This window comes from Aquarana catesbeiana, linkage group LG04 (assembly GCF_042186555.1).
Source record: "Aquarana catesbeiana isolate 2022-GZ linkage group LG04, ASM4218655v1, whole genome shotgun sequence".
Lineage (NCBI taxonomy): Eukaryota > Metazoa > Chordata > Amphibia > Anura > Ranidae > Aquarana > Aquarana catesbeiana.
Genome location: NC_133327.1, coordinates 51,000,052 through 51,144,230, shown reverse-complemented (window position 1 = coordinate 51,144,230; position 144,179 = coordinate 51,000,052). Strand labels below are relative to the sequence as shown.

The 144,179-nt window shown below is 43.6% G+C and overlaps 1 protein-coding gene across 1 annotated transcript; it reads left to right on the top strand.

Moving 5' to 3' along the window:
* Positions 1 to 28,464: 28,464 nt before the first annotated feature.
* SLC35F6 (solute carrier family 35 member F6) lies at positions 28,465 to 88,195 on the top strand. The gene is made up of 6 exons (XM_073625176.1): positions 28,465 to 28,686; positions 62,511 to 62,583; positions 69,941 to 70,112; positions 72,007 to 72,219; positions 75,587 to 75,697; positions 80,149 to 88,195. Exons 1-6 carry the CDS (start codon positions 28,610 to 28,612, stop codon positions 80,604 to 80,606), a joined length of 1,104 nt encoding a protein of 367 aa, XP_073481277.1. The 5' UTR covers positions 28,465 to 28,609; the 3' UTR covers positions 80,607 to 88,195.
* Positions 88,196 to 144,179: the final 55,984 nt, after the last annotated feature.

Genomic DNA, 144,179 nt, shown 5'->3' with positions numbered 1-144,179 from the left:
TAATGAGGGAAGCTATAACACACAGAGATTTCATCTGACACAGCTTAAAGTCACCTTAAGAGCGTTGGACTTTTGACACTATTTGCATGAACTCTTTAAAGTTTTACTTTTGCTATAAGCGTTCCCCACTTTATGATTTTATGCACTGCGACAGGGTAGCCCAGCTGCCTGAAACAACGTACCTGATTGGACAATGCGGGAGCCAACCAGTAGGTCTGGCAGGAGAGCGGCGATCGTTTGTAGAGAGGTAGAATGGCGGTCGGTCTATGTAAATGTAGCAAGGTCCCAGGCCTCCTTTGGTTTAATGAGGACCTCCAGGGCCAGAGATAGCTGACATTCTTCTGTATGTAGTGGTTTGGGAGGCATGGTGAGTTATTAAAGTTATTGGACGCCAGACACTTCTTGAATGCAAAAGAAAGTTTATTTCCTTTAACAATCTTTTTGGGGGGAGAATGGGTTAGGGTCAGGACTCCCTTAGGTAGTTACAAGATCAATTGGCAGACTCAGAGACTTCAATAGGAGGACAGCCATGCAGGGAAAGGCATGCAGCAAGACGTCACATCTACATGTGCAGGAATGCTGTCTCCTATGGCAACAGTCTTTAACAGTTCCTAACACAAACGTAACAGTTCCTATCTCTTTCACTACAATCACTCCTTGTAGTTCTTCAGTCCACCGAGGTCCCGGTCTCTCACTAGACCCTCTGATTCACTGCTACTGAATCCCTTGAGCTCCTCGAATCTTAATGGTTGTATCTTCCTCAAGCGTCACCCCCCGGTTCTCTGCTGGGTCCCTAGCTTGGCACTCAAGATACCTCTCAAGTTTCACCCACGCTGGCCTTCTCGGTTCCTAGCTTGACACACAAGGCTGCTCTGCAAGCATCACCTTTTCACTGGCTGTGTCCTTGGTTTGATTCCCACTGAAGTTTCCCCTTTTCCCCTTTTTCCACTGTCCCCAATCTATCTCCCGATAAGACAGAGCCTTTGGAGTCACCCTGCACATGCTCAGTTTGGTGTGGATTGCCAGAGAGTTTTTTTTATTTTTTTTTCTTGGGAGGGTGCATTTGATCAGCACATGGCCAATCAGCACTGTTCAGACAGGGGAACAGGGGTCCTGCAGCTTCATAGGACATAGAATGAAAACTCCTCTACAAGCTTTAACCAGACACTGGTAGAACACTATATACTGCTGATGAGAAAAGGTATTTAGCAGTTTATTTTTTCTAAAACAATTGCATTTCCATGTTCTGAGTACTGTGGGAGACCAGATATAGTGAATGCAGGGTCCTGGGTTTAGTAACACTTTAAGCCCCCCGCAGTGGTGGAACTTTCAGGGTCGCAGCAGTCGCACTTGCGACTGGACCCTTACGTTCTGCCCTTGTGGGGGGGCCCCAAGACCCGGCATCTCCCCTGCACCTCTGGCTGTCAGTATGGGATGCAGTGGGGGGAGTGGGAGGCGACGATTGGCAGCTCTATGGTGCTCGCGCAATCTTCCTGGGGCTATTAGGTCTCCTCCCGACTGTATACAGTGGAGAGGGGAGGGGCCTCTGACCTGGGCTGGTATCAGTTTCACTCTCCAGTGTACAAGTGAGTCTCTCTGCTTGTAACCTGTTGTTGATACATGCCCGGGTCAGAGGCCCCTTCTCTCTCCACTGTATACACTGGGGAGGAGAACTACTAGCCCCAAGGAGATTGTGTGGTCCACAAGCACCATAGAGCTGCCGATTGCCCACTCCCACCTCCCCCCAGGTGGGGGGTACAAAGTTGTGCTGGGGGTTGGAGGTGCACAGACAGTGGAGACCAGCCAGGTACAGGGGAACCTCTGGAGGGTGAGGGGGCAGCTGTCTGGGGACCCTCATGTAAGGAGTGGGCTCTCTGGGGACCCTGAAGTAAGGAGGAAGGGCCCTCTGGGGACCTTGGTGTAAGGGGGGCTCTCTGGGGACCCTGATGCAAAGGGGAGGCTCTTTGGGAACCCTGATGTAAGTAGGGAGGCTCTCTGGGGACCCTGATGTAAGGGGAGGCTCTCTGGGGACCCTGATGTAAGGAAGGGGCACTCCGAGGAGCCTGATGCAATGAGGGGGGCTCTGGGGACCCTAATGTAAGTGGGGGATCTCTAGGGACCCTGATGTAAGTGGGGGATCTCTGGGGACCCTGATGTAAGGGGGATCCACATTCAGATCATGTAATGATATATATATATATATATATATATATATATATATATTATATTATATTATATACATGTGTATGCCCACCCAAGTGTATGACTTTCTTTTTTCTTCACTGCTATGGGCTCTAGCCCGACATCTTTTGTAGACCTAGCAACTCCCCTGGTGGGGGCCCTTCATGGTTTCTTGCACCGGGGCCCTGAAGATTCTAGTTACGCCTCTGGTCCCCCCTAACAGCAAATAGAAACAAGATATTTGCTATTAATATTATTAGCAAGAAAACCCACTTATGTGACCCTCTCTGATTTAGGTTCACTTCAGTAATATGTCCTGAGAGGCAATGGACCTTAGCAATGAAGTCATGTACAGTCAGACTACATTTACAAAGTGAAGCTAAATTAAAGAGTGGCACCATAGAGGCTATAAGGGTAATAGCAGGTATACAGTAAAACCTCAGATTGCGAGTAACGCAGTTTACGAGCGTTTCGCAATACGAGCTGTTTTTTTTTTAATCCTGACTCGATTCTCTACTCTCCGAGGGTCTCTGAGTGGTCTCCAAGCGTCTCTGAGTGTTTCCGAGTGTCCTATGGGGAAACTTGCTTTGATGTACGAGTGCTTTGGATTACCAGCATGCTTCTGGAACGAATTATGCTCGTAATACAATGTACTTCTGTATTATGGCCTCTCCGAGTGTCCGAGCATCTCTGAGTGGTCTCCGATCGTCTCTGAGTGTTCTCCCAGCATCTCTAAGTGTTTGTGAGCATCTCCGGTGCTCCCCTCCCCACCTCTGGCCACACGTGGTACTGCATACACTAGCAGTGACACTGTAACAAATTATCTGAGTTTTCATTGATTCCTATGGGGAAACTCGCTTTGATATATGAATGCTTTGGATTACAAGCATGCTTCTGGAACAAATTATGCTCGTAATCCAAGGTACTACTATATTATGGTTTCTGCCCTTAGACCTTTACATTTAAAATAATACAGGTTTATCGGAAGCCTATGGAGAAAAACAAAAAACACACACACACATGGAGGAAGGGTCTAATAGAATTAATTCATATAAAATTAAAATGATCTTTTGAAGTGAATGTAAAAGCATTGAGCACCACGCAACAATTAAGAGCCCTCTAATGGAAGTACTGTTGCATCGTCTGACATCTTTAGAAAACAAAAGTTTTTAAATTAGGAGGGTGGGGCACTGAGAGCAAGAGGGTAAGTCAGCTGTCAGCTTAGTGCAGGGAAATAATAACCATCAGCGCATTTCTAGTTCACTCTGACAATGACCAACATGCAGAAAAATACAGAGATGAGACTGACCCCGATCTCTGACCAAAAACAGGCATTGCTGCAAATGTCATCTCATAACGCAATCACAAAAAAATACAGATTTGCAGTAACGTTTGTCTCCATCTAGTGGCAAAATTGTAGAAAACATGTCACAATATTCACTACTCTAAAATTACACTAAACTCTGGTTAAAAAAAAGAAATCTATTGAAGTATATATTTTTAACTCAAAAAAAGTCCCTTCTGTTGCTGATAATTGCTCAAACATAACCTCTTGTCACCTGAATTGTTCATTAATCACACGATTAGGACTTAAAGAAGAAAAAATATCTCTGCGCTACCAATATAATAATACACAATGGAACATTATCTGCAGCAGACACCGAATTGGTCAAACCGTACCAACAAAAAATATATAAAAATCAATATGTGGTGTTGCGCTCTAATGAAAAGTGACACACTACCATAAATAAAGTGCTAAATTAAATAAAGTGCTATATAAAGTGACATCGCATGTGCAGAATTGCATAAAAAAACGCACACAATTGCTACATAAGTGCATATACTTCAGGTTGCATAAAAAAAAAAAAAAGGTGCTAATGTTGACACAATATAAAGGTAAAGTCCAACAGTGCACATATATATATCCAGAAAAAATTGGAAAATGCAGTGCAATAAAGTGCTGTACTCCAAGTGATAATCAGTGCAAATACAGACTTTCAGTGGATAAGTGATGTGAATCCTCTTCAGTGTATAAACATCTTAGGTATGCAGAGGCTCCTTACCTTACTGCTGTAAGGTGACAGCATGTTTGTAAAAAATTGTGATGATGGGTGAATCCTCCTAATGGCTCGCATCAAATGTTACTCTGGTATAGTAATGGCCAAGGGAAACGTCAATGGATTAGATATCCTGATGTGCCTTGGTAGCTTAATATATTATCTTCATATATAGTGATAGATTATCTCTATATGCCTCAATGATAGTGGATGGCCTCCCAGATCTGTGAACATAGAGTAAAGAGGAAAGGAGGACCCATATCGTGAAGTATGTCAACACAGATATTTATTGAGGTTACAAGTTTAAAAGTACTCACCTAATGAACAGATAAAAAAAACGAGATAAAAACAAGCAGTGAGCTCGTGACCTGACGTCACTTCTGGTGCCTGTGTAATCCAATCCAATTTGGAGCTATTATTATTTCTTAATATTTATTACAGCCACTTATATAGAGCTGTCAATTTACACAGCACTTTACATATAGACTGTACATTCACATTTTAGGCACATTTAAAATATTCCCGGAATGCCCAACATATAGAAAAAAACTGGGAGGTAATACTTTGTATTTTGACCAAAATATATAAGCTTAACGAAGATCCTTAAAGTGAATTTCTGCACATTGAAATGCATGCTTTGTTTATGTGACAGCCCCCTAATTGCAAAACTCTGAAGGTAAGCAGTAAAATAAATAAAAAGTTGAACAAGAGTGCTCATGCGCGAGGGATCCAAGATGGCCGCTTGAGCCCGGTCTTCCGAACCTCCCCAGACCTAAGGTACTCCTAACTCAGCACCGCACACCCCAGGAGGGCAAACAAAAAGAGACCCTGCCGTCCGAACCTCCAGAGACCACCCTCGGATGGGCAACTCGGCTGCACGCTGCGATCTGGGCCTGCAATTTGAGGCATCCACCCGCTCTTGGTGTATCAAGATGGCTGCTGCGGCTGCTGCAAGCAAACAGCCTCATGCTTCCAGCATGGAGGGAGCCACAGAGTTCAGGCAAGTCCTTACCCCAGCTACTTTGACTTACACCCCCACTCCAGGCCTGCACCCCCAGGAACATGGCTTTTCCACAGCAGATCTATATGAAAAACTTTCCATCCTCCTGGAAAGAGGATTAGCCACAATGGCAGCCAAAATAACAGGGGACATAAAATCAGACCTGCGAAACATATGCTTGAATGGAGGCGATAGAAAACAAATTGAAACCCACTACTGCAGTGTCTAATCCAAATACTGACCTGATCCAAACCTTACAGGACCAACTAGATACCGCTTTATCATGCATAGACGACCTCGAGAACAGATCCAGACGGTATAATTTCAGGATCAGGGGTTTACCAGAAACCGTGACGGATGTATCTGCAGCAACCCAAGACCTGATTAAAACTCTACTACCTAACATCAACCGACAGCATCTAGAACTGGACAGGGCACACAGAGACCTGGGACCCCCAAGAAAGATGGCCTGCCTAGAGACATAATTGTCAAACTGCACCACTATGCTGTAAAAGAAGCTGTTATGAAACAGGGCCGCACTTTAGCTCAGGTGACATGTCAGGGCCACGCAATTCAAATTTTTGCTGACCTTGCACCCTCAACCATCCAACGAAGAAGCACCCTGAAGCCCCTGCTGTCTGCCATGGCCCAAAAGGACATCAAATACAAGTGGGCATTCCCGTTTGCAGTAAAATTCTCATACAAAAGTCAAAACCATACCTTTTCCAATTTTGCTTCGGGAGAAAAGCTTCTACTAAGCCTGAAAATTATTTCACAGGACGCGGAAATAGACACGTCTTCTGCATCTGCTGGATCCACTAAAAGACCTCCACCCATCAGCCCTTCGACCCCCCTTTGGTCAAAGATGAAGGCGAGAAGATCAGGGGACAATGGCCCTACCTGAAAGTTTCAACAAATTATCCTGGAACTTCCCAGCTGCCTAACTGATTGTTAGACCTCCTGACAACTTACTCAGGTCTCCCGACAGTAATGGGGTCCTGACCCACTTCCTCACTCTCGTGGACTGCACCCAAGTGAACTATACGGTTCAGTTTTCTCCACCCAGGTTATCTGCTTATTGTCATGGCTCAGATCATTTTGTCTATCCAGGTGGTGCAAGAGGAAAACTTTGTCAACGAACATAACATACATCCCCTCCGAGCTGTGGGAACTGAGGGGAAGTACAGTACATACTTATCCACTAGCTGTTTAAACTGATGTCATTCATCTAAATTGATCTGTATTTAACTGTATTGTCATTATAACTTGTGTGCCCATTCAGGGCAGAAGAGTCATTTTTGCTATAATCCCACCCTCTCTCCAAATTAGTCTAATGCCGTGTACACGGGTTGACTTTTTGACCGGACTGGTCCGACGGACCATATCCGGCGGACAATCTAACCGTGTGTGGGCTGCATCGGACTTCCGAAGGACCGTTTCAGTCGGAAATCCGACGAACTTTACATTTGAAACCTGCTTCAAATCTTTATGTCGTAACTCTGCCGGACTCCTAATGGAAAGCCCGTTCCTAATGGAAAGCCCGACCATCTGTATGCTGGTCCAACGGACCAGATGCAACGCAAGGGCAGGGTATTACATCTTGCGCTCACTGCAATAGGAAAAACAAATTTTCCTATTGCGGCGAGTGCAAGGGGGGGGGGGCGATGATGTCCCTTAGGTCTGGTATGGATTTTAAGGGGAACCCCCTATGCTGCGGTGTGGGGGTCCCCCCAAAATCCATGCCAGACTTCTATTCGAGCACGCAGCCCGGCTGGTCAGGGAAGGGGGTGGGGACGAGTGAGCGCCCCCCCTCCTGAACCGTACCAGGCCGCATGCCCTCAACATAGGGGGTGGGTGCTTTGGGGGAGGGGGGGCCCTGCGGCCCCCCCACCCCAAAGCACCTTGTCCTCATGTTGATGAGGGCAAGGGCCTCTTCCCGACAACCCTGGCCATTGTTTGTCGGGGTCTGCGGGCGAGGGGCTTATCGGAATCCAGGAGCCCCTTTTAATAAGGGGGCCCCCAGATCCCGGCCCCCCACCCTATGTGAATGAGTATGGGGTACATCGTACCCCTACCCATTCACCTAGGGAAAAAGTGTCAATAAAAAAACACACTACACAGGTTTTTAAAGTAACTTATTAGACAGCTCCGGGGGTCTTCTTCCGACTTCGGGGGTCTTCTTCCGACTTCCAGCCTCCACTCCCGGTGTCCGGTTCTTCTCCCGCTCTCCGGCCTCTTCTCCCAGTGTTCGACCTCTTCTCCCGGTGTCCAGTTCTTCTGCCGGCTCCTCCGCTATCTTCTGCCGCTCTTTTGCTAGTGGTGGCCCGGACTTCTGCGTCGTCTTCTTCCCTCTACGATTCTTCCGATGTTGACAGGACGCTCTCTCCCGCTGTAATGCTGTGTGAGCGCTCCGCAATGACTTATATAGGCGGTGACTCCGCCCCTTTATGACGTCACAATCCCAGGGCATGTTGGGACTGTGACGTCATAAGGGGGCGTGGTCAACATCACCCGATGACCACTCCCCCTTATGACGTCACAGTCCCAACATGCCCCGTGTGTTGTAGCACCCTGTTGTAGTGTTGTAGCACCCTGGTGTTTAGGCAGGGTTGCTAATAAATTTAGTTGGCTGATTGTTAGAAGATCATCTTGGCTGATTGTTAGAAGATCCACTGATTCCTCTCTAACTGCTGTACCTTTTCTCTTCTTTCACTAGGTGGCGCTTGCTGGTGGCATTAGATTGACAAAGGTGTAGCAAGGACAGACTATGGATGGATGGGGGTCTCAGCCAATTGGGAGGGGTTTCGTTGGTCTCTTGGCCTGCTGGGAGAGCCTATTTATTTGGGTGGAGTCAGGTGATCAGGGTTCTGTGCCACCTGGAAGGCTGTTTGGGTGGACGTGTGTTATGTCACCTTGGGCTGCTAGGCTGCCTGAGGCCTATCCAGAAGCAAGAGAAGCAGCGTAGGGTTGGGACTGCAGGATTGTCCAACCGAGTTGTGAAGGTTCAGCCAGATGGGGAACCAGTTGTGGTCAGAGGTAGAGGGGAAGCTGTCGCCACTAAGGGACCATCCACCATGTTACCGGAGACTACAGTGAGTAAGCTGGAGCTAGTACCAGAGCAGTCTTCTCACCAGCCGGGGACAGTGAAGAAGGGGCAAAGCTTCAGCAGGTGCCATGCCAGGGACCCAGCAGGACAGCAGGGGTAAAGCTTGAGGAGCATCGAGTACCAAGCTAGGGACCCAGCAGGATAGCGAGGGTGACGCTTGAGGAGTATACAGTGTGCTAGATGTGGAAGAGCTCAGGAGATTAAGTGGCGATTGGATCTGGAAGTCTAGTGAGAGACTGGGAGCTCAGTGAGTAAAAGTCTACAGTGAGAGACTGCAGTGTAAGAGAAGAACTATTCTGTGTTGCCAATAGTTAAACTACCATTAGTGACTGTTACAAGATTTGTTGCCATAGGAGACAGCGGTCCTACCCATACAGAAGTGGCATCCAGCTGGTGGCCTTCCACTGTATAGCTGTCTACCTATAGAAGTCTCCGAGTCTGCCAATTATCATTGCATCTACTTAAGGGTGTCCTGGCCCTAACCCTCTTTTCCACAATCTTGTTAAGAGACAATAAATCTCTTTTGCATTCAAAATGTGCGTGGCGCCCATCACTCCATCTTGCATCAAACCCACCATGTCTTGTAACCCACGCTACAAAGACGGATGTTAGCTATTCCTGTCTCTGGAGGTCACTATTAGGCCTTTGGTGGTCCGGGACCTTGCTACAGAGTGGCCAGGCATTCCACTACAGTATATTAGAAGGATATAACCTTTATTTGTTGTTTTCTGATGTAAGTTGACTAGTGGAACAATTCCCTTCTTCAGCCACAAGGGAGAGATGTTTAGCACATGAATATTTGGAATCACAGTTCAGAAGGCTGGGAATGTTGGGAGATGGTGTCTGGGCCCGCGCTTATGAACTTCAGGCCCCAATAGACCTTGGTAGCAGGTGGAGTTTGTAAAGGGGATATACAGTATATGAAAAAGCCTGGGAAAAGAAGAGGGGCAGTTGGCACCGGGTGATCATTTGAGTAGCTGTTCCTGTGAAGTTGCTGAGGGGAAGATTGGGAGACCCTGGAACCTTCCACTGGGGCTAAGACCCACTGAGAGATCTAGGACCTTGGTTTGCACTGGTCCAGCTCTGCCTTCCTACAGGTGACCATGGGAGACTCAGCACATCTAGCACACTTCATTGGCCCACCTCTGCTGTTCATCAAGCATCATAGGGGGACCAGTTCTCCCTCATATTGCATTAATCCAGCTTTAGAGTTTGATCTACAGAGATAAATACCCTTCACACATCATGACTGTCATGCTCTACTGCCCCTTAGGAAGATCAGCATGCACTCCACATCTCAAAGAGGTCCCTCCACAGTCACAACCCACTAATCCGAACCAGGAAGCTGGTGAGCGGGTCTCAGACCCTCCTTTGCTCTGTTATCAGGAAGAGACATACTGAAGGCAGAGTCTACTTTTATCTACAGTACTCATTCTCCAACTCATGTTAACATTCCCAGTTTCCTTATCAGACAGTGTTTGGTTGGTCTGTTATCTTCTGCACCAGCTCTTTTCCACTTGGTCTAGTCTGCCACTCTGCTTACTGTACTGCAGTTTATAATCATCCATCTTACTGAATGCAGATTTAACAGACATCCTCTAGGGTGCCAACATTACCAATGCCAGCCAGCAGAAGATTCTTCCTGAGAACTGAGACTTAGTTAATCTCCTCTCTCCCCTAGTTTCTGGAGTTGCTGATCGTACACAAAAAGTTAGTGCTAACAGTGTTCCTTAGGTGGCCTAGCTCTTCCATCACCAATGCACTCCGGTAGCACAGCCTCTTTTTTTGTTATTTCCAACTTTCTGTTGCTCACTGTCAAACTGCAGATGGGGAGGCTATTGTATATATCAACTTAGATAAGGTCTTCATACTTGCATATCTATTGTAGAATCGGTTGTGCTTGGAATGTGTACTTTACACTGTTGATGAGCTGGAAATTGCCATTCTTGATCCGTCTTTGCTAAGTGATAATATACTAAGTGGTTTTGCTAAACCAATTTGAATTTAATTTCAAGGTATAACCTGGAGTATCAGAGGTGCTGAGGCCTTTAGCAAAATTGAGGGAGGAACAGAAGACCCAATCTTACAGTAGCTCCTGCAGGGGTAGCACTACAAATGCAAGAATGAATATGAGTTATTTATTTGTGAACATAACAATAACTTCTTAAAACTGGACTCAAAGCAAGAGAACAGAATGTAATCTCATCAGTCTGTTATTACTCTTTTATTGTCCAACCACAGACTGGAGATGGGGAAGTGACCAACCTGTGTTCCTTAACTATAGCAGAGAAAAGTCAAGCCATCAGAATAGTTTTGGAAATCTCAAAACCGGATAAAAAAATGATAAATCTTTAGGCAGGTCTAATGCCGCGTACACACGAGCGGACTTTCTATCCTACTTGGTCCGGCATACTTTCCGACGGACTTTGTCCGCCAGGTGCGCCGGACTTTAAAACGGACGGACTTGCCCACACACGCCGGGACTTTCCGGCGGGCTAAGTCCGCCCGTCTTTCCGACGGACTTTCGCCGGAGTTCCGGCGGACTTTCAGAATGAACGGACTTGCCCACACACGGACAAGTCCGTTCATTTTGAACGTGACTCAGGTGCGACGGGACTAGAAAAGGATGTCAATCTTGCCGCTTTTATCGGCGAGATTGACACCTTACTAGCCCCGTCGCGGGGCATACCAGGCCCTTAGGTCTGGTATGGATTATAAAGGGGAACCCCGCTACGCCGAAAAAACGGCGTGGGGTCCCCCTAAAATCCATACCAGACCCCGATCCGAGCACGCAGCCTGGCCGGTCAGGAAAGGGGGTGGGGACGAGCGAGCGCCCCCCCCCCCCTCCTGAACCGTACCAGGCCGCATGCCCTCAACATGGGGGTGGGTGCTTTGGGGGAGGGCGCCCCCCTCCCCCAAAGCACCCACCCCCATGTTGAGGGCATGCGGCCTGGTACGGTTCAGGGGGGGGGGGGCGCTCGCTCGTCCCCACCCCCTTTCCTGACCGGCCAGGCTGCGTGCTCGGATCGGGGTCTGGTATGGATTTTAGGGGGGACCCCACGCCGTTTTTTTCGGCGTAGGGGCTTCCCTTTATAATCCATACCAGACCTAAGGGCCTGGTATGCCCCGCGCTCGCCGCAATAGGAAAATTTGTTTTTCCTATTGCAGCGAGCGTGAGATGCAATACCCTGCCCTCGTGTTGTATCTGGTCCGTCGGACCAGCCTACACACGAGCGGGCTTTCCGTCGGACCAGCACACACACGAGCGGACTTTCCGCCCGAAACTGAGTCCGGCGGAAAGATTTAGAACTTTCTTCAAATCTAGGTCCGGCGGGCTTTTGGGAAAAAGTCCGCCGGAAAAGTCCGCCGGTGCCTACACACGGGCGGATTGTCCGGCACACTCTGGTCCGCCGGACCAAGTATGCCGGAAAGTCCGACCGTGTGTACGCGGCATAAGAGCTCCTAGAAAAGGACTAACAACTGGCAAACCTGAAAAACGCCAGAGATTAGTGCTAAGAGAGCCAGTGTGTCTTACCATGTAGTGCCTTGGTAGACACTACAGTCCCTTTCAGCTCTTTGACTGGAGACAGCTTTAAAATGAGTTCTTGCTGAAAACATAAATAATGATATTTGAAGCGCTTCACAATGTGCAAAAAAATGAATATATATGAATAAAAATAAATAAATAAATATAAATACTCAAATAAATCCAGCGGTGAGTAAAATTTCCTAAAAAATACAGCAATCAAAATAGTGTAAAATTATAAAAAAATATTAAAAAATTAGTGCCACCAAATGTGTAAAAAAATCCACATAAAAAATCAACATAAAGATAAATATATAGGGATGTATTCAGAAGGATCAATTATACAAGTGTAGAATCCGATTGGTATAAAGCTTTGATCCGGTCCCACTAGCAAAGCTGTTTAAAAACACTTGCTTAATTAAGGTGCTCATTGACATTTATAGTAACAATGTTTCTTTGGCTTCTGTTCACAACCAATGTGAGAATCATAAACAGATCTCATTTAACAGGCAGATAAGAGAAAAAAACAAACATTGTGCAATAGTTAGGATACCAAGGTACACAGGCAAACTTCAATCCACTCACGTGTGCCTTATAATGATAAGGCATATGCAGGTTTTGCTATAGCAGTCAGCCGCCTTAGACAGGAGCAGATTCACTGCAGTACACTGTGTGATACTGCTGATCTGCACAGAGCGTCCTTGGCTCCTCCCACGCGTTGCATCACAGTCACTCCTCCCAAAAGCCCCACCCCCAGCACATATCCTCTTACCCTCCCCTTCCCCAAATGAAAGAGATGTCAGTTGCCATGAAGGGTGTACGATTGCACACCAGTGCACCCCATCTAGGCAAGTTAGTGGAGCCAAGTGCCAGAGAGAGGTTGTTCTGGAAGGGGGGATCTGAGGGAGAATTTGTGCTGGGAGGAGGGATGGAAGGTATATTTGTGTACTGGGTTTTAACCACATTCACGTTTGTGTTATAGCCAAAAGACGGCTACAGCACAGGCTTACTTTGCCAGGAGGGCGTACATGGACGTCCTCCGGTGATTGCGCTGCCCTTGTGCTTGGGGGGTGGAGAATTTAATATTGAAAAATCATAACTGTACTGTACTCAGGGTTAAAAAAATGTGTGGAAGATACTCATTAGAATGAGCACCTCTGGGGGATCAGGGATGGAAAATGATCTGGATGTCCTTGTATATCAAAAATGCAGTAGCACATGTAGCCATGGTGTTAGCACTACTGACAAACAATTCGCCAAATCACCCCACTGCCAAACTTCATGCCTCTATTCCAGAGACAATGAACAGTCTTTTGCAAGCTTTGTTTTTGCTGTTTTATTGGGGGGTACAACTTGAATAGGTCTGGTCTGGTATGGGTTTTAAGGGGAACCCCGCACCAAAATAAAAAAAAATGGTGTGGGGTCCCCCCAAAAATCCATATCAGACCCTTATCCAAGCACGCAACCTGGCAGGCTGCAGGAAAAGAGGGGGAGACGAGAAAGTGCCCCCCCCCCCTGAACCATACTAGGCCACATGCCCTCAACATGGGGAGGGTGCTTTGGGGTAGCGGCCCCCCCAAAGCACCTTATCCCCATGTTGATGGGAACAAGGGCCTCATCCCCACAACCCTTGCCTGGTGGTTGTGGGGGTCTGTGGGCAGGGGACTTATCGGAATCTGGAAGCCCCCTTTAACAAGGGGACCCCCAGATCCCAGCCCCCCCCATGTGAAATGGTAACGGGGTACAAATGTACCCCTACCATTTCACAAAATGTGTGAAAATGGTAAAAAAACACAAGACATGGCTTGGGACAAGTCCTTTATTAACAAATAAAAGTGTCCCACGAAGTCCATTCATCTTCTTCTTCTCTCGCTCCGACGGACCGAAAAAAAAAATAAGCCGCACGCCGCCACCAATCTGCCTCCATGGGAGGCATCCACCATAATGACCAGCCTCTCAGGTGTCAGTTCTTTTATATCTGAGGGTGGGGCCACACGATGATGTCACAAGGAGACCCCTCCCCTCTCTGACGCACGGGGACATCCTTATGGCCTTCCCATAGCGTCAGAGGGGGCGGGGTCACTCGGTTACGTAACTGGGTCGCCCCGCCCCCTCTAACGCTACGGGAAAGCCATAGGGATGTCCCCGTGCCTCAGAGGGGGGCGGGGTCGCCCGGAAATGTCATCATGTGGCCCCACCCTCAGTTATAAAAGAGCTGTCACCTGAGAGGCCGGTCATTACGGCGGGTGCCTCCCATGGAGGCAGATCGGTGGCGGCGTGTGGCTTTTTTTTTTTCTTTTTCGGTCCGTCGGAGTGAGAGAAGAAGATGAATGGACTTCGTGGGACACTTTTATTTTTTAATAAAGGACTTGTCCCAAGCACCTCCAGCCATCCACTGTGGTAACACTCACCGACCTTCCAGCCCTGAGTCCTTGATGAGGAACTTGCCCGGGCCATGCATTCCGACAGCTTCTCCTGCCCCACTGGTCCAGGAGTTTCTTGCCACTGACCATGTGGTGACAGAGACATTGCCAATGACCGTGTAGAGGCAATGTTCCCTCACAGTTCTCCCGGGGCCTCCTCCTGCGATCGCTACACCCCCTCCAGACAGGGGTGTGCTCCTGCGGATGTCTAGCGCTCAATTCCTCAAGTCACCCACTCGACGACTCCTCCCCAGCAGCATGTGACCTCAGCCTATATAGGAGGCCCGCCCCTGCCAATGCCAGTTAGGGATTGGTCAGGGCTCCCACATGGGCTGCCTGCCATTCCAGTTCTAGGCCCAGCCTGCTCTTCCAGAACATTCTCCCTGGAAGCAGGGGAGGCACCTCAGAACTGAAGTACAGGTGGTCACAACCACTGCTACTCTAACCATTCCCAGCCCCAAGATCAAAACAGACAGGCCTAGCTTGCAGCAGAGCAAAGGAAATGAAACCTTCTGATTGCTCGTAGTTTGGAGGAGCCTCTCCCGAATGTCAGATAGCATGAAGGTTTGACAGGGACAGTGCACCCTAGTGTCCATGATATATCTCCTTCCATCAGGCACCCTGGGTGTCGGGCAGAAGCTGACCCTGTAAAATTTGTAAGCTTAATTGGGGAAAACTACGCAAACCCTGCTCGGTACTTGCAGTCCTGGTGGCTGGCTCCATGTGGGCTGCACAACACAGCAGTCCTTCCTTACACATAGAACCGGGGATCTAGCAACCTCCTCCGAACATCCCCCTCTCCTCTGACTGAGACTGAATAGCTCCTGTAGGCTGACCTGCCTTTACAACCAGGACCCGGTCTCTGTGAATGGCACGTCCCAAACTCCATTCTTGTTTAATGTTCTCTAACCGGGCCCAAACTTCACTCTCTGGCACCCGGAGCGGCTTGGGAACATGCAGAAAATCCCAAACCATGTCATCCTCCCACTTTCCCTGTGAGCTATCAATGATGTTCATGGTCTGGGTTGGGACATAAGGATAGTCATAGCCCCACTCCAAGGCAACCCTTCTTTGTACTTCCCGCTGGAACCTTGAGAGCCGGGGTAGCTCCTTAACTTTCCCTCTTCCAGGCCGGACGCAGGCATCTGGGGCCTTAGTGGCCCACGGTCTGTAAGTGGATGCCCTGGTCTGGGTAGTGGAAGGCTGACTATGGAAAGTTCTCCTGGAACATATTGGGATCCATGCTGGGACATGTGGTTCCTCCAATGTATCAGGTGAGGTATCAGCAGGTAGGGAATCCCCGGTCTCCCATTCTTCCTCACTGGAGCCCTCTTCAGGGGATGACCAGGAGAACAACTTTTCCACTGACCCGAACCGTTCCAACACTCTGGGTGAACCCCAATCAATGACCCGGCACTCGCTTACCACATCCAGCTCACCTGTAGTTTCTCCTTCCTGCAGCATGGGCTCCTTCCGGATGGGAACAGCAAAGGTCTTACTAAAGGCCAGCTTCTCAAGGATATCAACCGGAGGCCGCACACTAACTCCTGCAACCCCCGGGCCCCTGGCCAAGCCACAGGTCTTCTCAGCAAACTCTGCTTCATTTATGTCCCTGAACCATTTATGGCACCTGTTGGACGCTCCTCACCATCACTGGCAAGCAATCCTTGGCCCTCTCCGGCCCTCTGAGTGTCCTGCGGCTGCAGCGTGCAAAGTCCTGTGAGCAGATGGATATTGTAATAACTTGCCTCTCGCTGCACTGGCCCTAAGTGGGTTAGTGGAACCCTACAGTGACCACACCGGGCCCAGGCGCTGACTCTGATTGTCGGTAAAAGGCACCTGGAACACAGCATGCACAGCCACTCCACTCCTCCGATCACTCCTAAAGCGAGTCCCCCACAAAGTTCTAAGCGGATGCTGGTATCAATCAGCACCCAGTACTGCACATCAGATAATCGCTGCATAGCGGGCACTCTCCGTCCACCCTCCGTCATCTTCCTCTGCCTCGTGTCTGGCGCGTAGCACGCTGAGTTCTTTTTAGTCCTCCGCTGGGGCGTGACTCCGCTCCACACGCTCGTTGGTTCAGCATGCGAGGAACTGTAAGCAGGCATTTGCAGTGTGCGCCAGAGTGACACCTGGTGGCAGGCGCTGTTGAATTGCAGGCACTGTCCAAGTTTAGTTTTAAAACTGCGTCACAGAAGCTGGAACTGAAAGCAGGCAAACTATACAGCGACCACCATTAACAAAGTAAAGTCTATTCTCCATGATATCCTATTGTGTGGGACTGACCGTGCAGCATCCCGTCAAAGACACCCCCTCGTTGCATACCGTTACTAGGGGCAACAGCAGACATCCACAAATCCCTTTACTGCGTTAAGCAGGATTAATAAAGTCACAACATTTTTATCTTCTCCGCAATGCAGTGAGCAATGCCCGCGCCATGCAGAGCGCTGGACATATTTGTAATCCAGATCGCTCGCCGTGTTTGCCACGGTTGATAGCACAAGGTTACAGTCACTGGTTGCAGAGCTTTTTCTTGGTGGTGAGTGTCCATTGAAACAGCTTGGTACAGGGGCGTGATGGCAGTGCTGATCCTGGATGGTTGCTATGGACAACGACACTTGGCAACAATTCTGCATTTGGTTGTTATGGGCAACAGCATGTGGCAAAAGTCAATTTTAGAGCAAACATAGTCTTTTTCCCTAGTTGTACCCCAAAACTTGGCAAAACAGGCAAAGTCTTCCTTGGCTTTTACGTTTGCTAAGGGCGACGGCCAGCGGGTTAACTGTGAAGGGAGATCTCGGTGGGACCTCCAAGTGTAGCCATGATGTTAGCACTACTGACAAGCAATCCGCCGAATCACCCCACTGCCAGACTTCATGCATCCTTTCCAGAGACAATGAACAGTCTTTTGCAAGCTTTGTTTTTGTTGTTGATTTATTGGGGGATACAACTTGGATAGGGATTGGGATATGGGATGCCCATAGAATTAATCATTGCCATCATACAGTGGGGCAAAAAAGTATTTAGTCAGCCACCAATTGTGCAAGTTCTCCCACTTAAAAAGATGAGAGAGGCCTGTAATTGTCATCATAGGTATACCTCAATTATGAGAGACAAAATGTGGAAACAAATCCCGACAATCACATTGTCTGATTTTTGAAATAATTTATTTGGAAATTATGGTGGAAAATAAGTATTTGGTGACCTACAAACAAGCAAGATTTCTGTCTCTCACAGACCTGTATCTTCTTCTTTAAGAGGCACCTCTGTCCTCCACTCATTACCTGTATTAATGGCACCTGTTTGAACTTGTTATCAGTATAAAAGACACCTGTCCACAACCTCAAACAGTCACACTCCAAACTCCACTATGGTGAAGACCAAAGGGCTGTCGAAGGACAACAAAAACAAAATTGTAGATTGCACCAGGCTGGGAAGACTGAATCTGCAATAGGCAAGCAGCTTGCTGTGAAGAAATCAACTGTGGGAGCAATAATTAGAAAATAGAAGACATACAAGACCACCGATAATCTCCCTTGATCTGGGGCTCCACGCAAGATCTCACCCGGTGGGGTCAAAATGATCACAAGAACGGTGAGAAAAAATCCCAGAACCACACAGGGGGACCTAGTGAAAGACCTGCAGAGAGCTGGGACCAACGTAACAAAGGCTACCATCAGTAACACACTACGCCGCCAGGGACTCAGATCCTGCAGTGCCAAACGTGTCCCCCTGCTTAAGCCAGTACATGTCCGGGCCCTCTGAGGTGTGCTAGAGAGCATTTGGATGATCCAGAAGAGGATTGGGAGAATGTCATATGGTCAGATGAAACCAAAGTAGAACTGTTTGGTAGAAACACAACTCGTCCTGTTTGGAGGAGAGAGAATGCTGAGTTGCAACCAAAGAACACCATACCTACTGTGAAGCATGGGGGTGGCAACATCATGCTTTGGGGCTGTTTCTCTGCAAAGGGAATGGGACGACTGATCTGTGTACATGAAAGAATGAATGGGGCCATGTATCGTGAGATTTTGAGTGCAAACCTCCTCCCATCAGCAAGGGCATTGAAGATGAAATATGGTTGGGTCTTTCAGCATGACAATGATCCCAAACACACCACTCGGGCAATGAAGGAGTGGCTTCGTAAGAAGCATTTCAAGGTCTTGGAGTGGCCTAGCCAGTCTCCAGATCTCAACCCCATAGAAAAACTTTGGAGGGAGTTGAAAGTCTGTGTTGCCCAGCAACAGCCCCAAAACATCACTGCTCTAGAGATCTACATGGAGGAATGGGCCAACATACCAGCAACAGTTAGTGACAACCTGGTGAAGACTTACAGAAAACGTTTGACCTCTGTCATTGCCAACAAAGGATATATAACAAAGTATTGAGATGTACTTTTGATATTGACAAAATACTTATTTTCCACCATAATTTGCAAATAAATTCTTTCAAAAATCAGACAATGTAATTGTCTGGATTTGTTTCCACATTTTGTCTTTCATAGTTAAGGTATACCTATGATGACAATTACAGGCCTCTCTCATCTTTTTTAGTGTTAGAACATGCACAATTGGTGGCTGACGAAATACTTTTTTGCTCCACTGTATTTACAGATTCCATATACTTTTATCATAGTGAGAGCCTGAAGATTGAACGTGCATACTTGACTAAGTAGAAATCTTCTCCTGCTGCTCCCTGCAGACTGTTACTCCCTCTGCATCTCCATGCAGACAACTGTTCCTAAGGGTATTCCATCCGTCACCGTGTGAGGGACAGAAACATCACTTTTGACTGTGTAAAAGTAATGGTCTTAGATCTCTTCACCTCCTGCCCAAACTTGCTTCCTCTTGCTCAACTGGTTTCCTCCTGTACAACTTCTAATTACATTTGAGATATAACACATCCTCTTCTAATGGGTATGAAGAACTCACTCTGAATAAGCCCCTCTACTGGCTCTACTGGCACCTCCAGCCATCCACTGTGCCCGGACCATGCGTTTCGACAGCTTCTCCTGCCCCTCTGCTCCAGGAGTTCTCTGCCACCGACCGTGTGGTGACAGAGACATTGCCAATGACTGTGTAGAGGCAATGTTCCCTCACAGTTCTCCCTGGGCCTCCTCCTGCGATCGCTACATCCCCTCCAGACAGGGGTGTGCTCCTGCGGCTGTCTAGCACTCCATTCCTCACGTCACCCAGTCGACTACTCCTCCCCAGCAGCATGTGACCGCAGCCTATATAGAAGGCCGCCTGCTGCCAATGCCAATTAGGGATTGGCCAGGGCTCCCACATGGGCTACCTGCCACTCCAGCTCTAGGCCCAGCCTCCTCTTCCTGAATATTCTCCCTGGAAGCAGGGGAGGCGCCTCATAACTGAAGTACAGGTGGTCACACCCACTGCTTCTTTAACCATTCCCAGTCCCAGATTAAAAGAGACAGGCCTAGCTTGCAGCAAAGGCCTGCCTAAATTTGCCTGTGCTGAACAACCTAGTAAAACAACCCTTACTAGCACCTACCTTTTGGTAGAGGGTGCTACACATGCAATGCAAAGCTGCAACTAGCAAAGAAAGCAGATAACTGTCGTGCATGAAAAAGGGTATATACATGTAGGAATCTGCTGCCCTCTACTGTCTGTATTAGTAAATGCCTGGACTGCTGATATATTATGTGAAAAAGAGGGGATAGGTATGGCGCTGCTCTTATTAAGAGGTGACCTACAACCTCTAAATACTTGAGGGGTGTGTGTCACAGGTGCATTTAGTACAAAAAGTGACAATAAAAGTACAGAAAATAAATACTTGTATATTCACAAACTGCGCTCAGAAATGTGTATATTTCTGAAACCGGTTTCACAGCAACAATATACATCAGTCATATATATTGTTTTTTTTTTGCACAGAAATGTCACTTTGAATTGCAGGTTTTGCACAGGATTGTGTTTATTTTATTTTATTTTCGTTTGAACATAACAATATATATTATATATAAGCGGTTAGGAAGTTTACACAGTAGGATTTTTTTGTGAATATACAAATATTTATTTTCTGCACTTTTATTGTCACTTTTTGCACTAAATGCCCCTGTGACACACACCCCTCAAGTATTTAGAGGATGTAGGTCACCTCCAAATAAGAGCAGCGCCATACCTATCCCCTCTTTTTCACATTTCTCCTAGATTTACCTTAGGGTGAATTTATTGATAGAGGCTGCAGCTCCTCATTTTTCATTTTCACCATAAGCGCGGGGGTCTAACAATTTTTTTCACTGCTGATATATTATGTATGCACTTCCTGTCTTTGGATTGGGTTGAAAACCCTAGGAAGAGGAAATGGACAGAGAGAAAGTTTGAGACACATATCCTGCTAAATCCAGACCAGAAGGGATTGATTGGCAATGCTTCTATGTTTAATAGCTTACTATTGTTCTTCTGGATGTTTATATTTGAGGACTAGTGACAGAGTATATCTGCCCCATTGGTGCCCGATAGCTAGGTCTGTGCTACTGTATGTGTGGTGGTCACCTTCCAGTATATTGGTAGGTGAACCTGTTTATTGCAATAGAGTTTATATGCAGCCCCTGTTGTTCTAATTAACCCTGTCCTTTCTGGTCTGGGATTCTATAGCTAGTTTTAGCTAAGGGCTCAATAGCATAGGCCAGAGTCAGGTTAGGCATCCGACAGTCACTTCTAGTAGTTAGAGATCTGGTTGCATGACAGGGCAGAAACAACTAGAGACTAAGACGTAGAGTAGATAGGCTGACTCTGTCTTCCAGTGCCACCTCAGAGTTTTGGCTGGTGAGAATCTGCATTCCATTCTGGTTTGGTAAGGGTTGGAGGATCTCACCATCACCACTGATCTTGTCTTCTAGGCTCGAACACAAGACGGGTGCCACAATGTGATCATCCTCAGGGGCCCCTGAAGCTGAAATTTACTGCAACATTCATCTGGAGGTACCCTTATTAATAACTATATATACCCCAGTATATGTGCACAATTCCACTAAGACTCTTGTTGGGCTCTTTGCTGATAATAATATAATAATATCTGTTTGTATATTGGATGTATGTACTATTAGTAATATTTTCCTATATAATGATTGCATTATTTCTATACTGGTGTATATCTATACAGTATATGTTTGGTTAATGTTATATGCTGCCTGCAGTAGTTCTACTCCCAATTACTTTGTTTAGATGATTGGGTAATATCCCAGGAAGGGAATTCCCTCCGTGGTGATATGACCAGAAGTGGGAGCGGTTGCCTGTCAAAACCAGGTACCCCCCCAATTGCTTACGTGGGGGGAAGGGGGTGAAAAAAAAGTGGAACTTCTCCTTTTGAATGAAGGTCTGTTTTAATGCTATACATATACTTTGAAGTATTTTTTTTACGTGACTTGACAACATGCCTTATGCACTATATTTCCATATATATATACTGTATATACACACTATGTTATCAAAAGTACATGAATGGTTGATAGAAGTCAGCAGAGTTTCTGCTCATTTACTAAGCTCTGGAGCAACTACAACTTGTAGAGTGCAACTTCACTTTGCAAAGTGCACAGTCTATTTGCCTTTAGTAAATCAACCCCATTGTGTTCATCTCTGTTGAATAACACGTGTATTTATGTATATATATATATATATATATATATTATATATATATATATATGTATACTGTATTACCAAAAGTATTGGGACACCTGCACATGAACTTCAATGGCATCCCAGTCTTAGTCTGTAGGGTTCAATATTGAGTTGGCCCACCCTTTGCAGCTATAACAGCTTCAACTCTTCTGGGAAGGCTGTCCACAAGGTTTAGGAGTGTGTTTATGGGAATGTTTGACCATTCTTCCAGAAGCACATTTGTGAGGTCAGGCACTGATGTGGAAGAGAGAGCCTGGCTAGCAGAATCCACTACAATTCATCCCAAAGGTGTTCTATTGGGTTGAGGTCAGGAATCTGTGCATGCCAGTCAAGTTCCTTCACTCCAAACTTGCTCAACCATGTCTTTATGGACCTTGCTTTGTGCACTGTTGCACAGTCATGTTGGAACAGGAAGGGGTCATCTCCAAACTGTTCCCACAAAGTTGGGAGCATGAAATTGTCCAAAATGTCTTGGTATGCTGGCTCCTTAAGAGTTGCCTTCACTGGAACTAAGGGGCCAAGCTCAACCCCTAAAAAACAACCCCACATCATAATCCCCCCTCCACCAAATGATTTGGACCAGTGCACAAAGCAGGGTCCTTAAAGACATGGATCAGTGAGTTTGGGGTGGAGGAACTTGACTGGCTAGCTATAACAGCTTCAACTCTTCTGGGAAGGCTGTCCACAAGGTTTAGGAGTGTGTCTATGGGAATGTTTGACTATTCTTCCAGAAGCACATTTGTGAGGTCAGGCACTGATGTTGACGAGAAGGCCTGGCTTACAGTCTCTGCTCTAATTCATCCAAAAGGTGTTCTATAGGGTTGAGTCTGTGCAGGTCAGTCAAGTTCCTCCACCCCAAACTCATTCATCCATGTCTTGGTCCATTAGTTCCAGTGAAGGGAATTACTAAGGCTTCAGCATACTAAGACATTTTGGACAATTTCATGCTCCCAACTTTGTGGAAACCATTTGGGGATGGCCCCTTCCTGTTCCAAGATGACTGCGCACCAATGTACAAAGCAAGGTCCATAAAGACATGGATGATCAAGTTCGGGGTTGAATAACTTAACTGGCCTGCACAGAGTCCTAACCTCAACTCAATAGAACACATTTGGGATGAATTAGAGCGGAGACAGGCCTTATCGTTCACATCAGTGCCTGACCTCACAAATGCGCTTGAATGCGGAAGAATGGACAAACATTCCCATAGAGACACTCCTAAACCTTGTGGACAGCCTTGCCAGAAGAGTTGAACCTGTTATAGCTGCAAAGGGTGGGCCAACTCAATATTGAACCCTGACTTGGGTTACATTAAAGTTCATGTGCCTGTAAAGGTTGGCGCCCCAATACTTTTGGTAATATAGTATATATATATATATATATATATATATATATATATATATATATTTTTTTTTAATTTAGGGGCTCACCTGCTTAGATAAAATATCTGCGTTATACAGGGCGCTTTTATTTAAACAGACCTGACCACTTCTAGAGAGACCAGGATTGTTCACCTTTACAAACAAATTGCCTATGCAGGTAAGGAATGATGATTAAAACAAACTGTGCAGCTCTGACTAAAGTTGAATGCTACCTTTGCTATAGGTGTAGTCCATTTACATATCTTATGAAGCCTGACTGGAATACTCCCAGGATGTTGCTTAGTACTCCCAGGATGTTGCTGAATGAGGCCTACTTGTCACTGCTCACCTCCACCATTTTAGGACTGAGCTCTTTCTCTGATTCAAACCCATACCTTCCAACATTTTGAGATGGGAATGAGGGACACCTACTTGCAAACATATGTAGGCATACGACCCGCTCCCTGCCACACCCCCTTAAAGGAGAATTAACCCCAAAAAAGGTTAATTAAATCCACAAGGACTTTTTTTGCCACATTCCTTTATATTGGCTTTTAACATTTACAAATGCAGGAATTTAGAATTTAGATGAAAGGTTTAGCACTGGGAAACACTTTTTGAAACACTTTTTGAAAGATAAAAAGAGCATTTTATATACAACTATATGGATAGGACCATAATGAGGGACAAATGAGGGGGAAAGAAGGACAGCGGGACATTGCTCCAAATCAGGGACAGTCCCTCGAAATCAGGGACAGTTGAAGTTATGCAAACCCCCTCACATACTTTTTTCTCCCCCCTGATGCCGTAGCTCTGAGCTCAGCATTTGAGAGCTCATTCCTGTGATGGCGGAGGTGAGCAGTGATGACTAGGCCTCACTTAGCAACGTCCTGGGAGTATTCCAGTCAGGCTTCATAAAGTATGTAAATGGGCTACACCTTTAGCAAGGGCTTTATTCAACTTTAGTCAGAGCTGCACAGTTTTTTTTTTAATCTACAGATGCCACTTATCGTTATAGGCAGTTTTGTGGTAAAGGTGAACTATCCCTTTGATGCGGTACTTCAGCTAGAAACAAAAATGTACAAGTCAGCAGTTACAAATACTGTAGCTACTGACTTTAAATAATAGGACACATACCTGTCCAAGGATCCAGCATGGTCCTCACACGAGCCGGCTTTTTGGCCCGTTTCGGGTCCAGGTGTCGGCATGTTTACTTTGGGATGCCGGCTGAGGCTGCTTGCGGCTTCACAGTTGGCCTCCCACTGCGCATGTGCAAGCCATGCTGCACATTGTGAATGGACTTGTAGCTTTTTAGGGCCTGTGACGGGCAGGGAAGGAGGGGGGAGGGGTACTTTCACTCAGATCGCTGCAGTTTTCCGAGCGGAAGTGGGAGTGTGTACCTGTCTAAAAAAAAATAAATAAATAAAAAAAAAAAATAAGGTGAGCGGGTGGAGGCAGAGAGACAGACATGCAGAACTTCCTGTTTTGGGTGAAGTTCTGCTTTCAATCGCAAAACTGTTGAATTTCCACAGTTAATTACTCAGCAAAAAAATCAGCATACTATTAAAAGAAAATGTAATTTTACTGTTCCTTGGTTTTCCCTACAGCTCTGTCATCTTGTCTTATTTGCCGTTTTAAAGGTCACTCTAAAAGTGTTATTTTAAATTATAGATGGAACATGGCAGGCTGATTCTGCCTCTGGCTTCTTGTATGTCCTAGATACACCAAAAGGGAGACCTATGCAATTCCTGACTCTCTTCCTGTCCTCCTGGGAGATTTGGATTCCGCTGCCCACCTTTGTGTGTCTCCCAGCAAATCCTGTTATATCCTTCAAAATATAAAAGAAAAACCAGAAGGGGTGGCAAGAGCCCCTTATATTCCGTGCAGAACTTTCCCCAAGAGACTGTCAGGTGAGGTAGAAAGAAATCCTGGATAGCCGCACTCTGGGATAAGGACATCTTTATTTCAATAAAATCCAACAATACAGTCAATTGCAGAGACGTACAGGGTGGTAGACCTCTAACGCGTTTCACATCATTTGGATGCTTATTCGTAGCTAGAGAGGGATAGAAGTAGTGTGGTATAGATAGAAAAGTCAAAAAGTAAAAGGGGGGGGGGTGGGATATGCATGCCGGTAAAACAACCAATCACCGTGCTGCATAGCAAACCCACCCTCTCAGTGTGATTAAAACAATACTGATCCCATTAAAAAACTACACCTGCTAAAAGAGGAGAGAAAACATCCATTGTTAACCTAACCAAAATGCATAAAGAAAAATATAAGTAGACAAAACTGTCATGCCAATAAAAATCAGCACAAACTTATAAAAATAACTGAAAAAAAGAGAAAAGAAAAGGCAGGTATTGGATGCTAAAAACCCTCCATAGCAGGTGAAGCCGCAACAATGGAACAAACTTGAGTAATTGGGAGTGCTAAAAAAGTGTCAAAGCACTCTCACAACCGTAAAACAGCAAATGTGCATAAGCAGTTTAAATGAAATATACACACATTTTCATGAGATCAAAGTACAAGCATATTAGACATGAGATCAGCGTGTATATACATTAAACATGAAATTTAGAGATATATGCACATTACTCCTCCAACTCCTCCAATCATTCTTAACCACTTGTATTTTATAGACGAGAGAGTTGACAAAAATATATGCAGTGAAAAATATATACATAGATCTGAAAAAGGGGTCGGTCCAACTACCCAAAAGAGTGGTTACAAATGTATCAAAAGTATCAAACATGTAGCATCGCATCCAAAGCACTGGTGTCAGATAAGTCTTTACTTTCTGAAAAGAAAAAACAGTAAAAAACAGACAAACAGAAGCATGAAAATGGATAAGACACCAGATGAACCACAAAAAAGTATAGATAAATATCCATTGTTGTTGATATTAAACTCCCATGACAATATCATGTTAGCTGTGCGGTCAATAATGAAAAGGTATGTGATCAACCACATAGGAAACATAGAAAAACCCAACAAAGGAGCCAAAACAAAGAACCGAATGAACTATTAAATGAATGCAATTTCCACATAGATCAACATGCTGGCAGACTATGCTACAACAGCAAATGTATAGAGACCATAAGTCTCACTCCATGTGCTGAAATAGGTTGAGTTGAATAATAACACGAAAGAGAGTAACCTCAAACGCTCACAGATATAGTAGGGTAGCTATAGAATCTGCATCAAACAAAGCCCAGACCTGCATCCAAAAGAAAAATTAAGAATTATTAAGGCAGCCTTGCTACATAGTACCATGCGATTAGAAATTCCCAAAGTCTCACTTCTCGTGCTGCAAAACACCATGGCTCACTATAAGAATACCATACATCTAGAGTGGAATTGGCAAAAATAATAAAGCCAAAAGGCAAAAAGAGCAAAATGTTCTATAACAAACCTAACAGCATTGAGCCATGTATTCGGAGACTCGAGAGAGTCTCACTTGAAGTGCTGCAGCATATCACAGTTGACTGTCAAAAAAGTATGTCAATGGGACTATAGCTTAGTATATCTGACTAGATAAAACTAGTTTTTTATATTATATATTATTAAGGCGGCCTTGCTACATAATACCATGCAATTAGAGATTCCCGAAGTCTCACTTCTCGTGCTGCAGGACGCCACGGCTTGCTATTAAAACACTACAAATTGGGACTGACAAAAATAAAACCAAAATGCAGAAAGGACAAAAAAGTCCATAGCAAGCCTTGCTGTATTATGCCATCCATTCGGAGACTCAAAAAGAGTCTCACTTAAAAAGTCTCACTCAAACTGCTGAAAAAATATATATAGTGCTACTTGCTATGGCATAAGACTGAAGCCTAAAAAACTTAGGCCTAGGGAATCGTGTTTCCCATCTACCAAGAATGCAAAATGTATGAGTATTTTGAAACCTTGCTACGTAGTGCCGTGCGATTAGAAATTCCCAAAGTCTCACTTCTCATGCTGCAGAACACCATGGCCCGCTATAGGAATACCATAAATCTAGAGTGGGATTGACAAAAAAAATAATAAAGCCGAGAGGCGGGAAAAACAAAATGGTCTATAACAAACCTAACTGCATTATGCCATGTATTCGGAGACTCGAAAGGGTCTCACTTGAAGTGCTGCAGCATATCACAGTTACGAGCCCTTGCACACTGGGGCGGGGGCGGCGTCGGCGGTAAAACGCCGCTATTAATAGCGGCGTTTTACCGTCGGTATGCGGCCGCTAGCGGGGCGGTTTTACCCCCCGCTAGCGGCCGAGAAAGGGTTAAAAACCACCGCAAAGCGCCTCTGCAGAGGCGCATTGCCGGCGGTATAGCCGCGCCGTCCCTTTGATTTCAATGGGCAGGAGCGGTAAAGGAGCGGTATACACACCGCTCCTTCACCGCTCCGAATATGCTGCTGGCAGGACTTTTATTACCGTCCTGCCAGCGCATCGCTCCAGTGTGCAAGCCCTCGGGGCTTTCACACAGGAATACATGCAGCGGCACTTTCGGGGCGGTTTGCAGGCGCTATTATTAGCGCAATAGCGCCTGCAAACCGCCCCAGTGTGCAAGGGCTCTAACTATCAAAAAAATGATGTCAATGGGACTATAGTTTAGTATATCTGACTAGATAGACCAGTCTTTTTATATTATATATTGTTATGGCGGTCTTGCTGCATAATACCATGCAATTAGAAATTCCCGAAGTCTGCAGGACACCACGGCCCGCTATAGAGAAACCACAAATCTAGAGTGAGACTGACAAAAAATAATAAATAAAGCCGAAAGGCGGAAAAGACAAAATAGTCTATACCGAGCCTTGCTGTATTATGCCGTGCATTCGGAGACTCAAAAGGGTCTCTCTTGAGGAGTCTCACTCAAACTGCTGAAAAAATGCTACTACTTGTTATGGCATAAAGCTGAAACCTAAAAAACTTAGGCCTTAGAGACTGTCAGGTGGTTTAACTCTCCAGGATCTACCAAACACTGAAATATCAAATCTGGGTGGATTGATCCTTTAAATGAGGAATGCAATGCAACAGATGTAACATTTCTTTTTCCTCTTTTTTTAGCTGTTTTTGCAGAAGCAGAGACTGGCAGCCCTAATCACTTGCCAGTGGCTGCACATGACGTCACACACACAGGCTGTGTCTCACGCTCCCTCTATGGGTGACAGCTGACTCGCCGGTCACATGACTGCACAGTCTGCTCATACAGGAAACCACCGTCTTTTCTTCTACTGTATTTAATCTGTTCACAAACAAGGTGCATCCTTCTTCCAGCAGCCTCGACCGAAGGGAACCCCTGAGCACCCAGCAGCAACCATGGCCTGGACGACGTACCAGCTTATCCTGGCCGCAATGATGCTCGTGACGGGCTCCATTAACACGCTGTCTGCCAAGTACGTACAATTAGTTATTGTTTACAATGAGCGCGCTGCCTAAGACTACTCTATAGCAGGGTGGATTTGATTTAAATCAAGTCGATTTGAAATCACGATTTAAATCACTAGTAAAAAAGCTTGACTTAAACCAACTTGATTTAAATCATAATTTTTAAAGAGCAACTGTCATCTCTGTCTGCGGCAGTCAGGGCCGGTGCTAGACTATTTTGCGCCCTAGGCAAGACACCCCCCCCCCCCCTTCTACTTCTACATTTTTAAAAACAGTAGACAATATTAAAACATCTAAACATCTAAACCTGGGATATGCTATTAGCATTAGATATGGATGTGCAATGCAATTAGCGGACCTCCAGCTGTTGCAGAACTACAAGTCCCATGAGGTATAGCAAGACTCTGACAGTCACAAGCATGACACCCAGAGGCAGAGGCATGATGGGACTTGTAGTTTTGCAACAGCTGGAGGTCCGCTAATTGCATATCCCTGATCTAAACATTTAACTGCTACAATTCTTTTATGAAGCGCTTACCCCCGAAGGAGCGGCTGATTAATTATTGTATCCGTAATTCATGTTTACCACCTGACCCATCGCAGCCCATACAATCAGAAACAGTCCATATTGCTTTTTCTCTTGCTTTTACTAAAGTAACATGAACTGGGATAGGAGAAGGGTTTCTTTTGAGATGCTCTTTTGTTGCTTTATCACCTTTTCTCTGCCTTTCATGCAAAGACCTAGCATCACTGCGGATAATAAGAAATCACTCTATGTGATTTCTTCATCAGGGAAGATGGAAGTAGATTTGATAGAGAATATGATGAAGAGTCACTCTGAATAACTTCTTCATCTGCAGAACTTTTTAAGGACAGTCTGTATCTCTATATGTGTGCTTGCAGCTTTACCGCTACCTTTTTACCACTACTTCCCATTTGCATGGTACTTCCAAGTTGAGCTAAAGAAAAGTCACTCTGAATAACTCCTCCCGCTTGACTGATTGGAATCCCGGGGCATTGCTGAACCCAAAGTCACTGACTTGTGTACCAACATCCCTCAGCCTCTGGCAGTACCCTTCCCTTGGGCTTTCACTCACGTGATCAATAGTGCACGTGCCACTCATAAACGATTGATCGCCCAGTTTTCTTCCGCTTTGTTGCTACTTCTCCTGCAATGATTCTTTGTTCCCTTTCCTCCTTTATGGCCCGCTCCCTTCCCCGCAGGGGCGGCCAACGACACCAGCGACTACATGCTGTACGGTGTCATCTACTCCTCCACGGATGCCGGTTCCCCACCCTCCTCACGGGGGGGGGGGGCTCCGTAGGCTCCCCGGAGGGGGAAACCTCTCACCTCCGGGAACCAGGCTGGCTTCTCCAAGCTCGAACTGGAAGACTCTTCTCTGACCATGTGACCAGGCTTTTTATATGAGAGTCCTGGGACATTGCCCAACAAATTAATGATTGGCCGGGACTCGCATACAAACTACCTGCCACTCAAATCCCAAATGAACAAACAAGCCTTCTGTAATGGTACAAGCCTGCTTAAAAGTACCTGAAACTATAATCTAACAAAAAGGTCACATACTTAAAAGTAAGTGCCCGCTACATTTAATTTGCAAAAATATGTGCCATAAAATGCCAAAGAGACAGTCCAATCCAGCAAAAAAAGAAAACAACAAAAAAAAAAAAAACCCAGCCCAATCCAGCATAGAAACATCCATGTATAGCAAAGAGACATTCCCATATAGCAAAGAGATAGCTAAATCCAGCAAAGAGACAGCCCAATCCAGCAAAGAGATGACCCCTATTTAGAAAATGGACAGCCAAATCCAGCAAAGAGACACCCCCATCCAGCAAAGAGATATCTAAATCCAGCAAAAAGACAGCCAAATCCAGCAAAGCGACAGCCCAATTCAGCAAAGAGACATCCCTTTATAGCAAAGTGTGACAGGTGGGGGGCAGTGTGACAGGTGAGAAAAAGGGAATGCCAAGCTCCTGGTGCCCCCTCCTCCCGGCGGACTCTAGAGGTTGTGTCTGCACCTTAGGGGGCAGTGCAACCTAGGTGGCTGCCTAGTTCGCCTAGTGGTAGCGCCGGCCCTAGCGGCAGTGACACAACAAGGTGAGGGACATGGCGGCAGCAGGTTAGTGGATGCCCGCTAACAGGTGCTGCCATGATGGATCTGAAATGACAGGTGATCTTTAAATGTAAGCACTTATGCTTGCTGGTAGTTAGAATCTTGAATATTTGCAAACAAAATGAAGGTTTCCTATTTAGAATAATAAGCTGTCAGGTTAGTAAAACAGTGATATCAGAACCGACAGTTTGTAGTGTACATAGATTTGCAAAACAATGGGATAAAGGAATATTCCCGAACTTTGTTTTATCTCATGGATACTGTGAAATTGTGTGAATGCATAAATGCAGTGCAATTTAATATCAGCTTGCAGAGCTTGGATTCATTGAATGAGTTTACCAAAAATCTAAATATTGCAGAATATACAGCGTCATGCTAATTATCTAAGCTCCATTTCATGCTGAATAAACTAAATTATTAATGAATCTTAAATAAAAAAAACTCTTTATTACTCAAAAAGCATTTTATTAAAATACATTTGAGAAAAAATCAAAGAGATCCGATTTGTTAATTTTATTTATTTATTTATTTTTTGTAATAATTGATTTGTATTCACCCTGCTCTATAGCAATCTTCTCCTACTGGTTGGTCTCCAGCAGTAGACACACAAGTACTTGTAGTTCCTTTATTGCTGGAGGGCTACTGGCTTGCTGGTACTTGTAGTACTTTTGCTGCTAGAGGGCTACCAGCTTTGGAAACCGGCTACATTAGCACAATAGGAACAACCTTCTCCAACTGGTTGGCCTCCAGCAGCATAGATACAAGTACTAGTAGTTCCTTTATTGCTGGAGGGCTACTGGCTTGCTGTCACTTGTAGTTCCTTTACCGCTAGAAGGCTACCAGCTGGGGAAACAAGCTACAGTACCATAGCTAGGACAATCTTCTTCCAATTGGTTGGCCTCCAGAAGCAGAGACACAAGTACTTGTAGTTCCTTTACTTAGGGCCACCTTTAATATTGATTGGACCCTGGGCAAGAATTTTCTTGGGGCCCCATGCAGTTTTGTTCTCCACCTGCTCTGAGACATACAATAAATAACAGACTAGCAGACTAGACTCAAAATCAGTTTACTGAATCAGATCAGACATTGATTGTGATTGGTTGCCAGAGGTTACAGAGTATCATTACCACTCACTGATTAGTTTCTAGAGGTTACAGCACATGATTTTTGCTTGTTGGTTGGTTGCTAGAGATTACTGTACATCAATACTGCTCACTGATTGGTTACTGCTCATCATTACTGCTTACTGATTGGTTGCTAGAGGATACAGCACATCATCTCCTCACTGGCTGCACACCATGGACTGGACCTTGCTCACCTGTGCACCCCAAACTGTAATTCCTTCTCTGCCTACCTCTGCAAACCACACACTACCCTCCCCCCACTAATTTGCTTACCGTTGCAGAAAAGGCTGATGTTAGGCTTAATGACCACAGTTGTAGGCAGGACTTTCAAGCATGCCCCTTTATCTCCCCAGTGGGTAGCATTCAGTATAGGTGATGGTGGATATGACCTCAGGGGGGCATGATATACATATGAATACCACCTCTGTTTACATAGAATGCTGCTGGTCTGCCACTATTTACATATGAATGCCGCTGCTATTTACATATCGATGCCGGTATTTACATGTAAACACAGAGTCTGCAGGTGAGTCATCTGTACATAACAACAAGACAGAGCTGGGCAGCATTATAACAGCACTTCACACTGAGATATTAGGACACAGCATGAGACTAAAACCTCAAGGGACAAGGGAATTTAAACTGAGAAAGTTGGCAAGCATGAGGCAGCTGCTTTGGGCACCACAACAATGACAGGGCCCAGGGCAGCTGCCCCTTTTGCCCTATCTTAAAGACAGCCCTGCCTTTACTGCTAGAGGCCTACCAGCTTGAGAAATCAGCTACAGAACCATAGCAGGGACAACCTTCTTCCAATTGGTTGGCCTTGAACATCGGAGAAACAAGTACTTGTAGTTCCTTTACTTCTAGAGGGCTACTGGCTTGCTGCTACTTGTAGTTCCTTTACCACTAGAAGGTTACCAGCATGGGAAACCAGCTACAGTATCATAGCAGGGATAACCTTCTCCAATTAGTTGGCCTCCAGCAGCAGAGACATGACTACTTGTAATTATCACTAGAGGGCTACCATCTTGGAAAACCTGTTACAGTGCCATAGCAGGAATAACCTTCTCCAATGAGTTGGCCTCCAGCAGCAGATACATTAGTACTTGTAGTTCCTTTACTTCTAGTGATCTACTGGCTTCCTGGTACTTGTAGCTTCTCTATTGATAGAGAGCTACCAACCTTGGAAACCGGCTACGGTACCATAGTAGGGACAGCCTTCTTCCAAGTCCCAGCTTGGTACTGCTGATATGCTGATACCTCTGGTTCCATTTCAGGTTTTTTATTCAAGTCTTTATGAAAGAAGGAGTTCTATATTACAATCAATAATTATAACATAGAGAACTACAAGTGTACATATAAATATTCAATGCAAACAGCACACTAGAGGTTGGGCAGCAAGCAATGAGAACAGAAAGCGATAGACGAAGAACACTGACGTGAGGGGTGAAAAGTGAGAAGGGGAAATGTATCAGTAAAGGATTACAAGGGGTGATAAGAAGTAGGCGAGAGGTATAGAGTATTAGGCCTTGGGGAGAAGTTACAAATGGGAATTAAGGGAAGGCAATGGGGTTTATTTACTAAAGCTAGACAGTGCGCAATTAGTCACAATTCTGCATAGAAACCAATCAGCTTCCAGGTTTTATTGACAAAGCTTAATTGAACAAGCTGAGGTTAGAAACTGATTGGTTTCTATGTAGAAATATGACTACTTTTGCACTCTCTAGCTTTAGTAAATATATTCCAATGTGCAGTAAAGAATCTGGGTTTACTTTTTAATGCCTGATCAGGACTTACTGCATTAAAGTCTTTTTTGATAATGCTTATGTATCCATGGGGGACCAAATTTTTGTAAAATTTGTAAAAGAGTCCGTGAGAACTTCAGAAAAATAGTGTGTTTCCTTCCCATCTTGGAAAACCATCTGTGATGCCATAGTGGGAAACTTTTAGGGTGTGACATCTCCAGATCTCAAAATGTATTTATCCCAAATTTCAGCACCATCTACTTAATTTTTTGCTCTTGATTCCAAATAACACGCTGCCAGATAGGAAGAAGCAGTTAATGTGGATCACTCTGTAGCAACCTTCTCCATCTATTTGCCCTCCAGAGGTGGAGGAACTAGAGCTACAAGTTCAGTCTAGCAGGGCTTTCTGGTACTTGAAGTTCCTTCATGGCTAGAAGGCAACCAGCTTGAAAAACCACTGGCAGGAGCTCTCAGGGATTGATCTCTTTCGGTCTCAAGGTCTATGTCCAAAAGTCAGCACCAAATATCCCAGCCATGTTTGGAGTTTACCGTTCATACATGATCTTCTCAATGGCCTCTGATAATACAGTGTCAGGTATGTGGAAGCATTTATTCTTCACGTCTCCCACTGTTCGTTCTCCAGCAGTGGAGGAACTATAAGTCCAAGCTTGGTCTAGCGGGTTTGCTGGTACTTCTAGTTCCTTTACTGATAGGTACCAGTTTGTAAAAGTGGCTTGATTGCCATAGTGGGGAGCTCCTAAGGGTATCTCAAGATTTAAGGTTTATGCTCAAAATCAGTACCCAATACTCCAAACTATGCTGAGAGTTTTACCCTATTATACATGATCCTCATGACTGTTGACGTTAACACACTGTCAGGTATGAGGAAGAAGTTATTGGTGACTTTGTATACCCCTTCTGCAACTGTTCCCAGCAGTTGAGTAATTCTTCCTTCATGCAATTCATTAGAACGAAGTGTATGGAACTGTCAGGTGTGCTCGAAAATACATGTGCTGGATTCTCAGACAAGAGAAAGCTTGATGTATGCATCAAGTCACTTTAATATAGCTTGCACAGGGATGAAAATTCTATCTTGACCTCCCCAGAATGCTTGGATGGCAGTTGGCTAGAGCCTAAACAGGGCCAAGGACCTTCTTCCTGATTCCATGTGACAGCTCTGAGTGCCCCCAACAACCCAGTACCATTGCAGGAGAGTAAGGGGAGGGAGTCATATGCTCTACCATTCCAATACCTGGAATTTTGTTCACTCTAGGTTGATGAACAGAGCTACATGGAAGGTAAAGAAAGGTGTGTTATGTGGTGGGACAGCACGTAAAATTTTTAATTATCTGGAGCCTGGCAGTGAGTGGTGGCCAATAGTCCACGTGAATCTTTTAACATTGGGCCTCCTGGGTTCCACTCCTAGGATGGCCCTCCACTGGCTCTACCCCTCTAGAAACCCTTAAAGGGAACCCAGCCTGGTTTGACAAGGATGCTGTGGCTTATCCAACTCTTCACCAATGGCCGGGGACAGCACATCCCTAAAGTATACAGGAAAATTCCAGGGGACGTTCCTGCTAGTCAGAAATTACACAATATCCGAATGGGTAAATGTATTTTATATTGCTTTACTAAACAGTTCAAATAAACAAGGTTCTGTATATTCAGGCACTCCTTAGGTGGTGGCACAATAGCTTGGCGAAGTAACCCGAAACAAGTCCATAGTGAGAGAGGATCCACTGAGAGACATCTGTGTCCTCCTGGCCTACTGAGGCATCCACACATGAGGCATGTCATTTCTCTTACCATCCAAACAGAGAGGCTTCCCTCAGGAAGGGAAGCATCCATATATCACTGTAGATTACATCTTTCCTGGCTGCAGGCTATTTCTTCCTATAGACTGGACTGACCAGGGTCCATCCTGCTATTTTTTTTGCATCCCTCCTGCAACGTGAACGTTCTTGTGCCAAGGGTGGCCACAGTAGCTCCTCTAGCTTCTTCATCAGCTGCCTGTAGAATACATGTGTAGTTTAGCCCCTTACAATTCTAGTAGATGGATGGGAGACAATTGGGACCGAACCTCCCATACACGGGTTAAATGGGTTAATGTCATGATGCCATCTGCCATCTGTCATGGGTTCTAGGTAAGTATAAAGCTTATGAGGGGTTAGGGCGTGTTACACTTGCTTAATGGGGGTGGTGCAAAAGGGTAAAGAAACTTTGTGTAAATATATCCTTGCATTTTACCTATTTAAAAAAAATCACTTTCTGTTTCTGGTCCATTTAACTATCTAGTAGATATGTGAATGTGACCAAATGGTGGACAGCAAACTAATCCTTCCTACTGTTGTTTAACTGGAATTGATCACGGATACCTTTTGAAATAGTAACAGCTACCATTACAAATACTTACAAAAGGACAACATATTTCTGAATACCACGGGGCCACTCTATAACTGTTTATAGACATTTTTGGGGGGTCAGGTGTGATAAAACTAACCCCAAGCATCTAAGCCAAACCTTACATCCCTAAGGAGGTAGACAGGGCATAAATGCCAACTCTACCATGATCCTTTTTTTTCTAAGCCCCCAGGCCACAAAAGCAAAACACCAAAAGGGTACCAAAAAAAGTGTTTTGAATACACACAAAAAAGTGCACTAGGGTGTGTCATATGGTCCCCTCCTGAAGAGGAAGGGCCCATTTCTGGGGTGCAAGACTCCTCACTGGGGCAAGGCACACTTAAAGTGATACTAAAGTCTCATTTTTTTAGCCCTAATCTCCTGGCCCCTCCCCCGCTGATGAGCCAAGCTGCAGCTCCGTGTGTCCATTTAGACACGGAGGCCCGGCTAGGCCCCACCCTCTCTCTCCTTATTAGCTCACTGACTTTGATTGACAGCAGCAGGAGCCAATGGTGCTCCTCTGCTTTCTCAGCCAATGAGGAGGAGAATCCTGGGCAGTCTCTCCTGCAACATCGCTGGATAGTGATGGGCTCAGGTAAGTATTAGGGGGGCTGAGGGGAGCTGCTGCACACAGAAGGTTTTTTTATCTTAATGCATAGAATGCATTAAAATAAAAAAATCTACCTTTATAATCACTGTAGCCTCCCTGGCGGTTTTCCCGAGTGTGGCTCGGGGTTAAAATTCAGTACCATTAGCGGTAACCCCGAGCCACACTCGGGATCGCATTGCAGGATCCTGGGGCGGCGTTACTTACCTTGTCCCCGGGATCCTGCGATGTCACCCGCAGTGTCCGAGGACTCCGTCCTCCTCCGAAGCCTCTCCGTGCCAGGCTCCGTTCCCTGCGAGCGGCGCGACGCACGGGGGCGGAGCCTGGCGGCAAATTAAAAAAAATGTCAAAATCATAACACATACAGTACTGTAATCTTACAGATTACAGTACTGTATGAAATGATTTCACATCCCTTTTGTCCCCAGTGCTCTGGCCCATGCCCTGCATGCAGTTTTACATGATATACACTGTTCTTTCTGCCTGGAAACTGGAGATTGTCCATAGCAACCAAAAAGTGTCCCTTTAAGTCAAAAGTGGCTTTAGACCAGCTAGAAAACAGCGATAGTAAATTAGAACACTTGCAGAATTGAGCGATAGTGAATTGTGGGGAAATTTATTTTATTACTATTTTTTTTTATTTTTTTTAATTATTTATTTTTATTTATTATATTATAATTTATGTTTTTGTGTTTCAAACTTTATCATACCCGGGATATCTACTAGACTCTGGTTTGGACAGATTTAAGTGTGTTATTGTTAAGATTTACAGACCTACAATATAAAACGCCAAATTTCCATGCAAAATAATTGTACCGCTTTCAGCACCTAAAATCCGAAATAATCATACCGCCAGGGAGGTTAATCCTACTACACACGATCAAAAAATCGAAAGAAAAATACCACTTTAGAAGCGATCGTACGATAATCTGATCATTAGTATACAGCTTTCAACAGCTGATCATGAAAGTCTTGTCCGAAATGATACAAAAAATTTTTGACGTACAATACCAGATTTTACAATTTTTGTTTAATCAGTACAGTTTTCCTCCAAAAATACAATACATTACATCATTTAGGCATTTTTATTCTTTTATACAAGAATTTTTGTAACTGTAGTAGCCAAAAGACCCAGTGGACCACGCTCCTTATGGTTGGCCAAAGCTGACCAACGAGTACTAGGTAAGGGGCTCCCCCAAGGAGGCTGGAACCTAAGGGCCACATATCCTTCCCCCTAGACTTAAGTGTAGGCCCAAACACCCACAGACTACAATCCAAGTGAAAAAGACACATACAAGTGCAGGTGACACACACATGAAGAGAAAATAAATAAGAGAAAACAAAAAAGAGTGTCAGTGTGGGTGCAGTGGCTAGGCCTTGCAGTCTGGTAACAAAAATGTCCCCAATCTCTAGCCTATGAGGCGTGGTCCAAAAAAAAAGCTTAGTGCAGTTTTACACGGTGGGTTTCCAAAGCCATAGTGCTATTCTAGCACCCCCTGGGCCAGGGGGTGCTTGATACCATGGGTCCTCTGCCTTCCCAGGTGCTCAGCCAGAAGAGGTAGCATAGTTCTAATCAGTAGACACTGGGCCTTCAGAATCCTCCACACTAGAGAAATACTCCTGACCCCTACCTTACCCAGTAGGTAAGCTTAAGCTTAACTTGGTTTCTTTCCCATGGGGAAGATTCCTTAGGACCCCCATCATACCAGCAGGGATACTATATAGGCAGGCATCCCAGCTGAAAAGTCAGAATGACAGTGGATCACTGTTACTGGACACTGTTAAGAGCATGGAACTACACTTGATCTTAGCCAAAAGGCCAGATTTGCTGGCACAGTACTGCATCTCTGTCTTGTGTCCCCAAGATCCCTGAGATTACAGCATCACCATTATTTGAGCTTACTGAGCAGCAAATGAAAAAAGCTGAGGCGGCTACGAGCAGGTGGTTCCCGCAGTATTAGTAATGGGAACATTCCAAAAGTGGGTGTGATCTGGGTGGGGACCTCCCAGAAAGTGGACATGATGTGGGCATGGTTGCCCAGAAGGTGGGTGTATCAAGTGTGGTGACAGTGTCCCAGGGACTGGAATAAAGATGTTAATAAGTATATGGTGGGGGGAGGGTGCTTCTAACATCTCCAACATGGGCTTAGAGGGGGACAACAATAACAATCAAGCAAGGTTTTCTAACTTGCCCGATTGCTATTTCTCCTGGTGAACCTTGGCTGGGAGTATCTGTGGATACTCACATGAACATTAGATTGGGAAATTGTCATTTAAAGGGATCTTCAAAGGAAATCTGTACTAATAAATTAGGGAAGCTGGCATTAGTGAGCTATTCTACTATAAATAAGCAAATCAGGCATTCTGACTTCACAATGACTTTCCTGATCTGCATGCTCTGCATATCTAAAAGCACTGAAGCCAGCGACATTCAGGCAGATAGCATGTTCAAGTCAGCAATGGCAGTTTCCACATTTCTTAGTACAGAAATCCTTTAGGCCCAATGGGAAATCTTGATTGGATGTTTCCAACTGACCTCAGGATCTTAGAATGTCTGTACTATGTCCATGGAATGATTCCAGGACCTTAGCTAAGACGTTGGCCATTACAAGCTGTGCGTGAGTAGGGGATCCCCTTTGACTTATTTCTGTGATTTCCTCTGTAATTTAGCTGTTCTCCGCATTTTTAGAACTGTATGTGACAGCAGATTCTGAGCGGATGGTCATGTGATGAGTCAGACCACATTGCCATTACAGCTACCTTGTAGGAAGTGTCAGCCTTACTCAGCAGCAGATCCTGCAAGTTGTACAATGTGACCCCCTGCACACTGCCAGCCAGTCATAGCTCATCTGTTATACATTGAGGGCTCATTCACACTACTTGTCCTTGTGCAGCAATGCATGCATTGACATGCATTGTGGTGAGTCAAATAGCCCAGTCAAAATGAATGACCTGAAAACACACAGCAACTTATGTGAAAATGGGGCAAACTGTATTTTATCGCAGAACACCATGCATTGTGCTGCACTGCATTTCATACATATTGGAGGTGTGTTGGGACATCATTCACAATGAATGACACCTCTGAGCACCAACTCAGTGCTGATTGTGTTGATGTGTGCTTTGCAAAGCAGAGGTGTGAATAGGTAGTCAGGCCCCATTCACACCTCTGAGCTGTTGTAATGTGAATTACTGCAAGATATGATAACGCACATTACCCCTGTTGGTGCGATGCAATACCATTTATGTAATCAAATACACCATATCAGGACATCTTATCACATTAATAATGTAATGTAATAAACATAATGGTGTTGATTTCCTAAAACTGGAGAGTGTAAAATCTGGTGCAGCTGTGCATGGTAGCCAATCGGCTTCTAACTTCAGATTGTTCCGTTACGTTTTGTCAATGAAACTTGGAAGCTGATTGGTTTCTATGCAGAGCTGCACCAGATTTTGCACTCTTCAGTTTTAATAAATCAACCCCAATGTGTTTAGGTGTCTTGATATTTTATATTACAATTTTTTTTTTCGATAGACCAACTGGACATACTTCAGACATACGATACTTCAGACACCTACACTCATTATTACTCGACCCTGTGGAAACGTGCCAACCAATTCAGGGTGTTTAATATCTTTTTAAATTTTATTTTTTCATCTGTATATTGTATGACATTAAATATAAATAAATACCGTATATAGTTTTAATCTAACTCTGATGAAGGCTGACTAGCTTTCACTTTTTAAATTAAGCAATAAAGTAATAATTTATTGATATATTACTTTGTGTTTTGAAAGTATATTATTTCCTTGTCGGTTTATTTAAAGTCCCAAAAGTGTCTTAATAGAAATATATATACATATATATATATATATATATATATATATATATATATATATATATATATATATATATACCGTATATACTGTGCGTGTGTGTGTGTGTATATATATATATATATATATATATATATATATATATATATATATATATATATATATGTTCTTCAAAAAGTTTCTGCACTTTTTTAAACTAAGTTTTATATATATACTAAAGTGTGGAAACTTTTGAAGTCCCCTAGTATAGTTTGTGTGTATATATATATATATATATATATATATATATATATATATATATATATAAACTATATTACCAAAAGTATTGGTACACCTGCATTTACACACACATGAAATTTAATGGCATCCCAGTCTTAGCCCGTAGGGTTCAGTTTTGCGTTGGCCCACCCTATGCAGCTATAACAGCTTCAACTCTTCTGGGAAGGCTGTCCACAAGGTTTAGGAGTGTGTCAATGGGAATGTTTGACCATTCTTCCAGAAGTGCATTTGTGAGGTCAGGCGCTGATGTTAGACGGGAAGGCCTGGCTCGCAGTCTCTGTTCGAATTCATCCCAAAGGTGTTCTATCGGGTTGAGGTCAGGACAGGCCAGTAAGGTTCCTCCATCCTAAACTCGCTCATCCATGTCTTTATGGACCTTGCTTTGTACATTGGTGTGCAGTCATGTTGGAACAGGAAGGGACCAAAAAGTTGGGAGCATAAAATTGTCCAAAATGTCCTGGTATGCTAACGCCTTAAAAGTTCTCTTCACTGGCACTAAGGGGCCAAGCCCAACCCCTGAAAAACAACCCCACACCATAATCCCCTCTCCACCAAATGATTTGGACCAGTGCACAAAGCAAGGTCCATAAAGGCATGGATCAGCGAGTTTGTGGTGGAGGAACGTCACTGGCCTACACAGATTCTGACCTCAACCTGATAGAACACCTTTGGGATGGATTAGAACGCAGAATGCGAGCCAGGCCTTCTCGTCCACATCAGTGCCTGACCTCACAAATGTGCTTCTGGAAGAATGGTCAAACATTCCTATAGACACACTCCTAAAACTTGTGGACAGCCTTCCCAGAAGAGTTGAAGCTGTTATAGCTGCAAAGGGTGGGCCAACTCAATATTGAACCGTACGGACTAAGACTGGGATGCCATTAAAGTTTATGTGTGTGTAAAGACAGGTGTCGCAAAACTTTTAGTAATACAGTGTACGTGTTATTCAACAGAAATGAACACAATGGGGTTGATTTACTAAAGGCAAATAAACTGTGCACTTTGCAAAGTGAAGTTGCACTCTACAAGTTGTACTTGCTCCAGAGCTTAGTAAATGAGCAGAAACTCTGCTGATTTCTATCATCCAATCACGTGCAAGCAAACATTTTGTTTTTTTAATCTTCCTTGCATGTGATTGTTTTTTTTTTCCAAAGTGAAGCTTTACCTTATCTACTAAGCTCTGGAGCAATTGCACTTGAAGAATGCAACTGCACTTTGCAAAGTGCACACTCTATTTTCCTTTAGAAAAATCAACCTCAATGTGAAAAATTCCATGCCTCTGTGTCTTTTACACATGCCTTGGATGGGAATATTTGAAAGTAGATGTAAACCCAACTGTCAGCCAGATAAAGCTAGCTAACTGTCAGGAAGAAACATGGAACTACACACCGGCAGACCACCCAATCAGAAGCATGACAGAACGGCTTCAGCTTGTCTCCTCCCAAGCCACACCCCACTAACGCGTTTCACCCGATCTATGATTAAGCCCGTGAGAGGGGTGTGGCTTGAGAGGAGACAAGCTGAAGGCAATCCGTCATGCTCTTGCTTGGGTGGTCTACCAGTGTGTGCTTCTGTGTTTCTTCCTAACAGTTAGCTTTATTGGGGCAGACGGGCCCTTTGGAAGCTGGCACACTGCTGTGAATGGAGTCTCCGGATTAATATACAGTGATGCTTGGAGTGTCTCGCTTTTTGTGTATATTGCTCATAGATATAGACCCAATCACAAACATCTTATAGAAGCTTTAATATGTTATTGCCATTTCAAAGGTCATTTTAGACTTTTTTGAAGCAGCGGCTTTCATTATAACACCTAGATCTATACTCAGACAAAAAGTTAACTTGTACAGAGCAATGACAGGCTGAGAGCAGCCGCTGCTATTTGCATGTGTCTAGAGGTTACCTTCTGTTAGGGGCAGATGTTCTTCTCTGTACAGATATTAGACATGTGCGATCTTTTCGTAGCGAATAGATTTCCGTACAAATTTGTTAGTATTCGTACATTCAGATCAATTCGAACATTGGAATAGCTGAAAGAACCAAATTACGAAAATTACAAAACGACGAATAAGCAAAATAACGAACACGCAAAAATACGAACTTACGAACGGACAAACTTACGAAAAATACGAAACTCTGAAACAGTAAAAGAAAGAAAATTACATCTATAATGAATGATTTACATTTCGTATTTTCAATCCTCTGTCTGTTCATAATTACGTATGTTCGTATTTTCATCTGTATGTTCGTAATTTGCGTTTCTTTGTTTGTTCGTAATTTCATTTCTTCGTGTTCTCGAATCCTTCTTTTGAATGGACAGTGTAAGTGTATCTTAACCACTTACGGACCGCCCGCCGCAGTTTTACGTCGGCTCTTTTAAAGAGGATATCGTTGTTATGGCAGCAAATAGCTGCCATAACCCCGATATTCCCTTCTTCAGCGGGCGGTGCGCTTCAAGATAAAAGTGGTTTCTGCGGCAGATTCGCCGTGAGATCTCTTTTATCGGTGGCGGGAGAGGGCCCCCCCTCCCGCCGCGATCCGGTGTCCTCCGCCGCTTACTGGAGCCATCGGCAGCGGCGGAGGCGATCGCGTCCTGTCACTTTGTCACTTGCTGGGTGTGGAGATGAGTGAGGGGAAGATGGCCCCCACCTGTCTCCATACAATTGCTGGGCGGAAGTGACGTCAAAACGTCACTTCCGCCAATAGCTCTTAAAGGGCCTTTTTTTTTTTTTTTTTATTGCATTTTAGTGTAAATATGAGATCTGAGGTCTTTTTGACCCCAGATCTCATATTTAAGAGGTCCTGTCATGCTTTTTTCTATTACAAGGGATGTTTACATTCCTTGTAATAGGAATAAAAGTGACAATTTTTTTTTTTTTTTTTTAAACAGTGTAAAAATAAAAGTTAAAATAAATAAGAAAAAAAGAAAAAGTTTAAACACGCCCTGTCCCGACGAGCTTGCGTGCAGAAGCGAACGCATACGTGAATAGCGCCCGCATATGAAAACGGTGTTCAAACCACACATGTGAGGTATCGCCACAATTGGTAGAGCGAGAGCAATAATTCTAGCCCTAGACCTCCTCTGTAACTTAAAACATGCAACCTGTAGAATTTTTTAAACGTCGCCTATGGAGATTTTTAAGGGTAAAAGTTTGTCGCCATTCCACGAGCGGGCGCAATTATGAAGCGTGACTTGTTGGGTATCAATTTACTCAGTGTAACATTATCTTTCACAATATAAAAAAAATCGGGCTAACTTTACTGTTGTTTTATTTTTTAATTCAAGAAATGTTATTTTTTCCAAAACAAGTGAGCTTATAAGATCGCTGCGCAAATACGGTGTGACAGAAAGTATAGCAACGGCCACCATAAAAAAAAAAATTGTATAATGTTTGGGGGTTCTAAGTAATTTTCTAGCAAAAAAAACTGTTTTTAACTTGTAAAGAACAGATCTCGAAAAGAGGCTCGGTCCTTAAGTGGTTAATATGTATATTTGTAATTTTGTATGTTCGTAATTTCGTGCTCTCGAATCGTTCTTTCGAATGGACAGTGTATTAGTGAGTGATGTATGTTACTTAATATCTTTAGCCAATCAGCTTATCCCTTTTGTGTCTGAGGCATATTGCATTCCTGAGTCTTTTTAGATTCAGTTGAGGAGGAGACTGAGTCCGGTCTCGGAACTGAGGGAGTGGACTGGAGTAAGTACAGGACTTATTAGAAAAGCAAGCATAGGGTTATAATTCTTTATTTCCTACAAAAGTAGGAAATAAATTCAACGAAAAAGGCAATCTCATAAAAGTAACAATTACTAAATTACAAGTAGTTTTTTTTACAAGTAAAAAGGCGCAGTGCAATTATACCTCAATAAACTGTTCCTAATAGTCCAAATGCAGGGGTAGATACATATATGTAATATATATGTGGAGGAGTCTGTCAGGACTGCCACCAAAAAGACCAGAAGCATGAACTTCATGCTTGAGAAAGGAGTGCAGCTATTCTTTCCACCAATAGCGAGCAAACTCGGAAACGCGTTGCATAGTTGTGATGTCACAGCCCAGCGCCACGCTGTGCTTGCCTTCCAAGCCTCGTTTTGGCTCCTAACACACGGCCGTGTTACTTCCACCTTACGGATGCCGTACAAGCCTTGTAGATATCGCAACATGGCCAGCGACTGGCTCTGGTGTCCTCACAGTCCTACTCCTGGAACCCACACCCGGCTTGACGGTCTCATCTCTGACTCCATCCTATCTCGGTGTGCCATCTGGACTACTGAAGGAGAGCTTGCTGTGCTCAGCCATCCCAACCTATCCTTGCCTGGATCTGATGTGGTGCCAGCATTTCATGGACTCGCTGTGACCTGTAGTCCTCCACCCTCTCTTTCGCCCAGAGATGTATCTGAACTCTACATTACAGTCCTCCATGTGAGTGGATATTGTTTTTTTCAATAAATTATTGTCGATATATACTCAGAGGCGCCCCTCTCCCTGTCTTTTTCTCCTAAATTACGAGTAGTGTAACGCATAAACGAAAATTACTATCCAACAAAATTACGAATTTCGAATCAAAGAAAATTAGACTAACGGAATTACGAATCATTTCGTATCAACAAAAATCAAACTGTTACAAAAATACGAACGAGTCTGAATATAAAAAACTCGCGTCTTACGTAATTATGAATCGCTAGACTAATGGAATTACGAATCATTTCGTATCAATGAAAATATATCTGTTACGAAAATACGAATGAGTCTGAATATGAAAACTCTCGTCTTACGTAATTACGAATCGTTACTAATCAACGGAAACGTAAAGAAACGAAACAAAACAATTTTTGTTGTTGTGGACATGTCTAACAGTTATGGAGGGGTTATGCTTCTCCCCATGTGCAGTAACATCGTACATGTATGGTATTTATTCTTATTAGTAAAATTGATAAAAGAAGAAAAATAAGCTGTGGCGTGGAAAGATGAGACGAATATTTCTCCTGCTGTGTGTAACAGAACGCTTTGTGTTTCTTCTGACGGCTGCCAGGAGTCGGTTTGAGTAATCGTCAGGGCTCATAGAGTTTCTCTGCTCAGTCGTAACACAAAGTTGCATAAGGAAGCTTCATTCACATTTACAGCCTGGAAACCGCTTACAGTATAGGAAACATCCCCCTTTCCATCTTTAAAGTGAAACTAAATTGCAACATCAGAGTCCTTGTGCACAGGGAAGAGTATATTACAGAATTCAGTGTGTACATGTCGTGAAGTTATGTAAACCCTAAGAAGGAACTTATCTGCCTTGCTCATGAGTAGTTTACTGAATATACTGTTCTGTTTTCAATGCCTCTTCCATAGACCTGGTGTGTCTGGACAGTATGGTCACTTGCTGAATTGGCACTATCCACAGAGGTTGATTTACTAAAGGCAAATAGAATGTGCACTTTGCAAAGTGCAAGTGCACTCTGCAAGTGCAGTTGGTCAAGAGCTCAGTAAATCAGGTAAAGCTTCTCTTTGCAAAGAATACCCAATCACATGCAAGTAAAATGTAAAAAAACAGCATTTTTGCTTGCACATGATTGGATGATGGAAGTCAGCAGAGCTCTCCCTCATTTACTAAACTTTGGAGCAAACGCTCCTGCAGAGTGCAACAGCACTTTGCAAAGTGCACAGTCTATTTGTCTTTAGTAAATCAACCCCTAAAGGTTGTTTTTTTTTTCTTTTTAAAAAAAACAAACATCATACTTACCTCCACTGTGCAGCTCATTTTGCACAGAGTGGCCCGATCCTCATCTTCTGCGTTCCCCCCTGGCTCTTGCGGCTCCTCCCCACATCTGATAACCCCCTCGAAGAAGCGCTCTCCTCGAGGGTTACATTGCGGGCACACTCCTGAGTCCGGCATTCAGCCTCCATAGAGGCCGAATGCAGAACTTGGCCCCGCCCTCCCCGGCGCTCGCGTCATTGGGTTTGATTGACAGCAGCGGGAGCCAATGGCTGCGCTGCTATCAATCTATCCAATCAACAGCCGAGAACCCCGGACAGAGAGGCAGCACGTCCCCGTGGATCAAGTTCGAGGGGTCAGATAAGTAAACCAGGGGGGGCTGGGGGGCTGGTCACTGACAGGTGTTTTTTCACCTTAATGCATAGAATGCATTAAGGTGAAAAATAACGAAATTTTACAACCCCTTTAACTCTTCCATAAGACTCCAACAAGTTGTACTTCAGATATATATACAGTACAAAGGATTTTTTTCCAGTTTTTTGAAGAGTAAAAGAAGCCAATGGGGAGCATTTACTAAAACTGAGGAGGGAGAAATCTGGTGCAGCTGTGCATGGTAGCCAATCAGCTTCTATTTTCAGCTTGTTCCATTAACCTCCCTGGCGGTATGATTACTTCAGATTTTTGATGCTGAAAGCGGTACCATTATTTTGCATGGAAATTTGACGTTTTATATTGTAGGCCTGTAATTCTTAGGAATAACTCACTTAAATCTGTCCAAACAAGAGTCTAGTAGACATCCCGGGTATGATAAAGTTTGAAACACAATATCATAAAATTATAATATAATAAATAACTATAAATAATTATAACAAATAATAATGTAATAATAATACAAACTATTCAATAATGTAATCAAATCAAAAACACTGACATTTGCGAATTGTCGCTGTCATTACTTTCAGTGTTTGACGGATTTCCCCACAAATCACTATCACTCAATTCTGCACATGATTCTAATTTATTATCGCTGTTTTCTAGCTGGTCTAAAACCGCTTTTGATGTATAGGGAAACTTTTTGGTTGCTATGGACAATCTCCAGTTTCCAGGCAGAAAGAACAGTATTTGTAATATAAAACTGCATGCAGGGCACTGGACAAATCACTAGGGACAGAAGGGAGGTGAAATAAATGGATACAGTAATGTAATCTGTAAGTGTACTCTATATGTAGTGTGTGTTTTACTTTTTGAATTTGGCGCCATTCTCCGTCCCTGTGCGCCGCAACGCTCGCAGGGAACGGAGCTCGGCACTGTGAATCGAGCGAGACACGGCGGCTTGCACATACAGCGGGGAGACATCGCAGGATCCAGGGGACAAGGTAAGTAACCTCCTCCTGGATCCTGTGATGCGTTCCCGAGTCTGGCTCGGGAGTTACCACTTTTGGTACTGAAAATCCACCCCGAGTCAGACTCTGGAATACCGCCAGGGGGGTTAAAGTGGTTCTAAAGGTAGAAGTTTTTTTACCTTAATGCATTCTATGCATTAAGACATAGCTCCCAGCTGTCCCTGATTTGGAGGGACTGTCCCTAATTTGGAGCAATGTCCCTCTGTCCCTCTTTCCCCCTCATTTGTCCCTCATTTTGGTCTGATCAGTGCCAGGACAAGGTCATCCAGTACCCAGAGCGAAGTTTGCAAACTGCGCCCCCCCCACCACCACTACCCCAATCCCCCCCCCCCCTCCCCCGTGGAGGAGAGATTGGGGCCAATGTATGTAATGTGGAGTTTAAAATTGATGCACAAATATGGGTCTAACAGTGGCAAAGACAAAAATGTCCCTGCGTCAGTGGTATCACTAAAAAAGAAATAATGGCTTTCCATTCGTGGTGCAATGAAAGGAAAAAAACGCTGCAGTGTCACTATCAGTTTAAGGGGGACTGATTGACAACTATTTCAGTGGGTTTGGGAAGCTGGGCTCTAAAAGACTGTAGTGGGGCTCTGAGGTTGGGTTCACACTGGTTTGATGCCAGACATCGCATGTATATTGCACTGCATTGCTGTGCACCTCACATGCGATGTCTGTGCGATGTAAATTCAGCCATACAGTTTGTATGACTGAAATCGCATTGTATTCGCACCAAAATAGTGCAGGACGCTTTTTCTTGGTCCGCACTGGAATTGGATCACATGGGTGCTCACAACTATGCAATCCGATTCCTGCACAGTGCGCTGCGATCTGCGAACCAATCTAGGGGTGTCAGTAACTTAACATTGACACCCCCAGTGGTTGGCAGATGTCAGTGTGAATCAGTCTGAGATGCGGGAACCGGCACTGAATTTTTAGGGTTTCCCGCATCACACCAGTGTGAACCGGGACTGAGGGAGGAAGGGGCCTGAAAGGTCTTGACACCATGTGTGTCTATCATTGCTGGTGTCTGACAGGTGGTGAGGGGGTCAGTTTGCATGAACAGGATTGCGAATTAGATGTGCTGCAGATTTGCAGCAAATTTGCACCGCTACTAGTGTGAACTGGCCCCTGGGTGATAACATTTGAATTATAAATAGAAAAAAAAAAGTGGAATCAGGGGTAAGGAAAGAGTGAAAACATGAAGGCGGTGGGGTAGTAAGGGCCTGTTCAGCATGTCTGCATTTTATGGCCTCTGGGCTGCATTGCACTGGAAATAGGGCACAGTTAAACAATTGTATTCTATATATGCCATTGCAGTGACTGGCTTTTCCAGTGTGAAAATAAGCCAGTTACTGCAGTACAGTGAATGAGCCCCTGCAGTGTTAATAAAGAGCAGAGTAAATAACTGCAGAGAATGTGCAAGGTGAATGATGGTCACAGTATAGTTCCAGAATAAAAAAAGCTAAAAAGTAAGCTGTAAGGCCCCTTTCACACTGGGGCGGGGGTGGCGTCGGTGGTAAAACAGCTCTATTTTTAGCGCCGCTTTACTGTCGTTTTAGCGGCGGTATTCGGCCGAGAAAGGGTTAAAACCACCGCAAAGCGCTGCTGCAGCAATGTAAGGAGAGTCTAATTGCAGGATTGTACTGGGAGAAATGAGCAGACAGAGGGAGGGGGGATGAAGGAGGTGAAATGATTGGAGGAGCAAAGTGAAAGTAACTTATCTTAAACAAACGCCAGGAAGGAGAGCAAGACTATGCAGTTAACCCATAGTTGAAGCGGCTAGAACAGAGCAGGAGGAGAATAACAGCCACTTCCGTCCTGACAGGAGAATCATCTGATGCTCCCAGTGCCCCCTTTTCACACAAATTAACACTGCGCTCAGGGCAAGTGCCCTCTCTGCCCACCCCTTGTACCAGCACTGGGTCTGATCCATATGATTGTATATAAAATGCACTTTTTATCTTTCAAAAAGTGTTTCCCAGCGCTAAACCTTTCATTTGTACATTTTAAAATAAATATAAAGGAATAGTAGTGGTAAAAAAAAGTCCTTGTGGATTTAATTAACCTTTTTTTTTGGTTAATTCTCCTTTAAGTGGGTGTGACAGGGGGTGTGTCCTATGCCTACATAGGTTTGTTAGTAGGTGTCCCTCATTCCCATCTCAAAATGTTAGGAGGTATGATTAAGATAAAAAGCCTTCTGTGTGCTGCAGTGCCCCCCAGCCCCCCTAATACTTAGATGAGCCCTATTTGGATCCAGTAATGTGCACACAGGGCTCTCCGGGGTCTCACCCTTCCCATTGTCTGAGACAGCAGTGGGGCCATTGGCAGCCGCTACTGTCAATCACGGTCAGTGAGCCAATAAGGGCAGAGGGGGGCGGAGCCGTGGCTCTGTGTGTGAATGGACACACGAAGCAGCGGCAGGGGAGCGAGCCTGCTTGGGGTACCATTAGGGATGAATGGCACCCAAATTCATGACGCTCACTTTGCCGTGATTTTAGCGCGATTTGGAAAAGCAGGCAGAATTGTGCCAATTCTGCCACAATTATGTCAATTCTGCCACAATTCCAAATTGTAGACATGTGCGCCGTCAATAAATTTGTTTCGTTTCGTATTAAAATTCATTCGTAATTTGTGTCCGAAATTCAATTTGGATTCGTACGAAATACGAATTTTCGAAGGTTCGTAAAATTTCCGTAACAATAACGAAAGTCTCCCACCATCCCTGTGCTGTGCTGACTTCCTGGGTTTTTTAACTTTTAGTTTCGTTAACTTTTCGTAACAATAACTAAAGTTCGTTATGATAAATTTATCCAAAGTTCGTAAACGAAAATTTCGCTTTTCGCACAAAATTCGTATTTCGGATTCTTACGAATGTACGAATTTTCGGAAATTCGTACGAATTTTCCATTCGTACGAAACTAATCGCACACGTCTACCAAATTGCTCAGATGTGAATGGGGACTAACCCTGGGATCACATCTATGCGTTTTTTACGTGCCTTTTGCGGTGCATTTTGCAATTTTGAACATGCAATTTTGGTGCGAGTCCATTGAAGTCTATTACACTCAAAACGCAATCTGCTGCAGCAAAGAAAAAAAAGTCTCTGACCCATTCCAAAAACACATCGGCTGAAAAACGCATAGATGGGAATGCGTGCCATAGGAAACCATGTTAATGGACTGTAGTGCGTTTCTGCAAACCGCAAAATGCACTAAAAAAAAATGCATAGGTGTGAACTTAGACTTAATGTGAATAAGAAATCTTTAGAGAATAGTGGTGTTTGTATTCTGTAGATCTAGAGGACGGTGGAGAGATAACGTATCAGTTGTCACCCTCTTTGTCACCATGTTATTCACTATCGCCCTGTGTATTAGCAATCAGTGCGGAGGGAGGTCACATGACAGCGTGTTTATCTGTACAGCCTGATTGGCTGGTTTATTTACCCGTATATTACTGGCAGAGAGATCCTGTGATCACACCTTGTCCTGGCATGTTCTAACCAGGTGACTCCTCTGTCAACTATCTCCTGCATTCTTCCAGTAATAAATGTCACTCCACTGCGACTGCAGAGAACAACAACAAGTTCAAAGCCAGGATTAAAGAGGCCCTGTCACCACTCCATTCATTTTTTAAGTTACAGAAATTGTGTGTTGGGCTGTACGAACGAAAAAAAAAAAAAAGAAAGCATTTTTCGTAGGGTTTAATATTGAGTTTGGCCCACCCTTTACAGCTATAACAGCTTCAACTCTTCTAGGAAGGCTGTCCACAAGGTTTAGGAGTTTGTCTATGGGAATGTTTGACCATTCTTCCAGAAGCACATTTGTAAGGTCAGGTACTGATGTGGGACGAGAAGGCTTGGCTCACAGTCTCCACTCTAATTTATCCCAAAGGTGTTCTATCGGGTTGAGGTGCAGGCCAGTGAAGTTCCTCCATCCCAAACTCGCTGATCCATGCCTTTATGAATCTTGCTTTGTGCACTGGTCCAAAACATTTGGTGGAGGGGGGATTATGGTGTGGGGTTGAGGTCAGGACTCTGTGCAGGCCAGTCAAGTTCCTCCACCCCAAACTCGCTCATCCATGTCTTTATGGACCTTATGGGTGTGCTTCCCTACACACCAAAAGGCCACTTAACTAAAACTTAACCTTTATTGTAAATCATAAAAAGTATGTAAATGACCATATCAGGTATACCTATAGGATGAGGTCAATGCCATTATATATAAAAGCAACGTTCTATCTCTATGTTTAATATGGCTACTAAATTGAAAACATAAACATAATGTACCGTCGTCCTATCAACTTGAAAATTGAGGCAGACATTTGGAGGCAGCTATGGACTCTTGTGGTACGGCAAAGACTCACATACACAAGTATTGAAAAAGTGTGAATTTATTATGACATAAACATCATTTTTACAAAGTCCTATGAGGAGAAAATATACAATACATAGTATTATATCTCTGAAGAGGAACTAGACAATTGGACGTGTATCCATCCACCAATGGACCATGGATCTCGTCCCATATCAGTTCAACCTCAACATGTTTCGTGGTGTGACCACTTCTTCAGGAGTATGCTTCAGAAGATAATATCTCTACAAAAAATAGACAGTATATAATCAAACTTCAAGGACAAAGAACAAACATATAAATAATACAGATAGCATGGAATCGAACATGAGAACGGGGGGCAACTCAAATCTGCCATAGAGATGGACCGGTTCAAAATCCAACGATCAAAAACAGTACTATAGAGTATAGTGTGCTTCCCAAACATAAATGCTCCCATGTAGAGTGAAAACAGAGAGCTTACGAAAATTGCACCAGACGAAGGCATCAGGGCGTCTATAAGCCCTTAAGGGCAGCCTCCCGGGCGAGTGTGGGAGCCAAGCCAGGATATACAAATAGACAGTGAACTGTCAACGATAAATGGAAAAATAGGATGGTATATAAATAAAGTAGCAAAAGAGATTGCTGATAGGATATCTTCTCTTGAAAATATATGTATAAACAATTTGAGGGTTATAAATTCCTCCTATATTCAATATAAAGGCTCCAGACTGTATTAGAGGATATGTAATGTAAAGGTCTACTCACCAACACCACCTGGTATCAAGAGATGGGGGGATATCTGTCTCTCCTCCCATCTATTGGCCACATATAAAATTTAGATGAACAGAAAAAGAGAAGATGTGCTAGTAAATGCTGTCTTACTGAGGATATGGGCTATCTATCTTCTGCCCTATGAAATTGTCTATCTCTCAGATATGTGATACGGGTACATTCATCTATGTTAGGGTTGTCCCGATACCGATACCAGTATCGGTATCGGCACCGATACCATGCATTTGCCCGAGTACAAGTACTCGAGCAAATGCCCCCAATGCTTCACCAGATACCTGGACAGTCAGCGGTGAATGGTGAGTGGGGGAGTTACAAGCTCCCCCCCCCCCCCACTTTCAGCTGCTTTAGTGAAATTTATACAGCGGTGATCGGTACTTGTAACTCTACCACACACCTTACCGCTGACCGTCCCCACATCCTCCTCCAGTCCCCCTCCATGCCCCCTCCGTTCTGCTGTCCCACTCCTTTCTTCCTCTGTGTTCCCCTCCATTCCCCTCTGTCCTGCTGTCCCACTCCTTTCTTCCTCCGTGCCCCCGTCCATGCCCCCTCCATTCTGCTATCCCACTCCTTTCTTCCTCCATGTCCCCCTCCATGCCCCCTCCGTTATGCTGTCCCACTCCTTTCTTCTTCCATGTCCCCCTCCATGCCCCCTCCGTTCTGCTGTCCCACTCCTTTCTTCCTCCATGTCCCCCTCCAAGCCCCCTCCGTTCTGCTGTCCCACTCCTTTCTTCCTCCGTGTCCCCCTCCGTTCTGCTGCAGTCCCCCTCCGTTCTGCTGTCCCACTCCTTTCTTCCTCCGTGTCCCCCTCCGTTCTGCTGCTGTCCCCCTTCGTTCTGCTGTCCCACTCTATTCTTCCTCCGTGTCCCCCTGCATGCCCCCTCCGTTCTGCTGTCCCACCCCTTTCTTCCTCCGTGTCCCCCTCTGTTCTGCTGCTGCCCCCCTCCGTTCTGCTGTCCCACTCCTTTCTTCCTCCATGTCACCCTCCGTTCTGCTGCTGTCCCCCTCCTTTCTGCTGCTGTCCCACTCCAGTTTTCCTCCGTGTCCCCCTCTGTTTTGCTGTCCCTCTCCATGTGATCCTCCTTCCTTTCATGTATGAAATAATAAAAATTAAAATAAAAAACACACAGAAACCATCCACCCCTCCATCTCTAAAAAAAAGAAAACACAGAAATCATTGTAAAAAAACAAAAAAAAAATTGTAAAAAAATAGTAAAAAAAAAACCCCAAAAAAACACTGTCACATGACATTAAAAAAAAGTATTTGTAATCGGTATCGGTGAGTACTTGAAAAAAAGTATCGGTAATCGGTATCGGTGAGTACTTGAAAAAGAGTATCTGTACTTGTACTTGGTCTTAAAAAAGTGGTATCGGGACAACCCTGATCTATGTGGACACAAATAACCACTAATGGACGAGCCCCATATATTTCCATATCCACAAAAAAGCTTCTCTCTCAATCAAGGCTACATTGACACAAAAAAAGAAAAATGGAGGGGAGGGGGGAAAGAATGTGTCAGGAGAAATGCCTGGTCTTCCTGCACTACCAGTTTACCCAGTTTACCAGTTTCCTGCACTACCTGTTCTCATTTGCTTCTGCTGTGATATGCCTATATACACTGTGTGTATGTGAGTATAACCATTGTCATTTTAATTTGCAATAACATTTATTTTGGTAATGCGCTAGGTCGCTGCGCCCTTCTCTTACTACTGTTGTGCATCTGGTGTAAACCAGCCCTTAGAGAGTATATCACTAAAACTGAAATTCCTGTGGCGGGGGATGCCCAAAATCTGACATGTACCTTAGTGAAGACTTTTGGGAAAATCAGTGAGCCAATCACACAAGCAGGAAATGACAATTCTGGGGGTGTTCTAGAAAAGAATGATGTACAGAACACCTCCAGGTTGTCACATTGTATTGAATTTTACAGAAAATTACAGCAGCTGCAGAGTGAAAAGGAAAGGTAATTTTGAGTAACCTTATATTATAATATGGCTTATGTAGCAATTGTATATGATATAATATTTTTTATTATATGCTATATTTTTTCCAAGATACTGGAGTTACCCTTTAAATAAGAGATAGTTTGAACCACTAGGATTCACTTTCTCTTTAAGATTATGTGGGATTATTGTGTTATTTAGCATCCTCTGCCTTGTGGTTGTGGGTTGGAATCTGTTCCTTTATGTGGGTTCCTTATTATTTGGGTTCCTGCAAAAACAATAAAAAGCCCCGACATGTTATTACTATACTTGTGCACCCCTCCTAATTCCTACTATCCAATCAAAAGTACTGAAGACAGCCATTGCCACCTCCATACCACAAACACACAGTCACTGCAAAGCTTTAACACTGCTGACTGCCTTCTGAAATGCCTATTGCCTGGCTGCCATGCTGATTTTCTTGGTCCAGAGCATTTAGGAGATTTATCATTTCTGCCAGAGGCAAGGCAGGTTCAAACAAAGGCAAGCGGGTTGATTTAATAAAACTGGAGAGTGCAAAATCCAGTGCCGCTGCGGATCCAGTACCAATCAGGTTCTAACTTCAACTTGTTCAATTAACCACCTCAGCCCCGAGTTATAGCTGAAAGACGGCTACAGCGCAGCTCTCTTGTTCTAGTACGTCCTTCCAGAACCACGTCCCTTGTGCGCCCCCTGGGGCATGCATCCGTCTTTTGGACACAGCTGATCACAGATCGCGGTAAAGGGCCAATCACAGCAGCCCTTTACCATGTGATCAGCTGTGTCCATTCACAGCTGATCACATGTATACAAACTTGCCGGTTATCGGCATTCCTTTCCTCATAAGCTGTCACAGCATGGCACTGATTATCTGGGCAGCTCCATTAGTGCTGCCCATTAGTGCCGCCTATCAGTGCCTCTATATCAGTGTCGCCTGCCAGTGCCCATCAGTGCCCTTCAGTGCAGCCTATAAGTGTCGCATATCAGTGCAGCCTCATCAGTGTCCATCAGTGCAGCCTATCAGTGCCACCTCATCATTGCCACCTCATCAGTGCCCTTCAGTGCAGCCTATAAGTGCTGCATATCAGTGCAGCCTCATCAGAGCCACCTCATCAGTGCCCATCAGTGCAGCCTATCAGTGCCCGTAGCCTCCCTGATGGTATTCTTGAGTGTTGCTCGGTGTTAAATTTCAGCACCATTAGCGGTAACCCCGAGCCACACTTGGGATTACATCTCAGGATCCTGGTGCGGTGTACTTACCTTGTCCCCAGGATCCTGCGATATCCCCCCCGCGCTGTCTATGGGCTCCGTCCTCTGCCCGAAGCCTCTCTGTGCCAGGCTTCGTTCCCTGCAAGTGTCGCAATGCACAGGGGCGGAGCCTGGCGGCAAATTCAGAAAAATTTAAAAATCATAACACATACAGTACTGTAATCTTATCATTTCATTTCCCTTTTGTCCCCAGTGCTTTGGCCCATGCCCTGAATGCAGTTTTATATTATATATACTGTTCTTTCTGCCTGGAAACTTGAGATTGTCCATAGCAACCAAAAAGTCTAGACTCTTGGTGGACAGATCTGAGTGTGTTATTGCTAAGAATTACAGAGCTACAATATAAAACGCCAAATTTCTATGCAAAATAATTGCACCCCTTTGAGACGCAAAAATCTGAAATAATCATACCGCCAGGGAGGTTAAAGTGATTGTAAAGCTTCATGTTTTTTTTTTTTTTTTTTAATAATAAACATATCTTACTTACCACCACTGTGCAGCTCGTTTTGCACAGAGTGGCCCCATTCATCCTCTTCTGGGATCCCTCAGCAGCTCTCGTGGCTCCTCCTCGCATCAGATAACCCCCTAGGAGAAGCGCTCTCCCAGGGGGTTACCTTGCGGGTGCACTCCCAAGTCCAGCATTTGTGTCCATAGACACGAATGCCTAACTCGGCCCCGCCCCCCGGCGCCCGCGTCATTGGATTTGATTGACAGCAACGGGAGCCAATGGCCGCACTGCTATCAATCTATCCAATCAAGAGCCGGCCCCTCGTGGAGAAAGGGAGAGAACGTCCCTGCCATGGAGATGAAGGGGCTCAGGTAAGTAAAACGGGAGGGGGGGGGGAGCGGTCACTGCCAGAAGTTTTTTCACCTTGATGCATAGGATGTGGGACAGTCCCTCCCTGATTTGGACTGTCCCTAATTTGTATCAAAGTCCCTCTGTCCCTCTTTCCTCCTCATTTGTCCCTCATTTTGGTCTGATCTATATAGTTGTATATAAAATGCATTTTTTATCTATCAAAAAGTCTTTCCCTGTGCTAAACCTTTTATTACATCTCTTAATTGCTGCATTTGTGAATTCCAAAAGCCAATATGAAGGAATAGTAGTGGTAAAAAAAGCACTTGTGGGTTTAACTAATCCTTTTTATTTAACTTGTGCACTTAGCTGTCAGCTTTAATGACAACGTCATAGCTAAGTCGATAGATCCATAACTGAAATATAAAAACTGGCCCGATAAGGGATAAGTAACCATAAGAGCGGAGGTGACTTCGCTGTCAAAAGATTGGAGAGGCTGATTGCTCCTACAGCCTCTGACCCCCAACCCCAAGAGCAGGCTGTCTATAGATTGGTATATAGAGAGTCTTACAGAATTATGTCCATAGAACGAGGAGGAGAACAAGAGGGGGAATAATATCCCTCAGCACATATTTTCTGGTTCACTCTGACCGTGACCGACATGTAGAAAAATACAGAGATGAGACTGACCCCTGATCTCTGGCCAAAAACAGGCATTGCTGAAAATGTAATCTCATATCTCAATCACAGAAAAATACAGATTTACAGACTGTGCAAAAAAAAAAGTATAATTTGTCTCCATCTAGTGGATAAAATGTAGAAGGCATGCTACAATATGGACTACTTTAGGCCCATGGTACACAACGGTGATGAGCAAATAGGCGGTTCACTTTGTAAGGGAAGTTGCACTTTGCAAATAAAGGGCTTAGTAATTGTGGTGAAGTTTCACTTTGCAAATAACACCCAAACTGGTACAAGAGAAATAAAAAAAAACAGCAAAGAGAGGATATAATGGTCATGGGACTTTATATGAGGCAAATCACTTCTAAAAAAATATATCGGGTACATATGATTTTAAATATATTAAAAATATTAGTAATTGGACGGTCCATAGTGACCAAAAGTACATAATAACAGATTTCTAATGCAAGAAATGGATACATTAAAATGAGCTGATACATGAGGAATTCACATAATAGCAGTATAAATTCCTATGATCCTGGTATATGTAAACATGATGATGTTATGCAGATAGAGATACATGATTGTATACATTATGACACACACAATTTCTTGACATTCTATGACTCTATGTGTTTTGTGCATCCCTGTCCATTTCATCAGGAGTTGATGTAAGAAAGGTATGAATCAGCTCAAAAGTAAGCCCAGCATCTTGGCAAGCAGAGGGCACTGGAAAGATTGTATCCAGGGAGCAGTAGCGGGGTAACCCACACAGGTCAGAGGGATGACAGGAGGGTGGACCAAGCTTCTAAATAGTGCAGATCCATGGGATGTATAGATTGATACTAGGGTTGTCCCGATACCACTTTTTTAGGACCGAGTACAAGTACCGATACTTTTTTTCAAGTACTCGCCGATACCGATTACCGATACTTTTTTTCAATGTCACGTGACAGTGGTTTTTTTTTTTTAGGGGGGGGGGGAGTGAACGGTGTGTGTTTTTTTTTTCATTTACATTTATTATTTTTTACAATTTAATTTTTTTTTATTCTTTATTGCACTATGTGTGTGTTTTTTTTTTGTTTTTTTTTTTAATCAGCCCTGTTGGGGGGCTTTGGTGAGATATCAGGGGTCTTAACAGACCTCTGATATCTCCCCCTTGAGACCGAGGATAGAGATTCCCCAGTCCCTTTCTCTGCAGCCTCAGCTGCACTGACAATGAATGGAGAGAAGACAGCGGCTCCTCTCCATTCATAAACTGACACATCGTAATCACAGAAGATTACAATGTTTCAGTTATGTGAATAGACAGAGTCAGCTGACTCTGTCCATTCACACAGCGGAGAGACACAACCTACCAGACAGAAATTTACTGACACAACACCCAAAATTTACTGGCACAGCCAAGTTTTTACTGACATATCCCAAAGTTACTAAATTACAGTTTTAAGTGCAAATTTCAGTTTTTAGGCTACAAACAAGTACAATTTGCAATTAGCAAAGTGATCTAAGGTAGATATTAAGGCAAAGACATATTTCTTATTTTATTTTCGACATAGTAAATAAGTAGCTCAAGGACAGGAATCAAGAGGGCAAGAAATTAAAATGGGCGGCACACACACACGAAATTGACTCTCACAGTGACATTGACAGCAGTGTGCAGCAGCCCAGTTGATGATGGCACCTCCCCAACATGACACGTCCCCTCCTGAGTCACAGTGACCCTCTCTCTCCATGCCAGGTGGTCCCTTCAGTCCACTCCCAGCTTGTCTTCCTCCCGTTCCACAGACCTGCACATGAGGCTTCGGCTGCTTTGTTCCCTTGCACCATGACTTCACGTGACACATTGCCGGCACAATCCGAACACACTGTAGCAGGCACTCGGATGGTTTCGGCCAAGGGTCACAGCCATATTTTTTACTGGCAACCTTTTTCTTTCACTGGCATTTACTGGCAGGAGAAAAGTGCCCATTTTTCACTGGCTGCCAGTAAAAATACTGGCGGTTGGCAACACTGGGACAGAGGAAGAGAGAGAGGGGGACAGCGGAAAGCCGGAACGGATGGGGACAGCGGAGGGGGACAGAGCAAAGAAGGAGGACAGCGGAGGGGTTCAGAGGAACGGAGCAGGACAGCGGAGGGGGACAGAGGAATGGATGGGGACAGAGCAAAGAAGGAGGACAGCGGAGGGGGACAGAGGAACGGAGGGGGACAGAGCAAAGAAGGAAGACAGCGGAGGGGGTCAGAGGAACGGAGGGGGACAAAGCAACGGAGCAGGACAGCGGAGGGGGACTAAGGGGGATGAGGTGACAGTCAGCAGTGATCGCGTGTGGGAGACTTACAAGCACCGATCACCGCTGTATGTCACTAAAGCAGCTGAAAGCCGCGGGGGGAGAAGCTTGTAACTCCCCCACGCGCCGATCACTGCTGACTATCAAGGTATCGGTGGAAGCATCGGGAGCATTTGCCCGAGTACAAGTACTTGGGCAAATGCTTGGTATCGGTGCCGATACCGATACTAGTATCGGTATCGGGGCAACCCTAATTGATACATCTAACCAACACTGGTATGTGGTGTTCCATAGTTGGAGAAGCGCTCCTCAATAACCCAACAAACAGAAGGGGCAATAGGGATGCTTGCACATGATTGGATGATGGAAGTCAGCACCTCAGTCACTAAAATCCTGGGGATTTTTCTTTGTAAAGCGTAAATTTCCTTGCCTTTAGTAGATCAACCCCGGTGTTTTAAAAAAAATACTTTTTATTGATTCTAGAACCACAGCCAGTAAACCCTTTGCATGCTAACAGCAATATTATCTTATTACAGGTATTTATATAGCTCCAACAATTTGTGCAGCTCTTTACATATATATTGCGCGTTCACATCAGTCCCTGCCCTCAAAGAGCTTACAATCTAAAGTCCCTAACTCACATTCATACATACACATGCTAGGGCTAATTTATTCTAGGGATAAGAGGAAATTAACCTACCAACATGTCATTGGCGTGTGGGAGGAAACTGGCATGCATGTGGGAAGTCCATGCAAGCACAAGGAGAACATGCTATATAATATGCTGAAATCAGGGCCGGAGCTAATTATGGTTGCTCAAAGCACTTGTTGCCTCTATTGTTCATTAATTAACATTATCAGGAGATCGATCCCACTTAAAGTGTTTGTTACCCCAACACTTCATATTCCTGATATGTGCCTGCTGTACCATGTACTTGTATGATAAAGTCTCCTGTTCTCTTTGTATTGCTTCCTTTATGTGAAATCCCTGGTGTTCCTGCAAGTCCCTCTGCTTTCCTATTAAAAACTGACCACATTAGGCAGAAGAACACACCGTGGTCGGTTCTCTAGCTATGCTGGGAACTCAGTGTATTCTCCTCCAATGATCAAACTTGTCTGGACCTCCACACTGCACAGCCTTTCACTTGGAAGATCAGTGTACTGCTGCTTCTCCTCCCCCCAGCTCTTATGCAGCTGAGGACAGAGGGAATCTGATCACTTATAAAAAAAAATGGGAAAACAAGGTATTTATATAATATTTTATATCGATACACAAATGTTTTGCCTTTCATCTCTATTTTAAACTGAATGTGTTGTTTTACAAGGTGATTGTTTACAATCACTTTAAATGGGCGCCAGGAGGGTTGAAGAGTATATAAAGGCAAAACTTTTTTGTTTAGCTTTGGATACAGTAGGGAAGAATTAGAACCCTTGTTAGGTCTTTATTGCTATCTGTGTCCCCGCTCGAGACATTCACTCTTTTATTTGTCATGGTGGCCATTATCACCAAGACAGAAAGTGAGAGGAAATATAACATTCTGGTTGTCACCAGAGGCGGCTCTCTAATTAGGCGAAATAGGAGGTGGCCTCAGGCCTCGCAGTCATAGGGGCCTCGCACAGCTGGCTAGTTTACCTAATTAGGGAGCCGCCTCATTCAGCAGCAGAGATCCCCGCCCTGAGTCCCCTCCTGTCCTTCCTTCTTTCCTTCCATCTGTCCTTTTTTCCTTCCTTCCTTCTGTCCTTTAATCTGTTCTTTCTTTCTTTCTTTCTTTCTTTCTTTCTTTCTTTCTTTCTTTCTTTCTTTCTCTTTATTATGCCCACTTACCTACCCCCTGTACTGTCCACTCCCCTATACTGTACCCTCCTAATACAGTTCATAATACAGTGGGGCCTCATGTCTAAGTTTTGCCTAAGGCCTCACAAAGTCTAGAGCCGCCTCTGGTTGTCACCATCAGACCAAGAGAAGAGGGGAAACCTGTTCCTAGAGAAGAAGCTTCCCTTACTTTGGTGGGATTTCATTTTTATTTCCTATTGTGTCTCCAGGACAGTAAGTTTAAGGAAACATCCCCAGCAAGACAAAGAAAGCAAAAAATACCCTGTTGGGGGCTTCAATTATCACCTACCCTATCCAAAAATAAAACAAGAACATTTTAACTTTACATACACACCAAATAAAATAGCTGGTAGGCACATTAGATGCTTCTTATAAAATACTCCTTAAAATGCCAAAATACACAAACATTATCAGGTGTTAGTTTTTTATTTTGACCATAATATGTAATATGTACCATCATTTGCAACAAAGGTCCTTAAAATCAGCTTTGCAATGAACCACAATATCTGCTTATGTGACTGGCTTACACAATGAATTACAAAGCGCTGGAGGAAAAACTGAATTGATAAAGTGAATAAATGGATAAATCAAAAGTTGAACGCAAAACACTCTAATATTCTTCTTACTGGATACATTTCTGCTTTTGCAGGTGGGCAGACAACTTCAGTGCTAAAGGATGTAAGGATGAAGCAACTCATCAGTTCCAGCATCCCTTCCTTCAGGTGAGTGACTTCTCTGGATCCTTGTTAGTAATGGGTGAGAACACCATGGGACAAATTTCTCCACCTTTCTTTATGTCTCCTGTTTCTTCCTTCAGAGGCGGCTCTAGACTTTGTGAGGCCTTAGGCAAAACTTAGACATGAGGCCCCACTGTATTATGAACTGTATTAGGAGGGTACAGTATAGGGGAGTGGACAGTACAGGGGGTAGGTAAGTGGGCGAAAGAAAGAAAGAAAGAAAGAAAGAAAGAAAGAAAGAAAGAAAGAAAGAAGGACAGATGGAAGGAAAGAAGGACAGATGGAAGGAAAGAAGGAAAGAAAGAAGGACAGATGGAAGGAAAGAAGGACAGATGGAAGGAAAGAAGGAAGGACCGATGGAAGGAAAGAAGGAAGGACAGATGGAAGGAAAGAAGGAAGGACAGATGGAAGGAAAGAAGGAAGGACAGATGGAAGGAAAGAAGGAAGGACAGATGGAAGGAAAGAAGGACAGATGGAAGGAAAGAAGGAAGGACAGATGGAAGGAAAGAAGGAAGGACAGATGGAAGGAAAGAAGGACAGATGGAAGGAAAGAAGGAAGTACAGATGGAAGGAAGGAAAGAAAGAAAGAAAGACAGATGGAAGGAAAGAAGGACAGATGGAAGGAAAGAAAGAAAGAGAAAAGATGGAATGAAAGAAAGAAAGAGAAAAGATGGAATGAAAGAAAGAAAGAGAGGGGGATGGGGAAAGAATGAAGGAAAGAGAAAGAAAGAGACAAAACGAATGGAAAGAAAGAAAGGGGGATGGAGGAAGAAGGGAAGGAAGAGCATCCCCTACATCAGTGTACTCACTGGGAGGCAGGAGGGACTGGATGGATGGATGGACTGGATGGATGGATGGATGAGACTCCACTTGTCCTTTTCTGTTTGCTGGGCTTCAGCTTGAATCTTCCCGCCCACACATCCCCTTCTCTGAGGCAGAACAGAGAACACTGCCGAGGAGAGTGGGCGGGGCAGACACAGGAGGAGAGGGCGGGAGGAGGAGGAGCAGAAGCTCTCTCTCCTCTTCTGTCTGGCTGTGCGGGCAGCAGGGGGAGGGGGGAGATCTGTCAGAACAGGCTCTGCTGAGCGGCTGTGATCCGGAGATGTATGTGAGCTTCGATCCCAGGTCTCACTTGCCGCCTGTTATCTCTCCCTGTAGCAGGGCGAGGGGACTCAGGACGGGGATCTCTGCTGCTGAATGAGGCGGCTCCCTAATTAGGTAAACTAGCCAGCTGTGCGAGGCCCCTATGACTGCGAGGCCTGAGGCCACCTCCTATTTCGCCTAATTAGAGAGCCGCCTCTGTCTTCCTTCTTTCCTCCCTTACTTCACTTTTTTTCTTCTGTTTTTCCTTCTTCCTTTCCTTTTGTTCTTCTTTATTTCATTATGTTATCTACTTCCTTCCTAGCACCCTTCTCTCTTTCCTTCCTTCCTTCCTTCCTTCCTTCCTTCCTTCCCTTTTTTCTTCTGTTCTTCCTTCTGTTCTTTCTTCCTCCTTTCCTTTAGTTCTTTATTTCATGCTTCCATCTTCTTCCTTGCTCGCTTTCTTTCTTTTCTTTCTCTTGTTCTTTCCTTCCCCCCTTTCTTCTGCTTTTGTTTTTCCACCTTCCCTTTTGTTCTTCTGTATTTTATGCTGCCATCTTCTTCCTAGCTCCCTTTCCTTTCCTTCTTTCTCTTTCTTTCTTTTGTTCATTCTTTCTCCTGTTTCTTCATTCTTTTCTTCCTTCACTTTTTTTCTGTTTTTTCTTCCTCCTTTCCTTTTGTTCTTGTTTATTTCATGTTGTCATCTTCTTCCTTCCTTCCTAGCTTCCTTCTCTCTTTCTTTCTTTTTCTTCTGTTCTTTCCTTCCTTCCTCCATTCCTTCGCTTTTTTCTTCTGTTCTTCCTCCTGTTCTTTTTCCTCCTTTCCTTTTGTTCTTCTTTATTTCATGCTGCCATCTTCTTCCTTCCTAGCTTTCTTTCTTTTCTTACTCTTGTTCTTTCCTTCCTCCCTTTCTTCTGCCTTTTCTTCCTCCTCCCCTTTTGTTCTTTTTTATTTCATGCTGCAATTTTTTTCCTTTCTAGCTTTCTTTTCTTTCTTTCCTTCCGTTCTTTGCTTCTGCCCCTTTTTTCCTGCCTTCCCTCTGTCCTTTCTTCCTACCTTTCCTTCTGTTTTTTTTTCTTTCTTCCTTTCTTCCCATCCCTCCTTCCTTCTCCTCCTTTTCTTCCATCTTCTTTTTCTTCCTTCCTTTCCATTTCTTCTGTCCTCCTTTTCTTCCGTTTGTCTTTCACTTTGAACATACACTGCTCTTTTAGGACTCTTCCACAAATGCATCTAAAACACATAATTTAGATGCATACAGCGTGTAGCTTTGTACATATCTGAACGCAGCACTATAGTAATCAATAGGGCCAAATATACAACTTCGTCTGCAAACAAAAATGTTTAGCATCATACAGAAAAGTAGGAAACAGCTGTGTCTGAGGCCATACATATCTATGTATTATATATGTGAATGCATATGATATATGTGTACATACAGTGGCGGTGTGTCCATAAACGGCGCAGGAGCGCCACACCCTCTCTCCTGGCACCGCTCTATTACCATAGATAGATTCAGGCATTGCCTGAATCTATCTATGGTCGCCGCTGACAACCCCTATTCAGGTGCCTGGCCCCTTGTCAGGCGTCGGGCACCTGAGTTACAGCGGCGGGAGTGTTCTTTGGAAGCACCTGATTAAAGCCGTAGGCTCTAATAGGTGCCCAAAAAGGTGAACAGCGGGCGCAATGCTGTGCGTTCGCTGTTCACTCAGCTGTGTGTTAGCAAAGCGAAGGAACCGCCTCTCAGCCAATCAGGTGCTTGGGTCTGTTACCTGTCACCTGACTGACTGAAACATCAGAGGCTGTGATTGGACGCCTGATAGACAGGACGGAAGAAGACATTGAGGAGCGCGCAGGACACTGCCTCTGACCCGCTGCGAGACAGGAAAGTGCCGGGCGATGCACACTGGCAGCATTTGATGGGGCACAGTAGCGGCAATTGATGGGCACACTGGCAGCATTTGATGGAGCACAGTAGCAACAATTGATGGGCACACTGGCAGCATTTGATGGGGCACAGTAGCGGCAATTTGATGGGCACACTGGCAGCATTTGATGGGGCACAGTAGCAGCAATTGATGGTTACAGTAGCTACGTTTGATGGCACAGTGGCTGTGCTTGATGGGCACAGTGGCTGCGCTTGATGGGCACAGTGGCTGCGTTTGATGGGCACAGTGGCTGCGTTTGATGGGCACAGTGGCTGTGTTTGATAAAAAGACCAAAACATTCCCCTAGGGTGGGACTTTTGAGGCACTACCATCAATGATGCAATGTAAGTAAAAAATATATAATTTTATTACAAAATTCAAAAGTACAACAAAAAATATATACAAAAATACAAATCAAACACAAACAATATATACAATGGGATACATCAAAAAGCAAGGACATGTAACTTGGACACAACTGCATCACATTGAGAGGAAAACCAAAAGTGGAAATGTAATAAGTCTCACTGAACCGATGCGTTTCGGGGAATCCTTCATCAGGGTTCATTAAGTGAGAGTTACCATCTAAGAAATTAAAAAGAAACATTAACATCACACACAAAAAACAGATAAAATTCCCCCCACATCCAGTGAAGGTATGTGTGAGAGTCATACTCACTTCCAAAATACATGTGCTATAGAAGTATCCAAGGCATAAAATCAGCTTCCCAACGGTCTCCCAGGCTATGTGCATACAAAGAGAGCCAGATCGCGGACCATGTAGAGTGAAATTGTAATGACTGGTGCATATAATGCAATCCCAATGGGTGCTGAAAACCACCGCGCCTAAGATTTGGCGCGGCGTTTGTGCGCGGGCTGGGGTCCAAAAATTAACCGGACCTGAAAACAAGGACAAGACCCCATAAATGATGATGATTTTAATAATCAATATAGACAATCATATCTCCTGGGATTGAAAATATATCAAATCCCAGGGTGTGTAAAAAACATGAGCAGATGTGGGGACTAGCCACAGGAAACATACCTGTAAGCTAGATCCAAACGGGGGAGACCTACAGGTTGTGATGTAGGGGGAAGGAGGAGGACTCGGGGTCTGGGCTGACAACCATAAAGCTGCAGATAGTAAAGGAGAGAGAGGGATCTAATTAAAAAAAGGGAAACAAGGTTCTAATATGGGTAAACATATTTAAATGGTAAAGACCAGACACCACTTAAGGTATGCAAAAAAGTGGAGATAACAGCAATCCAGGTTGCTGAGGTTACCTGTATAATCAGTCCAACAGCATAGTATCAACGAGGCATCCTCCTCCGATCACAAGATCAGAGTGAATGAACTCGGTATTTATAACACACACCTTACGCTGTTGGCTGATTACAATGCCGAACAGCTGAAGCCAAGATCCATCCCCTATGTTAATTCCTCCCACCAGCTGACTCATTGTCAGCCTGAAGGGATACACCCTACGTCAATTTGTTAATTCCCCTATGTTAATTCCTCCCACCTCCCAACAGCTGACTCATTGTCAGCCTGAAGGGATACACCCTACGTCAAGTCCTGTCGATGGGCCCCCTGGGCGTGGACCGCGCCACGCCTCCCCGCAAGCGCCGGCCCCGAGTCCGTACCGCCCACGTGCGCCAGCCAAGCTGGAACGCAGGATAGCGGCGGACATCACAGCCGCGCCCCGGAGCTGCGCGCCGCCGTCCACCCCCACCGGCACGGCAAGCCTGAGCTGGAAACAGCCATGCTGAACCAGATCAGGGATGGAGGAGCATCCGAGGATGATCCCCTCAGTATGTCCCACAGAGGGGACATCCTTGCCGTGCCGGGTCCGCGCACTACAAAAACAGCAACCAACAGACTCAGGGACTCCATGCCATTCATAATGAAAAGGGAAAAAAAAAAAAAGGAAAAAATGTATTGACAGTCCGCAATGAGAAAACAGTAACAGTGTAATGCATTATTCTTGCATCAAGCACCATTCAGTCAGAATGGCATATGAATTAAAGGCAAATGCAATCACTGCATGGGAGACTATTATGAAGCTGTCACACGGAGAGGAAAAAACTGTATAGCAGCCACAAAATGCACAAATGAGTTTTAAAACATGCTCAAATCCCAATCCTGGAGTCTGATCCCATAGATGCCACAGTCCCCATTGGATGCAGAGGCATAAGATTTCAGCTGGCCCCTTAGAAATTATATAAACCTTGTATTTGTGTCCTGCATGATATCTAATGTACCAGCAGGAACAAAAATTCAAAAAATAAAGGGGCAGGTAAAGGTGCATTGGCCGGGAAACGAACCCAGGCCTCCCGCATGGCAGGCGAAAATTCTACCACTGAACCACAGAGATAGATATGGGAACCAGAATTAAGTATGAGCCTCCTACAATCGACAGTGTCACCTGGGGTGCTCACCGGAAGGTACAGAGAGGTAACACTACCTCTCCATACTCCCAGAGTCAAAGCCCTCCAGGAACGGTTTGAAACATGTAGTGTCATTAAGTCCGGGGGGCCTAGTCGCCCGCAAGTTGTAGATCCACCTCAGTTCGAGCTGGAGGAGGTCCTTATTCCAATCTCCCCCCCTCGAACTGGAGTGGACTCGATCCAAAATCAAAAATTTGATTCTTGGAAACAGTCCCTGATGTACCAGGGCAGTGTGTCTCCCCAGTGGTAGATCGGGGTCACAGGTCTGCATGCTTCTGATGTGGCGGTATGCCCTATGCCAGAATTCCAACTTGGTTTTCCCAACATAGAAGCATCCGCAATCACACCATAGTATGTACACCACTCCCTTAGTCTTGCAATTTGCAAAATGTTTTGGCCTGAACGTACTGCCATCGGGTAAGGTGGGATTTTTGGTAGTATACATATACTTACAGTACCCACAGGCCCCACACATAAATGTGCCCCTATATTTACAGTGCTGGGCAAAATTTTCATCTTTGAATTCGCTCCTCACCAATCTGGAGGATAAGGAAGTAGCCCTCCTGAAAGTAAAGAGCGGACTCTCGGGGAGGAGTCTATTCAAATTTGGGTCCATGGTAAGAATGTGCCAGAACTTGGACACAATTCTTTTAACTTCAGCATGTTGATTGCAGTATTTGGTAATAATGCGCAGATGGTTATCCTGTTTTTTGTTCTTTTGAGAGTAAATCAAAGCCTGTCTAGTATGTGTGGTGGCCCGCCTAAAGGCCTTTTTGAGGGAGGTATGTGAATAACCTCTCTCAAGGAGTCTTGCACGCAACTTATTTGCTTCAGTTTTAAAGGTCGCCTCGTCAGTGCAATTTCTGCGCACCCTTAGGTACTGGCTGTATGGTATAGACCTAATGAGACTAGGTGGATGGAAACTGGAGGCATGTAAGATGGTGTTCCCAGCAGTGGCCTTACGATAGAGGCCACTGCTGAGTCCACCATCCTGACCCCTATAGACCATGACATCCAGAAATGCAATCTCACTGCGACTTGATGACATGGTAAAATTCAAATTGAAGCAATTCTTGTTCATGCTCTCTAGGCATGACTGCAAGAGCTCTATGGGACCGTCCCAGATGGTGAAAATGTTGTCGATGTATCTGAACCATAATAAAAAGTGGTTTGTATACATCGACGAGTTTTCATCACTGAGGAATGTGGTTTCCCACTCCCCCAGGTACAGGTTCGCGTATGATGGGGCACAGCAAGTCCCCATCGCCACACCCTGTACCTGGAGGAAGTGGGAACCATCAAAAGTAAAAATATTATGATACAGGATATATTCCAACAACTGTAGGATAAACTCATTGTAGGCCCAGTCTCCATCCCGTCTCTGGTATATAGCCTTCTATGTTTGATGGGCACATTGCCTGCGTTTGATGGGCACAGTGGCTGTGTTTGATGGGCACAGTGGCTGCGCTTGATGGGCACAGTGGCTGCGTTTGATGGGCACAGTGGCTGCGCTTGATGGGCACAGTGGCTGCAATTGATGTTTTTTTTTTTGAGTTTGTTTGCGCCCCCCCAAAAATTTTGAGCACCAGCCGTCACTGTTTGTATATGTAAAGTCATCAGTAGAATTGTATGCACCTCAACGCAAGTACTTTAGGTGTGTATTTTAGTAGAACCCTTGGTTAGCTCTGCCAGCAAGGAACCTGCACTACATGCAGAATTCCCATATTTGCATACAGTATGCGTAGAATGCATATGCCCATGTAAATGAAGCCTTACTGAAAAACAACCTGCTTACATGCAGTGCTGGAAAAATTCATTGTAGATGGTAGGGAGTTCCCATGTGGTAGATAGCAGTGATGGGCTGAATTGTCTCTTTCTTTGTATCTTAGGCGGTGGGAATGTTCTTAGGAGAGCTCTCTTGTCTGGCTGTCTTCTACATCCTGGTCTTCAAGGACAAACGGTCTCCCCAGCCCACCATGGCATCTTCTGAACCCTTCAATCCTCTCATCTTCCTTGGCCCAGCCATATGTGACATGACCGGGACCAGCATCATGTATGTGGGTGAGTACATAGAGCCCAACAGAAGGTAACTGTACATATATTTTAAAGGCCTAAAATGACAAATGTATCCTCCTAATGCAAATAGATTAATTACTACAAGTAATGTGATAATCTTAGGGTCCATTAGGGTTAGTGTCATCACTAATGCTTGTAGTCCCTATCTGGGGTACAGGAAATGCTCGAACAAGGGCCTACTTGGCAGCATCAACAGGCATTATTTTTAATAAAAGCCGCATCCAATTCACAATAGCAGGAGATTTTGACCAGCTCTATATGGAGCCAGTTCACATATCTCCACAGCAGGTCCGGTGCGTTTTGCACTAAAACGCTGTGCGTCTTTTGGTCCGTTTCAGGAATTCAGCCAACAATTCAAGCTGAAATCGGACCTGAAACGGTGAACCAGGACGCACTGGACCCTGCTGTGAGACAGATGCGGTGATGGTGTGAACCCAGCCTTAACAAGATTGAAAAAACTTTGGAAATTACACTGACATGTTAACCTTTTCAGCCTCGGAAGGTTTTACCCCCCCCCCTTATTGACCAGGCCATTTTTTTGCGATACGGCACTGTCTTATTTTTACTGACAATTCCGCGGTCGTGCAATGTTGTACCCAAATAGAATTGAATTATAGAAAGGGAACCATTATGGAGAATAAGAATCTCCATTTGTTGTTGCCACCATCCCAAATATGTTATGTATTTAGAGAAAACAAGTACCTCCCGGTACTGTGGGACTTTAAGGGCGAACTTTTGAAGACAAAGTATTTTAGAAACATAGAAAAATTTATTATTTCATAAAACAGTATGAAGGTGTGACACAGCACCACACATAGAATAGTACATAATGTCTATATATAGTATAAGAAAAAGCACTTCTCCTATATACCAACATGTTTTGGGAAATTCGGGTAAATCCCTTCTTCAGGGAAATGGAGGAGATAATAGTTGGAGATGCTTTGGAATAGAGAAATCAATGTCCTTTTTTCCCCACAAATAGAGCTCTCCTTTGGTGGTATTTGATCACCTCTGCAGTTTTTATTTGTTGCATTATAAACAAAAAAGAGTGACAATTTTGAAAAAAAAAACCAATATTTTTTACTTTATGCTATAAAACACGTCCAATAAAAAAATAAAAAAATCAAGTTCCTTCATCAGTTTAGGCCAATATGTGTTCTGCTCCATATTTATGGTAAAAAAAAATCCCAATAAGCGTATATTGATTGGTTAGTGCAAAAGGTATAGCATCTACAAACTATGGGATATTTTTATGGAACTTGCTTTTTTGTTTTTTTTTTTACTAGTAATAGCGGAACTGCAACATTGTGGTGGACAAATCTGACACTAAGTGACACTTTTTGGGGACCAGTGATACCAATACAGTGATCAGTGCTAAAGTGCTAAAAATGCACTGTCACTGTACTAATGACACTGTCAGCGAAGGGGTTAACATCAGGGGCGATCAAAGGGTTAAATGTGTTCCTAGAGAGTGCTTTCTAACAGTGGGGAGGTGCTTTGATTAGGGGAAGGCAGACATCTGTGTTCCTGCTTAGCAGAAACACAAGATCTCCATCTTCCCCTCTCACAGAATGGCGACTTTGCGTGTCTTCCCTTCTCTAATTGCCATTCTGCCTCTCTTGGGAATGATCGCGGGGTGCCGGCGAACATCAGGCCTTCCGGACCCACTGATTGGCTCCCGCTGTGTCCAATCACATTGCGAGTGGGTCATCGGCGGCACGCGTGCGTGCCCCATACCCGGAGCTAGAAATCACGTACAGGTATTTATGCATGTGGCAGTCCAGAAGAGGTTCAAGATTATATGATTTTTTTTTTTTAGAAGATTTAGATTTTATGTTTCTAAATTCTATTCACTATTCCTTTCTTATCCTTCCATCAGCCTTGAACATGACCAGTGCATCCAGCTTCCAGATGCTGCGAGGAGCTGTCATCATCTTCACAGGTCTTCTGTCCGTGGCGTTCCTGGGGAGAAAGTTGGAGTGCAGCCAATGGGTCGGGATCCTGGTCACCATCGCTGGACTGGTCGTTGTAGGCTTGGCGGACTTACTAAGTGGCCACGGCAGTGGGAAGGACCTCAATGATGTCATTACAGGTAAACAAATATTCCTTTTATAGTCAGGCTGAAAAAAGAGGCAAGTCTGATTCAACAAATAGTCCATTTAGTTGTCTATCACTTTAAGGCCAATGTGCAAAGTATCCTTTTTTAACCAGTTGCCCTCTGGAAGATTTACCCCTCTTCATGACCAGGCCATTTTTTTTTTTTGCTATGCGGTGCTGTGCTAATTTAACTGAGAATTGCGCAGTCATGCAACACCGTATTCAAACTAAATTTATATCATTTTTTCACACAAATAGAGCTTTGTTTTTCTGGTATTTAATCACCTCTGGGTTTTTTTTTTTTTTATATATATAAAAGAAAAAAGACCTACAATTTTGAAAAAAAACTATATTTTTAACTTTCTACTATAAAATATATCCAATAAGAAAAAGAAAAAAAAAACACACCAAAGACATGATGGTAGGTTAATTGGCTCCTGTCTAAATTGGCCCTAGTAAATGTGTATGTATGAATGTGAGTTAGGGACATTAGATTGTAAGTTCCTTGAGGGTAAGGACAGATGTGAATGTACAACGTTAATGTAAAGAGCTGCGTAAATTGACGGCGCTGTATAGTACCTGAAAATAATAAAATTAGGCTCCACACACACTGGGCTTAAAAAAATGCTATTTCTTTTGGCAGAAAAAAAAAACGCTCATATAGACTCGTATTTTTATACATAATTCAGATGAGTTTAGGAGAGTTTTGCTTTTTTTCTGCCAGTGAGCTCCAATCAGGAACGCAAACCAGAAGGGATTTTTTTTTCCTGCCTCTAAACGTTGAGCTCAAAGTATGCCTTTAATCACCCTAATGTACATGGACACATAGGATAACATTGAGCTGCTTCTACAGGCAGAACACAAAACTCCTGTAGTAGCAGCGATTTTTAAGCCAGTGTGCATGGAGCCTTATAGCGTCTACAAACTATAGGATATATACTGGAATTTTTTTAAAAACATTTTTTTTATAGTAGTAATGGCAGCGATCAGCGGCTTATAACAGGACTGCAATAGCGCGGAGAGCAATCTGACACTTTGTGGTGAACCAACTAGCTGCCCCTGACATCACCAGTGACATTATAATAGTGGTCAGTGCTAATAATATGCACTGTCACTGTACTAATGACACTGGGCAGGAAGGGGTTAATGTCTAGGGAAGTCAAGAAGCTAAACAAGTGTTTATGTGTGTACTGTGTGCTGCTTTTACTGGAAACCTAGTTGTTTTCATTCCCTTCTGAGCAGGAAATGAAAAAACAACTAGATCCCGTGTCACTGAACACAGTGTTGTGTACACTCTCAGAGCCGATCGCTGGGTGCCGGTGGTCAATTACTGGCTGGGACCCAGTGATGGGCATGTGCTGTGACAAATCACAGCATGGGCTGTTGAAGACCCATTTTAAGGCTGCAGGTAAGTTTCTATCACATAAGAAACACACCACAAAAGATATAGCACCTACTATAGGCTACCAACAAGTATTTATTCATTAATATGGATTTACAAATATAAGACTACCGGTGAAAAGAAGCCGTAGAACCCCCCTAGGGTTGTATCCTCCCACCCCTTCTTCTCCCACCTCACTGCCCTATTGTCAAGGAAATGGCCGTAGGAGAATTGGCAACGTTGCCAATACTAGAAATGGGCACATCCAGCACATTCGCATGCGCACTGGCGCAAGAATGGGAAAGTGTGTGACGGCGCGAATTGGCGAATATGCGTGCGCAATGGCGCACGCAATACGTGGCAGATGCTGACACTCACTGGCCTATAAAAGACTGCTGCTGTGTTCACAGATTGCTGGATTGTTGTTAGCCTTCCTGTGTTCCTGAGCCTCTGTGCATGTTTCCTTGGATTTCCTGTTATTGACCTGGCTTGCCCTTGACCTGTCTGATCTCCGCTCCTGGCTTTTTACCCCTGGCTTGCTCTACCGACTTTGCTGCTGTCTGATCACCCACATATGACCCCGACTTGCATTACAAACTTTGCTACTAGTTACCTGCTACTTACCTGCCCTCCTGTGTATGATCTCGGCTTGTTCCTGCTACCTGCATCCACTACTGACTGATCCACCATGTATGACCCCTGTCCTGGCTTCCATTGCCGTTTCCTGTGTACACTGTTGCCAGGTACTTCTGGAGTTCCTGAGAGACTTCTGCCTTACTGTGCATCCTGCCTGTCCCAGTATTCATCAGGTGATCACCGGTCCAACTCTTCAGTACACTACGGGCAACCTGTGCTTCTTTGAGCACTGCACTTCATGTACCATCTTCAGGGGTGTACTGTACTTAGCCACAAGGGGAGTCCTCTCAGCACTTCAGCCTCCTACCAGGTATGTAACACCTATTTAGTTTCCATCTATTGAGATGGGGAAGCAGGAGTTCTTGTAGGTTGGATAGGTCCTAGGATGGGAGAGAGGGGGTGGGAGGATACAACCCTGGGGGGGTTCTACGGCCTCTTTTCACTGGTAGTGTTATATTTGTATGTCCATATTCATTAACCACTTGATGTAACGTCGCTTCGTCCTGCGCCCCCTGCTCACCCACGGAGCCGATGTGAGTGCCCGGCGGTCGCGATCATCACCGTGCTCCCGCGATCGCTCGGGGCACACCGACAACGAGTATCTGTGTGTGTAAACACACAGTTTCCGGTTCTCTGAGGGGAGAAGAGACAGATCATCTGTCCATACAGAGTATGCACAGCGATCTGTCATCTCCCCTACACAGTCCCCTCCCCCCTTCTGTTAGAACACACACTAGGGAACACAATTAACCCCTTGATCGCCCCCTAGTGTTAACCCCTTCCCTGCCAGTGCCATTTTTACAGTAATCAATGCATTTTTATAGCACTGATCGCTGTATAAATGCCAATGGTCCCAAAGATGTGTCAAAATTGTCCGATGTGTCCCCCATAATGTCGCAGTCCCGATAAAAATCGCAGATCGCCAGAATTAATACTAAAAAAAATAAATAATAAAAATGCCATAAAACTATCCCCTATTTTGTAAACGCTACAACTTTTGCGCAAGCCAATCAATATACGCTTATTGCGATTTTTCTTACCAAAAATATGTAGAAGAATACATATCGGCCTAAACTGAGGAAAAAAATGTTTTTTATATATTTTTGGGGAATATTTATTAGAACAAAAAAGGAAAAAAGATTGCGTTGTTGTTGGATGCATGTCCCTTGAAACATGGGTTTAGGCACCATTAGTGACCACTCCCGGGATCTCAGTTTTGTGGGTTTCTATCACATGGCTACTATTCTACTCACCCTTGGTTCTTGTTTTTGATCTACAGCAAAGCTGCATAAGTGCACACTTTTTGTACTATTTATATTTTCTATTGTCTGTTCTCTCCATCAAGGTGACCTGCTTATTATCATGGCTCAGATCATCGTATCTATCCAGATGGTTCTAGAAGAGAAATTTATCTACAAACATAACGTACATCCCCTCCGAGCTGTGGGAACTGAGGGTGAGTAGTGCACCATCAGCTGTTTGAACTGGTGTCATTTATCTACATTGATCTGTATTTATCTGTATTGTCTTTTTCTATTGTGTGCCCATTCAAGCCACAGCAGCAAGTTTGCGTTAATCCCACTCCCTCCCTACATTATACACTTACATTTCCTTCGCTCCCCTGCTGTTTTGTTTAGTATTGAGAGTCAAAGGAAATACCAGGTACTTCTATTTATTTATTACAGGTCAGTGGCGGCCGGTCCCCTAGTATGCATAATCTAATCATAGAACGATTTACTTTTAAATAACTGATAATATGACAAACATTTTTTAACATCTTGAAGTTAATTTTGGAAGCAAATTTCGATCTAGTTTTATGCCGTGTACACACGATCGGAAATTCCACCAGAAAAACTCAGATGAGAGCTTTTTGGCGGAAAATGCGACCATGTGTATGCTTCATCGGTCTTTTGCTGGCGGAATTCCAGCCAGCAAAAGATTGGGAGCATGTTCTCTATTTTTCGGTCAGGAAAAGTTCCTATACGAAAATGCGATCGTCTGTACAAATTCCAACGTGCAAAATTCCTACGCATGCTTGGAAACAATTCGACGCATGCTCAGAAGCATTAAACTTCATTTTCTCGGCTCGTCATAGTGTTTGTGACGGTCGTAATTTCAGCGAACTTTTGCGTGACCGTGTTTATGCAAGGCAAACTTGAGCGGAATCCCGTCGGAAAAGCCTTCATATCTTTTTCCGACGAGAAATCCGTTCGTGTGTACGCGGCATAAGACTAATGTCCCATACACATGAGCGGATTTTCCGTTGGAAAAAACTTGAAAAAATTCTTGACGGTCGAAAGTGTAGAGAACTTTTGTGTGACCGTGTGTATGCAAGCCAAGCTTGAGCGGAATTCCGTCGGAAAAACCATCCAAGTTTTTTCCAACGGAAAATCCGCTCATGTGTATGGGGCATTAGTCTTATGCCACGTACACACGAGCGGATTTCTCGTCAGAAAAAGATATGAAGGCTTTTCCGACGGGATTCTGCTCAAGTTTGCCTTGCATAAACACGGTCACGCAAAAGTTCGCTGAAATTACGACCGTCATGAACACTACGACGAGCCGAGAAAATGAAGTTCAATGCTTCCGAGCATGCGTCGAATTGTTCCCGAGCATCCGTAGGGATTTTGCGCGTCGGAATTGCCACAGACGATCGCATTTTCGGATAGGAACTTTTCCCGACCGAAAAATTGAGAGCATGGAAATTTTCTGCCTAACGAACGGTAAATTGAAAGGTTAATGTGTGTCCCGTCCGAACTGTCTGCACCAGGTATATGTAAAAAAACAAACAAAAGATGCATTCATTTATGTCCACTGAATGATTTATCGGTCATTACATGATGGCACTATCGTTTGCGCTCACGGCCGAATGTTCGTTTTTCGAAAATGGGTTCGGCTGATTTTTCGTATAGTGTATGGACAGCATAAGTTTTAGTCCCATTTTAGTCTTCTGCCAGTGTTTTAGTCGTATTTAGTCGACTACATCTCTAGTACATTTTTGTCGACTAAAATCTCTAGTACATTTTAGTCATCTAAAATCGAATGGGTGTAGTTAAATTGTAATGCATTATTTAAGCTTTTTTTCTACAATTTCCAAGCTCATTATATACTACTGCTGGAGTGAAAAATATATTGTTATTATTTATGGTATTAAGGTTTGAACATGCACTACAGACACAGATTTAGTCGTTATATAACCTCTTTGTTTAAGTAAAACCGTTTCATCAAGAATATTGCTTTTTTGACAAAAGGGTAACGTAAAAATAACAAAAAAAAAAAAAAAAAAACTCTTTGCATGATCGTAATGATGCCAGTGCTACCATGCAGTGCAGTGCCATTGGTCACTGGTCAGAGGAGGCCTGTAATGCTGCACAGCAAGATGGTGGTCTGAGGGATGGACTGTAATCCACAGTGCCCTGGATGCCACTGCCAGTAATCAGAGGAGGCCTGTAATGCTGCACAGTGCTGTCTGCATGGACGGTGGTCTGAGGGGAGGCCTCAGGCCTGCTGTAATTGTAATGTACTACACACTCACAGTCTGCCCTGCTCTGGGCGCCTGGCGGTCATCTCGCAAATCGGGACTCGGGAGTGGGACAGATTCAGCCTCGTCTAGGGCTGCCACCTTTTCTTTAAGCCAAACCCGAACACTTTAGCGGCCTGGGACACCTTTGGGTGCCCCAAGGAGAGTAGTAATGTGGTGTGCATAGCGTGCCGTAGTGAACAGTGGGTGTGGCCTAATTGCTCTTTCCAACATCATCACCCTGCCACCTAGTGATGCCGAACTTGGCCCAAGACAGCCGCCTGCAGCTCCCAGATGGCAACAGATTTGTGTGACTAGCTTGGTTACTTGAGGAGCCACTACTTGGTTTGAATAATGTGTCCGGATTTCAGTCTGCATGAAACCTGAACACTTGATTGAAAACCCTGACTGTCTGGGTGAATCCTGGACAGGTGGCAACCCTAGTCTCGTCGGGACTCGGGAGGCCTAGCTGGTCTGAAATGCACAGTGCTGCTCTCTCTGGTCTCTGTCAGTCATTACGGTGCACACAGTCGAACAAGCTTGCTTGCTGAGAGCGGATTGTGGAAGCAGGCGAAGCTCCGTGAAAACCAGAAGATAATTCACAAGGGTAAACGTCCCGGCCTCACATTTTCATCCGGTTTTCATTCAGTAACGAAAACGGATTTGATTTTTGTCATAGTCTCCATCAGTGGATGAAAATACGCTGTATTTTTAGTTTCATTTTCGTCACTGTAAAAATGGAGCTGACGTTGCCGAAATTAACACTGGTGGCTGTGCACTGTGCGGGGCGCCAAACTAATAGGTTTCTATAAGGTCTGTCATTTTTTTTTTTACAAGCATGTGATTAGAGACCGAGGCTCTAATTGGCTTGTAAAAGGTTGTCCTCCCACTTGTGATATTAGCGAATCAATATCGGTTTCCGGCTTCTCGTCCTGGCCAATCAGGACAGGAGGTAGAAGATTTGGAACCCGGAAAGAAGACCGGGTTAACGTGGAAGCCGCGGCGCCTGGTATTAGGGGAGCCATGAGCATTGCAAGAATCTGTGGGGTGAGTGTGGATCTGGAGGGGTTTGTTTGCTGCCCCCTCAAAATTTTCAAAAGTGCTTATATAGCGCCAACAATTTACACGGTGCTTTATATATTTATTATACATTCACATCATTCTCTGCCCTCAAGAAGCTTACAATCTAAGGTCCCTAACTCACATTCATACATACACACATACTAGAGCCAATTTAAACAGAAGCCAATTAACCTACCAGGTATTGCTCTTTCACTAACGTTGCTTTATGCAAAAGATATACCTCCTGGGATCCAATTTGTAAAGACAATATGGCAGGTCTAGGAGACTTGTTAAAGTAGATTTACTTACCTGATCCCCTGCTCCTCCACACTGCTAGACTGGTTCCTGCAAAATCATTTTCCCTGTGATCCAGCGGTTTAAGGTCCGATCATCATCAAGGCCATTGTAGGGACTATAGCCCTGCATTGGGCATGATGATACCGAGGGACAGTCCACTGCCAGAGCAGGTTATCGCTGTTTTCTAGCTGGTCTAAAGCCACTATTGATGTAAAGGGACACTTTTTGGTTGCTATGGACAATCTCAAGTTTCCAGGTAGAAAGAACAGTATATATAATATAAAACTGCATGGGCAAAAGCACTGGGGTCAAAAGGGAAGTGAAATGATTTCATACAGTACTGTTATCTGTAAGATTACAGTACTGTATGTGTTATGATTTTTACATCTTTTTGAATTTGCCGCCAGGCTCCGCCCCCGTGCGTCGCAATGCTCGCAGGTAATGGAACCTGGCACAGAATGGCTTCGGGCAGAGGACGGAGCCCGCAGACAGCGCGGGGGGACATCGCACCAGGATCCTGAGATGTAATCCCGAGTGTGGCTCGGGGTTACCACTAATGGTGCTGAAATTTAACCCCGAGCCACACTCGGGAGTACCGTCAGGGAGGCTACTTCTTGAGAGTATCTGTGTGTGTAAATTAGGACAGGCTGGTAAGGGGCACCAGTGCATTATTTTGCCCAAGGGCCCATGATGCTATTGAGATGGCCCTGGAAAGTGGAGAAGAGAGCAGAAGGTTTATCTCATCTCAGACTGTTGGTGCTCTTTCATTGTCTCGCCAGAGACTGGAGGTGGGGGGTTGACCAATCTTTGTTGCTTAACTGTAGCAGACAAAAGTCATGTCATCATACTGGCTCTGAAAATCTAAGGAACAGATAGACAAAACTACAAATCCTTTGGCAGGTATAGCAGCTCGCATATGTACAGTAGGTCAGTAGTGTAAATTAGCTCTTTGTCTGGAGTTCAGCTTTAAAATGAACACTTGCTGAAAACATGTCTTTTATTAATAGAATTTTTATTATTATTTTCAGGTCTGTTTGGATTTATCATTTTGACCATCCTGTTGATCCCCTTCTACTACATTCCTGCCGGGGGCTTCAGTAACAGTGAACGTGGAGTTTTAGAGGACTCTCTGGATGCCTTCTGCCAAATGGGTCGCCAGCCACTAATCATCCTGGCCCTGATTGGTAATATCACCAGCATCGCCTTCTTTAACTTCGCTGGCATAAGCGTGACCAAGGAGATCAGTGCCACTACCCGCATGGTGCTAGATAGTCTGAGGACTCTGGTCATCTGGGTCGTCAGCTTGGCTGTGGGCTGGGAACAGTTCCATCCGTTGCAGATTCTTGGCTTTGTCATCCTCTTGTTGGGAACGTGCCTTTACAATGGACTCCACAAAAAGATCATGTGTGCACGGTGCAAGGAGCAGAGCGAGGAGACACGAGGCCTCCTAAACGAAGAAAGGACAGTGATCAATAGTGACAGTTAATGGGGTCAACCTAGATCCCTGGCACTAGATTTTTATTTTATTTCGCAGCCAAACTTCTTCCCGAGGACTGTTGTTTTATTATCAAAGAACGTTCCAATTTTATTTGAGAATGGTGGAGACAGAAGTACTCCAGATTTAAAAAAAAAGGACTTAGTAAACCTTAAAGGGGTTTTCCATTTTAAGCAAAATGCAGGTGAAAACCTGTAATGATATTTGACTATTTAAGGATACCCATTTGAAAACAAGTGCCTGTTATTTAAAAATAATCAAAAATGTAATACTTTTCTTGGGGCAAAGCCTTTTCCACAGTTTATTAATTATAAGAAAAATGATGGATGATAAGGATTTCATGTTCATACAGGAGCTGGATTAAGGCTGCCTTTACACTTTAGTGACCGTGTAGTTTTGCACATTGACACACATTAAGACATGATACAACAGGTGGTCTATGAGCATTGTGATGCATAACCATTCATTGTCAATGACAGCGCATTGCACATATATGGGCAAAACAAATACACCAGCCCCTCAGCAGGAAAAAGGGGCAGGCACGTTTTCGGCCCCTGGATGTGTGCTGATGGCTCATTGAAAACCAATAGGTGTGCTTAATGCATTACAGGTCAATGCATCAACACAAGGGTAAAAGGGAACAAGTGAAAATGGTAATATTGGTGACATGGAGTTATGAAGGGCCATTCTTGTCAGACCGACCATCGTTATGTGAGGACTTGAGCTGTAATTTCAATAGAGGAAGGCCTATAGACGTAGTGTATCTAGAGTTCGCTAAGGCATTTGGTAAAGTACCCCATAAACGCTTTATACAAATTAAGATCAATTGGCATTGAAGAAATTGTATGCACGTGAATAAAAAACTGGTTACAGGAACATGTCCATAGAGAAGTGATAAAGGGATCTTTTTCTAAAAGTAGCCTAAAGTTGTGAGCCGCGAACCCCAGAGCTCTCCCTTGACACCAGTTCTGTTTAATTTGTTCATAAACGATATAGAAGTTGGAATAAATAGTTCAAGCCCAGTGCTTCCTGATGATAACAAGCTTTGCAGGACAGTTACTTCACAACAGGATATAGCAGCTTTAGAAGAACACCTCATTAAAATGGAGGGGTGGGCAGCTATATGGCAGATGAGGTTTAATATTTAAATATGTAAAGTAATGCACAGTAAATGCTAGGGGCAGAATCTCTGGGGGAATCGAAGATAGGAAAGGGTCATTGTAGACCATAGGTGTGCGCATAGGGTGTGCCGGATGTGCCTGGGTACACCCTAATCACCCCATGCGCATTAGTATTATTGCTGTGTGTGCTGGTGGGAAGATGGGAAAGATCTCCCTCTCACCGGCTCTGCCCCAAGAGAAGTGTTTGCATACTTTTCTTTCACTGTGCCGACAGGGAGAACAATTTGCCAGGGTTATATACACTGAGCAAAATTTTAAATGCAACACTGAACTTAAAGATCTATGACTTTTTCTATGTACTCAAAAAGACTATTTCTTTCAAAAAGTCTAAATCTGTGTTAGTGAGCACTTCTCCTTTCCATCCACCTCACAGGTGTGCATATCAAGATGTTGATTAGACAGCATGATTATAGCACAGGTGTGCCTTAAGCCCCACACACACTATCAGATTTTCCCCTGAGTTTTTCCTTCAGATTTACCAAAACCATATAATATGAGGTCAAACCTTAGGAGTTTCAATGTGTATGCAATCAGGTAGGCCCTTCCACTACATGGTTTTGGTAAATCTGAAGGAAAAACTCAGCAGGAAATCTGTATGTGTATGGGGCTTTAGGCTGGTCACAATAAAAGGCCACTCTAAAATGTGCAGTTTTACTGTATTGTGGGGGGGTCGGGGGGGTCCGAAAACCAGTCAGTATCTGGTGTGACCACCATTTGCCTAACGCAGTGCAGCACATCTCCTTCTTATAAAGTTGATCAGGTTGTTGATTGTGGCCTGTTGATGGATTGATGGATATTGGCAGGAACTGGAACACGCTGTCGTATACACCGATCCAGAGCATCCCAAACATGCTTAATGGGTGACATGTCCGGTGAGTATGCTGGCCGTGCAAGAACTTGGATGTTTTCAGCTTCCAGGAATTGTGTACAGATCCTTGCAACATGGGGTCGTGCATTATCATGCTGCAACATGAGGTGATGGTCGTGGATGAATGGCACAACAATGGGCCTCAGGATCTCATCACGGTATCTCTGTGCGTTCAAAATGCCATCAATAAAATGTACCTGTGTTAATTGTCCATAGCATACGCTTGCCCATACCATAACCCCGCTGCCACCATGGGCCACTCGATCCACAACGTTGACCTCAGCAAAAACGCTCACCCACTCGACGCCATACACGTTGTCTGCCATCTGCCCTGTACAGTGAAAACCAGGATTCATCCGTGAAGAGAACACCGCACCAAAGTGCAAGACGCCATCAAATGTGAGCATTTGCCCACACAAGTCAGTTACGACTATGAACTGCAGTCAGGCCAAGACCCTGATAAGGACGATGAGCATGCAGATGAGATTCCCTGAGACGGTTTCGGACACTTTGTGCAGAAATTATTTGGTTATGCAAACAGATTGTTGCAGCAGCTGTCCGGGTGGCTGGTCTCAGATGATCTTGGAGGTGAACATCCTGGATATGGAGGTCCTGGGCTGGTGTGGTACACGTGGGCAGTTGAATGGACTGCTAAATTCTCTGAAACACCTTTGGAGACAGCTTATGGTAGAGAAATGAACATTCAATTCTAGGGGAACGGCTCTGGTGAACATTCCTACAGTCAGCATGCCAATTGCACGCTCCCTCAAAACTTGCAACATCTGTGGCATTGTACTGTGTGATAAAACTGCACATTTTAGAATAGCCTTTTATTGTGGCCATCCTAAGGCACACCTGTGCAATAATCATTCTCTCTAATCAACATCTTGATATGCCACGCCTGTGAGGTGGATGGATTATCTTGGCAAAGGAGAAGTGCTCACTAACTCAGATTTAGATAGATTTGTAAACAATCTTTCAATCTTTGAGAAAAATAGGCCTTTTGTGTACATAGAAAAAGTCGTAGATCTTTAAGTTCAGCTTATGATAAAAAGGGGCAAACACAAAAGTGTTGCGTTTATAATTTTTCTCAGTGTATATATGTAAACACACACACGCACGTTTGTTTGAGCTTTAGGGTGCATACCTAATGCAATAGGCTGTGCACACCTATGTTGTAGACCATGCCATGCACTGCCTTGTAGACCTTGCAATGCCAAGCTGCAGTAAACAAGGCTAGTAGACTATTATCGCGTCTAAATTTGACTAGCTTTTATTACACTGACTGTAACCCTGTACAGCAGCATGAAGGCTAGCAGACTATTATAGCGCATTTAAAAAGGTACATGTGCAAGAGAGAAGACCGTAGTTCTACCCATTAACACTTTGCAAACCGAGCAGTGGGGTTGATTTACTAAAGGCAAATAGACTTTGCACTTTGCAAAGTACAGTTGCACTTTGTAAGAGCAGTTGCTCCAGAGTTTAGTAAATGAGCAGAAGCTCTGCTGACTTTCTACATCCAATTATGTGTAAACAAAAAATTCTGTTTTTTTATTCTTTTTTTATTTTCATTTGCACGTGATCGGGTATTCTTTGCAGAGGGAAGCTTGACCTCATTTACTAAACTCTGGGGGAACTGGCTTTGCAGAGGGCAACTGCCCTTTGCAAAGTGTACAGTCTATTTACTTTTAGTAAATCAACCCCAATGCATTGAAAAATGCAATAAATCTGCAGCAGGTTATAGTGCCTTGCAAAAGTATTCACCCCCCTTGGCTTTTTACCAATTTTGTTACATTACAGCCTTTAGTTCAATGTTTTTTTTTAATCTGAATTATATGTGATGGATCAGAAGACAATAGTCTATGTTGGTGAAGTAAAATTAGAAAAAACATATACATAAAACTATTTTTCAGAAATAAAAAACTGATAATCGGCATGTGCGTATGTATTCACCCCCTTTTTTATGAAGCCCATAAAAAGCTCTGGTGCAACCAATTACCTCCAGAAGTCACATAATTAGTGAAATGATGTCTACCTGTGTGCAATATAAGTGTCACATGATCTGTCATTACATATACACACCTTTTTGAAAGGCCCCAGAGGCTGCAATACCTAAGCAAGAGGCACCACTAACCAAATGCTGCCATGAAGACCAAGGAACTCTCCAAACAAAAAAGGGACAATGTTGTTGTGAATACTTTTGCAAGACACTGTATGTCAATGTTTACTATAACATTTGGTCTTGTTCTATTCAAAGCTGTCAGTGGTCAATAGCAATTCACATAAACAAAAAGGTAGAAACTTAGCATAGCATGCTAAGGTGTGTAGTTCTAAATTCTTCAAAGAGATACAGGTTGTCTAGAGCAGGGGTCTCCAAACTTTCTAAATAAAGGGCCAGTTTTTTGTCCTTCAAAATGTAGGAAGACCGGACTGTGACCAGCAGTGGAAATTTTCCTCCTGGCATCCGTTGGAGTAAACATCTCCACTTCTGATATTAGGGGGAGGAATAGTGCCCCATCGTTGGTATCACTGGGAGGAATAGTGCCCCATTGTTAGTGTCAGTTGACAGAATAGAGTTGTATCAGTGGGAGAATAGTGCCCCATTGTTAGTGTCAGTTGACAGAATAGTATTTTATCAGTGGGAGAATAGTGCCCCAAAGACCGGATAAAGGCAAGCAAAGGTTCACATCTGATCCCCGGGCCACAGTTTGGAGACCACTGGTCTAGAAGTTGAACAACAAAACTTAGTGTTGACAGGGCTCTCAACCTACTTGGCTAATGCCTGGTATTTCCTGAGAACAGCATGCCTTAGATTCTTTAGTCCTCCTATTAGAATCTCCACATTAATTATTGCAATCTGAAAGAAGCATTGTATGATTTAAAAGCAGGCCTGTACTATAGAAATTTTTTTATACCCAACTAATATTTACATACTGTATAAGTGAAAGTGTGGTTTGCCCTGTAATTGGTAGAATGTCATAATTGGTCACATGCTCCTCAAGGCCCTTCAGCAGAAATTACACGATCAATCAGTGGCATTGGACATATGAGTTTAGAGCCAAGGGGAGGATTCTAATGAGTATATGAGCTGGCAAGTTTTTGACACCTTACAACTTACTTGCAGGGTAGTGAAATGAAGTTATAAAGGGACTAAATGCAAACCTGATGATTAGTAAATAATAATATGAAAAAAATATTAAAGAAAACAGATCCACCTTAACCACTTCAGCCCCTGAAGAATTTACCCCCTTCCTGATCAGTGCGTTTTTTGCGATTCGGCACTGCGTCGCTTTAACTGATAATTGCGCGGTCGTGCGACGTGGCTTCCAAAAAAAATTGACGTCCTTTTTTTTATCACAAATAGAGCTTTCTTTTGGTGGTATTTGATCACCTCTGCGGTTTTAATTTTTTGCGCTATAAACAAAAAAAAAAAATAGCAACAATTTTGAAAAATACGCACTATATTTTACTTTTTGCTATAATAAATTTACCCAAAAAATATTTTAAAAAACATTTTTTTTCCTCAGTTTAGGCCGATACGTATTCTTCTACATATTTTTGGTAAAAAAAATCACAATAAGCGTTTATTGATTGGTTTGCACAAAAAGTTATAGCGTTTACAAAATAGGGGATAGTTTTATGGCATTTTTATTTTTTGACACATTTTTGGAACCATTGTCATTTATACAGCGATCAGTGCTATACAAATGCACTGATTCCAGTGTAAATGACACTGTCAGTGAAGGGGTTAAACGCTAGGGGGCTAGGGAGGGGTTAAGTATGTCCTAGGAATGTGTTACTAACTGGGGGGCGTGGCTACATGTGACACGTCACTGATCTCTGCTCCCGATCACAGGGAACAGAGATCAGTGACACTGTCACACGGGGAGATGCTTGTTTACATTAGCATCTCCCCATTCGCTCCCCAGCCGCTGTTCTATGCGTCCATAAGACACATAGAGATGCGGCTCGGCCCAGTCTCCCCACTCTCTCCTCATTGGATCACTGATCCAATGAGGAGGGAGAGTCCCCATCCAGCCAAGGCTATCGTGACCATTAGGTAAGGATCACACAGAGGTTTTTCTTAACTTCATGCATAGAATGCATAAAGGTAAAAAAACCTTCAGAACCACTTTTAGGCTCCATGCACAATGGACGTCAAAATAACATTATAAAAGCATTATATAAGTAGCTTTGCAGTGAGTCTGAATGTTTTTTAACGTTTTTGCAATAGCGTCTATTCGCGTATTTTAGCTGTTTTTTTTGCGTTTTTTTGTTTTTTTCAATGCATTAAAAACGTTAAAAAACACTGGAGAGCCACGTTTTTGAGAGTTTACCGACGTTTATCAGCGTTTATGCACGTTTAACGTTTTTAAGTGTTTTTAAGTGTTTTGGGCGGTCAGAAAAACAGCTCCTGAACGCGATTTTTCGAGAGTTCAGACAACAGCCCATAAACTCCACTGCTGATAAACGTCCAAAAACGTCCATGGACACATAGGATAACAAGGAGGGGAGTTTATGGGCTGTTAAAAAAAAGCCCAAACTCCCAAAAACGGCCGTTTATGAGCTTCAGTGTGCATGAAACCTTAAGAAGAAGTACAGCCAAAGCTACTTTGGCTGTATTTATCCTATGGATCACAGGAGTGCAGTTTGTTCTGCGCTACTATGACCTGTTTTCAGCAGACAGTGGGCTGAAGCCCGCTGTCGGCTGACGTCACAGAGTTGGTCCAGGCTCGGGAAAGATTGCGACCATTTGGTTGGGATCCGCCCACAAGCCTGGGCTGGCACCTTGCTCAACCTCTCAGCGAGCCATTGAGAGCCTAAGCCGACCGCTCCCACCCCCTCCACAGCCCAGCGCTTCAGTGAGCACGGTTGGGGGCAGAGCAGAGAGCCAGTTTGACAGTCACCAGCTCTCTACTCACAGAGCTGTGAGAACAAAGCAATTGGCAGTGCTGCATCTAGCTAAGTAAGTAAGCACAATTTCCATTTTCATAGGTAGCATTAGCAATGCCCTAACTTGTTTTAATCATTACTCATAATACCATTGCGTTAACTAAAACTGTGTATGTAGAGCACATTGCATGTCATACTCAGATCACCGGACAGTACATATACTATTATTCAAATTAAGACGGTAAATTAAATGATATAAATGCTCTTCCTAATTAAATTAAGTGTCCAAAAAAACACATGTTCTGTCTTGGAGCATTCACATCCTTTCCATCATTCATTTTCCCATGACCCACCAGAACCACGATGGGAGGAAGCTGGTTTGTTGATGAGTGGAAACAGTAATAATTTTTCTGATAAATAGGACTGACTGGTGTTTATATATAATGAAGTAGCTTTAAAACAAATTATATATAGGTTTATATTATATATAAGAATTGCACAATGACTGTCTGGATTGACTTAGAATATAAAATATACACTGTGTGGGTGAAAAGTGGCATGACAAAACTCTATAGTAATATCCATACTATAACTTTCTAAATGTTTGCCTATATGCAGAATAAAATGGCTGGACCAAATGGGTGGATATGTTAGTTTTTTTTTACAAAAATATCTTATCCCAGGGTGTATCATGGCTATGTGTATCATATTGGCACTCATGGGCCATATAACTTAAAAAGGAATGCTCTGTCTGTTAAAGTATATATATATTGCAACTAATGAATAGTTCATATTCAAACCACATGAAAAATCCAAAAATATCTCAGAAAATTTGCAAAATAGCAATAATAAAGTAATAAAGTGCTAATCAGTTCATATATGCACTTGCAGTCCACTTTATTAGATACACCTTGCTAGTACAGTGTTGCAAGAAAAAGAACCGCTGCTCCAGGTGTATGATTAGAGACTGAAGTAGAGTACTCGTAGAGTGTCAGCCCCGGCCCGCCTCCGTGGGAAACTAGTAAGAGAAGAAAGAATGGCTTCACATCCAGAAATCCCGATTGCCTTTTATTGTTCACAATGATAACACCAAAGACACCAACATATGGTCATGTAGACGCGTTTCACACATACATCTTGTGCTTAATCATTACCTGGTTAAGCACAAGATGTATGTGTGAAACACGTCTACGTGACCATATGTTGGTGTCTTTAGTGTTATCATTGTGAACAATAAAAGGCAATCGGGATTTCTGGATGTGCAGCCATTCTTTCTTCTCTTACTAGTACCGTGTTGGACCCCCTTTTGCCTTCAGGACTGTCTTAAAGGGGAGTTCCAGTCCCCAAAACACTTTTTTTTTAAAGACTCCTCTGTATTTGTCTAAACATGTACATTAAAGTGGAGTTCCACCCACTTTTACAACTCTTCAGCATCCCTCACTAAACTGTGCACTGTAAACAAATTGGATATTTTTTTATTTTTTTTCTCAGCACCTACTGTATATCTTCTGTGTTCATTTTTCACTTCCTCCTCCCTGGCCGCGGCCCATCGCATCATTTCCTGTTTGCAATGCCTTCTGGGAAGGGGCGGCAACTTCCTCTGAAACTGTCGTTGCTATGGAAACCTGACCTGAAACCTATTACACTGCTTGTGCTGCACTGAGCATGTGGGGCGGCAACTTCCTCTAAAACTGTCGTTGCTATGGAAACCTGACCTGAAACCTATTACACTGCTTGTGCTGCACTGAGCATGTGCGAGATCTGCAAGGATGAGATCCAGTAAGAAATACAGTCTGGCTTCAGATGCCCACACTTAAGATGGCCACGGCCTGCTGTAAGTTTATAAAATAACAAACTACTGCTATAAACTAACAAAACAGACCTTAATTTACAGACTAACTTTACTAGAATACATTAAGCTTGTGTATTATAGGGGTATTTTTATTTAAAAAGTATAATTTCGGCCGGAACACCACTTTAACCTTTAGAACATGATCTCGGAAGCAGGCAGGTTCCATGTTAGCTGTGGGCATCTGAAGCCCTCCTGTGTTCATTTCCGGGATTTCTGTGCGCAGCTCTCCCTCTTCCTGACAGGTTGCCATAGCAATGTTGGTGTCAGTGGAAGTTCCCACCCCCCTTGCTATAGCAACCTGTCAATCAGAGGACAGGCAAGAAACAGGAAAGGAAGGTAATGGAAGTCCTCCCATTTGTGTCATTTCTGGTCTGCAAATAACGGGAGATTACGTCAGTAGGCGATTCGCAAGGACTCCTGGGATACATGATGTCGCTATTCCAGGAGCCCTTGTGAATCGCTTAGTGACGTAATCGCCTAGGTGGCCACTGCTGGAAGTGTGGTTGAAATAACAAAAAAAAAGGTATTTACATACAAAAAAAAATTACCATTGGGAAAAGTATGCTTAAAGGGGATAACATAGGTAGCAAGTATATAAAATGGGTAGAACTCCGCTTTAATTCTTCATGGCATAGATTCAACAAGGTGTTGGAAACATTCCCCAGAGGTTTTGGTCCATATTGACATGATATCATCATGCAGTTGCAACAGATTTGTTGGCTGCACATCCATTAAGCAAATCTCCCATTCCACCACATCCCAAAGGTGCTCTCTTGGATTGAGATCTGGTGACTGCGGAGGCCATTGGAGTACAGTGACTTCATTGTCATGTTTGAGATAATTTGAGCTTTGTGACATGGTGCATTATCCTGCTGGAAGGGGCCATCAGAAGATGGGTACACTGTAGTCATAAAGGGATGGACATGGTCAGCAACAATACTCAGGTAGGCTGTGGTGTATAAATGATGCTCAGTTGGTACTAGGGGGCCCAAAGTGTGCCAAGAAAATATCCCCCCACACCATTACACCACCACCACCACCAGCCTTGATACAAGGCAGGATGGATCCATGCTTTCATGTTGTTTACGCCAGATTCTGACCCTACCATCTGAATGTCGTAGCTGAAATCGATACTTATCAGACCAGGCAACGTTTTTTTCAATCTTCTATTGTCCAATTTGGTGAGCCTGTGCGAATTGTAGCCTCAGTTTTTTTTTCTTAGCTGACAGGAGTGGCACCCGGTGTGGTCTTCTGCTGCTGAAGCCCACCTGCTTCGATGTGTTGTGCGTTCAGAGATGGTATTCTACATACCTTGGTTGTAATGAGTGGTTATTTGAGTTACTGTTGTCTTTCCATCATCTTGAACCAGACTGCCCATTCTCTTCTGACCTCTGACTTCAATGAGACATTTTCGTCCACACAACTGCCACTCACTAGATATTTTCTCTTTTTCGGACCATTTTCTGTAAACTCTAGAGATGGTTGTGCATGAAAATCCCAGTAGATCAGCAGTGTTTAAAATACTCAGCCCAGCCCATCTGGCTCCAACAACCATGCCACACTCAAAGTAATTTAAATACCCTTTCTTCCCCATGCTGATGCTCAGTTTCAACTTCAGCAAGTTGACCTCACCACACCTAGATGCCTAAATGCAGAGTTGCTGCCAACGGGTGAACGGGTGACCCTGCCCCCCTCTGACACCACGGGGAAAGCCATAGGGAAGTCCTCGTGCGTCAGAGGGGGGCGGGGTCACCGGGTGGCCCCGCCCTCCGTTATATAAGAGCTGTCACCTGAACAGATGCGTCACACAGCGGGAGACTCCCATTGAGACGGATCGGAAGACCTGAGGAAAAAGCAGAGGAAGATAGAGGAAGAAGCGGGTGAAGAACAAGATTGAGGAAAAAGAAGAACACCGAAGGAAGACCAGAAGAGGATGGAAGAAGAAGCGGGGAAAGAAGAAGACAATAATAAAGGAATTGTCAAAAACCGTCTATTGTCTTTTTTTAACATTTTTGACACTTTTTTTGTGAAATGGTAGGGGCACATTTGTACCCCATTACCAATTCACATGGGGGGCGGGATCTGGGGGTCCTCTTGTTAAAGGGGGCTTCCAGATTCCGATAAGCCCCCCGCCCGCAGACCCCCACAACCACTAGTCAAGGGTGGTGGGGATGAGGCCCTTCTCCCCATCAACATGGGGACAAGGTGCTTTGGGGGGGCTACCCCAAAGCACCCTCCCAATGTTGAGGGCATGTGGCCTGGTACGGTTCAGGAGAGGGGGGGGCGCTCTCTCATCCCCCCTCTTTTCCTGCTGCCTACAAGGTTGCGTGCTCGGATAAGGGTCTGGTATGGATTTTTGGGGGAACCCCACACCATTTTTTTAAAAATGTTGGCACGGTGTTCCCCTTAAAATCCAACCTGACCTGAAGGGTCTGGTATAGATTTTGAGGGGACCCCCACGCCATTTTTTTTTTCAAATTTTGGCGCGGGGTTCCCCTTAAGACCCATACCAGACCTGAAGGGCCTGGTATGGAATTTGAGGGGATGCCCACGCATTTTTTTTTTAATTTTGCTTCGGGGTTCCCCTGTGGGGGAATCCCATGCCGTTTTTATCAATGAACTTTTATGTGTATTGCCGGACCGACAATTCATTATAGCCGCGAGTACTTTTTTTCCTTTAGAAATGTCATTTTGCTGTCAGACTGTTCTAAACACGGGAAACATGCGCCACTTTACAGACATACTATAGACATCCCCCCAGGTACGAAATTTAAAGGAATATTACACTTTCATTGTTTCACTTTAAGTATTATTAAAATCACTGCTCCCGAAAAAACAGCCGTTTTTAAAACTTTTTTTTGCATTGATACATGTCCCCTGGGGCAGGACCCAGGTTCCCAAACACTTTTTAAGACAATACCATGCATATAAGCCTTTAAAATTAGCACTTTTGATTTTTCATGTTCGTGTCCCATAGACTTTAATGGTGTTCGCGTGTTCAAACAAATTTTTGCCTGTTCGCATGTTCTGGTGCGAACCGAACAGGGGGGTGTTCGGCCCATCCCTACTTACAAGGCATGAAGAGCACTCGAGCATTGAACTCAGATAAACACAGACGCAATTTCTTCCAACATGCCCGTGTGTGCTGACATCACACTGCTAGCTTCCCTCCGACCCGTTTCCTCATAAAAGGCGTCATCTGGGATTGGTGGTCTCATGGGCCATTGCCTAGGGCAGTACCAAGCCTTCATCTGGCTACCTCTGGGCATTTGTGGCTGAATTAAGCTTACTAACTATGTGGGAAGAGGGGTACAGGTGGTGTTGATAGTAACCTCAAGACTCTGTAGCTCTGGAGATAAGGATCCATCTCTTCTTTCGCTTATTTGTTGAGCTGTACATTAAAAAGTAGTCCAGAATGTAAAGCATACTCCATGCAAAGCATTCTAGTTTGCAGTTCTGTAGGAGAGACGCAATTGTAGTTACCAGATTCAACACCAGATGCTACTACTTTAAAGTGGATGTAAACCCAATTCATGAACTTTGAACTGCAGTGTTTTCTTATCTCTCTTCAAAGCACTTTGTCCCGTAACTGTCTCCTGCCCCCTTCTTCTGTTATAAGCCTGATAACTTATGACAAATTCTCCGTCAACTGAAATAAAAGCAGCCTGAATTTTGTGTTGAAGAGGATGCTATAAATAGATTAGCAGAAAGCTGAACTATTCAACCAATAGCTCTGAAAGTCTCTACCTATGAGGGGAGGGTGTGTGTGCCTTTCCTCCATTCAGCTGTCTTGGCTGTATGCCCAGGCTTCACTGCAGTGCTGAACAAGAAGAGAAAATCTCCAAACAGGATCTGAACTTTCTAAAGAATGTATAAAGTTGAAGACAGCAGATATGCATGTAAAACTTATATAGGGATATTTGTTTCATCTCTGTGTATCATCTGAGGCTGTTCACGTCACTGGGTATATGTTACATAGTTACATAGTAGGTGAGGTTGAAAAAAGACACAAGTCCATCAAGTCCAACCTATGTGTGTGATTATGTGTCAGTATTGCATTGTATATCCCTGTATGTTGTGGTCATTCAGGTGCTTATCTAATAGTTTCTTGAAGCTATCAATGCTCCCCGCTGAGACCACCGCCTGTGGAAGGGAATTCCACATCCTTGCCGCTCTTACAGTAAAGAACCCTCTACGTAGTTTAAGGTTAAACCTTTTTTCTTCTAATTTTAATGAGTGGCCACGAGTCTTGGTAAACTCTCTTCTGCGAAAAAGTTTTATCCCTATTGTGGGGTCACCAGTCCGGTATTTGTAAATTGAAATCATATCCCCTCTCAAGCGTCTCTTCTCCAGAGAGAATAAGTTCAGTGCTCGCAACCTTTCCTCATAACTAAGATCCTCCAGACCCTTTATTAGCTTTGTTGCCCTTCTTTGTACTCGCTCCATTTGCAGTACATCCTTCCTGAGGACTGGTGCCCAGAACTGGACCGCATACTCTAGGTGCGGCCGGACCAGAGTCTTGTAGAGCGGGAGAATTATCGTTTTATCTCTGGAGTTGATCCCCCTTTTAATGCATGCCAATATTCTGTTTGCTTTGTTAGCAGCAGCTTGGCATTGCCTGCCATTGCTGAGCCTATCATCTACTAGGACCCCCAGGTCCTTTTCCATCCTAGATTCCCCCAGAGGTTCTCCCCCCAGTGTATAGATTGCATTCATATTTTTGCCACCCAAATGCATTATTTTACATTTTTCTACATTGAACCTCATTTGCCATGTAGTCGCCCACCCCATTAATTTGTTCAGGTCTTTTTGCAAGGTTTCCACGTCCTGCGGAGAAGTTATTGCCCTGCTTAGCTTAGTATCGTCTGCAAATACAGAGATTGAACTGTTTATCCCATCCTCCAGATCGTTTATGAACAAATTAAATAGGATTGGTCCCAGCACAAAACCTTGGGGAACCCCACTACCCACCCCTGACCATTCTGAGTACTCCCCATTTATCACCACCCTCTGAACTCGCCTTGTAGCCAGTTTTCAATCCATGTACTCACCCTATGGTCCATGCCAACGGACCTTATTTTGTACACTAAACGTTTATGGGGAACTGTGTCAAATGCTTTTGCAAAATCCAGATACACCACGTCTACAGGCCTTCCTTTATCTAGATGGCAACTCACCTCCTCATAGAAGGTTAATAGATTGGTTTAGCAAGAACGATTCTTCATGAATCCATGCTGATTACTGCTAATGATATCGTTCGTATTACTAAAATCCTGTATATAGTCCCTTATCATCCCCTCCAAGAGTTTACATACTATCGATGTTAGGCTAACTGGTCTGTAATTCCCAGGGATGTATTTTGGGCCCTTTTTAAATATAGGTGCTACATTGGCTTTTCTCCAATCAGCTGGTACCATTCCAGTCAGTAGACTATCTGTAAAAATTAGGAACAACGGTCTGGCAATCACTTGACTGAGTTCCCTAAGTACCCTCGGATGCAAGCCATCTGGTTCCGGTGATTTATTAATGTTAAGTTTCTCAAGTCTAATTTTAATTCTGCCCTCTGTTAACCATGGAGGTGCGTCCTGTGCTGTGTCATGAGGATAAACACTGCAGTTTTGGTTACTGAAGCCCCCCGATTCACTCGTGAAGACTGAGAAGAATAAATTCAATACCTTCGCCATCTCCCCATCCTTTGTAACCAGATGTCCTTCCTCATTCTTTATGGGGCCAATATGGTCTGTCCTCCCTTTTTTACTGTTTACATACTTAAAGAATTTCTTGGGATTTTTTTTGCTCTCCTCCGCTATGTGTCTTTCATGTTCTATCTTAGCTGTCCTAATTGCACCTTTACATTTCCTGTTGCATTCTTTATAAAGTCTGAATGCTGAGGATGATCCCTCAACCTTGTATTTTTTGAAGGCCTTCTCCTTTGCTTTTATATGCATTTTTACATTGGAATTAAGCCTTCCAGGACATTTGTTCGCTCTTTTAAATTTATTACCCAATGGGATACATTGGCTAATGCCCTTATTTAATATGCTCTTAAAGCAAACCCATCTCTCCTCCGTATTCTTTGTTTCTAATATTTTATCCCAGTTTATGCCTTTTAGCAAGGTTTGTAGTTTAGGGAAGTTGGCTCTTTTGAAATTCAGTGTCTTTGTATTCCCTTTATGTTTCCTATTTGTGTGATTTATACTGAAACTAATTGACCTGTGATCGCTGTTACCTAAATTGCCCCGCATTTCCACATCTGTGATCAGGTCTGTATTGTTGGTAATCAGTAGATCCAGTAATGTTTTATTTCTAGTTGGTGCGTCTACCATCTGACCCATAAAATTGTCCTGCAAGACATTAAGGAACTGGCGAGCCTTAAATGAATGTGCGGTTCCCTCCACCCAGTCTATGTCTGGATAATTAAAATCCCCCATTATGATAACACTTCCCATCCTTGCTGCTACTCCAATTTGTGATAGGAGATCCGTCTCCACTTCCTCCCTCAGGTTAGGGGGCCTATAGCATACTCCCAGTATTATTTTCCCCTTAGCTTTATCCCTTTGGAGCTCTACCCATAAGGATTCCACCTCCTCTCTAGCTCCCTCAGTGATGTCATCTCTCACATTCACTTGTACATTATTCTTGATATATAGGCATACCCCTCCCCCTTTTTTACCCTCTCTATCCTTGCGGTATAGGGTATACCCTTGAATGTTTGCCAGCCAATCATGAGAGCTGTTGAACCAGGTCTCTGAAATTCCCACAAAATCCAAATCCTCCTCGTACAACAGTATCTCTAGTTCACCCATCTTGTCCGCCATGCTCCTGGCATTGGTGAACATGCCACATAGTTTAGACCGGTCACATATTGTCTTCATATTGGGTGTTTCGAGATTGCAGCTAGGACTTGCTACTATACTCACCTTGTGTTTTTGTGCTTTGGTTAACCTACCACTAATGCCCCCAATACTACCCTCTGGAATATCTTCCGCACTGGCTATCTCTGCCTCTGGACCCTCCCCCCCATCGCCTAGTTTAAAAACCCCTCTAACTTTTTGGCCATCTTCCTTCCCAGCAGATCTGCACCCTCCTCATTTAGGTGCAGTCCGTCCCTTCTATAGTACCGGTTACCGACTGAGAAGTCCGCCCAGTCCTCCAGGAACCCAAACCCCTCCTTACTACACCAGCTCTTCAGCCACTTGTTTACTTCCCTAATCTCCCTCTTCCTTTCTGGTGTGGCTCGATGTACCGGTAGTATTCCTGAGAATACTACCTTGGAGGTCCTTTTCCTCAATTTAGCTCCTAAGTCCCTAAAATCGTTCTTTAGGACACTCCATCTGCCTCTGACTTTGTCATTGGTGCCAACGTGCACCATGACAGCCGGGTCTTCCCCAGCCCCTCCCAGTAATCTGTCCACAAGATCCGTGATGTGCCGAACCCGAGCGCCCGGTAGACAACATACTGTTCGGCGCTTCAGGTCTTGGTTACAGGTTGCCCTTTCTGTCCTTCTAAGAATTGAGTCCCCTACCACCAGAATATGTCTTTCCTTTCCCTTTTCTGCCCCCCCACTCTCACTGGAGGAGTTCTTCCCCCGGCAGCTAGGAGAGTCCCTCAGCTCCAGCAGTGCTGGTCCCTGACTGGTTTCACCAATGTCACTCAAAGTAGCGTACTTATTGGGATGCTCCAGTCCTGGATCGGCCTCCCTGGCACTTCCCCCTCTACCCCTCCTGACTGTCACCCATCTACTCTTTGCTAGTGCCAGCACCTCTTTGTCTCCACCCACCTCTGTGCTGGCCCCTGCCGGCACCTGCCGTGTACGTTCCTGGCTCACCTTTAGTATGGAGGGACTTCTCAGTGCTGACAGTTGCTTCCCCAGATTCAGAACCTGGGCTTCCAGGGAAACAATGTGCTTACATTTTGCACAGCAGTATTCGCCCTTGATCGGATGATCAAGGAACGCATACATGCGGCAAGATGTACAAAGAGTCGCCTCTCCACACCCGCCGGGCATCGTACCTATTAAATTTAGTGAGGATTGGGGATTTTACCCTGTCCAAATTACCTAACAGCTAGCTTCCTGGCACTAATACTCAAGACAATACACAAGTACACAAAAAGACTATACACAGGTACACAAGACAATACACAGGTACTCACAGACCTACGTGCAATCGCAGAACAGTCGCAGACCTATGTACACTCGCAATACTCAAGTATACAATACACAATACACAAGTACTAACGATCCACACACACTACTCAGACAACACTCATGTACTCACACTACACAGGTACTATGACCCCTGTTATAATCTCCTTTTTTAAACTCTGGTTTTAATTCACCACATAGAAACGTTCCACTTGGTTTAAGTTCCAGCAATCTCCCAATGAGCAGGCTCAGGATGAGTCCTACACACAGTTATACAGACTGCAGGCACCTGTGAGCAATTACCCCCTCCCCCTACTTAATAGCCTGAAGGAACCAAAGAAGAAAAAAAAAAAAAAAAAAGCTATTTAAAAAGTGACAGAAAAAGCTAATTGAAAAGCTAAAAGGAAAAGCCCAAAAAATGCTACCCAGCAAACAAAAAGTAAAACTTGTTCACTCTCCCTCTGGTTTTAACTCACCACTTAGAAAAGTTCCACTTGGTTTAAGTTCCAGCAATCTCCCAATGAGCAGGCTCAGGATGAGTCCTACACACAGTTATATAGACTGCAGGCACCTGTGAGCAATTACCCCCTCCCCCTACTTAATAGCCTGAAGGAACCAAAGAAGAAAAAAAAAAAAAAAAAAAAAAAAGCTATTTAAAAAGTGACTGAAAAAGCTAATTGAAAAGCTAAAAGGAAAAGCCCAAAAAATGCTACCCAGCAAACAAAAAGTAAAACTTGTTCACTCTCCCTCTGGTTTTAACTCACCACTTAGAAAAGTTCCACTTGGTTTAAGTTCCAGCAATCTCCCAATGAGCAGGCTCAGGATGAGTCCTACACACAGTTATATAGACTGCAGGCACCTGTGAGCAATTACCCCCTCCCCCTACTTAATAGCCTGAAGGAACCAAAGAAGAAAAAAAAAAAAAGAAAAAGCTATTTAAAAAGTGACAGAAAAAGCTAATTGAAAAGCTAAAAGGAAAAGCCCAAAAAATGCTACCCAGCAAACAAAAAGTAAAACTTGTTCACTCTCCCTCTGGTTTTAACTCACCACTTAGAAAAGTTCCACTTGGTTTACGTTCCAGCAATCTCCCAATGAGCAGGCTCAGGATGAGTCCTACACACAGTTATATAGACTGCAGGCACCTGTGAGCAATTACCCCCTCCCCCTACTTAATAGCCTGAAAGAACCAAAGAAGAAAAAAAAAAAAAAAAGCTATTTAAAAAGTGACAGAAAAAGCTAATTGAAAAGCTAAAAGGAAAGCCCAAAAAATGCTACCCAGCAAACAAAAAGTAAAACTTGTTCACTCTCCCTTTGGTTTTAACTCACCACTTAGAAAAGTTCCACTTGGTTTAAGTTCCAGCAATCTCCCAATGAGCAGGCTCAGGATGAGTCCTACACACAGTTATATAGATTGCAGGCACCTGTGAGCAATTACCCCCTCCCCCTACTTAATAGCCTGAAGGAACCAAAGAAGAAAAAAAAAAAAAAAAAAGCTATTTAAAAAGTGACAGAAAAAGCTAATTGAAAAGCTAAAAGGAAAAGCCCAAAAAATGCTACCCAGCAAACAAAAAGTAAAACTTGTTCACTCTCCCTCTGGTTTTAACTCACCACTTAGAAAAGTTCCACTCGGTTTAAGTTCCAGCAATCTCCCAATGAGATGTGAGGATTTACATCCACTTTAAGTGCTTCCTGCTTGGGCAAAAATTGTGATAATGCCCTTTAGGGTGGCGCACCACCTTGGGTTACTTGGCCACAATGCCCTACCAGTTTAGGATATTCCTAGAGGGCTATATAAATTAGTTATAGGATTAGCCTCCTGGGCCTTCAGTCTGTGGGAAGAAGCAACAGCATTTCTCATCTAGGAAGGAATCAGCTCCTTGTGTGCTAACCAATGGTTCAAATAAACAGAAACACACACAGGGAGCTACCACACTCAGATGTGTCCCCACATGTGTTAACAATAAATAGAGAATAATGTGGTGCTCACTCTGAATCAACAACAAATGGATACAGCTACCACCTGACCCACCAGAAAAAAAAGGTAATAAAATATATACAAAATGATAAATGTTTTTCAAAACTTTTTTACAAATAAATATGTGAAAAGTGTGACGTGCATTTGTATTGAGCCCCCCTGAGTCAATACTTTGTAGAACCACCTTTCGCTGCAATTACAGCTGCAAGTCTTTTTGGGGATGTGAATTTTTTGCCCAGTCTTCTTTGCAAAATGCTCAAGCTCTGTCAGATTGGATGGAGAGCATCTGTGAATAGCAATTTTCAAGTCTTGCCACAGATTCTCAATTGGATTTAGGTCTGGACTTTGACTGGGAAATTCTAAACACACGAATAAACCATACCATTGTAGCTCTGGCTGTATGTTTAGGGTCGTTGTCCTGCTGGAGGGTGAACATCCGCCCCAGTCTCAAGTCTTTTGCAGACTCGAATGCCACGTACATGCAAGCGATTTTCCGTCAGAAAAATCTTGGATGGTTTTTCCGACGGAAATCCGCTCAAGCTTGGCTTGCATACACACGGTCACACAAAAGTTCGCTGAACTTTCGACCGTCAAGAACATAGTGACGTACAAAACTATGACGAGCCAAGTAAATGAAGTTCAATGCTTCCGAGCATGCGTCAAATTGTTTCCGAGCATGCGTAGGAATTTTGCATGTCGGAATTGCTACAGACGATTGCATTTTCGGATAGGAACTTTTTCCGACCGAAAAATTGAGAACATGGTCTCAATCTTTTGCTGGCTGGAATTCGGCCAGCAAAAGTCCGATGGAGCATACACACGGTCATTTTCCGACCAAAAGCTCTCATCGTCTTTTGCTGGCCGAATTTCCGATCGTGTGTATGCGGCATAACAGGTTTTCTTCTAAGATTAGCATTTGGCTCCATGCATCTTCCCATCAACTCTGACCAGCTTCCCTACCCCTGCTGAAGAAAAGTATCCCCACAACATGATGCTGCCACCACCATGATTCACGGTGGGGATGGTGTGTTCAGGGTGATGAGCAGTGTTAGTTTTCCACCACATATAGCGTTTTGCTTTTAGACCAAACAGTTCAATTTTGGTCTCATCTGACCAAAGCACCTTCTTCCACATGTTTGCTGTGTCCCCCATATGGCTTCTCGCAAACTGCAAACAGGACTTAGTTACATAGTTACATAGTTACATAATAGGTGAGGTTGAAAAAAGACACAAGTCCATCAAGTCCAACCTATGTGTGTGATTATGTGTCAGTATTACATTACATATCCCTGTATGTTGCGGTCATTCAGGTGATTATCTAATAGTTTCTTGAAGCTATCAATGCTCCCCGCTGAGACCACCGCCTGTGGAAGGGAATTCCACGTCCTTGCCGCTCTTACAGTAAAGACCCCTCTACGTAGTTTAAGGTTAAACCTCTTTTCTTCTAATTGTAATGAGTGGCCACGAGTCTTATTAAACTCTCTTCTGCGAAAAAGTTTTATCCCTATTGTGGGGTCACCAGTACAGTATTTGTAAATTGAAATCATATCCCCTCTCAAGCGTCTCTTCTCCAGAGAGAATAAGTTCAGCGCTCGCAACCTTTCCTCATAACTAAGATCCTCCAGACCCTTTATTAGCTTTGTTGCCCTTCTTTGTACTCGCTCCATTTCCAGTACATCCTTCCTGAGGACTGGTGCCCAGAACTGGACAGCATACTCCAGGTGCGGCTAGACCAGAGTCTTGTAGAGCGGGAGAATTATCGTTTTATCTCTGGAGTTGATCCCCCTTTTAATGCATGCCAATATTCTGTTTGCTTTATTAGCAGCAGCTTGGCATTGCCTGCCATTGCTGAGCCTATCATCTACTAGGACCCCCAGGTCCTTTTCCATCCTAGATTCCCCCAGAGGTTCTCCCCCCAGTGTATAGATTGCATTAATATTTTTGCCACCCAAATGCATTATTTTACATTTTTCTACATTGAACCTCATTTGCCATGTAGTCGCCCACCCCATTAATTTGTTCAGGTCTTTTTGCAAGGTTTCCACATCCTGCGGAGAAGTTATTGCCCTGCTTAGCTTAGTATTGTCTGCAAATACAGAGGTTGAACTGTTTATCCCATCCTCCAGGTCGTTTATAAACAAATTAAATAGGATTGGTCCCAGCACAGAACCCTGGGGAACCCCACTACCCACCCCTGACCATTCTGAGTACTCCCCATTTATCACCACCCTCTGAACTCGCCCTTGTAGCCAGTTTTCAATCCATGTACTCACCCTATGGTCCATGCCAATGGACCTTATTTTGTACAGTAAACGTTTATGGGGAACTGTGTCAAATGCTTTTGCAAAATCCAGATACACCACGTCTACGGGCCTTCCTTTATCTAGATGGCAACTCACCTCCTCATAGAAGGTTAATAGATTGGTTTGGCAAGAACGATTCTTCATGAATCCATGCTGATCACTGCCAATGATATCGTTCTTATTACTAAAATCTTGTATATAGTCCCTTATCATCCCCTCCAAGAGTTTACATACTATTGATGTTAGGCTAACTGGTCTGTAATTCCCAGGGATGTATTTTGGGCCCTTTTTAGATATTGGTGCTACATTGGCTTTTCTCCAATCAGCTGGTACCATTCCAGTCAATACACTGTCTGTAAAAATTAGGAACAACGGTCTGGCAATCACTTGACTGAGTTCCCTAAGTACCCTCGGATGCAAGCCATCTGGTCCCGGTGATTTATTAATGTTAAGTTTCTCAAGTCTAATTTTAATTCTGTCCTCTGTTAACCATGGAGGTGCTTCCTGTGTTGTGTCATGAGGATAAACACTGCAGTTTTGGTTACTGAAGCCCCCCGATTCACTCGTGAAGACTGAGGAGAAGAATAAATTCAATACCTTTGCCATCTCCCCATCCTTTGTAACCAGATGTCCTTCCTCATTCTTTATGGGGCCAATATGGTCTGTCCTCCCTTTTTTACTGTTTACATACTTAAAGAATTTCTTGGGATTTTTTTTTGCTCTCCTCCGCTATGTGTCTTTCATGTCCTATCTTAGCCGTCCTATTTGCACCCTTACATTTCTTATTGCATTCTTTATAAAGTCTGAATGCTGAGGATGATCCCTCAACCTTGTATTTTTTGAAGGCCTTCTCCTTTGCTTTTATATGCATTTTTACATTGGAGTTAAGCCATCCAGGATTTTTGTTCGCTCTTTTAAATTTATTACCCAATGGGATACATTGGCTAATGCCCTTATTTAATATGCTCTTAAAGCAAACCCATCTCTCCTCCGTATTCTTTGTTCCTAATATTTTATCCCAATTTATGCCTTTTAGCAAGGTTTGTAGTTTAGGGAAGTTGGCTCTTTTGAAATTCAGTGTCTTTGTGTTCCCTTCATGTTTCCTATTTGTGTGATTTATACTGAAACTAATTGACCTGTGATCGCTGTTACCTAAATTGCCCCGTATTTCCACGTCTGTGATCAGGTCTGTATTGTTGGTAATCAGTAGATCCAGTAATGTTTTATTTCTAGTTGGTGCGTCTACCATCTGACCCATAAAATTGTCCTGCAAGACATTAAGGAACTGGCGAGCCTTAAATGAATGCGTGGTTCCCTCCGCCCAGTCTATGTCTGGATAATTAAAATCCCCCATTATGATAACACTTCCCATCCTTGCTGCTAATCCAATTTGTGATAGGAGATCCGTCTCCACTTCCTCCCTCAGGTTAGGGGGCCTATAGCATACTCCCAGTATTATTTTCCCCTTAGCTTCATCCCTTTGGAGCTCTACCCATAAGGATTCCACCTCCTCTCTAGCTCCCTCAGTGATGTCATCTCTCACATTCGCTTGTACATTATTCTTGATATATAGGCATACCCCTCCCCCTTTTTTACCCTCTCTATCCTTGCGGTATAGGGTATACCCTTGAATGTTTGCCAGCCAATCAATAGAGCTGTTGAACCAGGTCTCTGAAATTCCCACAAAATCCAAATCCTCCTTGTACAACAGTATCTCTAGTCCACCAATCTTGTCCGCCATGCTCCTGGCATTGGTGACCATGCCACATAGTTTAGACCGGTCGCTTATTGTCCTCGTATTGGGTGTTTCAAGATTGCAACTAGGACTTGCTACTATACTCACCTTGTGTTTTTGTGCTTTGGTTAACCTACCACTAATGCCCCCAATACTACCCTCTGGAATATCTTCCGCGCTGGCTATCACTGTCTCTGGACCCTCCCCCCCATCGCCTAGTTTAAAAACCCCTCTAACTTTTTGGCCATCTTCATTCCCAGCAGATCTGCATCCTCCTCATTTAGGTGCAGTCCGTCCCTTCTATAGTACCGGTTACCGACTGAGAAGTCGGCCCAGTCGTCCAGGAACCCAAACCTCTCCTTAAAAATGGTAAAAAAGCAGGAGTAGTATGGCGCTGCCCTTATGGAGACAACATTTTTTTTTTTTTTTTCTCTTTCCCTTTTTCCTTCTTTGTAGTGAATGTATTGCCTAGTATCCTTATAGAATTGCTTCTAAAACCTGTATGTTCAAAAATTGAATAAAACTGACTGGTGGTGAATATTTCTATTCAAAATGAAAATACAACAACTGGTGCTCCAATTGTTCAACAAAGGTGCATTGTGCCCTTTAAGTTAAGTAATAAAGTAGTTGTGGATATAGATGTAATATCATCTAGGTGGAAAATGTTAAAAAAAAAAAAAAAGGAAGACAGGAATAGTATGGCGCTGCCCTTATGGAGACAAAAAAAAAAAAAAACACCTCTCTTTAAAATGACTTTATAATTCCTAAAGTGTGTGTGCCAAAAATGAATAAATATGTGACTGGTGCCAAGTCCTTACTGTTAAAGGTACAATTGCAACATAAGGTGCTTCAATTATTCAACAAAAGTGCATAGTGCAGCATCACTAAAGTGACCAGTGTTAAATCATACAAATCCATACAACATTGTGCAAAATATCCATCATAAATAGTGACTCTTGTGCTGTGACCAGTATTGGTTGGATAGGAAAAGTTCCGTTTATGAAAAAAACAAGTTCTTTTTGGAGTATTTTGTAGTGTTCAATCTTTGAGGGTCAAATATCTGTAGGAAAGCTTCTTATCCAGGTGCTGGTTTCTTTAATTAGTGCCTTGTCTGCATGCTCTGACAATGCTTGCACTCACCGGATTCTCCTTTCCCCTGCAGGGCTATGGATGGTCACAGTGTCTGCCACTGTGCAGCAATCAAGGATGTCCCCCAAACTTTACTTGCGTATTGTGGTGTAGTAATTACATGTAAAGGAAAGAAGGTATGCCCATCGCGTAAAACCATAGGAGGACTTTTATTAAAACTTAATAGACAAATGTACTCACATTTCAAATGAACAAATCAAGCATGCCAAAAGTTAGCGAATTCCCTTTGTTAGAGGTGCTGTAAGACGTTCGTAACCCGCCCTACGCACGTTTCGTCGTCAGACTTCTACTGGGGCGTCCCCAGTAGAAGTCTGACGACGAAACGTGCGTAGGGCGTGCAAGCATTGAGTGCAAGCATTGTCAGAGCATGCAGACAAGGCACTAATTAAAGAAACCAGCACCTGGATAAGAAGCTTTCCTACAGATATTTGACCCTCAAAGATTGAACACTACAAAATACTCCAAAAAGAACTTGTTTTTTTCATAAACGGAACTTTTCCTATCCAACCAATACTGGTCACAGCACAAGAGTCACTATTTATGATGGATATTTTGCACAATGTTGTATGGATTTGTATGATTTAACACTGGTCACTTTAGTGATGCTGCACTATGCACTTTTGTTGAATAATTGAAGCACCTTATGTTGCAATTGTACCTTTAACAGTAAGGACTTGGCACCAGTCACATATTTATTCATTTTTGGCACACACACTTTAGGAATTATAAAGTCATTTTAAAGAGAGGTGTTTTTTTTTTTTTTTTGTCTCCATAAGGGCAGCGCCATACTATTCCTGTCTTCCTTTTTTTTTTTTTTTTTTTTTAACACTTTCCACCTAGATGATATTACATCTATATCCACAACTACTTTATTACTTAACTTAAAGGGCACAATGCACCTTTGTTGAACAATTGGAGCACCAGTTGTTGTATTTTCATTTTGAATAGAAATATTCACCACCAGTCAGTTTTATTCAATTTTTGAACATATACAGGTTTTAGAAGCAATTCTATAAGGATACTAGACAATACATTCACTACAAAGAAGGAAAAAGGGAAAGAGAAAAAAAAAAAAAAAATTTTGTCTCCATAAGGGCAGCGCCATACTACTCCTGCTTTTTTTACCATTTTTAATACTTTCCACTTAGGTGGTATTGTATGTGTAGAGGCAGCAGCCATATCCATAACTAAAACATTCAATTCATTGCGCGGATTTACCCCATACACCAAACCTCTCCTTACTACACCAGCTCTTCAGCCACTTGTTTACTTCCCTAATCTCCCTCTGCCTTTCTGGTGTGGCTCGATGTACCGGTAGTATTCCTGAGAATACTACCTTGGAGGTCCTTTTCCTCAATTTAGCACCTAAGTCCCTAAAATCGTTCTTTAGTACACTCCATCTGCCTCTGACTTTGTCATTGGTGCCAACGTGCACCATGACAGCCGGGTCTTCCCCAGCCCCTCCCAGTAATCTGTCCACAAGATCCGCGATGTGCCGAACCCGAGCGCCCGGTAGACAACATACTGTTCGGCGCTTCAGGTCTTGGTTACAGATTGACCTCTCTGTCCTTCTAAGAATTGAGTCACCTACCACCAGAATCTGTCTTTCCTTTCCCTTTTCTGCCCGCCCCACTCTCACTGGAGGAGTTCTTCCCCCGGCAGCTAGGAGAGTCCCTCATCTCCAGCAGTGCTGGTCCCTGACTGGGTTCACCAATGTCACTCAATGGAGCGTATTTATTGGGATGCTCCAGTCCTGGATCGGTCTCTCTGGCACTTCCCCCTCTACCCCTCCTGACTATCACCCATCTACTCTTTGCTAGTGCCTGCACCTCTTTGTCTCCACCCGCCTCTGTGCTGGCCCCTGCCGGCATCTGCCGTGTACGTTCCTGGCTCACCTTTAGTATGGAGGAACTTCTCAGTGCTGACAGTTGCCTCCCCAGATTCAGAACCTGGGCTTCCAGGGAAACAATGTGCTTACATTTTGCACAGCAGTATTCGCCCTCGATCGGATGATCAAGGAACGCATACATGCCGCAAGATGTACAAAGAGTCGCCTCTCCACACCCGCCGGGCATCGTACCTATTAAATTTAGTGAGGATTTGGGGATTTTACCTTGTCCAAATTCAAATGGCTTTCTTTCAACAATGGCTTTCTTCCTGCCAACCTTCCATAAAGGCCAGATTTGTGGAGTGTATGACTAATAGTTGTCCTGTGGACAGATTTTCCCACCTGAGCTGTGGATCTCTGCAGCTCCTCCAGAGTTACAATGAGTTACAATGAGCCTCTTGGCTGCTTTTCTGATTAATGTTTTCCTTGCCTGGCCTGTCAGTTTAGGTGGATGGCCATGTCTTGGTAGGTTTGCTCTTGTGCCATACTATTTTCATTTTCGGATGATGGATTGAGCAGTGCTCTGTGGGATGTTCAAAGCTTGGGATATTTTTGTATATGCTAACCCTGCTTTAAACTTCTTCACAACTTTATCCCTGACCTACCTGTCTGGTGTGTTTCTTGGCCTTCGTGATGCTTTTTGTTCACTAAAGCTCTCTAACAAAACTCTGAGGGCTTCACAGAACAGCCGTATTTATACTGAGATTAAGTTACACATAGGTGGACTCATTAGGTGACTTCTGAAGGCAATTGGTTCCACTTGATTTTAGTTTGGGGTATCAGAGTAAAAGGGGCTGAATACAAATGCACACCACACTTTTTAGATATTCATTTGTAAAAATAATTGAAAACCATTGATAATTTTTCTTCCACTTCACTATTATGTGACACTCTGCCCAAATAAAATACATTTATGTTTTTGGTTATAATGTGACAATGTGGAAAATTTCAAGGGTTATGAATACTTTTTCAAGGCACTATATATATATATATATATATATATATATATATATATATATATATAAAATGTACAGAAAGTATTCAGACCCCTTACATTTTTCACTCTTTGTTATAATGCAGCCATTTTCTAAAATCATTTAAAAATCACCATATTGACAGAAAAACACGGAATTGTTGACATTTTTGCAGATTTATTAAAAAAAAAAACTGAAATATCACATGGTCCTAAGTAATCAGACCCTTTGCTCAGTATTTAGTAGAAGAACCCTTTTGATCTAATACACCCATGAGTCTTTTTGAGAAAGATGCAACAAGTTTTTCACACCTGGATTTGGGGATCCTCTGCCATTCCTCCTTGCAGATCCTCTCCTGTTCTGTTAGGTTGGATGGTAAACGTTGGTGAACAGCCATTTTTAGGTCTCTCCAGAGATGCTCAATTGGGTTTAAGTCAGAGCTCTGGCTGGGCCATTCAAGAACAGTCACAGAGTGTTGTGAAGCCACTCCTTTGTTATTTTAGCTGTGTGCTTAGGGTCATTGTCTTGTTGGAAGGTAAACCTTCGGCCCAGTCTGAGGTCCTGAGCACTCTGGAGAAGGTTTTCGTCCAGGATATCCCTATACTTGGCCACATTCATCTTTTCCTCAATTGCAACCAGTCGTCCTGTCCCTGCAGCTGAAAAACACCCCCACAGCATGATGCTGCCACCACCATACTTCACTGTTGGGACTGTATTGGACAGGTGATGAGCAGTGCCTGGTTTTCTCCACACATACCACTTAGAATTAGTGCCAAAAAGTTCTATCTTGGTCTCATCAGACCAGAGAATCTTATTTCTCACCATCTTGGAGTCCTTCAGGTGTTTTTTTAGCAAACTCCATGTGGGCTTTCATGTGTCTTGCACTGAGCAGAGGCTTCCGTCGGGCCACTCTGCCATAAGGCCCTGACTGGTGGAAGGCTGCAGTGATGGTTGACTTTCTACAACTTTCTCCCATCTCCCGACTGCATCTCTGGAGCTCAGCCACAGTGATCCTTGGGTTCTTCTTTACCTCTATCACCAAGGCTCTTCTCCCCCGATTGCTCAGTTTGGCCGGACGGCCAGCTCTAGGAAGGGTTCTGGTCATCCCAAACGTCTTCCATTTAAAGATTATGGAAGCCACTGTGCTCTTAGGAATCTTAAGTGCAGCAGAATTTTTTTTGTAACCTTGGCCAGATCTGTGCCTTGCCACAGTTCTGTCTCTGAGCTCTTCAGGCAGTTCATTTGACCTCATGATTCTCATTTGCTCTGACATGCACTGTGAGCTGTAAGGTCTTATATAGACAGGTGTGTGGCTTTTCCTAATCAAGTCCAATCAGTATAATCAAAGACAGCTGGACTCAAATGAAGGTGTAGAACCATCTCAAGGATGATCATAAGAAATGGACAGCATCTGAGTTAAATATATGAGTATCACAGCAAAGGGTCTGAATACTTAGGACCATGTGAAATTTCAGTTTTTCTTTTTTAATAAATCTGCAAAAATGTCAACAATTCTCTGTTTTTCAGTCAATATGTATACATTAATGAGGGAAAAAAAATGAACTTAAATGATTTAAGCAAATGGCTGCAATATAACAAAGAGTGAAAAATTGAAGGGGGTCTGAATACTTTCCGTCCCCACTGTATATGTAAGAAAGCTGGCCGGAGGCTAGCCTGCATTTGTAGGAGACGCCTGAGGGGTATACATCCCTCCTCTTCTGTCTGATCCTGCGTCGGCTCGCAGTCAGGGTCACAGCTGATGCACATTTCCGGGTTCACAGGGTGGTCGCGTCACTTCCGGGTTTCATTGCAGATCGGTCGGTCGGCTGCAGGAGTCTTGTGGCAGTTCCCCTCCTGGTGCTCACGCCGGGCATCATCAGGGGGGCCACCTGCCCGCCCACCTACTTCTCCCGGTGCTCACGCCAGGCATCATCGTGGGGGCCGCCGCCGCCCGCCCACCTGACCCGGTGCTCATGCCGGTATCATCGAGGGGGGGCGCCCGCTTATCCCGGCATCACATCTCACGCCAGGCATCATGGGGGGGGCATCCACTTCTCCTGGTGCTCACGCCGGTATCAGTGCGGGGGGCATCAGCGGGATGCCCGCATCAGATGCCATGTACATGGTTGTCATGTATGGGTCGGGAGGGGGGTGGCAGTCTCAGGGGGGTCCGTCCGCTCACAGTGGGACATCCTTTCCGGGGGCACAACCTTGGAGAAGGGGAGGGGGACAGTGTAGCCAGCTGATCAAAGAAGAAGTGCACATGATTGACTGGGACTGCACCTGTATTACAGGGGACACAGCTCCCAGAGATGGGATCTTCTCTGATCACTATTCCCCTCTAATTAACCTTTCTGCCCCCCCAACTTCCGCGATACTTCACCTGGTGGGGGGGGCTCCGTACAGTACTAGAGGGAGGGCAGGTGTCAGTCATGGGAGGGATGTATAGGTTGCAGTGTCCCCCGCAGGAAGGACAGTGGTATGTCCTGAATAAATGCACAAACATTACACAGATCATGGTGGTACATGCTACCCGCTGGAATTGTAATTCCACTTTCATTAGTGACAGTACTATAAGGTTTCAGAGGAGTGTTGTCCGTCGCTGGAAGTCTGTGGGAGGGGAGACACATGGTGGTAGGCCAAGTTACCTTGCGGCATGGATCACGGGGGGTGGGCAGTAGACCACAGGTCACTTTTCTGCAATAGTGAATCTGATTGCCAGATGTCTTCAGGCTGGGAGGAACAGAAGGTGTCTCAGCTCCGCTGTCATGGTCATTTTGTGATTCCATTTTTGTGACCATCCATTGGTCATGTCCTTTCTGGCATAGTGTTCTGTCACAGCGTTCTGCCACAACGTGTCATGTTTCAGTCATAGCGTGTTCTAGGCACAGTGTGTTCCAGTAATAGCGGGGCTGTCATAAAGTGTTTAATCAGAGAGTGTTCAGTCATAGCGTGTTCCAGTCATAGCGGGGCTGTCATAGTGTGTTCCAGTCATAGCGTGTTCCAGTCAAAGCATGTTCAGGTCATGGCATGTTCAGATCATAGCGGGCTGTCATAATGTGTTCAGTCATAACATGTTCAGTCATAGCATGTTCCAGTCATAGCATGTTCAAGTCACAGCGTGTTCCAGTCACAGCGTGTTCAGTCATGGCATGTTCTGTCGGATCAGTCATATCGTGTTTCTGTCGTAGCGGTTCTGTCATAGCGGGTACTGTCATAGCCTGTTCAGTCATAGCGTGTTCCATTCATAGCGGGTTCTGTCATAGCGGGTTCTGTCACAGCGGTTCTGTCATAGCAAGTGCTTTCATAGCATGTTCTGTCACATTGGTTTCTGTCATAGCGCATTTCTGTCATATCGGTTATGTCGTAGCATGTTCTGTCATAGCATGTCTGTGCCATGCAGTTAGTATTAGTTTTAATTACCTGTCTTTGCGCTGAGGGTTACTCGGGCTCACTTACTACATACACTAAGGTAGGGGTCATCATCAGGTTCATTCAAGCGCTGTAGTCTTGCCATTACTGCTTACGTCCTCATACTCAGGTAGGCACAGAAGGGTGTTGTTCTCTTGTCTGGTTGTCTGTTGTCACTTTCTCTAGTTTGTTTGTCCTTGGGTTTGGGCATGCCGCACGTTTCAGAAGCAACTTATTCATGTTCAACCCTTCAACCCCATGTGGGGGTTCAGAGCATGGTAACACTCTGTCATTGAGGAGTTTGGTCTATACTTAAGCACACAATGGAGCTTTGTCACAGGGGTTTCCTTTCCTGGCCTCAGCCGGGAAGGCGGTATGCTTCGGATTGTTTCTAATTCCGTTCCAGCTACTCCCATCCACCAGCATGGAACATGTTCTGGGCATTATTCTTTAATGCAGATTCAGGTGGGTTAAATAAGCTCTCCGCGGCCTGTTATGGTTGTAAGACAGGATGGAGGTGATCGAAGCTTGCTCGGTCAGAGGCGCTGTGTCAGAGCACCCCCAACTCCTGTTCTTCCTACATTCCTGCAGACAAGGTCAGCACCCCCTAAGTCCACCGGTCTTGTCAAGCCTTCTGTTTAATATGTCTGAGCCAAGTATGTTCCTTGTCAGGGGCTATGTTGGAATCTCCCATTCCTGGTCTTCAGACAGCCCCTGCTAGAGGATTTTCAGGCCTGCACGTGGGCCTCATCACTATCTCGTTGAAGTCTTGCGTATATAGTATTTTGGCTTCAGCAGACAGTCATGCTTTCATTGTCAATTAAGTTACTGGAGGTAGCAATTTCCAAGGGGTGCTTGGTCTGGTTTTTTTTTTTTATCAAATCATCTTTTTATTCATTTTATATACAAGCAAAAAGAAGAAAAACACAACAAAAAACAGCAAACAACATACAACCCCAGCCCTTATTAAGAGGGAAAAAATTAAAAAAAACTTAAAATAAAAAAAAACACCCCTGGCCCCCATGCTCCCCCTCCCCCCACTACTCATACATTGATCCTCTCCTCTCTCGTCATACCTCCAAGATATCAAACCACCTTTTCCATATTTTTTTCAAATTTTCCTAAACAGCCTGTATAAGAAAGTATACTTTTCCTTAATTAAATTTTCCCTTACTTGTATTTTCCATTCTGCTACAGTAGGTGGGTATGGTGATAAACATTTTAGTGCTATGAGTTTACGAGCCTGGAATAGACTTCTATTCATTGAACCAATATATTCCCCCGGAATTCTTGATTCATCCAGTGTACCTAGAAGACATCCCCCAGGCTCCATAGGCATCCCACTCTCAAATACCTTATTAATCAAAGATACCACCCCAGACCAATAGTTATGGAGTTTAGGACATCTCCATAGCAAGTGTTTTTAGATTGGCTGCTCTCCCTTCAAATCTAGGACATTGGTCTGTATCTCTGAATTTCCATTTGAATAATTGCTCTGGGGTATAATGTGCCCTATGTAAGATGAATAATTGTGTTAAATTTTGTGTTGGAGATAAAGAGGCCTGAGGTATTGCCGATAGTGCCCGTGCCCACTGTTCATGTGAAATTGGCCCTATGTCGCCCGTCTAGGCTAATCTTGCTGGTATATTCACAGTGCCTTTAAATTTATCAAAAATTATATCATATAATTGTGATATCAATCCCTTTTTTTACTATCTTATTCAACAAGGTTAGTACCACTGACTTATTAAACTTCAATTCATGCGATCGACCCTGCATTTTTAATGCATGCCTGAGCTGTAGAAATTGTAAAAATGTTTGATTTGGAATATTATATTCTTTACTTAGTTCACTAAAGGTTTTCATCACATCTTCCTGAAATAGCTGTTCAATGTACCTTAGTCCCTTCTCCCTCCAGAGCTCAAACCCTTCCAGTTTCATCAATTCATCATAGCTGCTAATGTTCCAGATTGGAGTATATGAGGTATATCCATTTATCTCAGTAATTCTCCTAATTTCCTGCCATACCTTGTCAAACAATTTACCCGTATGGAATCCTTTATCGCGCAGTTGATTTCTCGACTCTACTAAAGAAACCAATGCATATACTTCATAAACTGATAGTAGCAGACTCTGCATAGGGTCAGAGTCCATTACTATTGTCCATCCGCTAAAGTGTTGTAATTGTGAGGCTAAAAAATAATTTTTGGGATGGGGGATTGCCAAACTTCCCTCTTCTTTGGTTAGCATTAATGTTGTTAACTTTATACGTGGTTGTTTTTTCCTCCAAATCAAGTCTCTGAAAAGCGACCCTTTTTTTTTCTAAACCAAAATGCTGTAATCCATATTGTGATTGAGTTATTAAACACGTAAAGTAATTGCGGGGCCCAAATCATTTTGATAGGATTTGCTCTTCCTATCACCGTCAGAGGTAACTTACACTAACTTTGGCATTTATCCATAAATTTTGCTAATAGAGGTTTCAAATTTAAATGAATATAGTCTTTTACATCCTGAGAGATTTCTATCCCCAAATATTTCGCTGTATCTTTAATTTGAATTTTAGAGGCTTGATGTAAAAAGGGGTTTTTTAACTCATCTAGTGTTAATAACATGGATTTATCCCAGTTAATCTGGAAGCCAGAAAATAGCCCAAATATGGAGATAAGGCTCATAAGTTCCATTAATGAATTTGAGGTATCCCCCAGGAAAATAAGAGCGTCATCTGCATACAGGGCCACTTTATCCTCTCTACCTGCCCATCGAACCCTGACTATTTTTGTTGATTGTTTAATGGCAAGGGCAAGAGGCTCTACTGCTATAGCAAACAGTAGTGGTGACAGGGGGGCAACCCTGCCTTGTCCCTCTAGATAAGGTAAATGGGCTGGATAGTGTATTATTAATTCTTACCCTTGCTTTAGGGTCACTCTATAATATCCCATTTTAAAAATCCCAGTCCTATTCTGAAAGACTTCAGTATGGCCCATAAATATTCCCACTCCACCATATCGAAGGCTTTTTGGGCATCTAAGCATAATATTGCTCTAGATCCCATATTTTCCATAGGCAATTGCAAATTCAAAAATAGCCTGCAAATGTTTATTGCGGCTGCTCTCTTTGGGGTAAAACCCGTTTGATCCTTATGTATCACACTATTAATATAATTTAATAGCCTGTTTGCAAGGACCCTTGCCAAAATCTTGACATCTGAGGTGAGAAGAGATATAGGGCGATAGGATTCAGGCATCATTGGATCCCTACCCTGTTTTGAAATCATTATTACTATTGTTTCCTGCATTGATTCTGGAAGTTTTTCTTTTTCATACGCATCATTTAGTACCTCTAATAGTTCTGGTAGCAAAATCCTATCAAATTTTTTATATATCTCTGTGGGTAGTCTGTCCATCCTTGGCGCTTTATTATTATGAGTTTGTGAAACTGCTTACCTTAATTCTTCCAGGTATATGGGACTATCGAGAGCTTCTCTATCCACCGCTTTAAGTTTTGGGAGAGCCAATTTATCCAAAAATTGTTTAGCTTGGTTCATTGACTTCGGCACATTCGACTCATAAAGTGAGGCGTAGAAGTCAACGAATATCTTCTGAATGCTGCCTGTATCATACCTCACCATTCCTTCAGCGTCTTTGACTGCAGAGATAGTTATCGGGCCCTCTTGTGTCTGAGCTATAACTGGCAGCATACGACCCACCTGTTCCCCGATCTCATAATGTTTTTGTTTTTGAAAAAATCTACTATTTTCTGCTTTAGTTAAAACCAAAGTTTTATAAGTTTCCTGAGCCTCCTGCCATGCTAAACGCTTTTCTTCTATTGGATCCATGACATAATCCTGCTCTGTTTGAGACACCATTTTCATTACTTCCTCCTCTCACCTCCTAGATGAACTCTTAATTTTATGAATTTCTTTAATCAATAATCCACGCATATATGCCTTAATTGTATCGCAGACTACTAGTAAAGAAGCCAAGTTTTTATTTTTATTGAAAATTCAATCAACTGTAACTCTATCTTATCTTCCTCCATCAGTAATAATAGCCATTGTGGGTTGATTTTCCAGAGGGGGGATGATGTCTGTCCCTCGGACTGTAAATTCAATATAAGTGGGGAGTGATCTGAAAGCCCCCTAGGGCCATATTGGATTGACTCTACCCAAGGCAAAAAATTATCATTCCCCAGGGCCAAATCTATTCTCGACAGAGAACCGTATGTGCTCGAACAACATGAGTATTCTCTTCTTGATGGATATCTAATTCTCCACATGTCCATTAGCCCCATCTCTTGAAGTTGTCTAGCTAATCTAGTTCTCTTCATCCTTTGTTTTCCCTTTGTGGTGCTATGTCTATCTTCCTCCTCATTCATTATGTTATTAAAATCTCCCATTACTAGGGTTGGCAAATATGGCCACTGTACCATTTTCCCAAATACACTTTTCAGCACTTCATCATTATAAGGAGGGGGAATATAGACATGGACGTGATAAAACTCCCCATTTTTTAGAGACAAGACACTGGGGGTCCCAAAGGCGTTACCACCAAGAGGGAGACTCTCGGAGACCCAAGAGACAGACCCCAGATCCCAAAGCGGAAAGAAGAATGAAAAGAGAGGAGGAGAGGAATCAGGAGCCACAGAGAGATTGAGACAGGGAAGAACGACTGAGAAGGACACCAAGAAGATCTGTGGAAAACAGACCTGGAAGAAATGAAAAACGAGACGAGGATGTAGAGCAGGGGTCAAAAAACAATAGAAAAAAAGAATAGTAGGAGAGGAAATAATAAACATTAGTGGGATAGAATTAACAAAAGAGGAAATTAAAGTGCTTGATAAAGGGCTTAGGTTCGCTCCAAAAAAGAACTTAAATAAATTTGACACGTATATGGATATTAATAAATTTGCTCAAGGCTTTCATAAAAGAAATATATGTTAAGTAACCCCGAAGATAGCAGAGTAGGAAGTGCCCTTGACACCAATGGTATACTGTTCAACAGTCTTCATAATAAATCTCTCTTCAATCTTCCAATCGGGAATGATGGTCATATTGAAGTGTTCCGAAAAATGGTCCTTAAGGATTTACAGGACCTGAAAGTAAAAAAGGCTTATGATCCAGGTGACATAAAGAGTGGGATCAAAAAATTGGAAGCTAGAAAGGACAAGGGAGGGGCCATAGTTATTCAATCTAAAGACGCCTGTAAAGAAGAAATGAATGGACAACTGAGTAATGAAGACACCTATCAGAAGTTGCCTAGTAATCCCACGATGAGATACAGGAAGGAACTAGCTAGGGCAGTACAGAAGGGATCTGTAAAGGGTTTACTAAATAAAAAAGAAGCAAAGTATCTCCAGCTTAATGTGTGTAGGATCCCTGTAATCTACACACCACCAAAGATCCATAAGGATAAAATCAAACCCCCGGGTAGACCCATTGTTAATGGGATAAACTCAGTGGGAGCAAGGATCAGAGAGTATATAGATTGGTTTCTGCAACCGGTAGTGAAAAAACCAGATCATACCTTAGAGACACCAAACATCTCATTCAGCTACTAAATGACATCACTCTTACTGATGGACTTGTCTATCTGGCAACGGCTGACGTCACGTCACTATATACAATTATTGACCACGAAGAAGCCATCCAAGAAACCAAATGGGCCCTGACAGGACTCAGTGACTTGAAATGTGTACAAAGTAGGTTCCTTCTGAATTGCCTTAGATATAGTCTAGATTCTAACTACTTTTGGTACGATAAAACTTTCTTCAAGCAAATACGTGGGATTACAACGGGCACAAAATATGCGCCCAGTGTAGCTAATCTCTGTAGGTCAGAATGGGAAGAAGAGGTCCTCTACAATAAATTACCACAACAGCTTACACTATTTAAACAGTACATAGGTGATATTATTATAATTTGGAGTGGAGATAGAGAGAGTCTCACTGATTTTTGTTTTGATTTAAACACCAACAATAAAAACATAAAGCTTACCTGGGAGATAAGTGATGAAAAAATCATTTTTTTGGATTTACTGATAAAGAAGGAAGAAAGAAGACTGACCACCCAGACTTACTTCAAACCAGTGGACAGGAATAACTACCTGCCTCTGGATAGCTGCCACTACACCCCTTGGTTAGACAATATACCGAAAGGCCAACTAATCAGACTGAGACGGAACTGTACTATGAAAATTGTGTTTCTCAAACAGGTGGAAATGATTGGAGAGAGATTTATTCAAAAGGGGTATCGCCCCAAATCTATTGAACAAAGAATAAAAGACGTTATGTTGTTGGACTGAGAAAAATGATACAGGATTCAATTAAATATACGGAAAAAAGAAATACTGTATCACTTGTTATGGACTTCAATATCCAACATAAACAAATTGAAGGAATATGTAAAAAATATTGGAGCATTGTTAGATTAGATCGCCACCTAGGCGCTATTCTCCCTGAGAAGCCTAAATTTACTTATCAAAGGGCTGAGACCCTTGGGGACCATAAAGCAAAAAATGTACTTGACCCCCCTACTAAAAAGAATTTTTCCTTCTTTGAGGGAAAAGGATACTATCCCTGTAGAAGCTGCTATACTTGTAGACATACTAAAGAAAGTAAGAAAAAGAAACCCAGCTTTACATCTACTGTGACTTCAAAATGTGATAGAAGACTTTATATCCTGCTGTGCTGAAGGGGCTGTTTACCTTTTAGAGTGTCCCTGCCAGGTCCAATACATTGGGAGGACCAAAAGAGAACTATGGAAAAGACTGAGGGAGCATGTCCAAAATATAAAAAATGGCTTTGTTAAACATAGTTTGTCAAGACACTATGCAGAATACCATAACAAAGACCCCTCATCTTTGATGGTATGTGGGATCGAAAAATATAAACCCCATTGGAGGGGTGATAATAAGGTTATTAAACGTAGCCAATCTGTGTCCCGCTGGATACATGAGCTACGCACTTTGGCACCATTAGGACACAACGTAGAGTTTGATTTAAATTGTTTTATATCTCATTTTTAGTCTTCATCTTGTCACCTTCCTCCTCTATTCATTTCTCATTGTATACTGGAAAGGGTTATGAATTACGATTTTTCTTGATGTATTATTGTTCATGATGGGTCATATGTTCTTATGAATATTGGCCCTATTGTAATTGATGATTGAAGATATTTCATATTTTTTACTATGAACACAGAGCTAGATATTGATTTATTTCTATCAGGATCCGTATATTTAAATATTTGTCTGCTGTTTGGTGTTTATCCATTAGATGGCGTAGTTCTGGTATGCACTGTGCCTATCATATTGGATAGCCCTTCATGTTAGGATGTTATATGAATTACTTTGGGAACCGCCATTTATTCTTCTTCCACTAGATGTCATCAGTGAATTTCTTTTGTTTTGTGCTTTTTTATGATCCACCACTAGATGGCGGTTTCCATGGTGGAGTATATGGATTGCACAAATCGTTTTTTATGATTTGTTTTTTATGAAATGTTATCCTATATTCTTTATATGAATCCTCTTAATGCTGCTAGCAAATTCAATGTTACATTTGGAAAGAATTAAGGATGTTTTAACTATGTATTGCTGTTGCTATGACAGCGGAATTGACTATTTAAACTGGCATCAGACACCTGACTCCATCACCCTTTGATGAAGTCACGTGTTCAGTGACGTAACGCATCAGATAGGAGCTAGGTGTTGTCATATCGGTCTTTTTTGCTCAAGAAGCATGCTTCCTGGGCAACTGGGCTACTGTTACTGGTCATGGCCCAGCTGGCACGACAAGATAGCAAGGCCTAGCAAGTGTCCATGAGTGATGTGTGGCTCCTGGCCTAATGTTGTGGAAAGTGTGCAATGGACCCTGTAGGTGTGATGGAGACCTGCTTGAGGGCTTGAGTTATATGCTTCCCCTCTGAAATACACAATTGAGTGGAGCCGAACTCCTGCTCAGGAGCCTCACTTGGATAATATACCTAAAGGTAGTAATCCCTTCCTAAGTATAAACAGAAAAGTCAGTGCTACTACCCATACACCACATAGATAGCAGAGCTCCCAGGTGCTCGATCCACAGTCGCTGGCTGAGTAGAGAAAAGTAGAAAAAATGATCCGCACACCGGTTGTTGCTCTTAAAATTTCTTTATTTTATTGAATAGCCACAATGAACAAACGCAGATTAAGTTGACGCGTTTCAGCCTATAAGGCCTTAATCATAACATGCCCATAGCTTGCCAAAACAACAACTTGTTCTTGGGGGACACGTACACACTTTTCTATTTTATTTGCATTTAAAATAAGCAGCGCAAAAAATCTTCAATAAAAATGTATCTGATTTAAAAAAATGCAATAACTGGAACTATAGATTAATAGTGTGATAATGACAACTCTGGTAGTTGAAAAGCATATTTATTCATTCAGATTTTTACACCAGGAGCTTAAAAAGGGACTTTTCAAGAGGGGTAATGTATTTTCAGACATCCCAACCTGCAAAAACTCATTTCAGGGAGGTGGCAAACTCATTTCAGGGAGGTGGGCATGGCTTAAGCTGTGCTACATATTGAGTGTGGCTTAAAAGGGGGGGTTTAATAGAGTCTGAGAAGAATTATATAGTGCAGAATGTAGTAATGTTAAATAGGGAATATACAGTGCGGAGTGTATAGCAGTGGCTAGCATGTGCATGTGTGGAGTGTACAGAGGTGAGTAGTATGTGCAGGATGGTGTCAGTAGGGCAGGGGACGGTGTCAGTAGTTCTTTATTTTTATTGTTTTTTTACAATTTACTTTTTTATTTTTTTGTTTTTCAAAATGATTAGTTGGGGGGGGGGGGGGGATGTAGTGGACAGTGTCAGTAGAGCAGTGTGTCAGTAATTTCTGTTTTTATTATTTTCTCTATTTTTTACAATTTTGTTGTTTATTATTTTCTTTAAATCATTTTTTAAAATCTTTTTTTTCACAGTGCTTCTGGGGAAGGGGTGGAGAGTATGTGTGCGGTGATGGTGTCAGTAGGGCAGTAGTTTTTATTTTTACATATTTTTTTTTTTTACAATTGAATTTTTTTTAATTTATTTTTTATTTACAATGCTTTTTGGGGGGAAGGGGGTTGGGCCAGTGGACAGTGTTTGTAATTGAGCTTTTTATAATTTTTGTTTACAATTTCATTTTTTTTAAATATTTTTTGCATTTTTTTTTAATCAACCCTGTTGGGGGCTTTGGTAAGATATCAGGGGTCAAAACAGACCCCTGACATCTCCTCTTTGAGACAGGAAAAGGGACTGTGGACATTGATTCCCCAGTCCCTTTCTCAGCATTGAAGATGAATGGACAAGAGACAGTGGCTCCTGTCCATTCATAAACTGAGCAGAGTAACACAGAGGTTACACTGCTCAGTTTTCACAGGACACAGGAGCGATCTCGCTCACTGTGTCCAATTCAGAAAAGGCAGGGGCTGGTAAATGACCAGTCCCTTCCTCCGCTCTCCATCCTGACAGATCCTCACAGCCGGCGGAAGAGGAGAGAAGGGAAGCCGGCTGTGGGGGGGCAAGGGGGGGGATGGAGGAGGAGGACAGGGAGCTGGAGAAGAACAGGGGGGTAGAAGGACACGGAGGGGGGCTGGAGGAGGAGGATACAGGGAACAGTCGGGGATGATCGTTTCAGCAGGAGGAACAGCTGTGATCACCGATCTCCCTGTATAGCTTTTTAGCCGACAGCCGCGAGAGGGAGAGAAGGAGAAGCGGCTGTCAGCTATACAGGGAGATCAGTGTTCACAGCTGTCCCTCCTACTGCAACGATCATACCCGACTGTGAACCAGGGGACCATCCAGGATCAGCCCCGTAGCCGAGATAGTGGGCAGCACTTGCGGGTGTCCGGGAGCTGCCTCCGAAGTGCGGAAAACTTGGGATGTCTGTATTTGCTTTTAAACGAAGGTCAGTTGGGAGCAGAGCTGTTGGACTATCTGGGAGTTATTGTGGTAAATACAGCTCAGGGCATGCCATGTAAGCCCCAACAAGGCTGCATTATTTTAGCTTCAGCAATTGTTCACAGGATCCCAAATTCGGTTTCTAGTATTTTTTCATTTTGTGAATATTGTGACTAAAATTTGTAGTTTAAAGCAGATCTAAACTCCCAAAAAACAAAAATTTAAAGTGTAAGTTCACTTTTCAGGAAGATTTTTAGAAAATCCCCTATGCAATTCTACATCTATATAAATAGCCCATACAGCAACATAGCTCCTCTTATTGGAAATACTGAATATCTACTCATTCCAGATGTAGCCATTTTGAGCCCGCTCCAGAAAAAAAACCTTACCTTTCCATCCTGCAATCTGCAGGACTATATTGCACCCTTGTTTAAACTATGTGATTAGGCAGTACATCCTCTCCTGGCTCCAGCTAATCTTTGTAGTGGCTGCTCTGGGTTGTTCAAGCTCCAAGTTAGCACAGTGCTCTCAGCTAATGAAGCAGACATGCATGGAGTTTGAACAGCGGGGAGCAGCCACTACTAAGGTTAACCGGATCCAGGAGAGAAAGCGCTGCTCACACACTCAGTTTAAGCAGCCCAGAGTGGCCACTATTGGGGTGCAATATAGTGAAATTCAGCCCGTCCTGTAAGCGACAGAACAAATCAGTATAGGGAGCCATTGCTTTTTCTGGGGATTATCCAAAACAGCTGCATCTTGAAAGGGAGGACCTTAACAGTTTCCAACAGGAGGAGCTACGGTATCAATATTACTAGTTATGTACTATTCATGGGTAGCAGCTTCCTAGATAGGTGCCAGGTTAGGTAAATGTAGTTACCTGCTCACTGTAATCAGTTTTGCTGCATGTGATTGTTTTGGTCTGTTCTGTTCACTGACTGGAAGAGTTGACTGCTTCCCCTTGTCTGTCTGGAAAGGTTCTGGAATATAATGGGCTGGGAGAGTCAAATCAGCAGCTGAATGTTTATGCAATCCTGGTCAATCCCTGGGGAGAGGGACTCAGATGGTCTCTAGGAAGGAACATAAATACTCTGAGACCTGGAGCAGAGGGGTTCTTTTCTTGAGGGGGAAAAAAGCAGGCTTGCCATATGTCTGCTGTTCATCAAGGTCCCAGCTGGGCTAGGTGTCTAGAAGATATTGTAAGGAGGCATCCAACTATCCAAGGACATTAATGAGTACAGACTGGAGTGAGAGATCCCCGAGACTGTGTGCTGGTGCTATCCCTCATAGTGCTAGGTGTCCTGGTATTGCTCAGTCCACTAATTGCTTGTGCAAAGACTCTGCTCACAATAATAGGAGGAAGATTAATGTCCTCAAGTTGCTGATAAAGTTACTGGAGTATCCCACAGTTACCCTACTCATATCCAAGTTCAAATTCTGCAATAAAGCATTAGAAAAGCATACCCCTAGACTGTTCATTGAGCCAAAAAAGTGACTGCGACTGTGTGCGTGGCTGCGGGTGCAACTATGGGAAAAGACCCTAGGAACCTTGAACCTAAGGCTCCTGCCGGATTGAGCCCTACACATGTAGAATTTGCATAGGGGGATTTTCTAAAAATCTTCCTGAAAGGTGAACTTACGTTTTGATAGGTTGAGGCTTTGCAGCCCATAGACGAGGAGGCTGTACTTGTTTTATCTATTCCTTTATTTTCACCTAATAATTCTGCAAATAACAAACTTCCTGTCCCTGGGTGGCTACGCTCATTCCTTCGCTGTATTTATAGATGGAGCCATACTTGTCACCCAGGCTGGACTTCAACCATGTTTTACCTTAGTTTCTCTCCATTATACAGGGACGGAGACATTAATAATTTACAGAAGGATTGTTTTATGCTTCCATTTCAGCTCATAGGAAGTGACAAGGACACTACTGTTTTGCTATGATCATCAGGTATCTTCTGTACTTGCTGAAAATGTTCTTATCTTGAAAAAATAAAACTAATGGGGCCACCACATCTAAGGGCTGGCAAACTGCAAAACATTACATTTGTGTTCTTTGGGTTCTGTCATTCTCTAAGCCCCTGTTGAAAATGTGCTTCTGTTGCATTTGTATCTATATTTATCTGTATATTTTCTTTCCATCCAGACACACCCTAATAGTGACTACACAATTTCTGATTTACAGGAGCATGTTGCTCTACAGTACAAGTAAAAAATTGGATTCTTGCATGGTTTCTCAACTTCGGCACAGTTGCTGGACCTATCCTCATACGGGCATGGGCTATCTAAAAAAGAGAATAGCTAAAATTAGAAAATCCTTTTTCTCAGATAATGACCTGTTTTCAAACAGAATCTATATATAAATGTGTTGCACTTAAAAAAAAAATATATATATAAATAGTTCAGTGAGTCCAGGTGTCACTATCGTAACACTATAATAGTTCATAGACAGTATACACGTATACAGGTGTCTTGAATGCCACAATCACTAACAGGTTCCTCCACCACCAATCAATGGATGTGCTCTTACCAGAGAGCGTTGACCACCTATTACGGGGTGGGAGGGGTCAAAAGAGGCTCTTGTAAGGAGATCACTCTACATAGCCAATGGGAAAACTGACATTTTATCACCAAAAGGATTTCTTCTAGGGCGCCCCGAAGTCCTTTTGGTGACGAAATCGGTCAGGCTGAGGTGTTGATTCCTGTCATTGCGTTTGGAGAAGAGCTTACGATCATTCTATGTCTACACTATTTGGCGTCTTATCTCTTTGGTGGGGTACGTCATCAGGTATTATGGTTGGAGACAAGAGGAATGTTGGTTTACGCACTGGCTATGTAGAATGATCGCCTTTATCTTCCGTATACTGGATACTGACCGTTAATGGAATATATGAGATACAAGAGCCTCTTTTAAAACCCACCCGCCATAATAGGTGGTCAACTCTCTCAGGTAAGTGCACATCCATTGATTGGTGGTGGTGTATTCTCAATACTGTCCATTATTTATAATTATAATGTCACGATAGTGACACCTGGACTCACGGAACAATTTTTTTTTTTTTTTAAGCGCAACACATTTATATGTATATATTTTTGTTATGTGGTAATATCTCTGAATAGTGGTGCAACTATTAATGTTATATTGATAGTTTGATATCACAAGCACAGTTTTTTTTTTCTTCTTCAAACAGAATCTGCCATGATTGGGCTCATGCAAAAAATTGAATATTCAGTCCTAAAGTAGAACTACGAGCAAAACTAGGTAGGAGTGGGTCATAACACCTGGCAGTTTGTTTTTTTTTTGCCATCTGTGTCCCACTGGGGAGATTTCCCTTTACTTCCTGTCCCACAGCCAAAACAGGAAGTGAAAGGAAATCTTTCCAAAGCGAGGGAATCCCTGATTATCACCAGGGTCACCAGAACTAGTGTCCCCATTAGAGAATTCCCCCTGTATTCCTGTGCTGGGGACAACACAACTTTTTTTTTTCTTTCACTTTTAGTGATAGCAGCAAACAGGACAGATAGAGAGGGTACATCTCCGTAATTGGGCACAGACAGCAAGGAAAACCAACAGGGGCTCCCTATCCCTCTCCACTCTATCCAAATCTACAAAAAAAGTTTTGCTTTTAGCTAACAATGGGGACACTATTCCTCCCACTGACACCAACAATGGGGCATCATTCCTCCCACTAACACCAATGATGGGGCACTATTCCTCCCACTGTTGCCAACGATGGGGCACACACTATTCACTCCTACTGACACAAGTGATGGGGTGATATTCTTCCCACTGACAAAAGATAGAGCACTGTTCCTCCCACTGACACCAATGATGGAGCACTATTCCCCCCCCCCACTAATACTAATGATGGGACAATATTACCGACATCTGGACATTTTTTTACTCCTACTGGTCACAGTGCGGCCCGTCCAAAGTCTGAAGGATAATAAACCAGCCGTTTGTTTCGAAAGTTTGGAGACCCCTGCTTTAAACGATTATTATTGCACCTGCTATGCTTGGGCCTGTACACACATATATGTGAAATCATTATGGAACAAAACAGTCTCTTGCAGGCAGGCAGAAAAAAAAATGCAAAAAAATTTGTTTTATTATAGATGCATTGTTGTCTATAGGACAAGTTGTGTAGAGATTTGTAATGCAGAGATATGTTTTTAAAACCTGGAAGCTGATTGGTTTCTATGCAGAGTTGCACCAGATTCTGTGTGCACCAGTTTTAGTAAATCTCTATTTGTGAATGAGCCCTGACGGCCACATCCATTATAGTCTTTAGCCTGTAACTGGCTCTTGTTATGCACATTGATACTGAAAGCTTGTATTTTTAATAACTTACGTTAGCCACTAAAGGGTATCAATTCAACTCCAAGTGTTCTGCATTATTCGATGGCTAAAACAGTAGAAGACTACACTACTGCTAGTTTAGGATTTGAAAATACTCTCCAACAGTGACCTCTAGTGTCTTATTTAAAATTGACAGTTCTATAGATAGATGTTGAAAAAGATGGATATAGAAAGATAGGAAGAGAGAGTTATCAAACAAGAAACAAGCCATAGGCTGATCCTGCATAGGTTTACCCATTTATCCTTCTACACCATGTAATTCCAGCTAGCCAATGAAAGAAAATAGAATTCACATCCTTAATGCCTTCATGTTGTTCTCGGTCTTGATCTGTTTGTGCATACCTGGGCAATGGAGCTGCCCGCACATACCTGCAGCAGCCCATTATAGTGGAATTCAGTAGGAATGGGTGGATGGGTAGTAGGTAGTTACAAGCTCTGAAATGGATTGGTAGTGTCAGATCCTTCTCTTTTAGTACGGCTTGGAATTCAGCCATAACAGCAGGGTATTGTTGCAGGTATCTATACCTCTGGGTGCTTGCACTGTATACCTTCAACATTTTTTTAGTAGAAGAGTATTTAAAATGCAGTATTTTCAGGTCTAGTACTGAATTACATTTTACATGTGTGCCCAGTGGCAGTGTCAGGGGTGTGTGAGTGTGCTAAATCACCTCCATAACACCCTCATCTGCTGGACCCTGAGTAATGACAAAGGAAGGGGAGCATTGCCAGGGCAAGTTACAGCAAGTTATCAGCTAAAGATTTGGAGGAAGGAGGCAAAACAGTCATAGCAGCATACTAAGCTGGGTTGTCAATTACCAGTACATTTGCGGTTCAGACTATACCCAGCCCAGTATGAAAAGGCTATGCTTCTAAGACTGTTTCTTCTCCTTCCTTCAAGTCCTCAGCCCATAATGCGCTGTAACTTGCTCCAGCGATGCTCTCACATTCAGGGCCGCTGATAAGCCAGTACAACCGGCCCTGTTGTACCAGGCCCGGCGCCCTCAGCTCTGCAGGGGGGCCCGGGCAATCTGAACAGAATACAGAGAAGCCTTTCTGAACTACGATCCGACCCGCACTCCCCTCCTACTAACTTAGCTTGTGTTTTTATCCATTTTCTGGGCCCCTCTCTTCCTCTGTAATGTGATAATGGGTGTACGGTGGGAGGGACTATTTGTTCTGTTTCTGGCGCATGTAAAATTCGTGCCACGCCCGCTCCGCATGTTGATCTTGGCACAATTCCCGGCTGCCTGCCTGCATATTGCCTTCCCTGGTGGAGTGATTTGTCTACCTCCGCTCACTGTGCCCAGCTCTGCTCCCCACTTGGCCTGAGACTGGAGAAGCTGTGAGGTGAACGGTGGCATCAGCAGAGGAGGCAGCTCAGCTGACATTTGTCCAGGCAGCAGCTGGAACAGAGATAAAAACTGTTCGTGGGGCTGTCAGTGTCTAACAGAGGTGTGTCCTTGCTTGGGATTCAGACAAGATCTAATGATTACACTGAATCTGTCTCTGTCTGCAGCACATAACATACACATGATGGCATTGGCATGGTCTCTGCAGCACATACACATTATGGCATGGCATTGGTATTGATGGAATGGTCTCTGCAGCACATGCACATTATGGCATGGCATTGACATGGATGGCACAATCTCTGCAGCACATGCACATTATGGCATAGATGGCACAGTCTCTGCAGCACATACACATTATGGCATGGCACTGGCATGGATGGCACAGTCTCTGCAGTACATGCACATTATGGCATGGCATTGGCATGGATGGCACAGTCTCTGCAGCACATGCACATTATGGCATGGCATTGCCATGGATGACATGGTCTCTCTCTGAAGCACATACACATATTGGCATGGATGGCACGGTCTCTGCAGCACGTATATACGCTTATTGGGATTTTTTTTCTAACAAACATATGTAGCAGAATACATATTGGCCTAAATTGATTAAGAAATTAGATTTTTTACATTTTTATTGGATGTTTTATAGCAGAAAGTAAAAAATAATGTTTTTGTTTTTTTTTCAAAATTGTTGGTCTTTTTTGTTTATAGCAGGCTCTGGGGAGGGACCAGGGGTGGAGCTGAAGGAGGGGCCAGGGGCGGGGTCATGGGTGGGGCTGAAGGGGGCCCCGTGATTTCTATCAGCGGCCCTGCTCACATTTGACTAAGCTAAGCCAGTAAAAAACCCAGGAGTACTGGTGCCTGAAGCTGCAGATCCAGATCGCACAAGAAGAGGTGAACATGACATATCTCTTCTGCCTCTTTCTCCTTTGCTGCACAAAATCAGGCTGAGAGTCTTCTGGCAGTAGCCATGTAGGTGTGCACTCTCCATTTGGACTGGCTGCAAAATGTTAGTGCAAAGTGAAGGCACAGTGTAAAATGTTTTGGGTGTTGTTATTCCTTGCCTTCCCCCTACTGATTGCACCTTGGCTGTGACTGGCTGGTGCACAGTGCTTTTTTCCTTTGACTACTTGCATTACTGCTCCCCAGCCTAGAAGTCATGGCATCAATTTGGGTTATTGCTTGCCCTAACCCTTGCTGGAGGTTATTATTAGGCTGGGGTTATTGCTTGTCTTCAAACTTGCTAGAGGTTATTGCTATGGGTTATAGTTATTGTCCTGTAGGCAGTGAAGCCTATTGTCTCCACTGCAGGTGGTGCTCAAACACAGTGGCATTGCAGGGGAAGAGGAAGTCAAGAGGAACATGGCCCTTTTATGGTTTCCTGGGTCACTGAGGAAACTATTGAATTGAATGCTGCCGCATCATGTTGACTCTAGCAGCCATCTTGGGTCAGGCAGAGCCTATTTAAAGCCCTGGCTCCTAGGCTTGGCATGTATTTTGCATGTGGGTAGTGTAGGGACAGGTCTCCCATCTGACAGGGAAAGTGATTAGTGACAGGGAGAGATTCCAGTCAAGTAGGGAAAGGATAGGGACACGCCATACTTCTAGAGTTCTCCCCATTTGGGCTTGGACTGGCCAGGCCGTGTTCCACCCCTCAAGATAGATGCTGTTGGCACAACTAGACCTGCTTTGCTACACATTGCTTATATTGCTGTGGGTGTCCCCGGTTGGGTGTCTTTCTGCTGGGTTTGTTGTTAGTTACTGGATTCTGCATTAATACAAGTTCTGTTCTCTACAATCGGACTCTGTGTGTTTGCTGCCGCCGCACCAGCTGCATCTACCCACAGGCCCTAATGCATGCTGGGTGTTATTGCTGGCCCTAGAAATTGCTGTCAGTTGTTGCTGGCCCTAACACTTACTGGGGGTTATTGCTGGCCTTGACAATTGCTAGGACCATTGGGTGTTATTTTACACTCACAGTATGTTCAGTGTACCTCTAGGCCCTATTTTGTCAAAATAAAAGGAGACATGTGGCATACTATAAGCCATACACTACAAGGCAACACCCACTTTTCGGCCATGCCCATTTTTATATGAACAAAGGCGCGCAGGAGGCAGTTCACTATGCACACCACATTAACCCCCCATGACGGTTTGAGAGTGTAGTTTCAAACTTTTCATTTTGGCATGGCCCATAAAGAATCCAACCCATATGTTTTACTTAAAAATATTACCTATATCTTTGTAAACATCCCTAAATATAGCCCTTGGCTGTATCTAAGGCCTAGACTCCCCCCCCGGCACTATGTCCTATCCTATAATGGCCACTGAAGCATTTGGAAGTTCAATAATAAGGTGTGGGGCTTAGCATTATGAGGGGGCAGGTTTAAATCTGACTTTAATGTCCTGTACAAAGCCTGGGACTACATTCCAATCTGCCCTACAAGGCCATATAAAATTATCTGAAGACTAATACAGATACTTTCATATTAGCTGTACTTTTACCTTAAAAACATATGTAGGCCATGGCAGGTAAGACACAAGACAAATAAAGGGATAGAGCATATGTAAGATAAGGGATCCTTTGTAGCAAGACTGATTCACCCTTTCTGAAGATAAATTACAATTTTTGGCTTTTGGGTTGGGGTTCTGTCCTCAACAGAATATGGGTACAATCTGGACCATCAAAGATCTCCATCTGTTTGCACACAATTTTAATGTTGAAAGTTTTACATTCTAAGGGTACGTCAAAAAGTGAGGAAGTAGATCTAGCCAGGTTTTCTAGTCTCTCTGCCTCTGAATTTAGGGCCTTAAGGGACTTGTCACTCTGAGGGCGACACCACTGATGTGATTGATCAAATAGATTTGGAGGAAATGTTGGTGATAAACAAGTGCGATATATATATATATGTGTGTGTATTTATAATTCACATCGGATGTGCATGAGAATCTTGAGTAGTTTTAACCAGAAGTTCATTAGGTTGGTTAATTGGGTCTTTAAACAGGGACCTATTTCAAAAACTATCTGGGAATTTGTTAGGACCAAATTTTCTAAAGACTCCGGTGCTGTATGCTTTACTCAAAGTACTTCAGGATCTCCATATTCCTCAGGGTAAGCCCATCATATCGGGTCGGGATTGATTTCTTAAAATCTTAGTTGATCAATTCTTAGGCCCTATGTCATAAGCTTTCCCCATATTCAAAACACTTTTTATTCCCCGTACACACGGTCGGACTTTGTTTGGACATTCCGACAACAAAATCCATGGATTTTTTCCGACGGATGTTGGCTCAAACTTGTCTTGCATACACACGGTCACACAAAGTTGTCGTAAAATCTGATCGTTCTAAACGCGGTGACGTAAAACACGTACGTCTGGACTATAAACGGGGCAGTGGCCAATAGCTTTCATCTCTTTATTTATTCTGAGCATGCGTGGCACTTGGTCCATCGGATTTGTGTACACACGATCGGAATTTCCGACAACGGATTTTGTTGTCGGAAAATTTTATATCCTGCTCTCAAACTTCGTGTGTCGGAAAATCCGATGGAAAATGTGTGATGGAGCCTACACACGGTCGGAATTTCCGACAACAAGGTCCTATCATACATTTTCGGTCGGAAAATCCGACCGTATGTACGGGGCATTAGGGTCAATGATGATTTGATTATTCCACAAGGAGCTGTTAGTCACCATTTCTGTGGAGGTGCTATACAGCAGCATTCTGCACCAACCAGTGTCTGAAGGTGGTGACAAAAACTTTGTACCAATCCAGCACTATGACTTGGGATTATGTAGACTATATTCTGCTTTTCTTGGAATTTTTACCAAAGTCTGCAATCCATAAGCAATTTCATATTAATAAATAGAGAAAAGGCACTCCAAAGCCACGTCCGTATATAGGGGAAAAAAAGGGGTAATACTGACGGTACTACCAAAATCGGACTTTATGGGCCAGGAAACAATGGAGAAAGGAATATTACAAATAAATCATATTTATTGAAAAATTACAAAATATACACAAAATTATTGTAAAGGTAAAAACAATCATACATATGCATTTTACAATTGTACAGTGAGCCCTTGTGCATCTACGCGTTTCGCTGTTTGGCTTCTTCAGGACACGACCAAGGTTCAAAGGCGCAACAGATAAGAGAAAGAATCTCACTATCTTGAGTTGGAGTATACTGATATATATATCTCAACAGCCTAGGGTAGGCGATGGGTATTCATAATTCAAAATAATCACTAAATTTGCATAGTGATTAGCAGGGGCAAGTAACGGCTTCACTGCAAGGATATGAGAGGCCAGCAGAGCAAAGATACACAGTGTTACATTGTTGTACAGTGCCAGGCTGTCTCCCAGGGGCACTGTTAGGAAATGTTCCATCCGCTGGTAATATCTGTCATTTGGCATGCAGTACTGAGGTCCACCAGCAGGTGTCTCCTAGCAGTTTGGAACTCTCAGGAGAGCTTTTCCCTGCTGATATGTCATCTTTGGGCCGCAGGACTGGCGTCCACCAGCGGAAGGATCCTGTCAGTGTGGAGCAGACAGTACCTCCTACAATTAGGTGTCACTTGAGGCCAATCACAGGCCTATAAATACCCGGCAAGCACTCACATGTTTGCCTTGGTTTCTTCCTTGCGCCCTGACCTGCTAGCTTGTGATCTGATCCTGATTCTGAACCTGTGCCCTGAACCTGTGACCCGTGTATCTGATCCTGTCTCCCTGTCCTGATCCCTATCCTGTCCCACCTGTTACCTTGCATTCTTGCATGCAATCTGATCCATCCATCCTCTCCCTGTCCTGTATTCCTTACCCCATCTGCAGATCTCCCTGTGTATGACCTTGGCCTGGCTTACGTTTATGTTTGTGGAACATCCCCTGTCGATCTGCTGATCTGCTGTGTATGACCCTGGCCTGGCTATTGTTTATGATCCTGGTATTTCCCATTTATTGTACTTATCTGTCTGTTGTTATTTGTGGGTCTCTGTCTGTTGGTTGGTTATTGCACTGTGTCATATTGGAGGTGGTTGTACTTATATTATTTACTTACTTTAATAAATCATTTATATTTTCACTTACATGTGTTTGGTGTTCCTCTGTAGCTAGCCACACAGTTCTGGTCACACCTGGTACATGACAGGCACGCTTCCTCAATATATGCCTCATGCACAGCATGTCTTGTCAGTTTTTGCCAGCTTCAAGCAGCACTTATTCCTATTAAAAGTCCCCTTTTTTCGTGATATACACTGTGTATCTTTGCTCTGCTGGCCTCTTATATCCTTGCAGTGAAGCCGTTACTTGCCTCTGCTAATCACTATGCAAATTTAGTGATTATTTCGAATTATGAATACCCATCACCTACCCTAGGCTGTTGAGATATATATATCAGTATACTCCAACTCAAGATAGTGAGATTCTCTCTTATCTTTTGCGTCTTTAAACCTTGGTCATGTTCTGAAGAAGCCTAACGGCAAAACGCGTAGACTCACAAGGGCTCACTGTACAATTGTAAAATGCATATGTATGATGGTTTTTACCTTTACAATGATTTTGTGTATATTTTGCAATTTTTCAATAAATATGATGATTTATTTGTAATATTCCTTTCTCCATTGTTTCCTGGCCCATAAAGTCCGATTTTGGTAGTACCATCAGTATTACCCCTTTTTTTCCCCAATTTCATATTAACTTATTCAAAAATGAAAAAAGGTGTTTTTACATGATAGGTCATTTTTGAACCTGTTTTGTCATTTGAATGTAATACCATATTTTGTTGTGAAAAAGCTATCCAAAATATTGTCTACTATTTGAGGACAATTCTGTATCTCAGTCTACTATGTTTACCTTTGTACCATGCATTTTTCTGATAAATAAAGGAATTAGAAAAAAAAAAGAAAAGAAAGACATGGACACATTTTACTTTTTGGCACTTATAAAATAATGAAATGTGTACAAAAGCACTGGATATGTCCTTAAATGTGTTGCACTTACTTGTTACTTCTTTTTCTTTAGCGGAACTGTGAACCCATAAAAAAATTTTGGCATGTTGATCAGCATTTCTTGCAGCTTCATTGTTCCATATCTAAAAAGAACATCATTCATCCAAGTTAAGTAAAAATCAGAAGACAACGTACATAATGTGAGATTATTATTTAGTATATAGCTCTCATTTCTGCATGGCATTGATTCCAAATGCCATAAATATTACTTGTTTTTTTCATTTTTCGGGTCATTCGTTGTGATCGCAATTAGTAAATTCGTACATTCGTACATTTGTACATTCATAAATGCGTACATTCGCACATTCGTAAAGTTGTAAATTCGTAATTTCGTACATTCGTAAATTCGTACATTTGTAAATTCGAAAATTCAGAAATTTGGAAATTCAAAATTTGGAAAAACCCGAAAATTTGAAATTCTGAAATAGTAACTATTAAATTATAGGTATTGTAATTTCCTTTCATATTTGGCTGTTAGTGAACGTAACAAATACAAAATTTATCCAACGTTACGAATTATCCGAAAAAACGAATGCCGCATCTAAACAAATGGAACTGAACAAATCAATAATAAATAATAATAAGTTTTTATTATTATTATTATTTATTATTATTAATTCATTATGTTCCATCCATTTGGATACGGCATTTGTTATTTTGGTTAATTCGTAACTTCGGATAAATTTGTATTTTTTATGTTCACTAACAGTCAAATTTGAAAGAAAATTACAATACGTATAATTTAATAGTTAGTAATGGTTAAGTTATTATTAGTTAATTATTATTTCAGATTTCCGAATTTCTGAATTTACAAATTTACGGATTTACTAATTTACGAATTTAGGAATGTACAAATGTACGAATTTATGAATGTGCGAATGTAGGAATTTATGAATGTGCGAATGTACGAATGTAAGAATTTACAAATATTCGAAGATTCAAATTTACAAATATTCGGATATTTCCGAATGAATTTGTTGAAATTCGTTAAAAAACAAATTTGGAACGAAACAAATTGCACATGTCTATTGACCATCACACAAATGTAGCACCCCATAGCTGTGTTTCGAGAGTTGTTGTGTTAGTGTAGATACATTTTCAGGCTTGGCTGGCATCCAAGTATGTGTGCTTTTTTTCTGGGTTAGGCAGAGATCCAGGGAGAGCTAGATGACTCACAGGCACCACCGCTGAGACCCCCTCCCCACTTCTAAAATGTACTGGAACCTTCTGGAAGAATGGGAGGGGAAGTAAGGTGGAGCTGCCTGGAGTTTTTCTGAGGCCTGACCAATCCCCAACAGAAGGGCAGACCCCCTCAAATACTCTGGGTCAGCCCAGCTGGGGCAGTGTGGAGTTTGGTTAGAAGATGGAGATGGAGTGTTAGGCTGTTGGGGCCTTTGAGAGTAGCTCCCCAGTCTCGGGGCGGGGGGGAGAGTGGACTCAAGCCTAGGCTTGGGTGTGGAAGGGACCCCTCTTCATGACACACAGAGGGATCCTAACCAGAAGGCATGGGAGCAAGGAGAGGACAACAGGAGAACACTACCAGGCAAATCTCCAGGGAGGAAGACAGCTACGTGGGCTGGTGAGTGATACAGTCAGAGGACTGAGAGGCATGCCTGAAGGGACTGGGTGCAAGCAGTCTGGGATGGATGCAGTGTCAGTCTGGGAGGACTGTGGAGAAGTAGGTGTCAGGAACCATGAATCAGACAGACAGAAAAAATCACACCTTTTAATATAATGGAATAGGAAGGAAGCCTGAGATCAGCATAATCAGAGGCAGCAGACATGATCAGGAACCAGAAGGGGCGTCAGCCAGGCAAGTCTTCAACAGGAACACAGCAGAGAGTGTCCAGATATGTTTGACCAAAGGCGAAAGCACCGAAGGAATGAACCAGGCAGTTTAAATAGCCAGAAGGGGCTGGCTGTAAGCTAGACAGACGAGCAGGAAATGATTACCAGGTGAGCCACTGTGGAATGATGAATACTGGCAATTAACCAACAGCTGAGCAACCTGAGCACTGAGAAGGGAGGGCTGAGAGCCCAGCACTGACAGTAGCCAGGAAGGCTAGTGAAAGGGGCAGTTGCAGCCAGGCAGACTGACAGTGCCTTAAGAGGTGGTACTGGGAGCAGTAGCCACAGAGAAGTCCTTCTCTGTGGCTACTGCTCCCAGTACCACCTCTTAAGGCACTGTCATTCTGCCTGGCTGCAACTGCTCCTTTCACTAGCCCTCCTGTGTCGTCACACAGTAGCTCGGAGGAGGAATGGGAGATAGGAGGCTCTCTGGTACAGGAAGAGATCCAGTCCAAGGTGTTAGATGTGCCAGATCTTGCTGTGGGAACTGGATGAGTTGCAGGAACCCCTGTTGGTGCAAAGAACTCTTCTACAACAGACCCTCCAACACCCAGACCAGAGCAGATAAATTCAAGCAGTGGGTCAAGAGGTTCCCCAACACTTGTGTCCTGCCAAGAAAAGGGAAGCCAAGAGAACTGCCCAGGTTTTCCAGGTTCCAGTGGGAAATTAAGTGCAGAACAGCGCTGGAGTGAGGTCTGGACTTTCCCTATGTCCGGCCCGACATCGTGGACATCATTGAGGACTCCTGGAGAGAGTAGGAGGATAACCTGCTGTGGGAGTACCTGCATATCCCTAAGCCTCAGTGGGTGCCAGATTGTGAAGAGACCTGGTGTCAAGGCTGGGCTCAGCCCTTCCTTCTAAGAGCTCTGTGCTCAGCTGTCGGTTAATTGCCAAAGACTCTTCATTTCACAGTGACTCACCTGATATTCATTTTCTGCTGGTCAGCTAGAGCTGTTGGTTATATAAACTCCCTGGATCAGATCGCTGTGCCTTTGCCTTGGTCAACATATCCGGACTCTCTCTGCTGTGTTTTCCTGTGATAGACTTTTGCTTGACTGACTTTACATTGATCAGTGCATTTTTATAGCACCGATCAATGTAATAAAGTCACTGGTCCCCAAAAAGTGTAATTTGGGGTCAGATTTGTCTGCCACAATGTCGCAGTCCCACAAACAATCTCAGATCACCGCCATTACCAGTAAAAACAATAAAAAAATAAAAGTCCCTAAAGACACGATAACTTTTGCGCAAACCAATCAATATACGCCTATTGCGATTTTTTTTTACCATAAATATGTAGAAGAATATATAGGCCTAAACTGATGAATAAATTTGTTTTTTTATATATTTTTTTTTTTGGATATGAATTATAGCAGAAAGTAAAAACAAAAAAAGGTTTTTTTTTTTCAAAATTGTCTTTTTTTTTTAAATAAAAACTGCAGAAGTGATCAAATACCGCCAAATGAAAGTTCTATTTGAGGGAAAAAAAGGACGTCAATTTTGTTTGGGTACAGCATCTCACGAGTGCGCAATTGTCAGTTAAAGCGACGCAGTGCCGTATTGCAAAAAATGCTTTGGTCATTAAGGGGGCAAATTCTTCCGGGGCTGAAGTGGTTAAAAATAGTACTGTGTGTCTACTTCGAAATGGGGAGTGTTTTGTTCCCAAGCACCAAATAGACTGATTATGTTTGCATGATTTTACCGCTCTTTGTCGGGCGACAATCGCGGCAAAATCGTGCCGTGATCGGGGGGCATTGGAAGTGACGGGGCTCGCAAGGGTGTCCCGCGATTTGCCGTGATTCGGGATCCCAGGCAGAATCACGACAATTCTACCCGCGATCCGGGATGCCTAGATGTGAACTAAGCCACAAGGTTGCTTGTGATTCCGACTGGCTGGTTTAGCATAAATATCATAAGTATGAGAGGGGAGCCTGTTTAATTGCATGTTTAAGTGCCGGTTCCCACTAGCACGATGCGGGAACCAACATGATTCCAGTGCCTGTTCCCGCATCGCATAGGACTTGCAGGCAGTTCACACTGCCCTATGCGAACAATAGAAAGTTAATGACACCCCAGATCGGTTCGCATATCGCAGTGCAAACTGTCAAATGGTGCAGGAACCCAGTGAGGACCAAAAAAAAGGGTTCTGCACCATTTTGGTGTGAAAGCGATGCAAATTCAGCCATACAATCTGTATAGCTGAATTTGCATCGCATAGACATCGTATGTGATCTCCACAGCAGTGCGGTGCGAATCACATGTGTTGTGGAAATTTTATGAAGATGTATTTTAATATGTATTGTCATAAGTAGGGATGAGCCGAACACCCCCCTGTTCGGTTCACACCAGAACTTGCAAACAGGCAAAAAATTTGTTCGAACACGCGAACACCGTTAAAGTCTATGGGACACGAACATGAATAATCAAAAGTGCTAATTTTAAGGGCTTATATGCAAGTTATTGTCATAAAAAAGTGTTTGGGGACCTGGTTCCTGCCCCAGGGGACATGGATCAATGCAAAAAAAAGTTTTAAAAACGGCCGTTTTTTCGGGAGCAGTGATTTTAATAATGCTTAAAGTGAAACAATAAAAGTGTAATATCCCTTTAAATTTCGTACCTGGGGGGTGTCTATAGTATGCCTGTAAAGGGGCGCATGTTTCCCGTGTTTAGAACAGTCTGACAGCAAAATTAGATTTCAAAGGAAAAAAAGTCATTTAAAACTACTCGCGGCTATAATGAATTGCCGGTCCGACAATACACATAAAAGTTCATTGATAAAAACGGCATGGGAATTCCCCACAGGGGAACCCCGAACCAAAATTTAAAAAAAAAATGACGTGGGGGGTCCCCCTAAATTCCATTAAGGGGAACCCCGGCCAAAATTAAAAAAAAAAAATGGTGTGGGGTCCCCCTCAAAATCTATACCAGACCCTTCAGGTCTGGTATGGTATTTAAGGGGAACCCCGCGCCAAAATTTTTTTAAAAAAATGGCGTGTGGTCCCCCCCAAAAATCCATACCAGACCCTTATCCGAGCATGCAACCTGGCAGGCCGCAGGAAAAGAGGGGCGGCGAGAGAGCGCCCCCCCCTTCTGAACCGTACCAGGCCACATGCCCTCAACATTGGGAGGGTGCTTTGGGGTAGCCCCCCAAAACACCTTGTCCCCATGTTGATGGGGACAATTTCCTCATTCCCATAACCCTTGCCCGGTGGTTGTGGGGGTCTGCGGGCGGGGGGCTTATCGTAATCTTGAAGCCCCCCTTTAACAAGGGGACCCCCAGATCCCGGCCCTGTCCCCTGTGTGAAATGGTAAGGGGGTACAAAAGTACCCCTACCATTTCACAAAAAAACTCAAAAATGTTAAAAATGACAAGAGACAGTTTTTGACAATTCCTTTATTTAAATGCTTCTTCTGTCTTCTGTCTTCCTTCGTTTTCTTCCTCCATCTTCATCTTCTTCTTCTTCTGGTTCTTCCTCCGGTGTTCTCATCCGGCATCTTCCTTCGCAGCGGCGGCGTCTTCTTTCCTTCTCCTCGGGCCGCTCCGCATCCATGATGGCATGGAGGGGGACTCCCGCTGTGTGACGCTTCTCCTCTTCTGACGGTTCTTAAATAACGGGGGGTGGGGCCACCCGGTGATCCCGCCCCCTCTGACGCAAGGGGACTTCCCTGTGGCATTCCCCGTGATGTCAGAAGGCACCGGGGTTACGTAACGGGTGACCCCGCCCCCCCTCTGATATCACGGGGAATGCCACAGGGAAGTCCCCGTCAAGTCCCTGTGCGACAGAGGGGAGCGGAGTCACCGGGTGGCCCCGCCCCCTGTTATTTAAGATCTGTCAGAAGAGAAGAAGCGTCACACAGCGGAATCCTCCCTCCATGCCATCATGGATGCGGAGCAGCCCAAGGAGAAGGAAAGAAGACGCCATGGAGGAAGATGCCGGACGAGAACACCAGAGGAAGAACCAGAAGAACCAGAAGAAGAAGAAGATGGAGGAAGAAACCGAAGGAAGATAGAAGAAAGAAGAAGCATTTAAATAAAGGAATTGTCAAAAACTGTCTCTTGTCATTTTTAACATTGACAGTTTTTTTGTGAAATGGTAGGGGTACTTTGTACCCCCTTACCATTTCACACAGGGGGGAGGGCGGGGATCTGGGGGTCCCCTTGTTAAAGGGGGCTTCCAGATTCCGATAAGCCCCCGCTCGCAGACCCCCACACCCACTGGGCAAGGGTTGTGGGGATGAGGCCCTTGTCCCCATCAACATGGGGACAAGGTGTTTTCGGGGGCTACCCCAAAGCACCCTGCCAATGTTGAGGGCATGTGGCCTGGTATGGTTGAGGGGGGGCGCTCTCTCGTTTCCCCACTTTTCCTGCAGCCTGCCAGGTTGTGTGTTCGGATAAGGGTCTGGTATGGATTTTTGGGGGGACTCCACGCCATTTTTTAAAAAATTTTGGCACAGGGTTCCCCTTAAAATCCATTACAGACCTGAAGGGTCTGGTATAGATTTTGAGGGGGACTCCACGCAATTTTTTTTTTTAAATTTTGGCCGGGGTTCCCCTTAATATCCATAACAGACCTGAAGGGCCTGGTATGGAATTTAGGGGGACCCCCCACGTCATTTTTTTTTTTTAATTTTGGTTTGGGGGTCCCCTGTGGGGAATTCCCAAGCCATTTTTATCAATGAACTTTTATGTGTATTGTCGGACCAGCAATTCATTAATAGCCATGAGTATTAACCACTTAACAACCGGCCCATAGCCAAATGACGGCTGCAGGGCGGTTGCTTAACTCTGGGAGGGCGTACTATGACGTCCTCCCGGAATTCCCCTCTCGTGCCCCCTGGGGCGCACACCCGAACACATCCGTGACCGCCGGGTCCCCTGGATCATGGATCCCGGTAAATGGCCGCTGATCGCGGGCATTTACCATGTGATTGCTCCGTCAAATGACGGCGCGATCACATGTAAACAGACCGGCGTGATCTGATGACGCCGGTTCCTCTCATCCCCTCCTGTGTACCGATCGGTACACTGTGAGCGGAGAGGGGGATGGATGGATGGCTGCAGCGCTGTGGGCTGGATGTGTAGTGCCCACAGCGCTGCACAGTGACATCCAGCCATCCATCCATCCATGCTCAGCCATCCCTACTACTCTGCAATGCTGTGCAATATTCTGCAAAGCCCCACATTACCCTGGAATACCCCACATTACCCTGTAATACCCCCACATTACCCTGCAAAGCCCCACATTACCCTGCCATACCCTGTCATACCCTGCCATACCCCGCCATACCCCGCCATACCCCGCCATACCCCGCCATACCCCGCAATACCCCGCCATACCCCGCCATACCCCGCCATACCCCGCCATACCCCGCCATACTCCGCAATACCCCGCCATACTCCGCAATACCCCACCATACTCCGCAATACCCCGCCATACCAAGCCAATCTCGGCTGTACTCGGCCTCTGTATGTGGCCAGTCTGTGAAAGTCTCACACATGTGGTATTGCCGTACTCAGGAGAAGTAGGAGAATATATTTTGGGGTGTCATCTTTGGTATGTACATGTTATGTGGTAGAAATATTGTATAAATGGACAACTAAAAATGCGTTTTAACCACTTCCCACCCGCCGGCCGTCATACAACGTCCTTGACTTTGTGCGGGGATATCTGAATGATGCCTGCAGCTACAGGCATCATTCAGATATCAGCTTTTTCAGCCGGCGATTCCCTACACTATAAGAATGATCATAGCGGCTGTTCCACTGCTTGATCATTCTTACGGGAGGCGAGAGGGGATGTCCCCTCCTCGGGCGTTCTTCTACCGACTCACCGCTACGATCGAAGCCAGGATCGTTTTTTTTTTTTTTTTTTTAATTTCAGGCTTCCCAGCCTAGAGGTGAGATGTGGGGTCTTATTGACCCCATATCTCACTGTAAAGAGGACCTGTCATGCCATATTCCTATTACAAGGATGTTTACATTCCTTGTAATAGGAATAAAAGTGGTCAAAATTTTTTTTTTTTTGGAAAAAAGCATCAAACTAAAATAAATCAAGTAAAATGAACAAAAAAAAACAAAAAAAAATTTTTAAAGCGCCCCTGTCCCTGTGTGCTTGCATGCAGAAGCGAACGCATACGTAAGTCCAGCCCACATATGAAAACAGTGTTCAAACCACATATGAAATGTCAGAATTGGCCTGGGCACTCCAGAACGCCTGAAGGTGCTCCCCTGCATGTTGGGCCTCTGTATGTGGCCATGCTGTGTAAAAGTCTCACACATGTGGTATCGCCGTACTCGGGAGTAATAGCAGAATGTGTTTTGGGGTGTAATTTGTGGTATGCATATGCGGTGTGTGAGAAATAACCTGCTAATATGACAATTTTGTGGGAAAAAAAAAAAAAAAGGGAAAAAAAAACCTTGATTTTGCAAAGAATTGTGGGAAAAAATGACAACTTCAAAAAACTCACCATGCATCTTTCTAAATACCTTGGCATGTCTTCTTTCCAAAAAGGGGTCATTTGGGGGGTATTTGTACTTTTCTGGCATGTTAGGGTCTCTAGATAGGCCGTCAGTACTTCGGGTGTGATCAATTTTCAGATATTCACACCATAGCTTTTGGACTCTATAACTTTCACAAAGACCAAATAATATCCACCGATTTGGGTTATTTTTACCAAAGATATGTAGCGGTATAAATTTTGGCCAAAATATATGAAGAAAAATTACTAATTTGCAAAATATTATAACAGAAATGAAGAAAAATGTATTTTTTTACAGATTTTTCGGTCTTTTTTCTTTTATAGCGCAAAAAATAAAGAACCTAGCAGTGATTAAATACCACCAAAAGAAGGCTCTATTTGTGTGAAAAAAAGGACAAAAATTTCATATATAGTTACATAGTTACATAGTAGGTGAGGTTGAAAAAAGACACAAGTCCATCAAGTCCAACCTATGTGTGTGATTATGTGTCAGTATTACATTACATATCCCTGTATATTGCGGTCATTCAGGTGATTATCTAATAGTTTCTTGAAGCTATCAATGCTCCCCGCTGAGACCACCGCCTGTGGAAGGGAATTCCACATCCTTGCCGCTCTTACAGTAAAGAACCCTCTACGTAGTTTAAGGTTAAACCTCTTTTCTTCTAATTGTAATGAGTGGCCACGAGTCTTATTAAACTCTCTTCTGCGAAAAAGTTTTATCCCTATTGTGGGGTCACCAGTACAGTATTTGTAAATTGAAATCATATCCCCTCTCAAGCGTCTCTTCTCCAGAGAGAATAAGTTCAGTGCTCGCAACCTTTCCTCATAACTAAGATCCTCCAGACCCTTTATTAGCTTTGTTGCCCTTCTTTGTACTCGCTCCATTTCCAGTACGTCCCTCCTGAGGACTGGTGCCCAGAACTGGACAGCACACTCCAGGTGCGGGCGGACCAGAATCTTGTAGAGCGGGAGAATTATCGTTTTATCTCTGCAGTTGATCCCCCTTTTAATGCATGCCAATATTCTGTTTGCTTTATTAGTAGCAGCTTGGCATTGCATGCCATTGCTGAGCCTATCATCCACTAGGACCCCCAGGTCCTTTTCCATCCTAGATTCCCCCAGAGGTTCTCCCCCCAGTGTATAGATTGCATTCATATTTTTGCCATATAGATACAGTGTTGCATGACTGAGTAATTGTCATTCAAAATGTGAGAGCACCAAAAGCTGAAAATTGATCTGGTTAGGAAGGGGGTTTAAGTGCCCAGTTGTCAAGTGGTTAAATTACTTTTTTTCCTTTGAAATGTCATTTTGCTGTCAGACTGTTCTAAACACGGGAAACATGCACCCCTTTACAGGCATACTATAGACACCCCCCAGGTATGAAATATAAAGGGATATTACACTTTTATTGTTTCACTTTAAGCATTATTAAAATCACTGCTCCTGAAAAAACGGTCATTTTTAAAACTTTTTTTTGCATTGATCCTTGTTCCCTGGGGCAGGACCCAGGTCCCCAAACACTTTTTATGACAATTCCATGCATATAAGCCTTTTAAAATTAGCACTTTTGATTTCTCCCATTCTCGAATTTGCCACGAACACCCCAAATTGTTCGCTGTTTGGCGAACAGCCGATGTTCGAGACGAACATGAGTTTGACTCGAACTCGAAGCTCATCCCTAGTCACAAATGTCTCCCAGTGTTGGTGCTCCCGCAGCCCGCTCTAAAGAGCTGACTGGGGCAGACTGACGCTGGTTGAGATCCATTTGGTAGTGAAAAGCTCCTTGGGGATGTTGATAAGTGTTTGCGGAGTGGGGACATGTCCGCCAGCTAAGGGCCCCTGTGCGATGCACAGAACAATCATCTGGTGGGGGTGTGTTCGCTCTGCGAAGACATTATTGGTTTAAGGAGTGTGCGCTCGTGTCGCCCCTGTATGCCTAATCAACATAATTGTGCCCCATGAGCATACACCTGCAGATAATCTCTCGTCCACAAAGACAGTAGTATAGTCTGGGTATGCCTTGTTCTCTAAACAGCGCAGAATAAGGATCCTTCTGGGCCCTTGTTGAGCTAGCTGAAGACACTGAACATCTACATCACAAGGACTCCTCCACTCTTCTTTTCTCCCCCCCACTTAAAGGACTCTGTGCACAATATCTTCACACTTTAAGGGTAAATCTACTCAGGGATTAAGTATTGCATTTCTTGTAACCTGTTTTATAATTGTGCCAGTAAAGATTTTTGGGCCCATGGTATCAGGATTTGAAGGGAGCAGTCTGACATGAAAGGTCATTCTCTTCCCTTTTATACCTGGGGTCACAGGTTCATTCAGGACCTACTGGTTACTACTGTTTGACTTATGATGATTTTCTTTGCATTGCATACCCTTTGCATATTTACCAAGAGTAAGTTTTACACTGAAAGATATCTGCCTAAGTAATTCTTGTTCTTATCTGCTTCAAGAATCTTATTAAGTAAAATACTTGTTTACTTTGCTACAGTCTGGTGTCTGTGTAAGTGCATTATCACTTTGAAATATGTCCGAACCCAGGGTGTCAGAGGTGGCGGGAGGCTTGCAAGGTCAGGGCAACCTTTGGGGTCAGACATCTTCCAGTGGCCCTCATAGGGGTGGCGCTACAGGTATGTAGTATGAGCAGCATAAAAAGACAGACTCCAACTCCTCTCCTCCACTTTGGTCCAATACCACCCTCTGTGTTCCTCAGCTCAGGACTGGCATCAAAATATAAATATCTCCATAATGTAGTATGTAATAAATACATAAATAGCATCATACAGTATTCTACTCACAGGGCAAAAAAAACAACTTAAATAAACAACCCTTATTGCTGCCAGTTTCTCCATACCTAACAAATAACTAATTTAAACATTAACTACTGTATATGCTGTAATAACATCTTTATTTTTTTCTAATTTGCATAGCCCCCAGTTTAAATCATCTCCATCCTTAATTCTCTTCAATTTGAGGTCTTGAATGTCAGAATCAACTATCTGCTTAAACATCTGTATATGGTGATTTGAATTGATTTGAGAGCTTAAAATATAATTATTCTTTAGTCCAGTCTAATCTGCATATTGCTGCCTATGCTATTAGCTGTCAATGTTGGGCCTGGTGCAGTAGCGTAATACTTTATTATGTTCAACTTCCTAACATACTTATTCAGATCTATATATGCCTTAAAATTATTTAGATTATT

Excerpts from the sequence above, each read along its gene's own strand:
- SLC35F6 (XM_073625176.1), top strand. The coding sequence starts at position 28,610 with ATGGCCTGGACGACGTACCAGCTTATCCTGGCCGCAATGATGCTCGTG. Across the intron at positions 62,584-69,940 it reads TCCAGCATCCCTTCCTTCAG|GCGGTGGGAATGTTCTTAGG; the intron begins GTGAGTGACTTC and ends TTTGTATCTTAG. Across the intron at positions 70,113-72,006 it reads GACCAGCATCATGTATGTGG|CCTTGAACATGACCAGTGCA; the intron begins GTGAGTACATAG and ends TCCTTCCATCAG.